This window comes from Eleutherodactylus coqui, chromosome 4 (assembly GCF_035609145.1).
Source record: "Eleutherodactylus coqui strain aEleCoq1 chromosome 4, aEleCoq1.hap1, whole genome shotgun sequence".
NCBI lineage: Eukaryota > Metazoa > Chordata > Amphibia > Anura > Eleutherodactylidae > Eleutherodactylus > Eleutherodactylus coqui.
Window position 1 is genome coordinate 185,091,235 of NC_089840.1, and position 144,179 is coordinate 185,235,413.

A 144,179-nucleotide genomic window follows, 5' to 3' on the forward strand; every position below is an offset into this window, starting at 1 on the left:
TTAAACATGACATTACCTCAGCTGTGATGGGCAATGCAATGGGATATATTTATGTACCGCCGGTGGCTTCCTGGCACCCACCCATGCTGTCGGTTCACACGGAGTTGTAACTGCATGTGTCCACTTCTAAAGAACCCCAGTCTGACTGGGGCATGCAGTGTGGGCCGAAGCCCACCTGCATTAAACATGACATTACCTCAGCTGTACTGGGCACTGCAATGGGATATATTTATGTACCGCCGGTGGCTTCCTGGCACCCACCCATGCTGTCGGTTCACACGGAGTTGTAACTGCATGTGTCCACTTCTAAAGAACCCCAGTCTGACTGGGGCATGCAGTGTGGGCCGAAGCCCACCTGCATTAAACATGACATTACCTCAGCTGTGCTGGGCACTGCAATGGGATATATTTATGTACCGTCGGTGGGTTCCAGGGAGCCACCCATGCTGTCGGTCCACACGGAGTTGTAACTGCATGTGTCCACTTCTAAAGAACCCCAGTCTGACTGTGGCATGCAGTGTGGGCCGAAGCCCACCTGCATTAAACATGACATTACCTCAGCTGTGATGGGCAATGCAATGGGATATATTTATGTACCGCCGCTGGCTTCCTGGCACCCACCCATGCTGTTGGTTCGCACGGAGTTGTAACTGCATGTGTCCACTTCTAAAGAACCCCAGTCTGACTGGGGCATGCAGTGTGGGCCGAAGCCCACCTGCATTAAACATGACATTACCTCAGCTGTGCTGGGCACTGCAATGGGATGTATTTATGTACCGTCGGTAGGTTCCAGGGAGCCACCCATGCTGTCGGTCCACACAGAGTTGTAACTGCATGTGTCCACTTCTAAAGAACCCCAGTCTGACTGGGGCATGCAGTGTGGGTCGAAGCCCACCTGCATTAAACATGACATTACCTCTGCTGTGATGGGCAATGCAATGGGATATATTTATATACCGCCGGTGGCTTCCTGGCACCCACCCATGCTGTCGGTTCACACGGAGTTGTAACTGCATGTGTCCACTTCTAAAGAACCCCAGTCTGACTGGGGCATGCAGTGTGGGCCGAAGCCCACCTGCATTAAACATGACATTACCTCAGCTGTGCTGGGCACTGCAATGGGATATATTTATGTACCGTCGGTGGGTTCCAAGGAGCCACCCATGCTGTCGGTCCACACGGAGTTGTAACTGCATGTGTCCACTTCTAAAGAACCCCAGTCTGACTGGGGCATGCAGTGTGGGCCGAAGCCCACCTGCATTAAACATGACATTACCTCAGCTGTGCTGGGCACTGCAATGGGATATATTTATATACCGCCGGTGGCTTCCTGGCACCCATCCATGCTGTCGGTTCACACAGAGTTGTAACTGCATGTGTCCACTTCTAAAGAACCCCAGTCTGACTGGGGCATGCAGTGTGGGCCGAAGCCCACCTGCATTAAACATGACATTACCTCAGCTGTGCTGGGCACTGCAATGGGATATATTTATGTACCGCCGGTGGCTTCCTGGCACCCACCCATGCTGTCGGTTCACCCGGAGTTGTAACTGCATGTGTCCACTTCTAAAGAACCCCAGTCTGACTGGGGCATGCAGTGTGGGCCGAAGCCCACCTGCATTAAACATGACATTACCTCAGCTGTGATGGGCAATGCAATGGGATGTATTTATGTACCGCCGGTGGCTTCCTGGCACCCACCCATGCTGTCGGTCCATAGGGACTTCACAATAGTAAGTTGTACCTGCCTGTGTCTATGAATTAAAAACCCCGGTCAGGTTGGGGCATGCAGTTTGGGCTGAAGCCCACCTGCATTTAATCTGACGTTAGCTCTGCTGTCCAGGGCACTGCAATTGGATACATTTATGTACAGCTGGTGGGTTCCAGGAAGCCACCCATACTGTAGGTGCACACGGAATTCCCATTGCGGAGTTGTACCTGCCTGTGACTATTTATAAAAAAACGCGGTCTGACTGGGGCATGCAGACACCTTGACAGAATGAATAGTGTGTGGCACATAGGTTCCCCATTGCTATGCCCACGTGTGCAGCTCCTGATGGGGGTGGCACAGGATTATATTTCTCATTGCTTCTGTACAGCATTGTGGGCTCTCGCCCCGCCCCTTTTAAAGAGGGTCGCTGCCTAGCCGTGCCAACCCTCTGCAGTGTGTGCCTGCGGTTCCTCCTCATGGCAGACACACTTATAAATAGACATGAGGGTGGTGTGGCATGAGGGCAGCTGAAGGCTGTGTAGGGACACTTTAGTGTGCGCTGTGGACACTGGGTCGTGCGGGGGGTTGGGCAGCATGTAACCCAGGAGAAGTGGAAGCGGAGTGTCATGCAGGCAGTGATTGTGCTTTGTTGGAGGTAGTGTGGTGCTTAGCTAAGGTATGCATTGCTAATGAGGGCTTTTCAGACGTAAAAATTGTTGGGGGGGGGGCACTCTTGCCGCTATTGTGGCTTAATAGTGGGACCTGGGAACTTGAGATGCAGCCCAACATGTAGCCCCTCGCCTGCCCTATCTGTTGCTGTGTCGTTCCCATCACTTTCTTGAATTGCCCAGATTTTCACAAATGGAAACCTTAGCGAGCATCGGCGATATACAAAAATGCTCAGGTCGCCCACTGACTTCAATGGGGTTCGTTATTCGAAACGAGCCCTCGAGCATCGCGAAAAATTCGTCCCGAGTAACGAGCACCCGAGCATTTTGGTGCTCACTCATCTCTAGTATTCGCTCATCTCTACTCTGCACCCCCACAGAAAAGTTGGGATTTTCGAATATCAGGACCAAAGGGAACGTTGTAAGTCCTAGTCCGCAGGCCTGCTTGTGTCAAAAGGTAAAGGGAGAATGCTATTGTTGACCTATGCTCAGGATAGGTCATCAATAGTTGATCAGCTGCGGTCCGTCGCTCAGGACCCCAGCCGATCAGCTGATTGTGTACCTGCAGACAGCGCCGCAATTACACAGAGATTGGAGCAGAAGAAGCTGAAGTCTCCACTCCGACCTCTGTGTAATGGCTGGCGTTTGTAACTGCAAGCGTGGCTCTTATTGAAAGCAACACATGCCGTGCCTGCAGTTATAAGCACTAGCCACTACGCAGTGGTAGGAGCAGAGACTGACGCTGCTTCCGCTCCGACCTCTGTGTTATTGCAGCACTGTCAGCAGGCACACAATCAGCTGATCAGTCAGGGTCTTGAGCGATGGACCCTAGCCAATCAACTATTCATGACCCTCCCTAGGACAGGTCATCAGTAATATTCTCCCTGGAAAACCCCTTTAAGGATCCTCATGGCAAAGCAAAATCAAATAAGTCTAGGCCCTTCTTCTTTATTAATCCATAAGAGGTAATTGGTAGAATTCCCTACGAAAGCACTTTCTAACTGCACTCATTGTTTGGAATGTTTGTGGAGAAACCAGTTCACTATTTACAAGTGGACAGAAGCTCTATGATAGGATATCACATTGGACAACACCCATTCCTATTCCCAGAAATTTAGGGCATAGGAAACATTTATAACCCAATCTATGATGAAATCCTGTCCAAATCAAATCAATAAAGAGAGATCTGAAGGGTTTAAAGAATCTTCCAGGAAGGAGGATAGGAATCTTCTGGGAGAAATATAAAACACCTGGCAATATATTCATCTTTCGAGAGTGTAGTCTCCCCAAGTAGGACAACAGAAAGGACCTCCAAGAAGCCTGATCCTTTTTGATTCCCTCAAACAAAGGGAGTAAGTTAAGTTTATATAGATCATCCAAGCTCGAGGGCACACTTACACATCCAAATACTTTTCTTTTTTATAAAGGCCCTTTCACATAGGCTGATCATCAGGCACGAATGTTCGCCCGATAGTTTGTTTCCCCAATCATTGACCTGTGTGAATATGATCATGTCTTTTGGGCAGGCATTAAAATGCTTGCTCGTCAGCAGCACATCTCCTTGTGTAGACAGGGAGATATGCTGTCCGCCAATGCATTCTGTATGGGTACAGAATGGTTATGTTTCCATACTACAATAATCTGCCCATGTACATTTTATTAACAAACACGAACCAACATGCTCATTATTGGTTGGCGCTTGTTATCACAGACTGATTTGCTGCTCATGTAAAACCACCCTAACCCCAGGGCAATCTTTTTATAAAGTGGTCTCCCGAACTGTAAGACCAGCCTTACATGTTTTCATACTAGTTCCATACTAGTGCCAATGTAAAATTATTAGTACCCACCTGAGTACCAGTCATATAATTATTTATTGTAAAGCGCCATTAATTCCAGGGCGTCGCACTTATGAGAACAGGTGTTTAAATACATAAAATATATAAAATGACTAGAGATGAGCTAGCCTACTCGGCCACGCCCCTTTTTCGCCCGAGCACCGCGATTTTTGAGTACTTCTGTACTCGGGCGAGAAGATTCAGGGGGTGCTGTGGGTGAGTGGGGGGTTGCAGCGGGGAGTGGGGGGGAGAGGGAGAGAGAGAGGACTCCCCCCTGTTCCCCGCTGCTACTCCCCGTGCCGCCACGCCTCCCCCCGCCCCCGGCGCCCCCCGAATCTTTTCACCCGAGTACTGAAGTACTCGAAAATCGCGGTGCTCGATCGAGTAAATACTCGAAACGAGTAGATTCGCTCATCTCTAAAAATGACAGGAACAATAAATGTTAGTTCTTATATGATAGACCATAGGAAAATAGCACAATGTGACCTATTGTGGGCAGGTCTGTGACAACTTTCAATAAGACAACTGTGCTTCATGCCCATAGCAACCAATCACAAAGCAGCATTGTGAGCCTGTATGCAAAAGTTCAGCATGGGGCCCCTCACACAACTTTCCTCTGCATTGTTGGGTTTCTTAAGAAGCCCATTAATGCAATACTAGCAGCCGGGAGTAATACTAGAATCTTATAAGATTAGTCAGAGGCTAAATGTGGGGTGTCTAGACCCCTGGCTAATAGGTGGCAGGGCAGAAGGTGATGTAACTGGACTGTTGGGGGTCATGTTTACATTGGAAATACAGCCTATAGATTAGTAATGGTCATTAAATCTGTGAGTCAGTGTGAAAATCTATAAGGCAAAGTACAAGCATATCTGTAAAGGGGTTCTCCACTTTGGATATTCCATACTTCTTATGAATGCCCTTTAAAGAGTAATTCAACTTTTAAACTTTCATTCCTAAATAGAGATGAGCGAACGTACTCGTCCGAGCTTGATATTCGTGCGAATATTGGGGTGTTCGGGATGCTCGTTACTCGTAACGAGTACCACGCGGTGTTCCGGTTACTTTCAGTTTCCTCTCTGAGATGTTAGCGCGCTTTTCTGGCCAATTGAAAGACAGGGAAGGCATTACAACTTCCCCCTGTGACGTTCAAGCCCTATACCACCCCCCTGCTGTGAGTGGCTGGGGAGAACTGATGTCACCCGAGTATAAAAATCGGCCCCTCCCGCGGCTCGCCACACATGCCTTGTGACGTAGCTGAGGGAAAGTACTATCGTGCTGGAGCTGCTGTAGGGAGAGCGTTAGGAGTTAGTGTAGGCTTCAAGAACCCCAACGGCCCTTCTTAGGGCCACATCTACTAGTGTGCTACAGTACTGTGTTAGCACAGTATTTTTTATTTTTTTTCCAAAATTGGATCTGCAGAGCATTGCGCCCTGCAATAGGGACAGAAGTGGGGGTTAGGCAGGGAGAGTGTTAGGAGTTAGTGTAGGCTTCAAGAACCCCAACGGTCCTTTCTAGGGCCACATCTATCCGTGTGCAGTACTGTCCAGGCTGCTGTTAGCAGTGTTGCATTTTTTTTTTTTTTTCCTCAAAACCGGCTGTGCAGAGCATTGCACCCGGCATTAATACTACAGGGATAGAATTGTGTAGGCAGGGCCAGAAGACATACATTATTCATTGAATACACGCAGTGTGGGTGTTCCTTGTAAAAAGCAGGGAAAAAATTCTATTTGGCCTGCCTCTTACAGTACTCAGGGCTCTGTGTACGTGTGTGCTGTGCGCTGAACGTTCAGAAAAAATCAGACGCAGTCAGCTACGTTTTACCGCAGGCGTGCGGCAATTTTTTTCCTGCATGGGAAATCCCTGATCTGCTGTAGGTAGCGAATTACTTTGCATCACTGCAGTTCTGGGACAAATTGGCAGGGCCACAACACAGTTATTAAACTTAGTATTCATTGAATACACGCAGTGTGGGTGTTCCTTGTAAAAAGCAGGGAAAAAATTCTATTTGGCCTGCCTCTTACAGTACTCAGGGCTCTGTGTACGTGTGTGCTGTGCGCTGAACGTTCAGAAAAAATCAGACGCAACCAGCTACGGTTGAGTGCAGCCTTGCGCCAATTTCTTTCCTGCCTGGGAAATACCTGCTCTGCCACAGTTAGTAACTCTGCAACAGTAAAGTTCTGTGACACATTTGCAGGGCCGCAACACAGTTATTAAACTTAGTAGTATTCATTGAATACACGCAGTGTGGCTTGTCCTTTGAAAAACAAGGGAAAAAATTGTATTTTGGCTGCAGGCTTGCGCCACTTTCTTTCCTGCCTGGGAAATCAAATCACTGGTAATACACCATGCTGAGGGGTAGAGGTAGGCCTATAGGACGTGGACGCGGGCGAGGACGCGGAGGCCCAAGTCAGGGTGTGGGCACAGGCCGAGCCAGTGTGGTGGCCAGGGGTAGAGGCAGGGCCAGACCGAATAATCCACCAACTGTTTCCCAAAGCGCCCCCTCACGCCATGCCACCCTGCACAGGACAAGGTGCTCAAAGGTGTGGCAGTTTTTCACAGAGACGCCTGACGACCGACAAACAGTGGTGCGCAACCTTTGTCGCGCCAAGATCAGCTGGGGAGGCACCACCAACAGCATGCGCAGGCATATGATGGCCAAGCACCCCACAAGGTGGGACGATGCCCGTTCACCGCCTCCGGTTTGCACCACTGCCTCTCCCCCTGTGCCCCAACCTGCCACTGAGATCCAACCCCCCTATGAGGACACAGGCACTACCGTCTCCTGGCCTGCACCCACACCCTCACCTCCGCTGTCCTCGGCCCCATCCACCAATGTCTCTCAGCGTAGTGTCCAGACGTCGCTAGCGCCACAGTTTGAGCGCAAGCGCAAGTACGACGCCACGCACCCGCACGCTCAAGCGTTAAATGTGCACATTGCAAAATTGATCAGCCTAGAGATGCTGCCGTATAGGCTTGTGGAAACGGAGGCTTTCAAAAGCATGATGGCGGCGGCGGCCCCGCGCTACTCGGTTCCCAGTCGCCACTACTTTTCCCGATGTGCCGTCCCAGGCCTGCACGACCACGTCTCCCGCAACATTGTACGCGCCCTCACCAACGCGGTTAATGCCAAGGTCCACTTAACAACAGACACGTGGACAAGCACAGGCGGGCAGGGCCACTATATCTCCCTGACGGCACATTGGGTGAATTTAGTGGAGGCTGGGACCGAGTCAGAGCCTGGGACCGCTCACGTCCTACCCACCCCCAGAATTGCGGGCCACAGCTCGGTGGTGGTATCTGCGGCGGTGTATGCTTCCTCCACTAAAGCACCTTCCTCCTCCTCCTCCTCCAACGCAACCTCTGTCTCGCAATCAAGATGTGTCAGCAGCACGTCGCCAGCAGTCGGTGTAACGCGGCGTGGCAGCACAGCGGTGGGCAAGCGTCAGCAGGCCGTGCTGAAACTACTCAGCTTAGGAGAGAAGAGGCACACAGCCCACGAACTGCTGCAGGGTCTGACAGAGCAGACCGACCGCTGCCTTGCGCCGCTGAGCCTCCAACCGGGCATGGTCGTGTGTGACAACGGCCGTAAGCTGGTGGCGGCTCTGCAGCTCGGCAGCCTCACGCACGTGCCATGCCTGGCCCATGTGTTTAATTTGGTGGTTCAGCGCTTTCTGAAAAGCTACCCCCACTTGTCATACCTGCTCGGAAAGGTGCGCCAGCTCTGCGCACATTTCCGCAAATCCCACACGCACGCTGCCACCCTGCGGACACTGCAACATCGGTTTAATCTGCCAGTGCACCGACTGCTGTGCGACGTGCCCACACAGTGGAACTCTACGCTCCACATGTTGGCCAGACTCTATGAGCAGCGTAGAGCTATAGTGGAATACCAACTCCAACTTGCGCGGCGCAGTGTGAGTCAGCCTCCTCAATTATTTACAGAAGAGTGGCCCTGGTTGGCAGCCATCTGCCAGGTCCTTGGAAAATTTGAGGAGTCTACCCAGGTGGTGAGCGGCGATGCTGCAATCATTAGCGTCACCATTCCTCTGCTATGCATCTTGAGAAGTTCCCTGCAAAGCATAAAGGCAGACACTTTGCGCTCGGAAACAGAGCCGGGGGAAGATAGTATGTCGCTGGATAGTAAGAGCACCCTCCTGTCTATATCTCAGCGCGTTCAGGAGGAGGAGGAGGAGCATGAGGAGGATGAGGAGGAGTGGGAAGAGACAGCTTGGCCCACTGCTGACGGTACCCATGCTGCTTGCCTGTCATCATTTCAGCGTGTATGGCCTGAGGAGGAGGAGGAGGATCCTGAAAGTGATCTTCCTAGTGAAGACAGCCATGTGTTGCGTACAGGTACCCTGGCACACATGGCTGACTTCATGTTAGGATGCCTTTCTCATGACCCTCGCGTTACACGCATTCTGGCCACTACGGATTACTGGGTGTACACACTGCTCGACCCACGGTATAAGGAGAGCCTTTGCACTCTCATTCCCGAAGAGGAAAGGGGTTCGAGAATGATGCTATACCACAGGGCGCTGGTGGACAAACTGATGGTAAACTTCCCATCCGACAGCGCTAGTGGCAGAAGGCGCAGTTCCGAGGGCCAGGTAGCAGGGGAGGCGCAGAGATCAGGCAGCATGTACAGCGCAGGCAGGGGAACATTCTCCAAGGCCTTTGCCAGCTTTATGGCTCCCCAGCAAGACTGTGTCACCGCTCCCCAGTCACGGCTGAGTCGGCGGGAGCACTGTAAAAGGATGGTGAGGGAGTACGTAGCTGATCGCACGACCGTCCTCCGTGACGCCTCTGCCCCCTACAACTACTGGGTGTCGAAGCTAGACACGTGGCCTGAACTCGCGCTGTATGCCCTGGAGGTGCTTGCTTGTCCTGCGGCTAGCGTCTTGTCAGAGAGTGTGTTTAGTGTGGCTGGGGGAATCATCACAGATAAGCGTACCCACCTGTCAACCGACAGTGCCGACAGGCTTACACTCATCAAGATGAACAAAGCCTGGATTTCCCCAGACTTCTCTTCTGCACCAGCGGACAGCAGCGATACCTAAGCAATACGTATTATGCACCCGCGGATGGAAGCATCGTTCTCTCTCACCATCCAAAACGGGGACATTTCTGCTTCATCAATCTGTGTATAATATTCCTCCTCCTCCTCCTCCTGCTCCTCCTCCTGAAACCTCACGTAATCACGCCGAACGGGCAATTTTTCTTAGGGCCACAAGGCTCACTCATATAATTTTTCTAAACAATTTTTATACGTTTCAATGCTCTTAAAAGCGTTGAAAGTTTAACTTGAACCAATTTTTCGTTAAACTGGGCTGCCTCCAGGCCTAGTTACCACTTAAGCCACATTAACCAAAGCGATTAATAGGTTTAACCTGCCATCTTGGTTGGGCATGGGCAATTTTTCTGAGGTACATTAGTACTGTTGGTACACCAATTTTTGTGGGCCCTCACCTACAGTGTAATCCAATTAATTTTTAGCCCACCTGCATTACAGCTGACGTTACATCAGCTGTGTTGGGCACTGCAATGGGATATATTTATGTACCGCCGGTGGGTTCCAGGGAGCCACCCATGCCGTGGGTCCACACGGAGTTGTAACTACATGTGTCCACTTCTAAAGAACCCCAGTCTGACTGGGGCATGCAGTGTGGGCCGAAGCCCACTTGCATTAAACATGACATTACCTCAGCTGTGATGGGCAATGCAATGGGATATACTTATGTACCGCCGGGGGCTTCCTGGCACCCACCCATGCTGTGGGTCCACAGGGAATTATAAATGCATCTGTTTCCACTTGTAAAGAACCCCAGTCTGACTGGGGCATGCAGTGTGGGCCGAAGCCCACCTGCATTAAGCACGACATTACTACCTCAGCTGTGTTGGGCAATGCAATGGGATATTTTTGTGTATCGCCGGTGGGTTCCAGGGAGCCACCCATGCTGTCGGTCGACAGGGACTTCACAATAGGGAGTTGTACCTGCCTGTGTCTATGAATTAAAACGCCCAGTCTGACTGGGGCATGCAGAGACACCTTGACAGAATGAATAGTGTGTGGCACATAGGTTCCCCATTGCTATGCCCACGTGTGCAGCTCCTGATGGCGGTGGCACAGGATTCTATTTCTCATTGCTTCTGTACAGCATTGTGGGCTATCGCCCCGCCCCTTTTAAAGAGGGTCGCTGCCTAGCCGTGCCAACCCTCTGCAGTGTGTGCCTGCGGTTCCTCGTCATGGCAGACGCACTTCTAAATAGACATGAGGGTGGTGTGGCATGAGGGCAGCTGAAGGCTGCGCAGGGACACTTTGGTGTGCGCTGTGGGGGGGAGGGGGGGCGGTTGGGCAGCATGTAACCCAGGAGAAGTGGCAGTGGAGTGTCATGCAGGCAGTGATTGTGCTTTGTTGGAGGTAGTGTGGTGCTTAGCAAAGGTATGCCATGCTAATGAGGGCTTTTCAGAAGTAAAAGTTTTTGGGAGGGGGGGGGCCCACTCTTGCCGCTATTGTGGCTTAATAGTGGGACCTGTGAACTTGAGATGCAGCCCAACACGTAGCCCCTCGCCTGCCCTATCCGTTGCTGTGTCGTTCCCATCACTTTCTTGAATTGCCCAGATTTTCACACATGAAAACCTTAGCGAGCATCGGCGAAATACAAAAATGCTCGGGTCGCCCATTGACTTCAATGGGGTTCGTTATTCGAAACGAGCCCTCGAGCATCGCGAAAAGTTCGTTCCGAGTAACGAGCACCCGAGCATTTTGGTGCTCGCTCATCTCTATTCCTAAATCATTAATACAAGTAATCTGCTATAATTAAAATATACAGTGTGACCACTGCACATGAATTTTACCTCTGAGCTCTGGTAAACCCGAGTTTAACCTCTTACCTGCCAGCCACGTGTCTCCTACATAGGAAAAAAAGAGTTGTCTGGCTCCACAATTCGTGAATAAAAATATTTTTATTGGGAACAATTAAATCCAAAGCAGCAAACAGCATCTACTACATCCTTTGATAGACACGTACTTTTGCTTTTTCCTTCACTCTTGCGGATACGATATGCGTGGATCAAAAATAGCAGCATGCTCTATTTTGCTGTGGACTCTTGATTCAAGTTAATGGAGGCCATCTGACCCGCATCCCATCTGCAATTCAAATTGCGGATGGGCCACAGGTACCCGCCTCATAACCAACAACAGTGCGAGAAATACAGATTTTGCAGGTGCACAGGGTTGTCAGCCGAGGTCACAGCCAGATTCAGCAGTGGGTTTCCACATGCGGATTCCGACCCAGCGGTGTGCAGCCGGCTTAAGGTTGGTCTTTACACTTGTACTAGTGTAGCACTTGTGTCTACTTTTAGAAAATATATGAATATGGGTGTATAGTACGATTTTTTTGGTTTTGCAATTTAGGTTTTATTTGTACATGTCAAACGTGAAAATTGTCCAACTACCAGAAGTGCAAAATGTTCAAAAACCCAAAGCAGCGAAAAGGTTAAAGGGGTTGTCCCGCGCCGAAACGGGTTTTTTTTTTTTTCAACCCCCCCCCCGTTCGGCGCGAGACAACCCCGATGCAGGGAGGTAAAGAAAGCTCACCGGAGCGCTTACCTTAATCCCCGCGCTCCGGTGACTTCTCTACTCACCGCTGAAGATGGCCTCTTCCTCCGTGGACCGCAGCTCTTCTGTGCGGTCCACTGCCGATTCCAGCCTCCTGATTGGCTGGAATCGGCACGTGACGGGGCGGAGCTACACGGAGCTACACGGAGCCCCATAGAAGACTGCAGAAGACCCGGACTGCGCAAGCGCGGCTAATTTGGCCATCGGAGGCCAAAAATTAGTCGGCTCCATGGAGACGAGGACGCCAGCAACGGAGCAGGTAAGTATAAAACTTTTTATAACTTCTGTATGGCTCATAATTAATGCACAATGTACATTACAAAGTGCATTATTATGGCCATGCAGAAGTGTACAGACCCACTTGCTGCCTCGGGACATCTCCTTTAAGCATTAAAACTAACAAAATATGCTATGAAAAAATAAGTTAGGGCTTCTACCCACTAGCGTTTTTTTAACGTTGCAATATCGCTGCGTTTTTTTAATGCATAAGTCAATGGGACTTTCTAATGTTAAAATCGTATTAAAAATGCAGCGATATTGTAGCATTAAAAAAAAACCGCTAGTGGGTAGAAAAAAAACGCTAGTGGGTAGAAGCTCTTAGGCCGGCTGCACACAGCCGTGACGGGCTCCGCCGCGGAATATTCCGCGGCGAAGCCTGTCACGGCGCCCCCCAGAGACCCCATACTTTCCAGCGGATCCGGCGTTCTCGCTCCCGCATGATGCTTCCCCGCCCACCGCATCATGTGACACGCCTACCGCGTCACATGACACGCCCACCGCGTCACATGACGCGGCCGCCGTGTCATGTGACGCGGTGGCGGTAGGCGGGAAAGCGTTTTCACGCTATCTTCCGCTGTGTTACAGCGGGAGATAGCGTGAACAGTCGGCTTCCATTGACTGCAATGGAAGCCGTCAGCACGTACACCCGCGGCAAATAGAGCATGCCGCGGGTGAGGACGGGAGATTTCACGGTGAGGAATTCCGCACCGTGTGCCCTGAGCTATTAGGTTCAATAGAACCTAATAGCTGCGGGCAACGCAGCGGATTTTCGCCGCGAATTACGCGGCGGAAATCCGTTCGCGGAAAGGAGGCCTTAGGCTGGTTTTACATCTGTGGGAGGAATTCTGCTTTCCTCCTCCGTTCGGGGAGCAAGAAAGGGGAATCTCTGCAGCTGAATGGTTTAGTAACTGGACGAAAGTGAACAGCGCCAGGCGGACCTGATTATAGTCCTGACCTGATTAAAAAGCTGCCCAGTTTTTTATGGAAGAAAAGCGCTGAATGCGTTGTTTTTTTCTTCCAATATTTTCAGCCGGACGTAAGACGGGACCTCCAACCGGAGGAGCAATGCAGATGTGGGACCAGCCTTAACCCTCTCTATACATTCTTGTGCTTCCATTTCATTTATTAATGCTGTTTACATTTATATTATTGTTAGTCTAATTACATAGCAACATTTATTGTTTTTTACCTTTTTTTAATTCTTACAATATTTTTGCTGATCTCACTCTTGTTCACTCAGTTTAGTATTGTCTCCCTGACTATAGAGTTTGGAGAAGCAAGATTGTTGGAGAAAGGACTTTTCATTGCAAAAGTCATCAGATTTTTCACCTTTTTCAGCTTACTTTTATCCATCTGGAACTTGGCCAGACAAGGACTGCACAGATCTTTCTCATTCACAAGATGAAGCGCCTGAACTCTGTGGACAGTTTCCTGTTGTTCTTCCTCTGTCTTTTCTTCTGGATTCTGGATGGGGTTTCTCTTGGTGTTAAGCTTCTTCAGTTTAGGCAGTTTAATTATGCTGGGGGGCACTGAAGTAAGTTGATTATCAAAGAGGCTCATTTCATTAAGCTCTTTTAGATTCCCTAATATAGTTGGCAAAACATCAATGCTGTTAAGTCCTAGATTAAGTTGACGCAAGTTCTTGAGGTGGCTCAGCTCCATGGGGATACCATTGATGCCCAGTTTGTTGTTGCAGACATTAAGATACAGGAGGTTGTGTAGTTGGCCTATGGACTCCGGAAGTTTTTCTATCTGATTGCTGTGTAGGTCAAGCCATCGCAAATTCTGAAAACGCTGAATCCAATCTGGAATCTTGCGAATAAAATTTCTGCTGAGGTCCAACTCTTCTATATCACAGATCTTCAGCAAGCATTTGGGAATAGCAGCAATTCCCATCTTGGAAAGATCCAGTCTACGTTTCCCATCAAATGTAATGCGAATAGAATTTTTGGCGGCTTTCAGCGTGATTTTCTTACCTTTGTGGCCTCCTTTACGTTTTGCCATTTTCCTGAAACAGAATAACATGCTGAAGTCTGTGCGTGTATACATGTATTGTGTTACTGAGTTATATATGTATAATTAATATATATATATATATATATATATATATATATATATATATATATATATATATATATATATAAATAAGGGAGATGGAATAAATCCTCCACAGTGCCACCTACTGAAAGGCAGCATTCCTTCGAGTCAAAGTGGGACTTTTTATACAAGTCTTGCTACAATGACTGGGAATCAAAAGCAAAGCCAGACCCCATGTACATACAGCTGTTTCCGGGTTATTGCCCATCATCAGTGTACAGTAGGAGTCTGGCTTTTGCTAGTGAGAGGCCAGGGACAGGGGTCAGAAACGCTCTTTTCTCCTTAGGGAGAGCAACTATATACTATAAATAAGTGAGGAGACTCAAATGGCCACGCACGCTCCTCTGGGTAATATGCAAATAAGGGAGATGGAATAAATCCTCCACAGTGCCACCTACTGAAAGGCAGCATTCCTTCGAGTCAAAGTGGGACTTTTTATACAAGTCTTGCTACAATGACTGGGAATCAAAAGCAAAGCCAGACCCCATGTACATACAGCTGTTTCCGGGTTATTGCCCATCATCAGTGTACAGTAGGAGTCTGGCTTTTGCTAGTGAGAGGCCAGGGACAGGGGTCAGAAACGCTCTTTTCTCCTTAGGGAGAGCAACTATATACTATAAATAAGTGAGGAGACTCAAATGGCCACGCACGCTCCTCTGGGTAATATGCAAATAAGGGAGATGGAATAAATCCTCCACAGTGCCACCTACTGAAAGGCAGCATTCCTTCGAGTCAAAGTGGGACTTTTTATACAAGTCTTGCTACAATGACTGGGAATCAAAAGCAAAGCCAGACCCCATGTACATACAGCTGTTTCCGGGTTATTGCCCATCATCAGTGTACAGTAGGAGTCTGGCTTTTGCTAGTGAGAGGCCAGGGACAGGGGTCAGAAACGCTCTTTTCTCCTTAGGGAGAGCAACTATATACTATAAATAAGTGAGGAGACTCAAATGGCCACGCACGCTCCTCTGGGTAATATGCAAATAAGGGAGATGGAATAAATCCTCCACAGTGCCACCTACTGAAAGGCAGCATTCCTTCGAGTCAAAGTGGGACTTTTTATACAAGTCTTGCTACAATGACTGGGAATCAAAAGCAAAGCCAGACCCCATGTACATACAGCTGTTTCCGGGTTATTGCCCATCATCAGTGTACAGTAGGAGTCTGGCTTTTGCTAGTGAGAGGCCAGGGACAGGGGTCAGAAACGCTCTTTTCTCCTTAGGGAGAGCAACTATATACTATAAATAAGTGAGGAGACTCAAATGGCCACGCACGCTCCTCTGGGTAATATGCAAATAAGGGAGATGGAATAAATCCTCCACAGTGCCACCTACTGAAAGGCAGCATTCCTTCGAGTCAAAGTGGGACTTTTTATACAAGTCTTGCTACAATGACTGGGAATCAAAAGCAAAGCCAGACCCCATGTACATACAGCTGTTTCCGGGTTATTGCCCATCATCAGTGTACAGTAGGAGTCTGGCTTTTGCTAGTGAGAGGCCAGGGACAGGGGTCAGAAACGCTCTTTTCTCCTTAGGGAGAGCAACTATATACTATAAATAAGTGAGGAGACTCAAATGGCCACGCACGCTCCTCTGGGTAATATGCAAATAAGGGAGATGGAATAAATCCTCCACAGTGCCACCTACTGAAAGGCAGCATTCCTTCGAGTCAAAGTGGGACTTTTTATACAAGTCTTGCTACAATGACTGGGAATCAAAAGCAAAGCCAGACCCCATGTACATACAGCTGTTTCCGGGTTATTGCCCATCATCAGTGTACAGTAGGAGTCTGGCTTTTGCTAGTGAGAGGCCAGGGACAGGGGTCAGAAACGCTCTTTTCTCCTTAGGGAGAGCAACTATATACTATAAAAAAGTGAGGAGACTCAAATGGCCACACACGCTCCTCTGGGTAATATGCAAATAAGGGAGATGGAATAAATCCTCCACAGTGCCACCTACTGAAAGGCAGCATTCCTTCGAGTCAAAGTGGGACTTTTTATACAAGTCTTGCTACAATGACTGGGAATCAAAAGCAAAGCCAGACCCCATGTTCATACAGCTGTTTCCGGGTTATTGCCCATCATCAGTGTACAGTAGGAGTCTGGCTTTTGCTAGTGAGAGGCCAGGGACAGGGGTCAGAAACGCTCTTTTCTCCTTAGGGAGAGCAACTATATACTATAAATAAGTGAGGAGACTCAAATGGCCACGCACGCTCCTCTGGGTAATATGCAAATAAGGGAGATGGAATAAATCCTCCACAGTGCCACCTACTGAAAGGCAGCATTCCTTCGAATGCTGCCTTTCAGTAGGTGGCACTGTGTAGGATTTATTCCATCTCCCTTATTTGCATATTACCCAGAGGAGCGTGCGTGGCCATTTGAGTCTCCTCACTTATTTATAGTATATAGTTGCTCTCCCTAAGGAGAAAAGAGCGTTTCTGACCCCTGTCCCTGGCCTCTCACTAGCAAAAGCCAGACTCCTACTGTACACTGATGATGGGCAATAACCCGGAAACAGCTGTATGTACATGGGGTCTGGCTTTGCTTTTGATTCCCAGTCATTGTAGCAAGACTTGTATAAAAAGTCCCACTTTGACTCGAAGGAATGCTGCCTTTCAGTAGGTGGCACTGTGGAGGATTTATTCCATCTCCCTTATTTGCATATTACCCAGAGGAGCGTGCGTGGCCATTTGAGTCTCCTCACTTATTTATAGTATATAGTTGCTCTCCCTAAGGAGAAAAGAGCGTTTCTGACCCCTATATATATATATACACACATATACATACAGTCAAGACACTGTTCTTCAATGCATGAGTGTGAGATGTCCCATATAGGTTTCATGTGGCAGAGAAAGCCTCCTTCATCTTTCTTTCAAGCACTTTGTGGAGAACTTAAAAAAGGTTGTTTGTCAGAACGCCTTCACATGGCTTTGGAACTTATGTGAGATTTGTGCGTTGCGAGATGCACAGAGCTCACGTGAACATGAACCCCATTTTTTTTAATCGAGTTACATACATGAGTGATGCAGGAAAAAATCGTGGCAAGTACTTTCTCTTCGTATTCCTCAGAACGCATTGCCCATTGATTTCAATGGGAGTTTTAATGCCTCGCATGCCATGCGATGTGAATGCCAGTGCGATGTGAGGTTCCCCATTCAAATTAATTGAAAACACTTCTGATCCTCTATTGTGAGCAAAACTCGTTTTTGACAGAAAAATGCCTTGCATCCGCAGTTAAATTGCCCATTCACGAGCGCAATATCGGGCAGAATTTCAAAGCCTGATATCGTGCTCACACATGTAGGAAGCCTTAGTTTAGCAATGATAAGTAGTAATTGTATGCCATAGCATTATGAGGGCAATCAAATAATTATGTTGTGAAGAAAAAAACCCACATAAGGCCCATTTACACGGAGCAATGGTCGCTCAAATGATAGCTTGAGTTACAGCTTTGAGCGATTATTTTGCATAAACTATTAAGTAACTTCCCAACTACTTAATAGCTTATTAGCGTGCAAATGAAGCCTTTAGCTGAATGCAGTTAATAGCCGGAGGGCTCTTATCTCCATTCAGCTCCTTTGCTCTCCATCGGGAAACAATGCTATCAGCACTACCCGCGGAGAACTCAGCGTGCGGTTCTGATAAGACCACACAACAATTTTTAGGTTGACCTGAAAAGTGCACAGTGGCCACGCGTTTAGATGCAACGATTATCGCTCAAACAAACGCTTTTTAGCGATTTTTGAACAATCATCGCTCCGTGTAAATGGGCCTTTACACTGCATTATCACAGCACATGCTACGGACAGCGCGATCTGTCAGGATAAGTCAGGCTCCTCCAGAATCAGTACTCGGATTATGGAGTTACCATCATCTCTTAAGAACCAGAATCTCTCTAGAACCCGATAACTGCCACTTCAATAGTGTCAGCGTGTCATCTATATATATATATATATATATATATAAAGACGAAAGCCCTCACTGACTCACTGACTGACTCGCTGACTGACTGACTTGCCACTAATTCTCCGACCTCCCGATGTCATAGAAACATGAAATTTGGCACAAGCATTGACTATGTCATAAATAGGAAAAGCTAATGGGTCCCAACTCGATTATTCAATTCTAAGCGCAAAAGAATTAGCATCCAAATTTTATGTAGAAAGTCTAATTCTGTCATTTCCTGATGTCATAGAAGCTTGAAATTTGGCACGAGCATTGATTATGTCCAAAATAGGAAAAGTAAAGGGGTCCAACTCTATTTTTCAATTCTAGCGCAAAAGTAATAGCGTCCAAATTTTACGTACATAATCTAATTCTCTCCCTTCCCGATGTCGTAGAAACATGAAATTTTGTCACGGGCATTGATTATGTCATAAATAGGAAAAGCTAATGGGTCGCAACTCGATTATTCAATTCTAGCGCAAAAGAATTAGCATCCTAATTTTACGCATGGAATCTAATTCTCTCACTTCCAGATGTCATAAAAACTTGCAATTTGGCACGAGCATTGATTATGTCATAAATAGGAAAAGCTAATGGGTCGCAACTCGATTATTCAATTCTAGCGCAAAAGAACTAGCATCCAAATTTTACATACGTAATCTAATTCTCTAACTTCCCGATGTCATAGAAACATGACATTTGGCACTAGCATTGATTATGTCATAAATAGGAAAAGTTTATGGGTCCCAACTCGACTATTAACCCTTTCCAATCCTCTGTCTGATGTCTAAAGACATTCAGATTGAAGGCTGTACAGCTCTAATATCGGAAGACGTCCGACAGGGTATTCTTACTGTAGATTACTGGCTGCTCTGTTGTCGGGGGCCTATTTAGCATGTCCCATACTGCAGTGCTGGCTCTAGACAGAAGATGGCGCCATTGTATAATGGCAGAAGAAGAAAGCGCCCTAGGAAACCCTGAATCCAAAATTGGATTGCAAAGGGTTAAATTCTAAGCGCAAAAGAATTAGCATCCAAATTTTACGTACGTAATCTAATTCTCTCATTTCCTGATGTCATAGAAACTTGAAATTTGGCACGAGCATTGATTATGTCATAAATAGGAAAAGCTAATGGGTCCCAACTCAATTATTCAATTCTAAGCACAAAAGAATTAGCGTCCAAATTTTACGTACGTAATCTAATTCACCAACTTCCTGATGTCATAGAAACATGAAATTTGGCACGGGCATTGATTATGTCCAAAATAGGAAAAGTTCAAAGTTTCCAACTCGATTATTAAATTCTAAGCGCAAAAGAATTAGCGTCCAAATTTTACATACAGAATCTTATTCTCTCACTTCCTGATGTCATTTTATATGAAGGGAACGTCGCATGGTTACCTCCACATGGTGTTTCCTGGGTAACGCAAAGAACCATGCAAAATGGTGAACATTAGAGATGAGCGAACGTACTCGTCCGAGCTTGATATTCGTGCGAATATTAGGGTGTTCGGGATGCTCGTTACTCGAAACGAATACCACGCGGTGTTCTGGTTACTTTCAGTTTCCTCTCTGAGACGTTAGCGCGCTTTTCTGGCCAATTGAAAGACAAGGAAGGCATTACAACTTCCCCCTGTGACGTTCAAGCCCTATACCACCCCCCTGCAGTGAGTGGCTGGGAAGATCAGATGTCACCCGAGTATAAAAGTCGGCCCCTCCCGCGGCTCGCCACACATGCCTTGTGAGTTAGCTGAGGGAAAGTACTATTGTGCTGGTGCTGCTGTAGGGAGAGCGTTAGGAGTCAGTGTAGGCTTCAAGAACCCCAACGGTCCTTCTCAGGGCCACATCTACCTGTGTGCAGGCTGCTGCTAGCAGTGTTTTTTTTTTTTTTTCTTCTCAAAATCGGCAGTGCAGAGCATTGCACCCGGCATTAGGGACAGAAGTGGTGCATAGGCAGGGAGAGTGTTAGGAGTGAGTGTAGCCTTCAAGAACCTCAACGGTCCTTTCTAGGGCCAAATTTAAGCGTGTGCAGTACTGTGCTGGCTGCTGTTAGCAGTGTTGCATATTTTTTTTTTTCTAAAAATCGTCTGTGCAGAGCATTGCACCCTCCATTGATACTACAGGGACAGAATTGTGTAGGCAGGGCCACAACACAGTTATTGTTCATTGAATATACGCAGTGGGGTCTTCCCTTTGCTAAAAAGGACAACAAATTATATTTGGCCTGCCTGTGTCAGTCCTAAGGTCTCCGTGTACGTGTGTGCTGCGTGGACAACGTACAAAAATCAGACGCAACCAGCTACGGTTTACTGCAGGCTTGCGCCTTTGTCTTTCCTGACTGGCAAATCCCTGCTCTGCTAGAGTTAATAACTCTGCTACACTAAAGTTGTGTGTCACTTTTTCAGGGCCACACTACAGTTCTAAAAGTTATTGTTCATTGAATATACGCTGTGGGTCCTTCCCTTTGCAAAAAAGCGAAAACATTATATTTGGCCTGCAGGCTTGCGCCAATTTATTTCCTGCCTGGGAAATCAAATCACTGGTAATACAGCATGCTGAGGGGTAGGGGTAAGCCTAGAGGACGTGGACGTGGACGTGGCCGAGGACGCGTAGGCCCAAGTGAGGGTGTGGGCACAGGCCGAGCTCCTGATCCAGGTGTGTCGCAGCCGACTGCTGCGCGATTAGGAGAGAGGCACGTTTCTGGCGTCTCCACATTCATCGCCCAATTAATGGGTCCACGCGGGAGACCTTTATTACAAAATGAGCAGTGTGAGCAGGTCCTGTCCTGGATGGCAGAAAGTGCTTCGAGCAACCTATCGTCCAGCCACAGTTCTGCGCCGTCCACTGCTGCAAATCCGAATCCTCTGTCTGCTGCTCCTCCTTCCTCCCAGCCTCCTCACTCCACTACAATGACACCTGCTCAGGAGCGGGAACACTCCCAGGAACTGTTCTCGGGCCCCTGCTTAGATTGGGCAGCAGTGGTTCCTCTCCCACCAGAGGAGTTTATTGTCACTGATGCCCAACCATTCGAAAGTTCCCGGGGTCCGGGGGAAGAGGCTGGGGACTTCCGCCAACTGTCTCAAGAAGTTTCTGTGGGTGAGGAGGACGATGACGATGAGACACAGTTGTCTTGCAGTGAGGGAGTAGTAAGGGCAGTAAGTCCAAGGGAGTAGCGCACAGAGGATTCGGAGGAAGAGCAGCTGGACGATGAGGTGACTGACCCCACCTGGTGTGCAACGCCTACTCAGGACAGGTCTTCAGAGGGGGAGGCAAGGGCATCAGCAGGGCAGGTTGCAAGAGGCAGTGCGGTGGCCAGGGGTAGAGGCAGGGCCAGACCGAATAATCCACCAACTGTTTCCCAAAGCACACCCTCGCGCCATGCCACCCTGCAGAGGCCGAGGTGCTCTAAGGTCTGGCAGTTTTTCACAGAGACGCCTGACGACCGACGAACAGTGGTGTGCAACCTTTGTCGCGTCAAGATCAGCCGGGGAGCCACCACCAGCATGCGCAGACATATGATGGCCAAGCACCCCACAAGGTGGGACGAAGGCCGTTCACCGCCTCCGGTTTGCACCGCTGCCTCTCCCCCTGTGCCCCAACCTGCCACTGAGATCCAACCTCCCTCTCAGGACACAGGCACAACCGTCTCATGGCCTGCACCCACACCCTCACCTCCGCTGTCCTCGGCCCCATCCAGCAATGTCTCGCACCGCACAGTCCAGCCGTCGCTAGCGCAAGTGTTGGAGCGCAAGCGCAAGTACGCCACCACGCACCCGCACGCTCAATTGTTAACCGTCCACATAGCCAAATTTATCAGCCTTGAGATGCTGCCGTATAGGGTTGTGGAAACGGAGTCCTTCAAAGCTATGATGGCGGCGGCGGCCCCGCGCTACTCAGTTCCCAGTCGCCACTACTTTTCCCGATGTGCCGTCCCAGCCCTGCACGACCACGTCTCCCGCAACATTGTACGCACCCTCACCAATGCGGTTAGTGGCAAGGTCCACTTAACTACGGACACGTGGACAAGCACAGGCGGGCAGGGCCACTACATCTCCCTGACGGCACATTGGGTGAATTTAGTGGAGGCTGGGACAGAGTCAGAGCCTGGGACCACTCACGTCCTACCCACCCCCAGAATTGCGGGCCCCAGCTCGGTGGTGGTATCTGCGGCGGTGTATGCTTCTTCCACTAAAGCACCCTCCTCCTCCTCCTCCTCCTCAACCTCTGTCTCGCAATCTAGATGTGTCAGCAGCAGCAGGACGTCGCCAGCAGTCGGTGTCACGCGGCGTGGCAGCACAGCGGTGGGCAAGCGTCAGCAGGCCGTGCTGAAACTACTCAGCTTAGGAGATAGGAGGCACACGGCCCACGAATTGCTGCAGGGTCTGACAGAGCAGACGGACCGTTGGCTTGCGCCGCTGAGCCTCCAACCGGGCATGGTCGTGTGTGACAACGGCCGTAACCTGGTGGCGGCTCTGCAGCTCGGCAGCCTCACGCACGTGCCATGCCTGGCCCACGTCTTTCATTTGGTGGTTCAGCGCTTTCTGAAAAGCTACCCACGCTTGTCAGACCTGCTAGTAAAGGTGCGCCGGCTCTGCGCACATTTCCGCAAGTCCCACACGGACGCTGCCACCCTGCGCACCCTGCAACATCGCTTTAATCTGCCAGTGCACCGACTGCTGTGCGACGTGCCCACACGGTGGAACTCTACGCTCCACATGTTGGCCAGGCTCTATGAGCAGCGTAGAGCTATCGTGGAATACCAACTCCAACATGGGCGGCGCAGTGGGAGTCAGCCTCCTCAATTCTTTTCAGAAGAGTGGGCCTGGTTGGCAGACATCTGCCAGGTCCTTCGAAACTTTGATCAGTCTACCCAGGTGGTGAGCGGCGATGCTGCAATCATTAGCGTCATCATTCCTCTGCTATGCATCTTGAGAAGTTCCCTGCAAACCATAAAGGCAGCCGCTTTGCGCTCGGAAACAGAGCCGGGGGAAGACAGTATGTCGCTGGATAGTCAGAGCACCCTCCTGTCTATATCTCAGCGCGTTCAGGAGGAGGAGGAGGAGGAGGGGAGGAGGATGAGGAGGAGGGGGAAGAGACAGCTTGGCCCACTGCTGACGGTACCCATGCTGCTTGCCTGTCATCATTTCAGCGTGTATGGCCTGAGGAGGAGGAGGAGGAGGAGGATCCTGAAAGTGATCTTCCTAGTGCGGACAGCCATGTGTTGCGTACAGGTACCCTGGCACACATGGCTGACTTCATGTTAGGATGCCTTTCTTGTGACCCTCGCATTCAACGCATTCTGGCCACTACGGATTACTGGGTGTACACACTGCTCGACCCACGCTATAAGGAGAACCTTCCCAGTCTCATTCCCAAAGAGGAAAGGGGTTCGAGAGTGTTGCTATACCACAGGACCCTGGCGGACAAGCTGATGGTAAAATTCCCATCCGACAGCGACAGTGGCAGAAGGCGCAGTTCCGAGGGTCAAGTAGCAGGGGAGGTGCGTAGATCGAGCAGCATGTACAGCCCAGACAGTGCAACAGTCTTTAAGGGCCTGGACAGCTTTATGGCTCCCCAGCAAGACTGTGTCACCGCTCCCCAGTCAAGGCTGAGTCGGCGGGAGCACTGTAAAAGGATGGTGAGGGAGTACGTAGCCGATCGCACGACCATCCTCGGTGACGCCTCTGCCCCCTACAACTACTGGGTGTCGAAGCTGGACACGTGGCCTGAACTAGCGCTGTATGCCCTGGAGGTGCTTGCTTGTCCTGCGGCTAGCATCTTGTCAGAGAGGGTGTTTAGTGCGGCTGGGGGAATCATCACAGATAAGCGTACCCGCCTGTCAACCGACAGTGCCGACAGGCTAACACTCATCAAGATGAACAAAGCCTGGATTTCCCCAGACTTCTCTTCTCCACCAGCGGACAGCAGCGATACGTAAGCAATACGTAGGCTGCACCCGCGGATGGAAGCTACGTTCTCTCTCACCATCCAAAACGGGGACACTTCTGCTTCATCAATCTGTGTCTAATATTCCTCCTCCTCCTGAAACCTCACGTAATCACGCTGAACGGGCAATTTTTCTTAGGGCCACAAGGCTCACTCATCTAATTTTTCGAAACAATTTTTATATGTTTCAATGCTCTTAAAAGCGTTGAAACTTTAACTTGAACCAATTTTTCGTTAAACTGGGCTGCCTCCAGGCCTAGTTACCACTTAAGCCACATTAACCAAAGCGATTAATGGGTTTCACCTGCCATCTTGGTTGGGCATGGCCAATTTTTACTGAGGTACATTAGTACTGTTGGTACACCAATTTTTTGGGGCCCTCACCTACAGTGTAATCATAGCAATTTGTATGTTCTTCACCTGCACTCATGGTACAGAAGTGTGTGTGGGGTTGGCCTACACTTTAGCTACATAAATGTAACTTGGGCCTTGGCTATACTGCAGCTACTGAAATGGAACTAAGACTGCGCTCCCACTATACTGCTGCTTCGGAATTGTTACTGGGGCCTGTCTTGAGTGCTACTATTGCTGACATGGAACGAAGACTGCGCTCCCGCTATAATGCTGCTTCGGAATTGTTACTGGGGCCTGTCTTGAGTGCTACTATTGCTGACATGGAACGAAGACTGCGCTCCCGCTATAATGCTGCTTCGGAATTGTTACTGGGGCCTGTCTTGAGTGCTACTATTGCTGACATGGAATGAAGACTGCGCTCCCGCTATAATGCTGCTTCGGAATTGTTACTGGGGCCTGTCTTGAGTGCTACTATTGCTGACATGGAACGAAGACTGCGCTCCCGCTATAATGCTGCTAGTGATATGTTAGTGGGGCCTGTCCTAATGCTACGGCTGAAATGTTACGAATTCTGGGCTCTGCCTATACCGCTGCTAATGGTATGTCTCTGGGGTGTGGAAACAGAGGCTTCCCAAAGACATGATGGCGGCGAGGCCATTTCCCACCAACGCGGTTAATGTTAAGGTGCATATAACCACGGACACGTGTAGAGGACACGTAGTGCCTCAAAAACATCCCCCTCCTCCTCCAACAGGGAAAACAAACATTCTTGGCAAATGCCTTTGCATTGGTTCGTCTGGTGGCAGTCCAAGAATTTCACCTTTACCGACACTACAAGAGAGCCCCCCCACCATCCCCCCGCCACGGCCCACTTAATCCTGGCCACATTCCGAAAACCAACAAAATAAAACCGCGCTACTAGGTCCACAGTCACCACCACATTACCACCAACGCGGTTACTGTTAAGGTGCATATAACCATGGACACGTGTAGAGGACACGTAGTGCCTCAAAAACATCCCCCTCCTCCTCCAACAGGGAAAACAAACATTCTTGGCAAATGCCTTTGCATTGGTTCGTCTGGTGGCAGTCCAAGAATTTCACCTTTACCGACACTACAAGAGAGCCCCCCCACCATCCCCCCGCCACGGCCCACTTAATCCTGGCCACATTCCGAAAACCAACAAAATAAAACCGCGCAGTCACCACCACATTACCACCAACGCGGTTACTGTTAAGGTGCATATTACCAGTCTGACTGGGGCATGCAGAGACACCTTGACAGAATGAATAGTGTGTGGCACATAGGTTCCCCATTGCTATGCCCACGTGTGCAGCTCCTGATGGCGGTGGCACAGGATTCTATTTCTCATTGCTTCTGTACAGCATTGTGGGCTATCGCCCCACCACTTTTAAAGAGGGTCGCTGCCTAGCCGTGCCAACCCCTCTGCAGTGTGTGCCTGCGGTTCCTCCTCATGGCAGACGCACTTCTAAATAGACATGAGGGTGGTGTGGCATGAGGGCAGCTGAAGACTGCGCAGGGACACTTTGGTGTGCGCTGTGGGGGGGAGGGGGGGCGGTTGGTCAGCATGTAACCCAGGAGAAGTGGCAGTGGAGTGTCATGCAGGCAGTGATTGTGCTTTGTTGGAGGTAGTGTGGTGCTTAGCTAAGGTATGCATTGCTAATGAGGGCTTTTCAGAAGTAAAAGTTTTTGGGAGGGGGGGGGGGCCCACTCTTGCCGCTATTGTGGCTTAATAGTGGGACCTGTGAACTTGAGATGCAGCCCAACATGTAGCCCCTCGCCTGCCCTATCCGTTGCTGTATCGTTCCCATCACTTTCTTGAATTGCCCAGATTTTCACACAAGGAAACCTTAGCGAGCATCGGCAAAATACAAAAATGCTCGGGTCGCCCATTGACTTCAATGGGGTTCGTTACTCGAAACGAACCCTCGAGCATCGCGAAAAGTTCGTCCCGAATAACGAGCACCCGAGCATTTTGGTGCTCGCTCATCTCTAGTGAACATATTTTTTCCCCGGTATCTCTAAAGCAACCACGACTTCATAAGATTTTCCGTGTGAACACCAGATAAACACCAGTACCAAATTAACTCAGGCGAAGTCGGGTATATCAGCTAGCCTATATATATAAAGATGAAAGCTCTCAGTGATTCACTCACTGACTTGCCACTAATACTCCAATTTCCCGATGTTGTAGAAACATGAAATTTGGCAGACGCATAGATTATGTCCAAAATAGGAAAAGTAAAGGGGTCCCAACTCGATTATTCAATTCTAGCGCAAAAGACTTAGCGTCCGAATTTTACGTACGTAATCTAAATCTCTCACTTCCCGATGTCTTAGAAACTTGAAATTTAGCACAAGCATTGAGTATGTATTAAATAGGAAAAGCTTATAGGTCCCAACTCGATTATTCAATTCTAGCACAAAAGAATTAGCGTCCAAATGTTACATACGTAATCTAATTCTCTCACTTCCCGATGTCATAGAAACATGAAATTTGGCACGAGCATTGAGTATGTCATACATAGGAAAAGCTAATAGGTCCCAACTCGATTATTTAATTCTAGGGCAGAAGAATTAGTGTCCAAATGTTATGTATGTAATCTAATTCTCTCACTTCCTGATGTCATAGAAACATAAAATTTGGCAAGAGCATTGATTATGTCATAAATAGGACAAGCTTATGGGTCCAGACTTGATAATTCCATTCTAAGCGCAAAAGAATTAGCATCCAGATTTTACATATATAATCTAATTCTTCGACTTCCCGATGTTGTAGAAACTTGAAATTTGGCACGAGCATTGATTATGTCATAAATAGGAATAGCTAATGGGTCCCAATTCGATTTTTTTATTCTAGCGCAAAAGAATTAGCATCCAAATTTTACATACGGAATCTATTTCTGTCACTTCCCAATGTCATAGAAACTTGAAATTTGGCAAGAGCATTGATTATGTCATAAATAGGAAAAGTTAATGGGTCCCAACTCGATTATTCAATTCTAAGCGCAAAAGAACTAGCATCCAAATATTACGTACATAATCTAATTCTCTTACTTCGCGATATCATAGAAACTTGAAATTTCGCACGGGCATTATTATGTCATAAATAGGAAAAGTTAATGGGTCCCAACTCGATTATTCAATTCTAAGCGCAAAAGAATTAGCGTCCAAATTTTAGGTACGGAATCTACTTCTCTCACTTTAAATTCGGCACGAGCATTGATTATGTTATAAATAGGAAAAGTTAATGGGTCCAACTCAATTATTCAATTCTAAGCGCAAAAGAACTAGCGTCCAAATATTACGTACATAATCTAATTCTCTCACTTCGCGATGTCATAGAAACTTGAAATTTGGCACGAGCATTATTTATGTCATAAATAGGAAAAGTTAATGAGTCCCCATTCGATTATTCAATTCTAAATGCAAAAGAATTAGCGTCCAAATTTTACTCTAATCTAATTCTCTGACTTCTCGATGTCATAGAAACTTGAAATTTGGCACGAACATTGATTGTGTCATAAATAGGAAAAGTCAATGGGTCTCAACTCAATTATTCAATTCTAAGCGCAAAAGAATTATCGTCCAAATTTTACGTACAGCATCCAATTCTCTCACTTCGCGATGTCATAGAAGCTTGAAATTTGGCACGAGCATTGAGTATGTGATAAATAGGAAAAGCTAATGGGTCCCAACTCGATTATTTAATTTTAGAGCAAAAGAATTAGCGTCCAAATGTTACGTACGTAATCTAATTCTCTCACATACTGATGTAATAAAAACATGAAATTTGGCAAGAGCATTGATTGTGTCATAAATAAAACAAGCTAACGGGTCCCAACTCGATAATTCAATTCTAAGCGCAAAAGAATTAGCATCAACATTTTACGTACATAATCTAATTCTCCAACTTTCTGATGTCGTAGAAACTTAAAATTTGGCACGAGCATTGATTATGTCATAAATAGGAGTAGCTAATGGGTCCCAACTCGATTTTTCAATTCAAGCGCAAAAGAATTAGCATCCAAATTTTACGTACATAATCTAATTCTCTCACTTCCCAATTTCGTAGAAACTTGAAATTTGGAACGAGCATTGATTATGTCATAAATAGGAAAAGCTAATGGGTCCCAACTAGATTATTCAATTCTAAGCGCAAAAGAATTAGCGTCCAAATTTTGCAAACATAATCTAATTCTCGCACTTCCCGATGTGATAGAAATTTGAAATTTGGTACGAGCATTGAATATGTCATACATAGGAAAAGTTAGTGGGTCCCAACTCAAATATTCAATTCTAAGCGCAAAAGAATTAGTGTCCAAATTTTACGTACATAATCTAATTCTCTCACTTCCTGTTGTAATTTTATATAAAGGAAACATCGCATGGTTACCTCCACGTGGTGTTTCCTGGGTAACGCAAAGAAGCATGCAAAATGGTGAACATATTTTTTTCCTTGGTATCTCCAAAGTAACCACGACTTCATAAGATTTTCCGTGTGAACACCAGATAAACACCAGTATCAAATTAACTCGGGTGAACCTGGGTATATCAGCTAGTATAATATGTGGGCCTTCAAAGCCAGATGTTGCTTCTGAACACATCCACACAGGAGACAAGACCTGACGTCAACAGGGTGGGCCGGGCTCCAAGCAACTACTTGGGGTCACATAGATACCTCCAAGGAGCCTTTCACACTAGTTGCAACATTCTGCCACAGTGTTGTGTAATCTGCCCTCCTGCGGAATACTCAGCATCAGATTCTGCACTGCTGATGTGTGCATTTTGATGCAGAATTGAAAATAGCAGAATCCGGCCAGCAATCTTGCATCAAAATCCACAGTTAGCAGTGTGGATTTTGGTGTGGAAATCAGGGTTGGCATATTACGTTCTATGTAAAAGATCCCGAAAAGACCAGCTACATGCACAGCTTATACTGAGCTTCTGAAGGCATTTACACTCTACACGAATGACGGCGTTCTTTCTAGCATACCCTCCTCTCACTGTGAGTGACAGAGGAGCAAGGTTCTGCTAGATAGAACACAAGTAGGTCCTGTCTCCTGAGTATAGATGTCTTCAGAAGCTAAGTATAAGTATATGTTTTAATGCTTATCACCGAGAAGAACCGTCTGACTAGATAATAAAACTTAACCTTTATTAGATATATATTAATAAAAAGTGGAGACGTACGTATACAGAAAACATCTAAAATGTGTATCGCATTTCTCATATAGCCTGAGACTATGCGTATTGTGTTGGGGTTCTTAATAATCCAAGAGATCCTTTATAATAAGGCTGGATCATTTGTGAAATAATGTACAGCAGCCACCACCGTTCGATGATGCACAAAAAAACTTTATATACTGAGGTTATTTGTTCAGTGGTGTGTTGCATACACCCAATGTAACTCCTGTTCACTGCCCTTTGATATCAGGGGAGTGGACAAAACAGATCTCTGTTCATAGATCATCGTGCTAGAATTCAAGGTATATGTATCACCAAGGGTCCCAAGTGCTACAACTTTATTGGGGTACCTCTAGTAAACTGAGTCTTAAGGAAATAGTGAATTTAACACTTTTCACGTATTTGATATATTGCTTCTTTGTGAACCTAACGGCCAAACAAGCTCCCTTAAAAGAGGGTATATTAATTAATGTATTCACTCCTATATTTGTCGCATATTAGTGGGAAGGTGATGATGTAAATCCCACCTATATGCGAGTCTCCAAGTTACTTGGATTATTTCTAGCACCTAAATTAAAGGGACCTGGGAGGGCTGCTATGATGCATAAACCCGTCACTCTTAGGTCCTACTGCACTACTGATATTGTACTGGATATCAACAGCAGCTACTGATATAAATGTCACATAGGACACAGTAGAGAATAGCTGCTTTAAATCCAGACTTAGGGTTAGTTCGTTTGCCAATATGCCAATCACCAATATTATACCGGATATTAACAACAGCTACTGATGAACTTGTCATATAAGACACATTAGGAAATAGCTGCTTTAAATCCAGATATAGGGTTAGTTCGTTTGCCAATATGTTTTAATGCTAACTTAAAAAACGCTGCACTAAGTCTCCATTCATTTGAATGGGCCTATCAGACAAGTGTTTTAGAGAAAACTAAATTGAATGCTGTATGTTCTATTTTTCAGTGTCGCAGGTTTTTGACGCCCAACATCGCCCATTGAAATGGATGGGATAAATTATAAATGCTGTAAAAGGCTGCTTACTATGCTACCAGGAGGGGAAAAAAGTGGTGACATCATCAACTTGCTTTGCGAAATATGCAGTAAAAACGCAGGCAAGCGCGCAAGAAAACACTGCAAAATGCTGCATGAAAAAATGCAGTATTTTTACAAACACTTGTGTGAGAGTGGCTGAAGCTGTCCAAGCAGCTGGACTTTTATGAATTGATCCAGGTTTCGTGGCAGTTTTTCATGCAATCTTTTGAACTAAAGCCAGAAGTGGATTCAAAAGGAATTGGCTTTACTGTATAAAGGAAGGTCCACACTTCTCCATCCTGGTGTATCCACTTCGAACTTTGGCTAAAAAAACACTGCTTTTCTTTTTTCTTAAAAAAGCCTTGTGTTTGAAATCCCCCTTAGGCTAGCTTCACACGGGGTGGAATTGCCGTCGAATTTCTGTGCGGAAAGTCCGCCCGTGGCTCCTAATCCCGGTATTAGCCAGCAAAGTGGACAAGATTTTGCCAAAATCTTGTCCACACACCGCACGAAAACTGCCGTGCGGAGCGGAACTCAATTCAGCATGTCAATTCTTTTCTCTTTTCCGGAGCAACCTTTTTCTTTTCTATGGAATGCTGATGGCGAAACTGCTCCAAAACCCACGGCTAAAGGCCGCGGGTTTTGAACCTGCGCTTTTCCAGCGGAATTCTTGCGTTTTTTCTATGCGGCCATTCCGTGAGAATTTTGCTGGAATTCCTTCCCATGTGACCCAAGCCTTACAGGGACAACCATAAACTATTATAGCAGTAATGGCAGGAATAAAAATTGGCCAATAAATGTGACACTTCCTAGCAGTCACCCATGTTACTACTTCTGCCAGCGTACCCCATGTTGGAGAGTTGTCATAGGATTTTACATGCATGTTACTTCCTCCATATTTACAGTATTTATTCCATAAACCCTTAACGCCTACCTTGTTCTAATCCTTCTAGCTCCCTATTTGTGCTTGGTTCTGCAGCTTTGTACACAAACATATAGTAAGTTATATCTTGTGTTGTTATACTTATGATCTAATAGTCCACTGTGATGTCATCCATAGTAACAGAATATTGATTATTTCTCAGCTCTTGTCTTTCTCCCATAGTTGTAGTGCAATAGCTATAGGGGGTGCAGAGGAAGCAGTTACATTTGGGCCTCGGTGCCCTACAAGGGGTCTCTAGTATTATGCCACATGGTAGAGGAGGGAGGACTCACAAAGCCCTACGAGTCTTGTTACCTGGTATGCAAATGGAAGATGTTATAATGCTTCCTCCACAGGGCTAGCCTTGACTTAGATGGCGCCCTATGCAAAATGTTCAGCCTCTCTAAGCCTTGGCAGCAGCAGAGCAGAGTGATCAGGGAGCTGGACAATGTTCTATCAAAGGTGAGCTGAAGACCAAACATATAATGCTGCTACTCATCTCAATTCTAAGAAACAGGAAAACAAGTGGTGTTGGATAAGCAGTGCAGTTTCTACAGAATTCAGCCAACAGGGTGAACATCAAAAATGTCCCTCAATGTATACTGGCCTGAATGGGGTTTATGGACAGTGATGAGTGATTAGTGGAATAATCAATTCGTGTTGGTATCAGGCTGATTTCACAAAAATCATTGTGAATCATGACAGCTGATTCCAACTCCGATTGAAGTCAATGGGAGTACAATTCGAGTTCACTAATTTGCCCTCCAGAAGGTCCTCAGTGCAGTCAAGGGCCCCCAAGTTGCACAGAAATACCTCCACACATCTGGGGAACATTGTGCTCCTACCACAAATTAGTCAAAGGATCAATTGTAGCACAGGTGTGTCACTGAAAACAAAAGAAGGTCCATAAAGGATCTCCTAGGTTAAAGATTGTGCCAAGAAAGACAACAGGTGTGCTGCTTGCTTTAAAAGCAATGTCATAAATTTTACAACGAAAAATTTTACCAGAGGAAGACACCACTCAAGCATGGACCTGCTGCAGGTAACAACTGTAGAGCGACAGGTGTTTCTTGTGCTTAAAAAACTTTAGTTTTGGGAGACAGAGGAGGAAACATGGCAGAAGCAGGAGAAGTTAGAGCAGCACCACCACCAGCAACAGTACCTTTAGGACAGACCGTGCTCCTCATGGAAACATGAGAGCTGTAACTCCGTATTTCCATATTGACATATTTTCATTTACGGGACGTAGAAGGAGGAAACATGGCGGAAGCAGGAGAGCAGCACCATCAACACCACCATCTTCATGTTTCCTTTTTATTTTATTAATTTTTTTGGTTTACTTTTTCATATAGTTTCATCTAGTTTATCGGCTAACTTTGTAGTTTGCAGAAAACCACTGCTAGCTGCATAAGGTCTACAAATAATTTGTAGTGGTAGGACTGGTGACTTTGAATGGCATCTGAGGCTGCTGACACGCACATAATTGCTGTTTCCCCATTTGTTTTTCTTTTTATTTTATATTAACAAAAAAAAAGAAAAAACACCACCAACTAAATAAGCTACAATCCCTGGGAGGCACGATATGTGAGAACACAAGGCCGCAGAGTACAGCTTGTATATCTGTGCACTGTCCCTGTTTGGCGCAGTGTAATTGAATTCCCCAAACCCCACTACTAACTACGTAAGGACAGCAAATTTGTAGCAGCCGGTCTGGTAATTTTAAACGACATCTGAGGCCAATTAACTGCAAAATTTTCCACGCCAAAGCATAGTTTGTCCGTCTGCTTTGTTGCTATATACGGTGGTAGCAGCAGAAATATCCCCTCTCCCTGTTTATAGATTACGTTTTGTATAGGCTTATAAACGTGATGCAGCCTTCTTTCTCTGTTTCCTCCAATAGAACCCTGTTTAACCTTTCTGCTGATGTACAAACTTTCTCGTTTCATACACCAAACACACATAGCAAATGGAGTATGAATGTAGCCAAACTGTCTTCTCCATTGTAGAATTACATCTCCCAGTTATTAAAGACGCAATTTATGTTTTGTTTTTTTACCCATGTCCATCCAAAATAGTCATGTGTTGACTGGCAGAACTACATAAGATTTGACTGAAGCAGAACAACATCATACACGTGTCTGCTGCTGTGGCATATCATAATACCCAGGTACGCTGCTTCAGAACCTCTAAATACACACCGCTGCTGCTGCAGAACCTCATGAAACACACTGCAGCTGCAACACAAAAATTATAAAAAAAACTCACCTGAAGAAGAAAAATGACTGACTCAAAACCTCATAATATACTGTATGAGCATTGCAGTGGAGCATCATAATACACACCTACAATGCTGCAGAACATCATATAACATGCTGCAGATGCCTCAGAACATCGCACCACAATGCCTGCATCACTTTTATTTCCACACCAAACCACCACGAGAGCATTGCCTGATATTTCACATGGTGATCCACTGTGGAAATAAAAAGATGCAACTAATCTGATGTATAGGCCTGCACCGTCAGGGCGGTTTCAGAAAGCTGTATGCACATCTGGTACGGGTCATAGTTGCGCTTGAACAAGGTTTTTCTTCCAGTTGCTATTTATTCAAACTCTGCACCATACCACAGAAGTTTGAAAAAATAGCAGGAAGATAGGTGCTGCCCGATCTTCCCTGCATGTAGTAAATACTATATACCGGGCAGGTCCTATCCTTTCTCACCCGTACTATCAACAGACAAGAATTCCGATTGTGAAAACAAAACTCATGAAATCAGTGCTTTCATTTTGTCCCGTTATACGGCCGTGCATAAGGGGAGAGAAATATGCTTATATGTTAAAACCCTCAGGGCGGCGTCATGTGGTTCTGTTTATGCAGGTATTTCTGCATGCTAAAGCTGTGCGCACTAAATGCAGAAAATAGAACACACTGATTTCGAAGGTTTCATTCTCATAAGCGCGTTTTGCATTTTGTGTGTGCGCAAAAAAGTAGGACATGCTCTGCTTTCCTGTGTTTTGCACAGCAAAACTGCCATAGACGTCTATGGGAGGTGCACAAATACGCAAGGGGAATGGTGCGGCACTGCGCAAAATGTGGGGAAAGAAGACAGCTGGACCTCATTAGGCTTAGATAGCCATTAATTCCACGTCAAGGGTTTGTCACAGGGATCCATAACAGCCAAGTAAGCAATACCAGGGACTGGAATCAAATGTCCACTGACTGCGGTTCTTGCACAGTGCAGGGAAGTGTCTGTGTGCTGGCAGGTGTGAGTTGTGTCTGCGGATGTCAGTCCGTGTGCCCAACCCCTGAGTCAGAAATGTGTAGTAGTAGTTAGTAGCAGTAACTGACGCACACTTACTAGTATTACTAATGGACATACAGAAGTAACACAGCAGTCTGGAGGGATTAGAGATGTAGACTTGCTTTGGGTCAGTGAGCTAGAGAAGAGTAGTAGTCTGACTAGTCCTGTACTACTATTCCTCTCCAACTCGCTGACCCAAAGAAGAAGTCTAGCACCCAGACGCTGCCTATATGTTTCATTGTTTGCTATAATATGAGACCTTGGCTGGTGGTGCGTCCGTCCCTCTGAGGCTACGCAGGAGCCCCTCCGCCCCTCTGAGGCTACTCATGAGCCCCACCGTCCCTCTCAAGCGACTCAGGAGCCCCTCCGTCCTCCCTCTTATACAATCCCCTTGAAGAGGGAGAGGACAGTTCAGACACACAGTAAGAAGGCACTTGTACTGTAGTGGCCGAAACACCTATTCCAAGCCCCTCCATAAATGTCATACACGTCATGTCTTTTGTGTGGATGCACTGTGCAAAATGTCTTGTCTCTTGTAATGTGTATTGCACAGCTGCAGAAAATGAGTTAATGTCTACATGTGGCTGGGATATGTCTGCAAAAGTATCAATTTATGTCCTGTCACGTGGTATGTGAGAGACTATAAGGTCCCCTATTCACGGGCGTGATTTCGCTGGCAGTAAATTGCCAGGGAATCATGCCGTCTGAATTTTTCCATAGCGTTTTTATGGAAAGCTCCGTCCCCGTATCCACGAGCAGAGAACTATTGTGATTCTCGCTCACGGCCAGCAATTCGCAGCATGCTGCGAATTGCTGCGATTCTCCGCGGTCAGCCTATCTGTCAGATAGGCTTGACCGTGGAGATCCGTCTGCCAGCTCCTGCTCCCGGGCGGCGGCTCCCGTGCCAGAGATCCGCCGCGGGATAGCGCAACGCCCGTGGACAGGGGGCCTAAGTGTGAGTGCTTGAGAACAAGGTGTGGTTTTAGGCTGCCTGTCCACGGGGGCATCACGTTAATCGCAAGCGGATTTCCGCAGCTGAAGGACAGCGTTTTACCAAAAAAGCTATTGCAATATATCACGGAATTGAGTATTTCTGCATAGAAGTACGCAATTGCATAGTGTTTTTTTCCACGTGGAAAAAGGCGCACACTCCTATAATCAGTAGTCCAACCCCTAGACTGTACATCCTTCTAGAAAAAAGTTATAAAAGAAGGAACAAGCCAAGTTTTAATTCTCTTTGTTCTTCTGTGTGCCTGATTGTTCGACCAGATGCCATTTGGCGATGAAGAAGCTTCGCTGGCATGGCTGGTATTCACCAGCTTTTTTTTCAAGATTGTTACAAAGTGCAATTGAGGAGGTCCAGCCCGCCAAGAAACGTAGCGGGTTCTGGGTCCACCCCATTATTTCCCAACACCGCTCAAAGGGCGATTTCCACACCCTGTATGCCGAACAGCGTTCACCTGCATGTTGATAGGATCCTTCGACAAACTGCTTGAAGCGCTGCGGCCCGGACTGATATTTGCGGATACAAACATGAGGCGTTGCATATCACCCGAACAGTGTCTGCTGGTCACCCTGCGGTAAGTTTATACCGATGTCTGCTTGCACACTTTGTTATCAATTATTTTCTTGTCCTTTCCGTTTGTTTGTGGGGTCTTTCCTTATGCTTGTTCTCAGATTCTATGTTGCTTTTACATGCGTTAAATTTTTTGTCTGTGTCTCCGTGTGTTTCTATATCCTCTCTTCCCTCTGAAATCTGTTTTCCTATATAAACATCTTCCCTTTTCTTTCTTATCTCTACTCTGGTGTGCATTTCTTATGTGATGTATGTTGCTTAGATGGCTTTTTTATTGTTCTTTGTACTGTCCACACATATATGACTGTTCCTTATCCTTACTCAACTTTTTTTTCCTTTTGTTGTGCTATATAAATGTGTACATTGCCTTTTTTTCTGTGCTTTCTTTGCAGATTCCTTGCCACCAGGAACTCTTTTGCATCCCTGTGGATATACCCGCTGCCCATACGCAACTACGTTGCATACGGGCTGCGGGTACCCGCGTCATCGCTAAGCGAGGGTTTGGGAAATGCAAACAACAAAAAAGGTGTACTGCGCATGACCGCCTGTGTGAGTAGGCAGTTATGCGCAGTACATTACGAGGCCGTACGCAGGGTCACAGCCGGGCTCACAGATGAGATCCGCTGCGGGCCTCCGCAAGCGGATTCCGCCTACGGCTGCGTGAGCACGGCATTATTCAGACCGCTACCTGTAATACGTATTTTACAAGAAGCCCCGGGAACGTTCGCCTTCATGCAGTTCCAGGAGCAGCTTGTTGAGCGCCTTCTGTGTGAGACCGCCGCACCTCCGCAAGCTTACGGAGACTCACGGAACGCCACTTTTTAAACCCCATACCCACCACTGAGGTCAAGAAATGACCTCCAAAAAGCATGAGAGGAGGGGGGATACACGGTTTTATTGCCCCATGGGCCCATTTCAACCAGTCTCCGTAATTACCCCTGTCTTCGGAAATACTACACAGTTCACATTATTACTTTTATCTAAGATTTGCGAACGCCGAAAAGGGCTCGGAGTGTGTGTGTGTGGGGGGGGGGGGGGGGATTTTTAGGGAGTCAATTTTTATTCTGTACAAATAAGCAATGGGGCCTGGAATTTATTCAGTTGTGCCCTGAAATCCAACGGGTGTTGCCTCCTTTATAGGCCTTGCCATGGGTCCTGTAAGTAAATGAGGGCCACAATGGGTATGTTTCTGAACACGGGACAAACGGGGGTATCCATTTGGGGGTGAATGTCTTCATTCCTATGTACTCTGTATAAAAAAACTGTTTTTAAATTTAAAAAATTGCCAAAAAAATTGAAAATCGTAACTTTTTCCTTCCGCTTTGCTTAGATTCATTCAAATACTGTGGGGTCAAAATACACAGTACACCCCTAGATGAATTTGTTAAGGGGTCTAGTTTTCAAAATAGGGTCATTTGTGGGGGTTCTTTATAGTTTTGGCCGCTCAATGGCTCTATAAGTGGGCAATGGGGCCTGAAATTTATTCAGTTGTACCCTGAAATCCAACGGGTATTCCTTTCATTGTAGGCCTAGCCATGGGTCCTGTAAGTCTATTAGGGCCACAATGGGTATGTTTCTGAACACGGGACAAACAAGGGTATCCATTTTGGGGGGAAAGTCTTCATTTATATGTGTGCTGTACAAAAAAAACCTGTTTTTAAATTGACGCAATAGCCCAAAAAATGAACATCGTAATTTTTTCCTACTGCTTTGCTTAGATCTATTCAAAAATTGTAGGGTTAAAATACACAGTACACCGCTAGATAAATTCGTTAAGGGGTCTAGTTTTCAAAATGGGGTCATTTGTGGGGGTTCTCTATGGTTTTGGGCGCTCAAGAACTCTACAAGTGGGCAATGGCGCCTAAAAGGACTTCAAGCAAAATCTATGTTCTGAAAGCCACCGATTACTCCTTTCATTTTGGGCCCCGTTGTGCATGCGGACATAATATTAGGGCCACAATGGGTATGTTTCTGAAAACAGTACAAACAGGGGTATCCATTTTGAGGTGTAAGTCTTCATTCATGTGTACGCTGTACAAAAAAAGCTGTTTTTAAAATGACAGAATTGCCAAAAAAACAAAAATCCTAATTTTTTCCTTTTGCTTTGCTTGAATTTATTCCAAAACTGTGGGGTCAAAATACGCAGTTCACCCCTAGATAAATTTGTTAAGGAGTCTAGTTTTCAAAATGGGGTCATTTGTGGGGGTTCTATATGGTTTGGGGCGCTCAAGAACTCTACAAGTGGGCAATGGGGCCTAAAGAGACTTCAAGCAAAATCTATGTTCTGAAAGCCACTGACTACTGCTTTCATTTTGGGCCCCTTTGTGGACTCAGATATAACATTAGGGCCACAATGGGTATATTTCTGAACACGGGAGAAATAGGGGTATCCATTTTGGGCTGTAAATCCTCATTTTCATGTAAACTATAGGAAAAAAATATGTCTTTAAAATGACAGATTTGCAAAAATATGAAATTTTACTTTTTCTCCTCTAAATTGAATTAATTCCTGAAAAAAAACTGTGGGGTCAAAATACTTATGACACCCCTCAGTGAATACACTAAGGGGTGTAGTTTTTAAAATGGGGTCATTTGTGGGGGTATCTATTATTCTGACACTCATGAGCCTTTCCAATCTTGGCTTGATATAGGAAAACAAAGTGTTCCTCAAAATGCTAAAAAGTAATGTTAAATTTGTACGTCTCCTAAATGGTTAAAAAAAACGAAGGTTTTTCCAATGTGCGCACAAAATAAACGGGTGGAAATATAAATCTTAGCAAAAATTTCTATATTATGTTTGCACATATTTAAGATATTGCAGTTGGAAATGTGAAAAAATGACGATTTTTTCAAAATTTTCCCAATTTTGTTGCTTTTAATAAATAAGCACAAATTCTATCGGTCTATTTTTTCCGCCTAAATGAAGTACAACATGTGGCGAAAAAACAATGTCAGAATCGCTTGGATATGCAAAACCTTTCTGGTGTTTTTCCATGTTAAAGTGACACATGTCAGATTTGCAAAATTTGTCCTGGTCATTAAGGCGCAAACAGGCTTGGTCACTAAGGGGTTAATATTCTTCTCCCTACACTGCAGTGGAGGGTGAGGGAGAAGCCATAGCTCATGATTATCGCAGACTACACGGTCCGAGCACACTATTGAAGGGACTACTTTCTGGTCTTCTTCTGCAGCAGACAAATGCTGTTTTTTTGTGCAGCATCTAAAAGAGAAGTAAGCGACCTGCGACTCTGTCACTGGCCTGTACTCCTCTCAGATAGGTCAGCAGAAATATATTGACAGATTCTCTTAAAAGGGACTAGATTTTTCTAAACTGTTTTTATTTTCTGATTGTAGAATTTTTTATTGTTCTGTCTGTACATGACTATGAGAGCAGCCAATTTATCTGTACATGAATACAAGGGTAGCCATCTTATCTGTACATGACTATGGGAGTGGCCATCTTATCTGTACATGACTATGGAGGTGGCCATCTTGTCTGTACATGACTATGGGGGCTGCCATCTTGTCTGTACATGACTATGAGAGCAACCATCTTGTCTGTACATAAATATGGCGGCGGCCATCTTGTCTGTACATGACTATGTGGGGGCATCTTGTCTGTACATGACTATGGGGGGGGGGGGCATCTTGTCTGTGCATGACTATGGGGTTGGCCATCTTATCTGTACATGACTATGAGAGCAGCCATCTTGTCTGCACATAAATATGGGGTTCCTCACAAAAATATAGTGGCAGCAGCACTCAGCCAAATACACCTTTAGGTGTGAGGTTTGGATCAGGTGTGCAGGCTCAACTTGTCCCAGCTCCGAGATATCATAAATATCGCATAGTATTTAAGACCTTCATGTGTTATTGCATTATGATGCAATAAGATTGATGACCAATTTTGATTGTCCCTATTTGTTGGTAATCTGCAGTATTGTATGAGGGTTTGGTTACTTTCCATGGCAACCGATGGCTGCAGTATATAGATCCCTCGCTAGTGGAAAGACATCGGGCAGATTATGCGATATGCGCACTATACACTCAAATGGTTGTGGATGACATCTATAAGGTATCGCGAGAGTTACCGTAGTCCCGCGCAAGCGCAGTGCAGGTGACCCCCGCATTGGACTGATATCTAATACCTTATGTGGTAAGAGACATGAGCATTACACGCTGGCCATGACGTAGTTGAGATCCATCTAACATCGCGAGATGTATCGCACTCTCGCATCTGCGCAGTATAGAGAAACTCTTCTGTGTGTGGAGTATGATCTACGCGGTAGCCGCTCCGGGTCTCAGGTTTGCTACAGGGAACCAGTGACTGCACTGTGTTGCAGGTGAGTTCCTGTCATTTTAATTACATGCTAATTACTAGAGATGAGCGAGCACACTCGTCCGAGCTTGATGCTCGTTCGAGCATTAGGGTACTCGAGATGCTCGTTACTCGAGATGAGCACCACGCGGTACTCGAGTCAATTCCACTTCCTTCCCCGCATGTTTAGCTCCATTTTCTAGCCAATAGACATGCGGGGAAGGCATTACCACTTATCTCCTGTGACGTGCTAGCCCTATCCCACCCCCCTGCAGTGAGTGGCTGGTGAGATCAAGTGACAGCCGAGTACTTAAAGCGTTCCCAGCCGCGGCTCGCATCAGGTACACACTGGCAGAGGTTAGGGAGAGTGCTGCTGCTGATATAGGAAAAGAGTTAGCGTAGGTCCTGTCTTCAAGAACCCGAACGGTCCTTCTTAGGGCTACATCTGACCATGTGCATTACTGTTGTGGCTGGCTGGGAGCAGTAGTGCACAATTTATTTTTTTTAATATCGGGCTGTGCAGGCCATTTCAGCTTTAGCGTTCTCAGTCTGTAGTCTATTATACAGAGTATAGGGAAACTGCTGCTGCTGCTGCTGCTGATATAGGGAAAGTGTTAGCAGACGTCCTGTCTTCAAGAACCCCAATGGTCCTTCTTATGGCTACATCTGACCGTGCACATTTTACTTGGGGCCTGCTGGGAGTAGTAGTACTAGTAGTGCTTCCATTTTTGTATAACGCAGCTAGACCTGTTTGCAGCCTTTCAGTAATACTTTTTTTCTGGCTGCAGTGCCATACTATACCGCTCTCACCGTGAAAGTGCACTCAAATTATTCCTAGCCTGCTGCGAACTACCTCATTTATACAGTTCTCTGTCTGCAGAGAATTAGACGCAGTGTTTGGGGCACCAGCCACTTCTATAGGGAAAGTAATATACACTATACAGTCCGTATCCTCCGTGCAAAAACAACAAAGCTCCTTCTTAGGGCTACATCTGACCGTGTGCATTTTACTTGGGGCCTACTGGGAGTAGTAGTAATAGTAGTGCTTCCATTTTTGTATAACGCAGATAGGTCTGTTTGCAGCCTTTTGGTAATACTTTTTTCTGGCTGCAGTGCCGTACTATACCGTTTTCACCGTGAAAGTGCACTCAAATTATTCCTAGTCTTCTGCGAACTACCTCATTTATACGGTTCTCTGTCTGCAGCGAATTAGATGCAGTGTTGGGGCAACAGACACTTCTATAGGGAAAGTAATATACACTATACAGTCCGTATACTCCGTGCAAAAACCCAAAAGCTCCTTCTTAGGGCTACATCTGACCGTGTGCATTTTACTTGGGACCTGCTGGGAGTAGTAGTAATGCTTCCATTTTGTATAATGCAGCTAGGCCTGTTTGCAGTCTTTCAGTTAGACTTTTTTCTGTCTGCAGTGCCGTACAATACCGCTCTCATCATGAAAGTGCACTCAAATAATTCCTACCCTGCTGCTAACTACCTCATTCAAACCGTTCTCTGTCTGCAGTGATTTAGACAGCGGCCTCACCACCAAACAGTACTGTAATATTACCTGGGCAAAGTATTTCAGCTCAGCCGTTGTGCAGAGCGTCTCACAATACCATTTCCGTTGGTGGGGTTGAGATAGCCGCAGTTGCCAGCAATATCCTCTGGCTTTAAAGTCTTCTCCCACTCCACACAGCCTCTATTATCTACAAGTCTCTGTGAGCAGTAAATTACCCTTAGGTATCAGCGCAAGGCAGCGGGTTACTTTTTTCAAGTCACAGCATAGAGCTTCCGCTATCTGCAAATCTCTGTGTGCGGTGAATTAAGGCCCAGTTGTCAGTGCTGTACAGTGGGGTAATTTATTTGGGCCGTGCTCTATTCTTAATCCGCCATGATGAGGAGTAGGGGTAAGGGTCGAGGACGTGGACGCGGACGTCCAAGTGAGGGTGTGGGCACAGGCCGATTTCCTGGTCCCGGTGAATCACAGCCAGCTGCTGCGGGATTAGGAGAGAAGTTTCTGGGGTCCCCAGCTTAATATCACAATTTATCGGTCCACGTGGTAGACCTTTATTACAAACAGAGCAGTGTGAGCAGGTCCTGTCATGGATGGCAGAAAATGCATCCAGCAATGTATCGACCACCGAGTCTTCAACGCAGTCCACTACTTTGGCCTCAAATACCACCTGTACGCTGATGACACCCAGCTATACACCTCTGCCCGTGACATCTCTGCACCCTTCCTCCAAAACATCACTAACTGTCTGTCCGCTGTCTCTAACACCATGTCCTCTCTCTACCTAAAACTAAACCTCTCTAAAACTGACTTACTGGTATTTCCACCCTCCACTAACCGACCTCATCCTGACATCTCCATCTCAGTGTGTGGCGCCACCATAACTCCTAGACAACACGCCCGCTGCCTTGGGGTCATATTTGACTCTGATCTCTCTTTTGCCCCCTACATCCAATCTCTGGCCCGAACATGTCAGCTGCACCTCAAGAACATCGCAAGAATCCGCTCTTTTCTCACTGTGGAGACGTTAAAAACGCTTATTGTCGCCCTCATCCACTCCCGGCTCGATTATTGCAACTCGTTGCTGATCGGCCTCCCCTGTACCAGACTCTACCCTCTCCAATCCATCCTGAATGCAGCAGCCAGGCTCATATTCCTGTCCAGCCGCTACTCGGACGCCTCTGTCCTGTGCCGGTCACTGCACTGGCTGCCCGTTAAATACAGAATTCAATTCAAACTCGCTACCTTCATCCACAAAGCCCTCCACAGTACAGCGCCACCCTATATCGCCTCCCTCATCTCAATCCATCAACCAGCCCGGGCTCTCCGCTCTGCTAATGAAACCAGACTGAGCGCCCCTTTAATTCGAACTTCTCATTCCCGCCTCCAAGACTTCTCCAGAGCAGCACCGGTCCTCTGGAACGCACTACCAAAGGCTACCCGAGCAATCCAGGACTCGCAGAACTTCAGGCGTGCTCTAAAAACGCACCTCTTCAGGGAGGCATACCGCATTCCCTAAACAAACCTCTCTGTACTCCGCCTGATAACATGCTCCCTGACCTACTGACTGCAATCCCTGCTAGCCATCATAAACCGCTCCTGCAGTCACACCGTTTCTGCCGTCACACGGCTAAATGTCTGACCATTGTCTATGTGTATAGCATCGCTCACTCTCCACCTCGCCATACTGTGCACATCTCCAGCCCCTTTACCCTCTGTATCACCCCATTACTTGGAGTATGTAAGCTCGTTGGAGCAGGACCCTCACCCCTATTGTTTCCATCAACTGATTACTATATGTAACCGTGGTTCTGTAATGTTTGTATTTTGTCTTTCTGTATTCCCCCTGTCTATGTAAGCGCTGCGGAATATGTTGGCGCTATACAAATAAAGATTATTATTATTATTACTCGCGGTTTAGGGACTGCAACTCTGAATCCTCTGACTGCTCCTCCTTCCTCCCAGCCTCCTCACTCCATGAAAATGACGTTCTGAGCAGGCAGACTCCCAGGAACTGTTCTCGGGTCCCTGCCATGAGTGGGAAAAACTGGTTCTTCTCTCACCTAAGGAGTTTGTCGTGACCGATGCCCAATCTTTGGAAAGTTCCCGTAGTCCGGGTGATGAGGCTGGGGACTTCCGGCAACTGTCTCAAGAGCTTTCAGGGGGAGAGGAGGATGATGATGATGAGACACAGTTGAATTTGGTGGACGCTGGGACAGAGTCAGAGCCTGGGACTGCTCACGTCCTACCCACACCCAGAATAGTGGGTCCTACCTCGGTGCTAGTATCTGCGGCGGTTTAAGCCACCTCCTCTAAACCCTCCCCCTCCTCCTCCTCCTCCGCCACCTCTACCTCTCAATTAAGGAGTGTGAGCAGAACGTCGCCAGCAGTCGGTATCGCACGGCGCGGCAGGATAGCGGTGGGAAAGCATCAGCAGGCCGTGCTGAAACTAATCAGCTTAGGTGACAAGAGGCACGCGGCTCCCGAACTGTTGCAGGGTCTGACAGAGCAGACCGACCTCTGGCTTTCGCCGCTGAGGCTCCAACCGGGCATGGCCGTGTGTGACAATGGCCGTAACCTGTTGGCGACTCTGCAGATCAGCAGCCTCACACACGTGCCATGTCTGGTCCACGTCTTCAATATGGTGGCTCAGCGGTTTCTGAAAAGCTACCTCCACTTGTCTGACCTGCTCGGTAAGGTGCGCCGCGTCTGCGCACATTTCCGCAAGTCCACCACGGACGCTGCCACTCTGAGGATCCTGCAATATCGGTTTAATCTGCCAGAGCACCGACTGCTGTGCGACGTGCCCACACAGTGGAATTCTATGCTGCACATGTTGGCCAGGCTGTATGAGCAGCATAGAGCAATAGTGGAATACCGACTCCAACATGGGCGGCGTAGTGGTAGTCAGCCTCCCCAATTCTTTACCGCGGAGTGGACCTGGAAGGCAGATATCTGCCAGGTCCTTGGAAACTTTGAGGAGTCTACCCAGATGGTGAGCGGTGATGCTGCAATCATTAGCGTTACCACCCCACTGCTATGCTTGCAGAGAAGTTCGCTGCAAAGCATAAAGGCCGACGCTTTGCGGTTGGAACAGGAGACGGGGGATGAGAGTATGTGGCTTGATAGCCAGACCACCCTCATGTCTATATCTCAACGCATTTTGGAGGAGGAGGAGGGGGAGGAGCAGGAGCAGGAGGAACACCGACTGCTGTGCAACGTGCCCACACGCTGGAATTCTACACTGCATATGTTGGCCGGGCTGTACGAGCAGCATAGAGCAATAGTGGAATACCAGCTGCAACATGGGCGGCGGAGTAGTAGTCAGCCTCTGCAATTCTTTACTGAGGAGTGGGCATGGATGGCAGACATCTGCCAGATCCTCGGAAACTTTGAGGAGTCTACCCAGATGGTGAGCGGTGATGCTGCAATGATTAGCGCTAACATCCCGCTGCTTTGCCTGCTGAGAGGTTCGCTGCAAAGCATAAAGGCTGAGGCTTTGCAGTTGGAACAGGAGATGGGAGATGACAGTATGTCGCTTGATAGCCAGACCACCCTCATGTCTATATCTCAGCGCGTTTCGGAGGGGGAGGAGGAGGAGGAGGGGGAAGAGACAGCTGGGCACACTGCAGAGGGTACCCATGCTGCTTGCTTCTCATCTGTTCAGCGTGTATGGGCTGTGGAGGAGGAAGAGGAGGAGGATCCAGAAAGTCATCTTCCTAGTGAGGACAGCCATGTCTTGCATACTGGGACCCTGGCACACATGGCTGACTTCCTATCAGGATGCCTTTCTCGTGACCCTCGCATTACACGCATTCTGGCCACTACGGATTACTGGGTGTACACACTGCTCGACCCACGGTATAAGGAGAACCTTTCCACTCTCATACCCGAAGAGGAAAGGGGTTCGAGAGTGATGCTCTACGACAGGACCCTGGCGGACAAACTGATGGTAAAATTCCGATCCAACAGCGCTAGTGGCAGAAGGCGCAGTTCTGAGGGCCAGGTAGCAGGGGAGGTGCGGAGATCAGGCAGCATGTACAGCGCAGGCAAGGGAACACTCTCCAAGGCCTTTGCCAGCTTTATGGCTCCCCAGCAAGACTGTGTCACCACTCCCCAGTCAAGGCTGAGTCGGTGGGAGCACTGTAAAAGGATGGTGAGGGAGTACGTAGCCGATTGCACGACCGTCCTCTGTGATGCCTCTGCTCCCTACAACTACTGGGTGTCGAAGCTGGACACGTGGCCTGAACTCACGCTGTATGCCCTGGAGGTGCTTGCGTGTCCTGTGTCTAGCGTCTTTTCTCTTGACCCTCGCATTAGACGCATTCTGGCCAACATGGATTACTGGGTGTACACCCTTCTTGACCCACGGTATAAGGAGAACCTTTCCACTCTCATTCGCGAAGAGGAACGGGGTACGAGAGTGATGCAATACCACAGGGCCCTGGTGGAAAAAGTGATGCTAAACTACCCATCTGACAGCGCTAGTGGCAGAAGGCGCAGATCCGAGGGCCAAGTAGCAGAGGAGGCGCGGAGATCAGGCAGCATGTCCAGCGCAGGCTGGGGAACACTGTCCAAGCCCTTTGCCAGCTTTATGGCTCCCCAGCAAGACTGTGTCACCACTCCCCAGTCAAGGCTGGAGTTGGAGGGAGCACTGTAAAAAGATGGTGAGGGAGTACGTAGTCGATCGTACCACTGGCCTCTGTGATGCCTCTGCTCCATACAACTAAAGCTGGACACGTGGCACAAACTTGCGCTGTACGCCCTGGAGGTACTGGCTTGCCCTGCTGCTAGCGTCTTGTCAGAGAGGGTGTTTAGTGCAGCTGGGGAAATCATCACGGATAAGCGTACCCGCCTGTCAACTGCCAGTGCCTACATGCTTACACTCAAAAAGATGAACAAAGCCTGGATTTGCCCAGACTTCTCTTCTCCACCGGCGGAGAACAGCGGAACCTAAAGATTCTTTTTGCTGCAACCAGAGAAAAAAGCATTCTCATTCACTGGAAAAAAGGGGAAATTAACTTTGTCATTCACTGTCGGATATTAGTCCTCCTCCTCCTACTCCTGTGTAATACCATCTTTGTGCACTGACAGCATAGGCGAGCCCAAGGAGCTCAAAGACTTCCCCTTGCAGTGTTGAGCTATCTGTGTGGGGACACATGGATTTCCCATTGCTATGTAACTCAGGGCACCTTGGGTCACACAAGGTGGGTGCTGGTACCAAGCCTGACCCTGGGCCCGCTCACGTACTTCCCACACAGACTATAGCGGGTCCTGGTCATGGTTTGTTGGCCTTGTGATGCCACCTCCTCCTCCTGCTTGGGGTCATGAGATCAGCACTGGGCAACATGTATTTTCTCCCATGTTATCACAGTTATATGAGACACTGGTTTGGGCCAAACAAGAGGAGCGTTACTGCATTAATGAGACGTTCACAGCTGTACTAGCATTGCAGTCCGCTCTATGTCCGCGATTGCTGAGGGTGTGTGCAGAGGCCTATGTCCTCGGCGCAGTGAAAGTCTGCCATGTTTGGGCACTGTGATTTCTTCATGTTTAATTCTGTCTTTGGGTTCCTTTGGCTCGCCTATGCTGTGGGTGCACAAAGACTTCCCATAACGGTGTTTTACCTGCCTGGCACAAATACACTGACTGACTTGGGTAGGGTGCAGAGTGCAGATGGCTTTTCCCTTGCGTTGTCGATTGAGGTATCCGACACCTACACAGAATGAATAGTGTGTGGACTCATGGATTTCCCATTGCTGTGTAACTCGCGGCACCTTGGGTCAGACAAGGTGTTTGCTGGGACCGAGCCTGACCCTGGGCCCACTCACATACTTCCCACACAGACTATAGCGGGTCCTGGTCATGGTTTCTTGGCCTTGTAATGCCACCTCCTCCTCCTGCTTGGGGTCATGGGATCAGCACTGGGCAACATGTATTTTCTCTCGTGTTACCACAGTTATCCGCGGCACTGGCTTGGGCCAAACAAAAGGAGCGTTACTGCATTCATGAGACGTTCACAGCTGTACTAGCATTAGAGTTCGCTTTATGATTGCCGAGGGTGTGTCCTGGGTGAAATGCAACTGTGCCAGGTTGGGCCCGTGGAACTTGTTCCTGGTTAATCCAGTCTTTGGAGCGGTGAAAGCAACTGCAACTAATTAAATGAGACGTTCACTGCTGTACTAGCATTGGAGTCCGCTTTATGCCCACGATTGCTGAGGGTGTGTGCAGAGGCCGAGGTCCTCGGCGGAGTGAAAGTCTGCTATGTTTGGGCACTGTAATTGCTTCATGTTTAATACTTTCCTTGGGTTCCTTTGGCTTGCCTATGCTGTGAGTACACAAAGACTTCCGATAGCGGTCTTTTACCTGTCTGACACTAATACACTGACTGACTAGGGCAGAAAAGTAGGCCGAGGCCCTTTGCAGGGTGAAACTCTGCCATGTTTGGGCACTCTGATTTCCTCATGTGTAATATCATGCTTGAGTTTCTTGGGCTAGCCTATGCTGTGAGCGCAAAATGACTTCCCATTGCGTTGCTTTACCTGTCTGGCACAAATACACTGACTGACTAGGGTAGAAATGTGGGCCGAGGTCCTTGGCGGGGTGAAACTCTGCCATTTTTGGGCACTCTGATTTCTTCTTGTGTAATACCATCTTTGTGCACCGACAGCATAGGCAAGCCCAAAGAACTCAAAGACTTTCCATCACGGTGTTCAGCTATCTAACACCTACACAGAATGAATTGTGTAGGGACACATGGATTTCCTATTGCTATGTAACTCGCGGCACCTTGGGTCACACAAGATGGATGCTGGGACCGAGCCTGACCCTGGGCCCGCTCACGTGCTTCCCACACAGAGTATTGCTGCATTGTGCAGATGTGTAGAAGTCCCCTTTATGCCCACGTTTGCGGCTCCGTACAATTTTGCAACGGAGGTGCCACGGGATTGGAATGATGATCGTACGTCAATTTATCATCGATTCTCAACAGCATTGTGGGCTATCGCCCCCCCTTTCAAAGAGGGTCGCTGCCTGGCCCTGCCAACCCTCTGCAGTGTGTGCCTCCGGTTCCTCCTCATTGCAGACAAACTTAGAAATAAACGTAAGGGTGGTGTAGCTATGAAGCGAGCGTGTGGCATGAGGGCAGCTGAAGGCTGCGCAGGGAAACTTTTGTGTGCTCTGTGGACGCAGGGTCGTGCAGGGGGTTGGGCACCATGTAACCCAGGAGAAGAGGCAGCGGTGTCACCTGCAGGCAGTGATTGCCCTTGGTTGCAGGTAGTGTGGTGCTTAGCTAAGGTGTGCCTTGCTAATGAGAGTTTGACCGAAGCAAAAATTGTTACGGGGGTGACGCCAGACTTTTGCCCCCATTGTGGCTTAATAGTGGGACCTGTGAGCCTCAGATGCAGCCATGCATGCTGCCCCTGCCCTTACCTATCCGTTTCCGTGGTGTTTCCATGACTTTCGGATGTTTTCTGGTGTTTCACAAGTCATGACCTATGCGGAGCATCGGTCCCATAGAAAAATGCTCGGGTCGCCCATTGACTTTAATGGGGTTCGTTATTCGAAACGAGCTCTCGAGCATCGCGAAAAGTTTGAATCGAGCAACGAACGCCCGAGCATTTTGGTGCTCGCTCATCTCTACTAATTACATGCTGCCTGTGATTGGTGTTTGTTTTGTATAAAGTCTGTGATGTCTGTATTGGGAGTCAGCTTGAAAAAGACTCCATGCGGAGTTGAAACGGTGCTGTCCCACTTTTATGGATTGAATAAAACCAACAGTTTTTGGACCATTGGTGGTGCTGCTCTTCTATGCTATTTTTGGACCATAAATATGGGGGTGGCCATCTTGTCTGTACATGACAAATGGTTGGGGGGGGGGGGCATCTTGTCTGTACAGGACTATGGGTTGGCCATCTTCTCTGAACATGAATATGGGGGGCCCATCTTGTCTCTACATGACTATGAGGTTGGCCATCTTGTCTGTACATGACTATGGGGGCCATCTTGTCTGTACATGACTATGGGGGTGGCCATTTTGTGTGTACATAAATATGGGGGTGGCCATCTTGTGTTTACAAGACTATGAGAGCAGCAATCTTGTCTGTACATAAATATGGGGGTGGCCATGTGGTCTGTACATGACTAGAAGGAGGCCATCTTGTCTGTACATGACTATGGGGTTCGCCATCTTGTCTGTACATGACTATGGGGTTTGCCATCTTGTCTGTACATGACTATGGGGTTGGCCATCTTGTCTGTACATGACTATGGGGTTGGCCATCTTGTCTGTACATGACTATAGGGTTGGCCTTTTTGTCTGTATATGACTATGAGAGCCGCCATCTTGTCTCTCCATAATTATGGGGTTCACTATCTTGTCTGTACATGACTATGTGGGCGGCTATCTTGTCTATACATGACTAGGGGAGTGGCCATCTTGTCTTTATGACTATGAAAGCAACATCTTTTTAGTACATGACTATGAGAGCCGCCATCTTGTCTGTACATAAATAGGGGGGCAGACATCTTGTCTGTACATAACTACGGGGGGGGGGGGCATCTTGTCTGCACATGATCATGGGGGTGGCCACCTTTTTTTTTGTACATGACTATGAGAGCCACCAACTTGTCTAAACTTGACTATGAGAGCGGGCCATCTTGTCTGTAGATGACTATGGGGTTGGACATCCTTTTTGTACATGACTATGAAAGTGGCCATCTTGTCTGTAGATAATTATGGGGGGCAGACATCTTGTCTGTACATAACTATGGGTGTGGCCATCTTGTCTGTACATGACTATGAGAGCTGACATCTTGTCTGTACATAAATATGAGGGTGGCCATCTTGTCTGTACATGACTATAGGGGGGCCATATTGTCTGTACATGACTATGGGGGGCCTCTTGTCTGTGCATGACTATGGGGTTGGACATCTTGTCTGTACATGACTATGACAGCAGCCATCTTGTCTGTACATAAATATGGGGCCGACCATCTTGTCTGTACATGACTAGAAGGGGGCCATCTTGTCTGTACATGACTATGGGGTTCTCCATCTTGTCTGTACATGACTGTGGGGTTCTCCATCTTGTCTATACATGACTATGGGGTTGGGCCATCTTGTCTGTACATAAATATGGGGTTGGCCATCTTGTTTGTACATGACTATGGGGTTGGCCATCTTGTCTGTACATGACTATGGGGTTGGCCATTTTGTCTTTATATGACTATGAGAGCGGCCATCTTGTCTCTCCATAATTATGGGGTTTACTATCTTGTCTGTACATGACTATGTGGGCCGCTATCTTGTCTGTACATGAATAGGGGAGTGGCCATCTTGTCTTTACATAACTACGGGGGGGGGGGGGGGGCGTCTTGTCTGTACATGACCATGGGAGTGGCCACCTTTTTTTTTGTACATGACTATGAGAGCCGCTATCGTGTCTAAACTTGACTATGAGAGCGGGCCATCTTGTCTGTAGATGACCATGGGGGTGGACATCTTTTTTGTACAAGACTATGAAAGTGGCCATCTTGTCTGTAGATAATTATGGGTGTGGCCATCTTGTCTGTACATAACTATGGGTGTGGCCATCTTGTCTGTACATAAATATGAGGGAGGCCATATTGTCTGTACATGACTATGGGGAGGGGGGGGGGCTCTTGTCTGTGCATGACTATGGGGTTGGCCATCTTGTCTGTACATGACTATGAGAGCAGCTATCTTGTCTGTACATAAATATGGGGGCGACCATCTTGTCTGTACATGACTAGAGTGGGGCCATTTTGTCTGTACATGACTATGGGGGTGCCATCTTGTCTGTACATGACTAGAGAGGGGCCATCTTGTCTGTACATGACTATGGGGTTGGCTATCCTGTCTGTACATGACTATGAGATCGGCCATCTTGTCTGTACATAAATCAAGGGGCGGCCATCTTGTCTGTGCATAAATAGGGGGGTGGCCATCTTGTCTGCACATGACTACGGCGGGGGGTATCTTGTCTGTACATAACTATGGGGATGGCAATCTTGTCCGTACATAAATATGGGGGCGGCCATCTTGTCTATACATGACTATGGGGGGGCCTTCTTGTCTATACATGACTATGGGGTGGCCATCTTATCTGTACATGACCATAGGGGTGGACATCTTTTTTGTACATGACTATGATAGCGGCCATCTTCTCTGTAAATAAATATGGGTGCGGCCATCTTGTCTGTACATAAATATGGGGGTGGCCATCTTGTCTGTACATAAATATGGGGATGGAAATCTTGTCCGTACATAAATATGGGGGTGGCCATCTTGTCTATACATGACTATGGGGGGGCCTTCTTTTCTGTGCATGACTATGGAGTGGCCATCTTGTCTGTACATGACTATGGGGGTGGCCATTTTGTGTGTACATAAATATGGGGGTGGCCATCTTGTGTTTACAAGACTATGAGAGCAGCAATCTTGTCTGTACATAAATATGGGGGTGGCCATGTGGTCTGTACATGACTAGAAGGAGGCCATCTTGTCTGTACATGACTATGGGGTTCGCCATCTTGTCTGTACATGACTATGGGGTTTGCCATCTTGTCTGTACATGACTATGGGGTTGGCCATCTTGTCTGTACATGACTATGGGGTTGGCCATCTTGTCTGTACATGACTATAGGGTTGGCCATTTTGTCTGTATATGACTATGAGAGCCGCCATCTTGTCTCTCCATAATTATGGGGTTCACTATCTTGTCTGTACATGACTATGTGGGCGGCTATCTTGTCTATACATGACTAGGGGAGTGGCCATCTTGTCTTTATGACTATGAAAGCAACATCTTTTTAGTACATGACTATGAGAGCCGCCATCTTGTCTGTACATAAATAGGGGGGCAGACATCTTGTCTGTACATAACTACGGGGGGGGGGGGGCATCTTGTCTGCACATGATCATGGGGGTGGCCACCTTTTTTTTTGTACATGACTATGAGAGCCACCAACTTGTCTAAACTTGACTATGAGAGCGGGCCATCTTGTCTGTAGATGACTATGGGGTTGGACATCCTTTTTGTACATGACTATGAAAGTGGCCATCTTGTCTGTAGATAATTATGGGGGGCAGACATCTTGTCTGTACATAACTATGGGTGTGGCCATCTTGTCTGTACATGACTATGAGAGCTGACATCTTGTCTGTACATAAATATGAGGGTGGCCATCTTGTCTGTACATGACTATAGGGGGGCCATATTGTCTGTACATGACTATGGGGGGCCTCTTGTCTGTGCATGACTATGGGGTTGGACATCTTGTCTGTACATGACTATGACAGCAGCCATCTTGTCTGTACATAAATATGGGGCCGACCATCTTGTCTGTACATGACTAGAAGGGGGCCATCTTGTCTGTACATGACTATGGGGTTCTCCATCTTGTCTGTACATGACTGTGGGGTTCTCCATCTTGTCTATACATGACTATGGGGTTGGGCCATCTTGTCTGTACATAAATATGGGGTTGGCCATCTTGTTTGTACATGACTATGGGGTTGGCCATCTTGTCTGTACATGACTATGGGGTTGGCCATTTTGTCTTTATATGACTATGAGAGCGGCCATCTTGTCTCTCCATAATTATGGGGTTTACTATCTTGTCTGTACATGACTATGTGGGCCGCTATCTTGTCTGTACATGAATAGGGGAGTGGCCATCTTGTCTTTACATAACTACGGGGGGGGGGGGCGTCTTGTCTGTACATGACCATGGGGGTGGCCACCTTTTTTTTTGTACATGACTATGAGAGCCGCTATCGTGTCTAAACTTGACTATGAGAGCGGGCCATCTTGTCTGTAGATGACCATGGGGGTGGACATCTTTTTTGTACAAGACTATGAAAGTGGCCATCTTGTCTGTAGATAATTATGGGTGTGGCCATCTTGTCTGTACATAACTATGGGTGTGGCCATCTTGTCTGTACATAAATATGAGGGAGGCCATATTGTCTGTACATGACTATGGGGAGGGGGGGGGCTCTTGTCTGTGCATGACTATGGGGTTGGCCATCTTGTCTGTACATGACTATGAGAGCAGCTATCTTGTCTGTACATAAATATGGGGGCGACCATCTTGTCTGTACATGACTAGAGTGGGGCCATTTTGTCTGTACATGACTATGGGGGTGCCATCTTGTCTGTACATGACTAGAGAGGGGCCATCTTGTCTGTACATGACTATGGGGTTGGCTATCCTGTCTGTACATGACTATGAGATCGGCCATCTTGTCTGTACATAAATCAGGGGGCGGCCATCTTGTCTGTGCATAAATAGGGGGGTGGCCATCTTGTCTGTACATGACTACGGCGGGGGGTATCTTGTCTGTACATAACTATGGGGATGGCAATCTTGTCCGTACATAAATATGGGGGCGGCCATCTTGTCTATACATGACTATGGGGGGGCCTTCTTGTCTATACATGACTATGGGGTGGCCATCTTATCTGTACATGACCATAGGGGTGGACATCTTTTTTGTACATGACTATGATAGCGGCCATCTTCTCTGTAAATAAATATGGGTGCGGCCATCTTGTCTGTACATAAATATGGGGGTGGCCATCTTGTCTGTACATAAATATGGGGATGGAAATCTTGTCCGTACATAAATATGGGGGTGGCCATCTTGTCTATACATGACTATGGGGGGGCCTTCTTTTCTGTGCATGACTATGGAGTGGCCATCTTGTCTGTACATGACTATGGGGGCAACCATCTTCTCTGTACATGACTAGAGTGGGGCCATTTTGTCTGTACATGACTATGGGGGGGCCATCTTGTAGGTACATGACTAGAGGGGGGTCATCTTGTCTGTACATGACTATGCGGGGGCCATCTTGTATGTACATGACTAGAGAGGGGCCATCTTGTCTGTACATGACTATGGGGTTGGCTATCTTGTCTGTACATGACTATGATATCGGCCATCTTGTCTGTACATAAATCAGGGGGCGGCCATCTTGTCTGTACATAAATAAGGGGGCAGCCATCTTGTCTGTGCATAAATAGGGGGGGTGGCCTTCTTGTCTGCACATGACTATGGGGGGGGGGCATCTTGTCTGTACATAACTATGGGGGTGGCCATCTTGTCTGTACATGACCATAGGGGTGGACAACTTGTCTGTACATGACTATGGAGTGGCCATCTTGTCTGTACATGACTATGGGGGCAACCATCTTGTCTGTACATGACTATGGGGGCGGCCATCCTTTCTGTACATGACTATGAGAGCAGCCATCTTGTCTGTACATAAATATGGGGGCGACCATCTTGTCTGTACATGACTAGAGGGGGGCCATCTTGTCTGTACATGACTATGGGGGCAGCCATCTTGTCTGTAGATGACTATGAGAGTAGCCATTTGTCTGTACATAAATATGGGGGTGACCATCTTGTCTGTACATAACTATGGGGTTGGCTATCTTGTCTGTACATGACTATGGGGTTGGCCATTTTGTCTATACATGACTTAGAGAGCGGCCATCTTGTCTCTCCATGAATATGGGGTTCACCATCTTGTCTGTACATGACTATGGGAGTGGCCATCTTGTCTGTATGACTATGAAAGCAACCATCTTTTCTCTACATGAATATAGGGTTGGCCATATTGTCTGTACATGACTATGGGGGGGCCTTCTTGTCTGTACATGACTATGGAGCGGCCATCTTGTCTGTACATGACTATGGGGGCAACCATCTTGTCTGTACATGGCTATGGGGGCGACCATCTTTTCTGTACATGACTATGAGAGCAGCCATCTTGTCAGTACATAAATATGGGGGCGACCATCTTGTCTGTACATGACTAGAGGGGGGCTATCTTGTCAGTATATGATTATGGGGGCAGCATTCTTGTCTGTAGAAGACTATGAGAGTAGCCATCTTGTCTGTACATAAATATGGGGGTGACCATCTTGTCTGTACATAACTATGGGGTTGGCCATCTCGTCTGTACATGACTATGGGGTTTGCCATTTTGTCTGTACATGACTTTGAGAGTGGCCATCTTGTCTCTCCATGATTATGGGGTTCACCATCTTGTCAGTACATGACTAAGGGAGTGGCCATCTTGTCTGTATGACTATGAAAGCAACCATCTTGTCTGTACATGACTATGGGGTTGGCCATATTGTCTGTACATGACTATGTGGGTGTCCATTTCTTCTGTACATAACTATGAGAGCGGCCATCTTGGCTGTACCTGACTTTTAGGGTGGACATCTTTTTTGTACATGACTATGAGAGTGTAGTAGACATGATGATTAGTTAGCGTAAAATGTCTATTGATTTGTATAAACTAGATGTATTACTCAGCTGTATTGATTTAACTCTGTAGAGGCTAATGGCTGCATAATCTCATTATGGTAATTCCTGGACAATGGCATGGTGAAAGATGTGTTCTATAACTTTAGCCTAATATAAAGCTCTGCTGCAGCCTCTTAAAGGGTTAAAGTCACATTCCTATACTGAAGAAATGTATCCATTTTGGGCATCTTACCAACCCACCCCCACCCTCACCTTCTGAAACAAAGAAACTACTTTTGCCTAATCACATGTTGGAAGGACAAAGACTAGCTCATACACTGGACTTGAGAGAGGTGTGGGGAGGGAAGAATTCTATATGTTACTGATGTAATGTGTTATACGCCCATAAAGGGCAGGTATTATGTGTTTTAATAAACCTGAGGCTCTGAGCATTGTACGCCCAGATCCAGTTTAGACCTGAGACTTAGAACTTGTGTCTGAATTGATTGTTATAAGGCATGCACATGCCATACTATACAATTAGGAAGCTACAGAATACCCTGAAACCTGCTGAAGAAAAATACAATCCAGTACAAGAGAGGCCATCTTGTCTGTAAATGATTATGGGGTTCACCATCTTGTCTGTACATGACTATGAGAGTGGCCATCTTGTTTGTATGACTATGAAAGCAACCATCTTGTCTGTACATGACTATGGGGTTGGCCATATTGTCTGTACATGACTATGAGGTTGGCCATTTTGTCTGTATATGACTATGAGAGCTGCCATCTTGTCTCTCCATAATCATGGGATTAACTATCTTGTCTGTACATGATTATGAGAGCAGCCATCTTGTCTGTACATAAATATGGGGGCGCCCACCTTGTCTATACATGACTACGGGGGGGGGGGGGGGTCTGTACATGACCATGAGAGCGGCCATCTTGTCTAAACTTGACTGTGGGAGCGGGCCATCTTGTTTGAACATGACCATGTGGGTGGACATCTTTTTTCTGCTTGACTGTGAGAGCAGCCATCATGTCTGTACATAACTACGGGGGGCAGCCATCTTGTCTGTACATAACTATGGGTGTGGCCATCTTGTCTGTACATGACTACAGGGGCGGCCATCTTGTGTGTACATGACCATGGGGGTGGCCATCTTTTTTGTACATGACAATGAGAGCAGCCATCTTGTCTACATAACTACAGGGGGGGGGGGCAGCCTTCTTGTCTGTACATGACTATGGGGGCAGCTATCTTTCCTGAACTACATTTAATAGCATTTAGAAGATATGGTTTACGTCAGTCTCTTTGGCCATTGACTTTTATGGGAGACTGTTCTAGGCATGCTCTGTGACCTGTGCATGGGTCATTTTTCATGAAGGGGGCATAGATAGTCACAGCTTATACCTATTGTAAATAGTCCTGTGTTACCTATATATAGGTGTAATCCTGCCTGTGATGTCAGTGAGATGACTGCTCTAAAGCTCTCTACAGTTAAGGAAGCGTTAGACTAGTATTAGTTCAAGGTTCTGTGGTCCCTGTGCAGTGAGGAGGAGGAGGGGGAGTGCTGTGCCATCACCTATTGTGAATGGTGGGTCCTGTGTTATCTACATATCGGTGTCATCTCTCAATGTAAACCTGTCTGATGTCAGTGAGATGACTTCTGCCAAACTCTCTAAAAGTCCGGAAGTGTCAGACTAGTATTAGGCTCTGTGGTCATTGTGCAGGGAGGGGGAGAAGGTGAGCTGTGACATCACCTATTGCGAATGGTCCTGTGTTACCTACATATAGATGTAATCCTGTTTATTATGTCAGTAAGATGACTGATGCAAAGCTCTAAACAGATCAGCAAGTGTTCGGCCAGTATTAGACTCTGTGGTTAGTGTGCAGGGAGGGGGAGGAGGTGAGCTGTGAAATCACCTATTGTGAATGGCGTATCACATGTTACCTACATATAGGCGTAATCCTGTTTGTGATGTCGGTGAGTTGACCGCTATAAAGCTCTCTACAGATCAGGAAGTGTCAGACTAGTATTATGCTCTATGATCAGTGTGCAGAGAGGAGGAGGAGGTAAGCTGTGAGGAGGAGGAGGAGGTGAGGAATTGTAAATTATAGGTCCCGTGTTATCTACATATAGGTGTAATCCTGTCTGTGAAGTCAGTGAGATGACTGCTGTAAAGCTCTCTATAGATCAGGAAGTGTCACAGTAGTATTAGGCTCTGGTCAGGGTGAAAAATGCAGGGATGCAAGATTTAAAAAAATACAGATTGTGACCTTTACCACAAACTCTCAGCTGTAGTTGGCATCACTGGGTCTACAGCTGCATGGAGTGGTCAGCGGACACCACTGGATCAGCAGTCTCCAGAGTTCCACCACTTGGTAATATACTGATCTATTCTGGAGGATAAAATACAAAGATGCAGTATTTTGGAGCCTCCAAAACAAATCTGGTCGACATGCTGGAAGCTGCTCAGTTAGATGCAAGGTGTGTACATGGGCAAGTAGGTTACGGGGGACAAGAGCATCTAATAAGTCTAGCAAGTTGCACAAAATGTATCATGCTGTGTGCAAAAAATGGTAGGATTCTTCCTATCTTGTTGACTTCTAAACACTGTACAAGCAAACAAAGATACCATTGATACATTTACTGTAATGTCCCAGAAACTCTGCATTTTTATACACCACCCACAGAACACTTGTGAAAGCACCACATTCACCTTTAGAAGCTGTTTTAGGGGTTAAAATGTTATGAAAAAAAGTATCTGAAAACCGAGAAATCACCCCATTCAGATTTATGGAAGAGATTTCAATTTGTGTGAATTTCTGCAATAGCTCTGCACCTGTAAGCATCTTTTCTTGACTGCAGCCCCCACATGTCAGGTCATTGCAGCTACATCACTATATTAATGAATTTTTGATATTCTTCTATTACCTGCTAGAAGGAAGGCTTGCAGCCCATGCAATGCTCTCTCTGGGCTCTGCTGCTCTGCAGACAAGTCTCCTTGGCGTTTCTTCTGCTCAGTTGCTAGAAACATTGTTGCTAAGAAGAATGTAAACAAACTTGCTCTAGAATCCCGAAGCCCAGTGAATTGCTGTGACAATCCTCATCCTTTCTTCCTGCCAGAGCTAAAGTAGAACACCACATGCTCAAAAACCCTCGCCACAGAACAACGAATTTGCGCACGAATGAGGAAAGAGCAGGTACATTTGCACATATTACTGTACTTTTGCGCATGCCGGACCAGTTTACGCACGCGTGCAACACACTTTTTCCGTGGTTTAAATGTTAATTAGGCTAATGATGTGCAGATCTGTACGTTTCTTCGCATTTTGCGCAGTGTTTCACGCTTGCATATTTTCGTACCTCCCATAGACCTCTATCAGGGCCTTGGTGTGAAAATATACAGAAAAAAAAGCATGTCCTACATTTTTTCGCGCACACAAAACTCCCCTCACAAAACATGCTCTACGGATGAACCTATTGTAGTCAATAGGCTCTGTTCTCTGTGTTTTGTGCGTGCAGATTTTGTACATGTAAAACCACTGCAAACATGGTCATGTGAAGAAGCCCTTATAGGGTGGTTTTACACATTGTATTTTGCAGCATTTTCTCCTGGCTTTTCCAGTGATTACTTTTTTTTAACATCTGCAGCCAAATTTTAGTTTTATGCCTGTGTGAAGAAAGAAAGAAAATTAATTTACATACTATGGGCTCAATCACATAGATATATGAGTACAACGCTGCGAGTCTCACAGCATTGTACTTATCGCAGGCCCTACTCTCTGCCGGCCGAGGAGCCGGCAGAGATTGCGCACGGGCTGAGGTAGGCACTGTGCATACCTAGGATTATGACATCATGGACATGCAAATGCTGGCCTCGGCTGAAAGGATAAACACATTGTACAAATTATTTTTCAAATACAAAATTATCTACATAGGAAAATTAGTCTGATTAGGGGAGGTCTCACTACTGAGACCGCACTAGAGATGAGCGAGCACTGAAATGCTCGGGTGCTCGGTACTTGAGTCGAACTTTTCGTAATTCTCGAGAGCTCGTTTCGAGTAACAAACCCCATTGAAGTGAATGGGGGACTCAAGCATTTTTGTATGGGACCGATGCTCCGCTTAGGGGATTATTTGTGAAACACCGGAAAACCTCAGAAAGTCATGGAAACACCACAGAAACGGATAGGGAACGGCAGGTGCAGCATGCATTGCTGCATCTGAGGCTCCCAGGTCTGTCTTTGGGTTACTTTGGCTCGCCTATGCTGTGGGTGCACAAAGACTTCCCATAACGGTGTTTTACCTGTCTGGCACAAATACACTGACTAACTTGGGTAGGGTGCAGAGTGCAGATGGCTTTTCCCTTGCGTTGTCGATTGAGGTATCCGACACCTACACAGAATGAATAGTGTGTGGACTCATGGATTTCCCATTGCTGTGTAACTCGCGGCACCTTGGGTCAGACAAGGTGTTTGCTGGGATCGAGCCTGACCCTGGGCCCACTCACATACTTCCCACACAGACTATAGCGGGTCCTGGTCATGGTTTCTTGGCCTTGTAATGCCACCTCCTCCTCCTGCTTGGGGTCATGGGATCAGCACTGGGCAACATGTATTTTCTCTCGTGTTACCACAGTTATCCGCGGCACTGGCTTGGGCCAAACAAAAGGAGCGTTACTGCATTCATGAGACGTTCACAGCTGTACTAGCATTAGAGTTCGCTTTATGATTGCCGAGGGTGTGTCCTGGGCGAAATGCAACTGCGCCAGGTTGGGCCCGTGGAACTTGTTCCTGGTTAATCCAGTCTTTGGAGTGGTGAAAGCAACCGCAACTAATTAAATTAGACGTTCACTGCTGTACTAGCATTGGAGTCCGCTTTATGCCCACGATTGCTGAGGGTGTGTGCAGAGGCCGAGGTCCTCGGCGGAGTGAAAGTCTGCTATCTTTGGACACTGTAATTGCTTCATGTTTAATACTTTCCTTGGGTTCCTTTGGCTTGCCTATGCTGTGAGTACACAAAGACTTCCGATAGCGGTCTTTTACCTGTCTGACACTAATACACTGACTGACTAGGGCAGAAAAGTGGACCGAGGCCCTTCGCAGGGTGAAACTCTGCCATGTTTGGGCACTCTGATTTCCTCATGTGTAATATCATGCTTGAGTTTCTTGGGCTAGCCTATGCTGTGAGCGCACAATGACTTCCCATTGCGTTGCTTTACCTGTCTGGCACAAATACACTGACTGACTAGGGTAGAAATGTGGGCCGAGGTCCTTGGCGGGGTGAAACTCTGCCATTTATGGGCACTCTGCTTTCTTCTTGTGTAATACCATATTTGTGCACCGACAGCGTAGGCAAGCCCAAGGAACTCAAAGACTTTCCATCACAGTGTTCAGCTATCTAACACCTACACAGGATGAATTGTGTAGGGACACATGGATTTCCCATTGCTATGTAACTCGCGGCACCTTGGGTCACACAAGATGGAGGCTGGGACCGAGCCTGACCCAGGGCCCGCTCACGTGCTTCCCACACAGAGTATTGCTGCATTGTGCAGATGTGTAGAAGTCGCCTTTATGCCCACGTTTGCGGCTCCGAACAATTTTGCAACGGAGGTGCCACGGGATTGGAATGATGATCATATGTCAATTTATCATCGATTCTCAACAGCATTGTGGGCTATTGCCCCCCCTTTCAAAGAGGGTCGCTGCCTGGCCCTGCCAGCCCTCTGCAGTGTGTGCCTCCGGTTCCTCCTCATCGCAGACGCACTTAAAAATAAACAGAAGGGTGGTGTAGCTATGAAGCAAGCGTGTGGCATGAGGGCAGCTGAAGACTGCGCAGGGAAACTTTTGTGTGCGCTGTGGACGCAGGGTCGTGCGGGGGGTTGGGCACCATGTAACCCAGTAGAAGAGGCAGCGGTGTCACCCACAGGCAGTAATTGCCCTTGGTTGCAGGTAGTGTGGTGCTTAGCTAAGGTATGCCTTGCTAATGAGGGTTTGACCGAAGTAAAAATTGTTACGGGGGGACGCCAGACTCTTGCCCCCATTGTGGCTTAATAGTGGGACCTGTGAGCCTCAGATGCAGCCATGCATCCTGCCCCTGCCCTTACCTATCCGTTTCTGTGGTGTTTCCATGACTTTCGGATGTTTTCTGGTGTTTCACAAGTCATGACCTATGTGGAGCATCGGTCCCATACAAAAATGCTTGAGTCGCCCATTGACTTTAATGGGGTTTGTTATTCGAAACGAGCTCTCAAGCATCGCGAAAAGTTAGAATCGAGCAACGAGCGCCCGAGCATTTTGGTGCTCTCTCATCTCTACTAATTACATGCTGCCTGTGATTGGTGTTTGTTTTGTATAAAGTCTGTGATGTCTGTATTGGGAGTCAGCTTGAAAAAGACTCCATGCGGAGTTGAAACGGTGCTGTCCCACTTTTATGGATTGAATAAAACCAACAGTTTTTGGACCATTGGTGGTGTTGCTCTTCTATTCTATTTTTGGACCATAAATATGGGGGTTGCCATCTTGTCTGTACATGACAAATGGTTGGGGGGGGGCATCTTGTCTGCACAGGACTATGAGTTGGCCATCTTCTCTGAACATGAATATGGGGTGCCCATCTTGTCTCTACATGACTATGAGGTTGGCCATCTTGTCTGTACATGACTATGGGGGCCATCTTGCCTGTACATGATGATGAGAGCAGCCATCTTGTCTGTACATGACTATGAGAGCAGCCATCTTGTCTGGACATGACTATGGGGGCCATCTTGTCTGTACATGACTATGGGGGTGGCCATTTTGTGTGTACATAAATATGGGGGTGGCCGTTTTGTCTGTACATGACTATGGGGGTGGCCATCTTGTCTGTCCATAAATATGGGGGCGGCCATCTTGTCTGTACATGACTATGGGGTTGGCCATCTTGTCTGTACATGACTATGGGGTTGGCCATCTTGTCTGTACATGACTATAAGGTTGGCCATTTTATCTGTATATAACTATGGGGGCAGCCATCTTGTCTGTACATGACTATGAGAGCAGCCATCTTGTCTGCACATAAATATGGGGCCGACCATCTTGTCTGTACATGACTAGAAGGGGGCCATCTTGTCTGTACATGACTAGAAGGGGGCCATCTTGTCTGTACATGACTAGAAGGAGGCCATCTTGTCTGTACATGACTATGGGGTTGGCCATCTTGTCTGTACATGACTATGGGGTTGGCCATCTTGTCTGTACATGACTATGGGGTTGGCCATCTTGGCTGTACATGACTATAGGGTTGGCCATTTTGTCTGTATATGACTATGAGAGCTGCTATCTTGTCTCTCCATAATTATGTGGTTCACTATCTTGTCTGTACATGACTATGTGGGCGGCTATCTTGTCTGTACATGACTAGGGAGTGGCCATCTTGTCTTTATGACTATGAAAGCAACCAGCTTGTCTGTACATGACTATATGGGTGTCCATGTCTTCTGTACATAACTGTGAGAGCGTCCATCTTGTCTGTACATGACTATCGGGATGGACATCTTTTTAGTACATGACTATGAGAGCCGCCATCTTGTTTGTACATAAATAGGGGGGGGGGGGGGGCACCTTGTCTGCACATGACCATGGGGGTAGCCACCTTTTTTTTTGTACATGACTATGAGAGCCACCATCTTGTCTAAACTTGACTATGAGAGCGGGCCATCTTGTCTGTAGATGACTATGGGGTTGGACATCTTTTTTGTACATGACTATGAAAGTGGCCATCTTGTCTGTAGATAATTATGGGGGGCAGACATCTTGTCTGTACATAACTATGGGTGTGGCCATCTTGTCTGTACATGACTATGAGAGCTGACATCTTGTCTGTACATAAATATGAGGGTGGCCATCTTGTCTGTACATGACTATAGGGCGGGCATATTGTCTGTACATGACTATGGGGGGGGGGGGGCCTCTTGTCTGTGCATGACTATGGGGTTGGACATCTTGTCTGTACATGACTATGAGAGCAGCCATCTTGTCTGTACATAAATATGGGGCCGACCATCTTGTCTGTACATGACTATGGGGTTCTCCATCTTGGCTGTACATGACTATAGGGTTGGCCATTTTGTCTGTATATGACTATGAGAGCTGCTATCTTGTCTCTCCATAATTATGTGGTTCACTATCTTGTCTGTACATGACTATGTGGGCGGCTATCTTGTCTGTACATGACTAGGGAGTGGCCATCTTGTCTTTATGACTATGAAAGCAACCAGCTTGTCTGTACATGACTATATGGGTGTCCATGTCTTCTGTACATAACTGTGAGAGCGTCCATCTTGTCTGTACATGACTATCGGGATGGACATCTTTTTAGTACATGACTATGAGAGCCGCCATCTTGTCTGTACATAAATATGGGGCCGACCATCTTGTCTGTACATGACTATGGGGTTCTCCATCTTGTCTGTACATGACTATGGGGTTGGGCAATCTTGTCTGTACATAAATATGGGGTTTGCCATCTTGTCTATACATGACTATGGGGTTGGCCACTTTGTCTGTATATGACTATGAGAGCAGCCATCTTGTCTCTCCATAATTATGGGGTTTACTATCTTGTCTGTACATGACTGTGTGGGCGGCTATCTTGTCTGTACATAAATAGGGGAGTGGCCATCTTGTCTGTACATAACTACGGGGGGGGGGGCACCTTGTCTGCACATGATCATGGGGGTGCCACCTTTTTTTTGTACATGACTATGAGAGCGGCTAACGTGTCTAAACTTGACTATGAGAGCGGGCCATCTTGTCTGTAGATGACCATGGGGGTGGACATCTTTTTTGTACATGACTATGAAAGTGGCCATCTTGTCTGTAGATAATTATGGGGGGCAGACATCTTGTCTGTACATAACTATGGGTGTGGCCATCTTGTCTGTACATAAATATGAGGGGGGCCATATTGTCTGTACATGACTATGGGGGGGGGGCTCTTGTCTGTGCATGACTATGGTGTTGGCCATCTTGTCTGTACATGACTATGAGAGCAGCTATCTTGTCTGTACATAAATAGGGGGCGACCATCTTGTCTGTACATGACTAGAGTGGGGCCATTTTGTCTGTACATGACTATGGGGGTGCCATCTTGTCTGTACATGACTAGAGGGGGGCCATCTTGTCTGTACATGACTATAGGGTTGGCTATCTTGTCTGTACATGACTATGAGATCGGCCATCTTGTCTGTACATAAATCAGGGGGCGGCCATCTTGTCTGTACATAAATAAGGGGGCGGCCATCTTGTCTGTGCAAAAATAGGGGGGTGGCCATCTTGTCTGTACATGACTACGGCGGGGGTATCTTGTTTGTACATAACTATAGGGGTGGCCATCTTTTTTGTACATGACTATGATAGCGGCCATCTTGTCTGTAAATAAATATGGGGGCGGCCATCTTGTCTGTACATAAATATGGGGGTGGCCATCTTGTCTGTACATAAATATGGGGATGGCAATCTTGTCCGTACATAAACGTGGGGGCGGCCATCTTGTCTGTACATGACTATGGGGGGGCCTTCTTGTCTGTGCATGACTATGGAGTGGCCATCTTGTCTGTACATGACTATGGGGGCAAACATCTTCTCTGTACATGACTAGAGTGGGGCCATTTTATCTGTACATGACTATGGGGGGGCCATCTTGTAGGTACATGACTAGAGGGGGGACATCTTGTCTGTACATAACTATGGTGGTGGCCATCTTGTCTGTACATGACCATAGGGGTGGACATCTTATTTGTACATGACTATGGGGGGCCCTCTTGTCTGTACATGACTATGGGGGCAACCATCTTGTCTGTACATGACTATGGGGGCGGCCATCGTTTCTGTATATGACTATGAGAGCAGCCATCTTGTCTGTACATAAATATGGGGGCGACCATCTTGCCTGTACATGACTAGAGGGGGGCCATCTTGTCTGTACATGACTATGGGGGCAGCCATCTTGTCTGTAGATGACTATGAGAGTAGCCATTTGTCTGTACATAAATATGGGGGTGACCATCTTGTCTGTACATAACTATGGGGTTGGCTTTCTTGTCTGTACATGACTATGGGGGGGCCTTCTTGTCTGTACATGACTATGGGGGCAACCATCTTGTCTGTACATGACTATGGGGGCAACCATCTTTTCTGTTCATGACTATGAGAGCAGCCATCTTGTCTGTACATAAATATGGGGGCGACCATCTTGTCTATACATGACTAGAGGGGGGCCATCTTGTCAGTACATGATTATGGGGGCAGCATTCTTGTCTGTAGAAGACTGAGAGTAGCCATCTTGTCTGTACATAAATATGGGGGTGACCATCTTGTCTGTACATAACTATGGCGTTGGCCATCTCGTCTGTACATGACTATGGGGTTGGCCATTTTGTCTGTACATGACTTTGAGAGCGGCCATCTTGTCTCTCCATGATTATGGGGTTCACCATCTTGTCAGTACATGACTAAGGGAGTGGCAATCTTGTCTGTATGACTATGAAAGCAACCATCTTGTCTGTACATGACTATGGGGTAGGTCATATTGTCTGTACATGACTATGTGGGTGTCCATTTCTTGAGCGAGCACCAAAATGCTCGGGTGCTCATTACTCGAGACGAACTTTTCGCGATGCTCGAGGGTTCGTTTCGAGTAACGAACCACATTGTAGTCAATGGGCGACCCGAGCATTTTTGTATATCGCCGATGCTCGCTAAGGTTTTCATTTGTGAAAATCTGGGCAATTCAAGAAAGTGATGGGAACGACACAGAAACGGATAGTGCAGGCGAGGGGCTACATGTTGGGCTGCATCTCAAGTTCCCAGGTCCCACTATTAAGCCACAATAGCGGCAAGAGTGGCCCCCCCCCCAACAATTTTTACTTCTTAAAAACCCTCATTAGCAAGGCATACCTTAGCTAAGCACCACACTACCTCCAACAAAGCACAATCACTGCCTGGATGGCACTCTGCTGCCAGTTCTCCTGGGTAACATGCTGCCCAACCCCCCCGCACGACGCAGTGTCCACAGCGCACACCAAAGTGTCCCTGCGCAGCCTTCAGCTGCACTCATGCCACACGCTGGCCTCATAGCCACACCACCCTCATGTCTATTTATAAGTGCGTCTGCCATGAGGAGGAACCGCAGGCACACACTGCACAGGGTTGGCACGGCCAGGCAGCGACCCTCTTTAAAAGGAGCCGGGCGATAGCCCACAATGCTGTACAGAAGCAATGAGAAATCCAATCCTGTGCCACCTCCATCAGGAGCTGCACACGTGGGCATAGCAATGGGGAACCCATGTGCCACACACTATTCATTCTGTCAAGGTGTCTGCATGCCCCAGTCAGACCGGAGTTTTTTTTATAAATAGTCACAGGCAGGTACAACTCCGCAATGGGAATTCCGTGTGCACCCACAGCATGGGTGGCTCCCTGGAACCCACCGGCTGCACATAAATGTATCCCATTGCAGTGCCCTGGACAGCAGAGCTAACGTCAGATTAAATACAGGTGGTCTTCGGCCCACACTGCATGCCCCAGTCTGACCGGGGTTTTTAATACATAGACACTGGCAGGTACAAATCCCTAATGTGAAGTCCCTGTGGACCCACAGCATGGGTGGCTCCCTGGAACCCACCGGCGGTACATAAATATATCCCATTGCATTGCCCATCACAGCTGAGGTAATGTCAGGTTTAATGCAGGTGGGCTTCGGCCCACACTGCATGCCCCAGTCAGACTGGGGTTCTTTAGAAGTGGACACATGCAGTTACAACTCCGCGTGGACCGACAGAATGCGTGGGTCCCAGGAAGCCACCGGCGGTACATAAATATATCCCATTGCATTGCCTATCACAGCTGAGGTAACGTCCGATTAAATGCAGGTGGTCTTCGGCCCACACTGCATGCCCCAGTCTGACCGGGGTTTTTAATACATAGACACTGGCAGGTACAAATCCCTAATGTGAAGTCCCTGTGGACCCACAGCATGGGTGGCTCCCTGGAACCCATCGACGGTACATAAATGTATCCCATTGCAGTGCCCTGCTCAGCAGAGCTAACGTCACATACAATATAGGTGTGCTTCGGCCCATAGTGCATGCCCCAGTCAGACTGGTAATATGTACCTTAACAGTAACCGCGTTGGTGGGAATGTGGTGGCGACTGCGGACCTAGTGGCGCGGTTTTATTTAGTTGGTTTTCGGAATGTGGCCAGAATTAAGTGGACCGTGGCGGGGGGATTGTGGGGGGACTCTCTTGTTGTGTCGGAAAAGGTGAAATTCTTGGACTGCCACCAGACGGACCAATGCAAAGGTATTTGCCAAGAATGTTTTCATTGTTGGATGAGGAGGGGGATGTTTTTGAGGCACTACGTGTCCTCTCCACGTGTCCTTGGTTATATGCACCTTAACAGTAACCGCGTCGGTAACGGATGCTGCCGTATAGGTCACAAGCCTATACGGCAGCATCTCCAGGCTGATCAATTTGGCTATGTGCACGTTTAACGCTTGAGCGTGCGGGTGTGTGGCGGCGTACTTGCGACTGAGGACGCAATGGTCTGCACGCCTGATATACAAAAAAAATAAAATTGTGCAACTCTGCTAAAAGCAGCCTCAACAGTACTGCACACGGTTAGATGTGGCCCTAAGAAGGACCGTTGGGGTTCTTCAAGCCTAAAATAACACCTAACACTCTCCCTATAGCAGCATCAGCATCAGCAGCACTTTCCCTGATCTCTGTCAGAATGCATGTGTGGTGAGCCGCGGGCGGGGCAGATTTTAATACTGGGGTGACACCTGATCTCCCCAGCCACTCACTGCAGGGGGGTGGTATATGGCTGGAACGTCACAGGAGGAAGTTGTAATGCCTTCCATGTCTTTCTATTGGCCAGAAAAGCGCGCTAATGTCTCAGAGATGAAAGTGAAAGTAAATCGAACATCGCGTGGTACTCGTCTCGAGTAACGAGCATCTCGAACACCCTAATACTCGAACGAGCATCAAGCTCGGACGAGTACGCTCGCTCATCTCTATTCTGTACATAACTATGAGAGCAGCCATCTTGACTGTACCTGACTTTTAGGGTGGACATCTTTTTTGTACATGACTATGAGAGTGCAGTAGACATGATGATTAGTTAGCGTAAAATGTCTATTGATTTGTATAAACTAGATGTATTACTCAGCTGTATTGATTTAACTCTGTAGAGGCTAATGGCTGCATAATCTCATTATGGTAATTGCTGGACAATGGCATGGTGAAAGATGTGTTCTATAACTTTAGCCTAATATAAAGCTCTGCTGCAGCCTCTTAAAGGGTTAAAGTCACATTCCTATGCTGAAGAAATGTATCCATTTTGGGCATCTTCCCAACCCTCCCGCACCCTCATCTTCTGAAACAAAGAAACTACTTTTGCCTAACCACATGTTGGAAGGACAAAGACTAGCTCATACACTGGACTTGAGAGAGGTGTGGGGAGGGGAGAATTCTATATGTTACTGATGTAATGTGTTATACGCCCATAAAGGGCAGGTATTATGTGTTTCAATAAACCTGAGGCTCTGAGCATTGTACGCCCAGATCCAGTTTAGACCTGAGACTTAGAACTTGTGTCTGACTTGATTGTTATAAGACATGCCCATGCCATACTATACAATTAGGAAGCTACAGAATACCCTGAAACCTGCTGGAGAAAAATACAATCCAGTACAAGAGAGGCCATCTTGTCTGTATATGATAGAGAAAGCAGGTCGCCAGCAGCACAAATTGTATATCCCTCCAAGGGCTGGGCATAGATCATGCAGTAGCTAAAGAAACAGGTGAATGGATCCTTTTCACCAAATCACATGCAGCAATGAAAAAAAAGACTTTGGCAGCATCCAGGGTGCAAATTGATATCCAAAATTTTATTCCCCAATCACAGAAAATTTGCACCCTGGATGCTGCCAAAGTCTTTTTTTCATTGTCTGTATATGATGATGGGGTTCACCATCTTGTCTGTACATGACTATTGGAGTGGCCATCTTGTCTGTATGACTATGAAAGCAACCATCTTGTCTGTACATGACTATGGGGTTGGCCATATTGTCTGTACATGACTATGAGGTTGGCCATTTTGTCTGTACATGATTATGAGAGCACCCATCTTGTCTGTACATAAATGTGGGGGCGCCCACCTTGTCTGTACATGACTACAGGGGGGGGGGGTCTGTACATGACCATGAGAGCGGCCATCTTGTCTAAACTTGACTATGGGAGCAGGCCATCTTGTTTGAACATGACCATGGGGGTGGACATCTTTTTTCTACATGACTATGAGAGCAGCCATCATGTCTGTACATAACTACGGTGGGCAGCCATCTTGTCTGTACATGACTACAGGGGCGGCCATCTTGTGTGTACATGACCATGGGGGTGGCCATCTTTTTTGTACATGACAATGAGAGCAGCCATCTTTTCTACATAACAACAGGGGGGGGGGGGCTTCTTGTCTGTACATGAATATGGGGGCAGCTATCTTTCCTGAACTACATTTAATAGCATTTAGAAGATATGGTTTATGGCAGTCTCTTTGGCCATTGGCCATTGACTTTTATGGGAGACTGTTCTAGGCATGCTCTGTGACCTGTGCATGGGTCATTTTTCATGAAGGGGGCATAGATAGTAACAGCTTATACCTATTGTAAATAGTCCTGTGTTACCTATATATAGGTGTAATCCTGCCTGTGATGCCAGTGAGATGACTGCTCTAAAGCTCTCTACAGTTAAGGAAGCGTTAGACTAGTATTAGTTCAAGGTTCTGTGGTCCCTGTGCAGTGAGGAGGAGGAGAGGGAGTGCTGTGCCATCACCTATTGTGAATGGTGGGTCCTGTGTTATCTACATATCGGTGTCATCTCTCAATGTAATCCTGTCTGATGTCAGTGAGATGACTTCTGCCAAACTCTCTAAAAATTCAGAAGTGTCAGACTAGTATTAGGCTCTGTAGTCATTGTGCAGGGAGGGGGAGAAGGTGAGCTGTGACATCACCTATTGCGAATGGTCCTGTGTTACCTACATATAGATGTAATCCTGTTTATTATGTCAGTAAGATGACTGATGCAAAGCTCTAAACAGATCAGCAAGTGTTCAGCCAGTATTAGACTCTGTGGTTAGTGTGCAGGGAGGGGGAGGAGGTGAGCTGTGAAATCACCTATTGTGAATGGCGTATCACATGTTACCTACATATAGGCGTAATCCTGTTTGTGATGTCGGTGAGTTGACCGCTATAAAGCTCTCTACAGATCAGGAAGTGTCAGACTAGTATTATGCTCTATGATCAGTGTGCAGGGAGGAGGAGGTGAGGAATTGTAAATTATAGGTCCCGTGTTATCTACATATAGGTGTAATCCTGTCTGTGAAGTCAGTGAGATGACTGCTGTAAAGCTCTCTATAGATCAGGAAGTGTCACAGTAGTATTAGGCTCTGGTCAGGGTGAAAAATGCAGGGATGCAAGATTTAAAAAAATACAGATTGTGACCTTTACCACAAACTCACAGCTGTAGTTGGCATCACTGGGTCTACAGCTGCATGGAGTGGTCAGCGGACACCACTGGATCAGCAGTCTCCAGAGTTCCACCACTTGGTAATATACTGATCTATTCTGGAGGATAAAATACAAAGATGCAGTATTTTGGAGCCTCCAAAACAAATCTGGTCGACATGCTGGAAGCTGCTCAGTTAGATGCAAGGTGTGTACATGGGCAAGTAGGTTACGGGGGACAAAAGTATCTAATAAGTCTAGCAAGTTGCACAAAATGTATCATGCTGTGTGCAAAAAATGGTAGGATTCTTCCTATCTTGTTGACTTCTAAACACTGTACAAGCAAACAAAGATACCATTGATAAATTTACTGTAATGTCCCAGAAACTCTGCATTTTTATACACCACCCACAGAACACTTGTGAAAGCACCACATTCACCTTTAGAAGCTGTTTTAGGGGTTAAAATGTTATGAAAAAAAGTATCTGAAAACCGAGAAATCACCCCATTCAGATTTATGGAAGAGATTTCAATTTGTGTGAATTTCTGCAATAGCTCTGCACCTGTAAGCATCTTTTCTTGACTGCAGCCCCCACATGTCAGGTCATTGCAGCTACATCACTATATTAATGAATTTTTTATATTCTTCTATTACCTGCTAGAAGGAAGGCTTGCAGCCCATGCAATGCTTTCTCTGGGCTCTGCTGCTCTGCAGACAAGTCTCCTTGGCGTTTCTTCTGCTCAGTTGCTAGAAACATTGTTGCTAAGAAGAATGTAAACAAACTTGCTCTAGAATCCCGAAGCCCAGTGAATTGCTGTGACAATCCTCATCCTTTCTTCCTGCCAGAGCTAAAGTAGAACACCACATGCTCAAAAACCCTCGCCACAGAACAACGAATTTGCGCACGAATGAGGAAAGAGCAGGTACATTTGCACATATTACTGTACTTTTGCACATGCCGGACCAGTTTACGCACGCGTGCAACACACTTTTTCCGTGGTTTAACCCCTTAACGACTGCCCCATCGGGAAACTACGTCCTCAGAAAGTGGGCCTTAATCCTAGAGGACGTAGTTTTATGCATCCTCTTTGGATTAATGCCCACTTGCCTGAGGACGTGACAGCTCCATGCTGTCGGTGCCCGCAGGTAGCCGACAGCATGGAGCTGTCATCCCAGGATGCGGGCAGTCCCCCCCGGCATTGCGATCGGCGCTAGCCAATGGCTAGCGCCGATCGCAAAAAAGTAAAGAAAACTGTCAAAAAAGTTAGTTCTTCAGCTGCCCTGCTGGATCGGCTCCACCAGGGCAGCTGAAATTACTTACCCGGCTTGTCGGCGGTGTCCCACGGAGATCTCGTCCTCCCGGCCCCGCCGGCGGCCTTCTGCGCATGCGCGCCAGACGATGACGTCACGCGCATGCGTAGAAGCCCGGGAGCCCCCGGCAAATTTAAAATCTCCTGGCTCCCGGCTCCTGAAGGTAGCCGGGAGCCAGGAGGTGTTACCGGGGACCGCTGTGAGCGGTCCCCGGGCCCGCGATCGCCGCTATCGATTAGATAGCGGCGATCGCGAAAAAGTTGAAAAAGTAAAAAAAAGTAAGGTTTCACCTCCCCTCATGGATCGGATCCATGAGGGGAGGTGAAAATACTCACCCCCGGTCCTCTGCGATGTCCCGATGTCCCGGGACCCGAAATCCCGGTCTGCGCATGCGCGCCCGATTATTGACATCGGGCGCGTGCACAGAGGGGCTCGAGCCCCGGGAAATTCAAAATCTCTCTGCTCTTGGCTGCCATGTGTAGCCAAGAGCAGAGGGATGTCACCAGGGACATGATCACTGTCATCCAATGGATGACAGTGATCATGTAAAGTAAAAAAAAAAGTGCAAAAAGTTAAAAAATAAAAATAAAAAAGGGGTAAAAAGTAAAAAAAAAAAGTGCAAAGTTAAATAAAAAAAGTTTAAAAAAGTTTAAAAAACTTGCGTTTCATCTCCCCCCACGGATCATATCCGTGAGGGAGGATGAAATGACGTACCTAAGGCCCGCGGATTTATCCGCGGACCTTACCCCAGCTTCTGCGCACGCGCCCGTCGTTAATATGGCAGGTGCATGCGCAAAAGCCGTGGTAATTTAAAATCTCCCTGCTCCTGGCTACAAAACTTAGCCGAGAGCCTGGAGATTTCACGGGGGGCCGCGGTGAGTGGTTCCTGATCACGTGTTCGCCGTTATCCAATGGATAATGGCGATCACGTAAAAGTAAAAAAAAGGTGAAGGTTCATCTCCCCTCACTGATGCGATCGGTGAGAGGAGATGAAACTTTTTGCCGGAGGCCTCCGTATTTGCGCCCCGACACAATCTTCTTCCGTGAACGTTCCCGGATTCTGCGCATGCGACCGCCGGCAAAACATCGGACACATGCGCAGGAGTCGGGGAGCCCAGGAAGTTTAAAATCTCCTTGCTCCCAGCGACCAACGGTTGCCGAGGGCCTGGAGCAGTGACGGGTGGCCTCGTTGGGCGGTCCCCGGTCACGTGAAAAAAAGGTAGCGATCTACCTTAGGTCGGTCTCACATGACCGGATAGGAATTATGGATTCCGCATGCTTCTGATCCGCGGTAATACGCAGATCAATCGCATTGGATTACACAATTCCGCTCACATTAGTGGGTCGGAATTGCGTAATCCACTCGCAGAAAAGAGAACGCAGCAGGTTCTATTTTACCGCGGATATCCGCAACATAGAGCCCATTGTGCTCCATGGTCGCGGATATACCCGCAGCCCATACGCAACTACCTTGTATACGGGCTGCGGGTACCCGTGTCATCGCTAAGCAACGGTGCGGAAAATACAAACAAAAAAAAATATATATACTGCGTATGACCGCCTGTGTGAGTAGGCAGTTATGCGCAGTACATTACGCAGCCGTACGCAGGGTCACAGCCCGGCTCACAGATTGGATCCACTGCGGGCCTCCGCAAGCAGATTCCACATATGACCGTGTGAGCCCGGCGTTATTCAGACCGCTACCTGTAATACGCAATTTACAAGAAGCCCCGGGAACGCTCGCCTTCCTGCAGTTCCAGGAGCAGCTTGTTGAGCGCCTTCTGTGTGAGACCGCCGCATCTCATTAAGCTTACGGAGACTCACAGAGCGCCACTTTTTACACCCCATACCCGCTACTGAGGTCAAGAAATACCCCCAAAACGCATGAGAGGAGGGGGGATACACGGTTTTATTGCCCCATGTACCCATCCAACCAGCCTCCGTAATTACCCCTGTCTTTGGAAATATTACACAGTTCACATTATTACTTTTATCTAAGATTTGGGTAACGCCGAAAAGGGCGGAGCGGTAGGGGTGGGTGTGTGTGTGTGGGGGGGGGGGATATTTTTTTAAGGTGTCAATTTTTATTCCGTACAAGTGGGCAATGGGGCCTGGAATGTATTCAGTTGTGCCCTGCAATCCAACGGGTGTTCCCTCCATTATAGGCCTTGCCATGTTTCCTGTAAGTAGATTAGGGCCACAATGGGTATGTTTCTGAACACGGGACAAACGGGGGTATCCATTTTGGGGTGAACGTCTTCATTCCTATGTAAACTGTACAAAAAAAACTGTTTTTAAATTGACAAAATTGCCAAAAAAATGAAAATCGTAATTTTTTCCTTCTGCTTTGCTTAGATTTATTCAAATACTGTGGGGTCAAAATACGCAATACACCCCTAGATGAATTCATTAAGGGGTCTAGTTTTTAAAATGGGGTCATTTGTGGGGGGGTTTTATCGTTTTGGACGCTCAATGGCTCTATAAGTGGGCAATGGGGCCTGGAATTTATACCGTTGTACCCTGAAATCCAACGGGTGCTCCTTCCATTATAGGCCTAGCCATGTGTCCTTTAAGTAGATTAGGGTTACAAGGGTTATGGTTCTGAACACGGGACAAACGGGGGTATCCATTTTGGGGTGAAAGTCTTCATTCCTATGTGTGCTGTACAAAAAAAAATGTTTTTAAATTGATACAACTGCCGAAATAATGAAAATTGTAATTTTTCTCCTACTGCTTTGCTTAGATTTATTCAAAAATTGTAGTGTAAAAATACACAGTACACCCCTAGATAAATTCGTTAGGGGGTCTAGTTTTCAAAATGGGGTCATTTGTGGGGGCTCTCTGTCGTTTTGGCCGCTCAAGGGCTCTACAAGTAGGCAATGGGGCCTAAATCACCTTCATGCTAAATTTCTGTTCTGAAAGCCACCGATTACTCCTTTCATTTTGGGCCCCGTTGTGCATCCAGACAAAAGATTAGGGCCACAATAGGTATGTTTCTGAACACGGGACAAACTGGGGTATCTATTTTGGGGTGCAAGTCTTCATTCATGTGTGTGCTGTACAAAAAAAGCTGTTTTTAAAATGACAGAATTGACAAAAAAACGAAAATCACAATTTTTTCCTTTTGCTTTGCTTCAATTCTTTCAAAAACTGTGGGGTCAAAATGGGCAGTACACCCCTAGATAAATTCGTTAAGGGGTCTAGTTTTCAAAATTGGGTCATTTGTGGGGGTTCTCTTTGGTTTTGGCCACTCAAGAGCTCTACAAATGTGCTATGGGGCCTAAAACGCCTTCAAGCAAAATTTATGTTCTGAAAGACACCGACTACTCATTTCAATTTGGGTCCTGTTGTGCATCCAAACATAAGATTAGGGCCACAATGGGTATGTTTCTGAACACGGGAGAAACGGGGGTATCCATTTTGGGGGGCAAGGCTTCATTCATGTGTGTGCTGTACAAAAAAAGCTGTTTTTAAAATGACAGAATTGACAAAAAAACAAAAATCACAATTTTTTCCTTTTGCTTTTGCTTGAATTCATTCAAAAACTGTGGGGTCAAAATGGGCAGTACACCCCTAGATAAATTCGTTAAGGGGTCTAGTTTTCAAAATGGGGTTACTTGTGGGGGTTCTCTTTGATTTGGGCCGCTCAAGAGCTCTACAAATGTGCTATGGGGCCTAAAACGCCTTCAAGGAAAATTTATGTTCTGAAAACCACCGACTACTCCTTTGGTTTTGGTCCCCGTTGTGCATCCAGACATAAGATTAGGGCCACAATGGGTATGTCTCTGAACACGGGAGAAACAGGGGTATCCATTTTGGGGTGCAAGGCCCCATTCATGTGTGTGCTGTACAAAAAAAGCTGTTTTTAAAATGACAGAATTGACAAAAAAACAAAAATCACAATTTTTTCCTTTTGCTTGGCTTGAATTCATTCAAAAACTGTGGGGTCAAAATGGGCAGTACACCCCTAGATAAATTCGTTAAGGGGTCTAGTTTTCAAAATGGGGTTACTTGTGGGGGTTCTCTTTGATTTGGGCCGCTCAAGAGCTCTACAAATGTGCTATGGGGCCTAAAACGCCTTCAAGGAAAATTTATGTTCTGAAAACCACCGACTACTCCTTTGGTTTTGGTCCCCGTTGTGCATCCAGACATAAGATTAGGGCCACAATGGGTATGTCTCTGAACGCGGGAGAAACAGGGGTATCCATTTTGGGGTGCAAGGCCCCATTCATGTGTGTGCTGTACAAAAAAAGCTGTTTTTAAAATGACAGAATTGACAAAAAAACAAAAATCACAATTTTTTCCTTTTGCTTGGCTTGAATTCATTCAAAAACTGTGGGGTCAAAATGGGCAGTACACCCCTAGATAAATTCGTTAAGGGGTCTAGTTTTCAAAATGGGGTCACTGGTGGGGGCTCTCTTTGGTTTTGGCCGCTCAAGAGCTCTACAAAAGTGCTATGGGGCCTAAAACGCCTTCAACCAAATTTATGTTCTGAAAGACACCGACTACTCCTTTCATTTTGGGTCCCGTTGTGCATCCAGACATAAGATTAGGGCCACAATGGGTATGTTTCTGAACACGGGAGAAACGGGGGTATCCATTTTGGTGTGTAAATCCTCATTTTCATGGGCTCTATAGGAAAAAAATATGTCTTTAAAATGACATATTTGCAAAAATATGAAATTTTATTTTTTCTCCTCTAAATTGAATTAATTCCTGAAAAAAACTGGTGGGGTCAAAATACTCATGACACCCCTCAGTGAATACATTAAGGGGTGTAGTTTTTAAAATGGGGTCATTTGAGGGGGTATCTATTATTCTGACACTTATGAGCCTTTGCAAACTTGGTTTGGTGCAGGAAAGCAAAGTGTTCCTCAAAATGCTGAAAAGTAATGTTAAATTTGTATGTCCTCTAAATGGTTAAAAAAAACACAAAAGTTTTTCAAGTGTGCATTCAGAATAAAGTAAACAGATGGAAATATATATCTTATCAAAAATTTGTACAGTATGTTTGGACATATTTGAGCTATTACAGTTGAAAATGTGAAAAAATGACAATTTTTTCAAAATTTTTCCAATATTGGTACTTTTAATAAATATACACAAATTATATCGGTCTCTTTTTACAACCTAAATGAAGTACAACATGTGGCGAAAAAACAATGTCAGAATCACTTGGATATGTAAAGCCTTTATGGAGTTATGCTACGTTGAACGACGCATGTCAGATTTCCAAAATTTGGCTCCGTCACTAAGGCGCAAACAGGCTTCGTCACTAAGGGGTTAAATGTTAATTAGGCTAATGATGTGCAGATCTGTACGTTTCCTCGCATTTTGCGCAGTGTTTCATGCTTGCATATTTCCGTACCTCCCATAGACCTCTATCAGGGCCTTGGTGTGAAAATATACAGAAAAAAAAGCATGTCCTACATTTTTTCGCGCACACAAAACTCCCCTCACAAAACATGCTCTACGGATGAACCTATTGTAGTCAATAGGCTCTGTTCTCTGTGTTTTGTGCGTGCAGATTTTGTACATGTAAAACCACTGCAAACATGGTCATGTGAAGAAGCCCTTATAGGGTGGTTTTACACATTGTATTTTGCAGCATTTTCTCCTGGCTTTTCCAGTGATTACTTTTTTTTAACATCTGCAGCCAAATTTTAGTTTTATGCCTGTGTGAAGAAAGAAAGAAAATTAATTTACATACTATGGGCTCAATCACATAGATATATGAGTACAACGCTGCGAGTCTCACAGCATTGTACTTATCGCAGGCCCTACTCTCTGCCGGCCGAGGAGCCGGCAGAGATTGCGCACGGGCTGAGGTAGGCACTGTGCATACCTAGGATTATGACATCATGGACATGCAAATGCTGGCCTCGGCTGAAAGGATAAACATCATCACATACTATTGTACAAATTATTTTTCAACTACAAAATTATCTACATAGGAAAATTAGTCTGATTAGGGGAAGTCTCACTACTGAGACCGCACTAGAGATGAGCGAGCACCGAAATGCTCGGGTGCTCGGTACTTGAGTCGAACTTTTCGTAATTCTCGAGAGCTCGTTTCGAGTAACAAACCCCATTAAAGTCAGTGGGGGACTCGAGCATTTTTGTATGGGACCGATGCTCCGCATAGGGGATTATTTGTGAAACACCGGAAAACCTCAGAAAGTCATGGAAACACCACAGAAACGGATAGGGAACGGCAGGTGCAGCATGCATTGCTGCATCTGAGGCTCCCAGGTCCCACTAGTCAAAATGGGGGCAAGAGCCTGGCGGTCACCTCCCTAACAATTTACTTGGGACAGACCATAAGCAGCAAGGCATACGCGCTGGCACATCTTAGCTAAAGCACCACACGAGCTGCAACCAAGGACAATCACTGCCTGTGGGTGACCCTGCTGCCTCTTCTCCTGGGTTACATTCTCGCATTGCTGTCCAACCCCCCGCATGACCCTGCATCCACAGCACACACAAAATTTTCCCTACACAACCTTCAGCTGCCCTCATGCCACAAGCTCGCTTCATAGCCACAGCACCCTCATGTCGATTTATAAGTGCGTCTGCGATGAGGAGGAACCAGATAAACACACTGCAGAGGGTTGGCAGGGCCAGGCAGTGACCCTCTTTGAAAGTGTGGGCGATAGCCCACAATACTGATGAGAATTGATGATAAATTAACGTAAGATCATCATTCCAATCCCGTGCCACCTCGATCACAAAATTGTCAGTAGCCGCAAACATGGGCATAAAGGGGACTCAGGTGCTAGCACTTCTACACATCTCCACAATGCAGAAGCGCATACTATCACCAAAGATTGGTTTGAAGCAGAAGGGGTCGCAAAAGTAGCCACCACAGGTATACAGTGACCCTCTGAAAGTCTCATGAAATCACTAACGCTTCCTGTGAATGCTCCAATCTAGTATCTCGGATAACTGTGGTAATTTGTAGCATGAGAGATAATACATGCCGACCAACACAGATCCCCAGACCCCAAGCAGGAGGAGGAGAGCATAATAAGCCTGAGAAACCATGACCAAGGTAGGACCTGCAATACTCTGTGTGGGAACCACATGAGCGGGCCCAGGGTCAGGCTCGGTCCCAGCCTCCACCCTGTGTGACCCAAGGTGCCGTGAGTTACATAGCAATGGGAAATCCATGTGTCCCCACACAATTCATTCTGTGTAGGTGTCAGATAGCTGAACACCGCAATGGCAAAGCCTTCTGCGCCCTACCCACACCCTCAGTAATCATGTGCATAAAGTGGACTCGGATGCTAGTACAGCTGTGAACGTCTCATTAAATCAGTTACGGTTGCTTTCATCACTCCCAAGTCTGGATGAACCACAAAGAAGTTTCACAGGCCAAACCTGGCGCAGTTGCATCCCCCCCAGGACTTCTGCCCACACCCTCAGTAATCATGGGCATAAAGCGGATTCGGATGCTAGTACAGCTGTGAACGTCTCATTAAATCAGTTACGGTTGCTTTAATCGCTCCAAAGTGTGGATGAACCACAAAGAAGTTCCACAGGCCAAACCTGGAACAGTTTCATTCCCCCCCCCCCCTGGACTTGGGCCTCTGCCAACACCCTCAGCAATTGTGGGCATAAAGCAGACTTGGATGCTAGTACAGCTGTGAACATCTCCTTAATTCAGTTACACTTCTTTTGATTGGTCCAAACCAGTGTCTCAGATTACTGTGGTAACACGAGAGCAAATACATATTGCCCAGCGCTGATCCCCAGACCCCAAGCAGGAGGAGGAGGTGGAATAATAAGCCCAATAAACCATGACCAAGGTAGGACCCGCAATACTCTGTGTGTGAAGCACGTGAGCGGGCCCTGAGTCAGGCTTGGTCCCAGCCTCCACCTTGTGTGACCCAAGGTGCCGTGAGTTACATAGCTATGGGAAATCCATGTGTCCCCACCCACTTCATTCTGTGTATGTGTCAGATAGCTGAACACCACGCTGGGAAAGCCGTCTGCAATCTGGACCCTATCCAAGTCATTCAGTGTATTTGTGCCAGATAGGTAAAACACCGCAATGGGAAGTCTTTGTGCACCCACAGCATAGGTGAGCCCATGACACTCAAAAACAGTATTACACATGAAGAAATCAGAGTGCCCATGCATGGCAGAGTTTCACCCCGCCAAGAACCTCGGCCCACACTTCTGCCCTAGTCATTCTGTGTATTTCTGCCAGACAGCTGAACACCGCTATGGGAAACCTTTGTGCACCCACAGTCTAGGCGGACCCCTCAAACCTTTCTGTAGCAAGTGTATAGGCGGACCCCCCAAATCTCTTAGTAGCAAGTGTATAGATGGACCCCTGAAACTTTTCTGTTGCAAGAGTATAGCCTAACCTCTCAAACCTTTTAGTAGCAAGTGTATAGGCGGACCCCCCAAACCTCTTAGTAGCAAGTGTATAGGCGAACCCCTGAAAATTTTCTGTTGCAAGAGTATAGGCAAACCCCTCAAACCTTTTTGTAGCAAGTGTATAAGCGGACCCCCAAACCTTTTAATAGCAAGTGTATAGGCGGACACCTGAAACCTTTCTGTTGCAAGAGTATAGGCGAACCCCTGAAACCTTTTAGTAGTAAGTGTATAGGCGGACCCCCCAAACCTCTTAGTAGCAAGTGTATAGGTGGACCCCTCAAACCTCTTAGTAGCAAGTGTATAGGTGAACCCCTCAAACCTTTCTGTAGCAAGGATATAGGCGGACTCCCCAAACCTCTGAGTAGCAAGTGTATAGGAGGACCCCCGAAACTTTTCTGTTGCAAGAGTATAGCCGAACCCCTCAAATCTTTTAGTAGCAAGTGTATAGGCGGACCCCTGAAACTTTTCTGTTGCAAGAGTATAGGCGAACCCCTCAAACCTTTTAGTAGCAAGTGTATAGGCGATCCCCCCAAACTTCTTAGTAGCAAGTGTATAGGTGGACCCCTGAAACTTTTTTCTTGTAAGAGTATAGGCGAGCCCCTCAAACCTTTTTAGTAGCAAATGTATAGGTGGACCCCTCAAACCTTTTAGCAGCAATTGTATAGGCAGACCCATGAAACTTTTCTGTTGCAAGAGTATAGGCGAACCCCTCAAACCTTTTACTAGCAAGTGTATAGGCGAACCCCTGAAAATTTTCTGTTGCTAGAGTATAGCGGAACCCCTCAAACCTTTCTGTAGCAAATGTATAGGCGAATCCCTGAAAAATTTCTGTTGCAAGAGTATAGGCGAACCCATTAAACATTAGTGTACCAAGGGTATAGGCAGCACCTGAAAAAATTTGTTTGCCAAGAGTATAGGCGAAGGTAGGAAAAATTTGTTGGCTAAGAGTATAGGCAAGGGCCTGAAAAATTGGTGCACCAAGAGTACAAGTGTACCCCTTAAAAATTGCTTAACCCCGAGGGCAGGTGAAAGCCATAAACATTTTTTAAAGATGCAGCTCGTTGTTGCTTTATTTGTAACAGAGCCTGGATGCAGCCCTCCGAAAAAATTGGTTTTAACAGAGCCTTTTGGCCCGCTGAAAAATTGGGGGTTCAGCCTGATGACATGCTGTTTCAGGAGGAGGAGGAGTAAGTTCTGAAAGGATAGACCAAGCTACTTCTCTCCATTTTGGGGTTAGAGAGAGAGGATGCATATTTCTCCTGTTGCAGCTAAAAGAATCATTAGGTTCCGCTGCTTTCCGCCAATGGAGAAGAGAAGTCTGGAAAACAAACAGCCTTTGTTCATTTTTATGAGTGTAAGCAGTTGACAGGTGGGTACGCTTATCCGTGATGATCTCCCCAGCTGCACTAAACACCCTCTCTGACAAGACGCTAGCGGCAAGGCAGGCCAGCACCTCCAGGGCATACAGCGCAAGTTTGTGCCACGTGTCCAGCTTTGACAACCAATAGTTGTATGGAGCAGAGGGATCACTGAGGACAGTGGTACGATCGGCTATGTACTCCCTCACCATCTTTTTACAGTACTCCCTCCAACTCCAGTCTTGCTGGGGAGCCATAAAATTGGCAAAGGCCTTGGAGAGTGTTCCCCTGCCTGCGCTGGACATGCTGCCTGATCCCTGCGCCTCCCCTGCTAGTTGGCCCTCGGAACTGCGTCTTCTGCCGCTCGCGCTGTCAGATGGGAACTTTAGCATCACTTTTTCTACCAGGGCCCTGTCGTATTGCATCACTTCTGTACCCCTTTCCTCTTCGGAAATGAGAGTGAAAAGGTTCCCCTTATACCGTGGTTCTAGAAGGGTGTACACCCAGTAATCCATGTTGGCCAGAATGCGTCTAACGTGAGGGTCACGGGAAACGCAGCCTAACATGAAGTCAGCCATGTGTGCCAGGGTCCCAGTACGCAACACTTCGCTGTCCTCACTAGGAGGATGACTTTCAGGATCCTCCTCCTCCTCTTCAGCCCATACACGCTGAACAGATGAGAGGCAAGCAGCATGGGTACCCTCTGCAGTGTGGCCAGCAGTCTCTTCCCCCTACTCCTCCTCTACCTCCTCCTCCAAAACACGCTGGGATATAGACACGAGGGTGCTCTGGTAATCAAGCGACATACTGTCATCCCCCGTCTCCTGTTCTAACTGCAAAGCATCGGCTTTTGTGCTTAGCAGCGAACTTCTCAGTAGGCAAAGCAGCGGGATGGTAACACTAATGATGGCCGCATCGCTGCTCACCATTTGGGTAGACGCCTCAAAGTTTCCGAGGACATGGCAGAAGTCTGCCATTCATGCCCACTCCTCTGTAAGGAACTGCGGAGGCTGACTACCACTCCGCCGCCCATGTTGCAGCTGGTATTCCACTATTGCTCTACGCTGTTCGTAAAGCCTGGCCAACATGTGCAGCGTAGAATTCCAGTGTGTGGGCACAGCAGTCGCACAGCAGTCGGTGCTCTGGCAGCTGAAACTGACGTTGCAGGGTCCTCAGGGTGGCAGCATCCGTGGTCGACTTGCGGAAATATGCACAGACGCGACGCACCTTGCCGAGCAGGTCTGACAAATGGGGGTAGTTTTTCAGAAGCCGCTAAACCACCAGATTGAAGATGTGGGCTAGGCATGACACATGTGTGAGGCTGCCGAGCAGCAGAGTCGCCACCAAGTTCCGGACGTTGTTACACACGACCATGCCTGGTTGGAGGCTCAGTGGCAAAAGCCAGAGGGAGGTCTGCTCTGCCAGACCCTGTAACATCTCGGGGGCTGTGTGCCTCTTGTCACCTAAGTTGATTAGTTTCAGCACGGCTTGCTGATGCTTGCCCACTGCTGTGTTGCCGCGCGCTACCGACTGCTGGCGATTTGCTCACACTTCTTAATTGAGAGGTAAAGGTGGCGGAGGAGGAGATGGGGGATGTGGAGGAGGTGGCATAATACGGCGCAAATACCAGCACCGAGGTAGGACCCGCTATTCTGGGTGTGGGTAGGACATGAGCGGTCACAGACTCTGACACGCTCGCAGCCTCCACCAAATTCACCCAATGAGCTGTCAGGGAGATATAGTTGTCCTGCCTGCCAGTACTTGTCCACGTGTCTGTGGTTAAGTTGACTTTCCTAATAACTGCGTTGGTGAGGGCACGGTTTATGTTGCCGGAGACGTGCTGGTGTAGGGCTGGGATGGCACATCGGGAAAAATAGTCGCGCCTGGGGACCGAGTAGCGCGGGACCACCGCCGCCATCATGTTTCTGAAAGCCTCCGTTTCCACAAGCCTGTACGACAGCATCTCGAGGCTGATTAATTTGGCAATGTGCACTTTTAAAGCTTGTGCATGCGGGTGGGTGGTGGCGTATTTGAACTTTCGCTCCAACGCTTGTGTTAGCAACAGCTGAACGCCGCACTGAGAGACATTGCTGGATGGTGTGGAGGATGGTGGAGGTGAGGGTGTGAGTGCAGGCCGGGAGGCGCTCGTGCCTGCGTCCTGGGAGGGGGATTGGATCTGTGTGGAAGGTTGTGGCACAGGGGAAAAGGCAGTGGTGTAACCCGGGGGCGGTGAATGGCCTTCGTCCCACCTTGTGGAGTGCTTAGCCATCATATGCCTGTGCATGCTGGTGGTGGTGAGGCTGGTAGTGGTGGCTCCCCGGCTGATTTTGGTGCGGCACAGGTTGCACACCACTGTTCGTCCGCGTTCTCACTAAAAAAACATCCACACCTTTGAACACCTAGCCCTCTGCACGGAGGTTTGCTGCGAGGGGGTGCATTGGGAAACAGTTGGGGGACTCTTCGTTCTGGCCCTGATTCTCCCCCTGGCCACCCCACTGCCTCTTCTAACCTGTCCTGCTGCTGCCCTTGCCCCCCGCTCTGAAGTCCTGTCTTCAGTAGGCTTAGCAAGCCAGGTGGGTCATTCACCTCATCGTCTAGCAGCTCTTCCTCCCAATCCTCTGTGCACCCCTCCCTCGGACTTACCCTCGTGTCCGTGTCCACGTTCTCGACTCTTACCCCTACTCCTCATCATGGCAGATTAAGGATAGAGCAGGTCCCAAATAGATTGTATATAGCGGAGGCTCTATGCTGTGACTTAAAAAAATTTAAAACCGCTGTCTTGCGCTGATACCTAGGGGTCATTTACCGCTCACAGAAACTTGTACATAAGAAAGGCTGTATGGATTGGGAGAAGACTCTAAAGACAGTGGATAGTGTTGGTAACTGCGGCTATCTCAACCACCCCAAGGAAAGGGTATTGTGAGACGCTCTACACAGTGGCAGAGCTGAAATACTTTGCAGTGGCTTAGGAAATATTAGAGTACTGTTTCACGTTGAAACCTCTATCTAATGCACTGCAGACTCAGAACGGTATATCTGAAAGGTTCTGCACAGGGCTAGATGCTTTAAAAAAAAGGGTGCACTACTGCTCCCAGCCAGCCACAACTATAATGCACACAATGAGGACTAGCCCTAGGAAGGACCGTTGGGGTTCTTGTAGAGAGGATCCCGACTGTAACACTTTCCCTATCTCAGCAGCTCCTTCACTAAACTCTGCGTAATGCACTGAAGACTGAGAACGGTATAAGAGAAAGGCTTTTTAGTGGCCTAGGAAATATTAGAGTATCATTTCATGTTGAGACCTCTGTCTAATGCACTGCTGACTCAGAACAGTAAAACTGAAAGGCTTTGCAGCGATCTAGAAAATATTAGAGTACTGTTTCATGGTGAGACCTCTGTCTAATGCACTGCTGACTGAGAACGGTATAACTGAAAGGTTCTGCACAGGTCTTTTTTTAAAAAAAAAAGAGGGTACACTACTGCTCCCAGCCAGCCACAACTATAATGCAAACGATGAGGAGTAGCCCTAAGAAGGACCATTGGGGTTCTTGTAGAGAGGATCCCGACTGTAACACTTTCCCTATCTCAGCAGCTCCTTCCCTAAACTCTGCGTAATGCACTGCAGACTAAGAACGGTATAAGTGAAAGGATTTGCAGTGGCCTAGGAAATATTAGAGTACTGTTTCGTGGTGAGACCTCTGTCTAATGCACTGCAGACTGAGAACGGTATAACTGAAAGGCTCTGCACAGGGCTAGATGCTTTAAAAAAAAAAAAAAAAGTTTCACTACTGCTCCCAGCCAGCCACAACTATAATGCACACGATGAGGAGTAGCCCTAAAAAGGACTGTTGGGGTTCTTGTAGGGAGGATTCAGGACTGTAACACTTTCCCTATCTCAGCAGCTCTTTCCCTAAACTCTGCATAATGCACTGCAGACTGTGAACGGTATAAATGAAAGACTTTGCAGTGGCCTTGGAAATATTAGAGCACTGTTTCGCAGTGAGACCTCTGTCTAATGCACTGCAAGCTGAGAACGGTATAACTGAAAGTCTCTGCACAGGGCTAGATGCTTTAAAAAAAAAAGGTGCACTACTGCTCCCAGCAGGCTACAACTATAATGCACATGATGAGGAGTAGCCCTAAGAAGGACCGTTGGGGTTCCTGTAGAGAGGATCACGACTGTAACACTTTCCCTATCTCTGTAGCTCTTTCCCTAAACTCTGCGTAATGCACTGCAGACTGAGAACGGTATAACTGAAAGGCTTTGCAGTGGCCTAGGAAATATTAGAGTACTGTTTTGCGGTGAGACCTCTGTCTAATGCACTGCAAACAGAGAACGGTATAACTGAAAGGCTTTGCAGTGGCCTGGGAAATATTAGAGTACTGTTTTGCGGTGAGACCTCTGTCTAATGCTCTGCAGACTAAAAACGGTATAACTGAAAGGCTCTGCACAGGGCTAGATGCTTTAAAAAAAAAAAAAAAGGGGTGCACTAATGCTCCCAGCCTGCCACAACTATAATACACACGATGAGGAGTAGTCCTAAGAATGACCATTGGGTTTCTTGCAGAGAGGATTCCGACTGTAACACTTTCCCTATCTCAGCATCGCTTTCCCTAAACTCTGCATAATGCACTGCAGACTGAGAACGGTATAACTGAAAGGCTGTGCAGTGGCCTAGGAAATATTAGAGTACTGTTTTGCGGTGAGACCTCTGTTTAATGCACTGCAGATGGAGAACGGTATAACTGAAATAGTTTGCAGTGGTTAAGGAAATATTAGAGTACTGTTTCGCGGTGAAACCTCTGTCTAATGCACTGCAGACTGAGAACGGTAAAGCTGAAAGGTTCTGCACAGGGCTAGATGCTTTAAAAAAAAGGGTGCACTACTGCTCCCAGCCAGCCACAACTATAATACACACGATGAGGAGTAGCCCTAAGAAAGACCGTTGGGGTTCTTGTAGAAAGGATCCCGACTGTAACACCTTCTCTATATCAGCAGCTCCTTTCCTTAACTCTGCGTAATGCACTGCAGACTGAGAACGGTATAACTGAAAGGCTTTGCAGTTGCCTAGCAAATATTAGAGTACTGTTTTGCGGTGAGACCTCTGTCTAATGCACTGCAGACAGAGAATGGTAAAACTGAAAGGCTTTGCTGTGGCCTAGGAAATATTAGAGTACTGTTTCGCCGTGAGACCTCTATCTAATGCACTGCTGACTGAGAACGGTATAACTGAAAGGCTATGCACAGGGCTAGGTGCTTTAAAAAAAAAAGGTGCTCTACTGCTCCCAGCCAGTCACAACTATAATACACACGATGAGGAGTAGCCCTAAAAAGGATCTTTGGGGTTCTTGTAGAGAGGATCCCGTCTGTTAAACTTTCCCTATGTCAGCAGCTCTTTCCCTAAATTTTGCGCTATGCACTGCAGACTGAGAACGATATAACTGAAAGGCTTTGCAGTGGCCTAGGAAATATTAGAGTACTGTTTCATGGTGAGACCTCTGTCTAATGCACTGCTGACTGAGAACGGTATAACTGAAAGGTTCTGCACAGGTCTTTTTTTTTTTTTTTAAAAAGAGGGTACACTACTGCTCCCAGCCAGCCACAACTATAATGCACACGATGAGGAGTAGCCCTAAGAAGGACCATTGGGGTTCTTGTAGAGAGGATCCCGACTGTAACACTTTCCCTATCTCAGCAGCTCCTTCCCTAAACTCTGCGTAATGCACTGCAGACTGAGAATGGTATAAGTGAAAGGCTTTGCAGTGGCCTAGGAAATATTAGAGTACTGTTTTGCGGTGAGACCTCTGTCTAATGCACTGCAGACTGAGAACGGTATAACACAAAGGCTTTGCAGTGGCCTAGGAAATATTAGAGTACTGTTTTGCGGAAAGATATAAAAACTTTTAAAGAAAAACGCTTCTCTCTCCACTTATTAGCCTCCTTCTCTGCTGTGACTGTTAGGCCTCTTTCACACGACAGTATGTGTTTTTATGCTCTGCCAATCACGGGTAAAAATCGCATGAAAGAATAAAAGCCGCAATCAAGTCTCGATCTTAATTAGCGTTTTCTCATCCATTCACATGGGTGGCTGTGGCATTTCGCAGAAAAAAATATGCTGCAGCGCGAAAATCCCTTGGTTGGCAAGGCAGTCATGATTTTTTGATGCGGCTAAATTAGCCATGTATATACGGTCGTATGATCTCACCCTCTTAATGTTCTGATAACATCTGCCCACAGAAAGATCAGATTATAGATGCAATCACTAGAAGTCTATGAAGGTGGTGAGCTTCTGGAGGCAAAGAGAGACACAGCGACATGGCTACAGCTAATAGTAATTGTTTTATCTCACGCCAGTGCTGGATTCACATCTACACTGCTCAGTACTGCTGTGGAGTACCCTCCATGCTGCTGCTGCTTCTGAGAGTTTACAAACCCAGAAATAGAGAAGAACAACAAATAAAAGACTGCCTGCAAAGTATGAGTCATCACACCGCCCCATACAAATATTAGATCGCTTTTAGGGCTTATTTACAGGAGCGTATATCGGCCGGCGCTTTCACTGCCGGTCGATATACGCTTCCATCTAAGCAGTCCACCCTTCCCTCCCCCTCACCAGCTCTGTGCCTTTCTCCTCCAGTGCGGCATTTGCCATGGGAGGGGGTGTGGGCAGAGCTAAGCTCAGCTCTGCCCCGCCCACTCCCATTGCTGGCTACGGATAAAGGGTGCGGAGGGATCGGGAGCTTATATCTGCCCTCATCCCGCCCACTCCCATTGCAAACCAGGGACGAGAGAGACAGAGAGCTGGTGAGGGGAAGGGAACGGGGGGACTGCTCAGACGGGAGCGAATATCGGCTGGGTATGAAAACGCTGGCCTATATACGCTCGTGTAAATAAGCCCTTGATCAAATTTTTTCATGAGTAAATTATGCAGAATTAATAATGTGATATTTAAATAAACTGGAACGTTACGAATGCAGCGATACCAATTTTTCAAATTTTTTTTTTTACTTTTAATCTTTCTTAATTTTATAATAATTGAAAAATCTTTATTTAACTTATTTTTTTAACTTTTTTTGGCCCCATAGGGCTTATATAATTAAATACTATGGTATTGAATTAGGCTGTGTTTTAACAAGCTTCCTATTAAAGATGCAGTACGGGCACATCTTAGTAGTGTTGGCCTCCAGAGGGTTCCTGGCTGCCATAACACCCAGATAGTAACTCCGTGATCGCAGTGGGGCTGTTTGACACATTTAAATCCCCATCGATCGGTACATTTAAATGCCGCTATTAGAACTAACAGCCACATTTATAAGGATACCAGCCATGATCTGTGCTGTCTCTGATCACAGCTGTGGATCACGGGTGTTGGCTGGCAGAGACAGCTAATATCTGCTGTGCATGGGGTGGGTTCGGCTCCCAAACCTGTTCCATGCACAGCATATGCAGTGGATAGCTATATACATCCTAATTGCATGGGGTATGTGCAGCTAGGACATATATCTATATATATAAAGACGAAAGCCCTCACTGACTGACTCACTCACTGACTCACTCACTGATTGACTGACTGACTTCCCGATGTCGTAGAAACATGAATTTTGGCACAAGCATAGATTATCTCCAAAATAGGAAAAGTAATTGGGTCCCAACTCGATTACTGAATTCTAGCGCAAAAGAATTAGCATCGAATTTTAACGTACATAATCTAAATCTCTCACTTCCCAATGTCATAGAAACTTAAAATTTAGCATGGGCGTTGAATATGTCATAAATAGGAAAAGCTAATGGGTCCCAACTCCATTATTCAATTCTAAGTGCAAAAGAATTAGCGTCCAAATTTTACGTACGGAATGTAATTTTCTCACTTTCCGGTGTCATAGAAACATGAAATTTGGCACGAGCATTGATTATGTCATAAATAGGAAAAGCTAATGGGTCCCAACTCGATTATTCAATTCTATGCGCAAAAGAATTAGCATCCAAATTTTACGTACGAAATGTAATTTTCTCACTTTCCGGTGTCATAGAAACGTGAAATTTGGCACGAGCATTGATTATGTCATAAATAGGAAAAGCTAATGGGTCCCAACTCGATTATTCAATTCTATGCGCAAAAGAATTAGCGGCCACATTTTACGTACGGAATGTAATTTTCTCACTTTCCGGTGTCATAGAAACTTGAAATTTGACACGAGCATTTATTATGTTATAAATAGGAAAAGCTAATGGGTCCCAACTCGACTATTCAATTCTTAGCGCAAAAGAATTAGCGTCCAAATTTTGCGTACAGAATTTAATTCTCCAACTTCCTGATGTCGTAGAAGCATGAAATTTCGCATAAGCATTGATTATGTCATAAATAGGAAAACCTACTGGGTCCCAACTCGATTATTCAATTCTAGTGCAAAAGAATTAGTGTCCAAATTTTACGTACGGAATCTAATTCTATTACTTCCAGGTGTCATAGAAACTTGAAATTTAGCACAGGCATTGATTATTATCTCATACATAGGAAAAGGTAATGGGTCCAGACTCGATCATTCATTTCTAAGCGCAAAAGAATTAGCGTCCAAATTTTACGTACGGAATCTAATTCTCTCACTTCCCGATGTCGTAGAAACATGAAATTTGGCACGAGCATTGATTATGTCAAAAATAGGAAAAGGTAATGGGTCCCAACTTGATTATTTAATTCTAGCACAAAAGAATTAGCGTTAAAATTTTACGTATATAATCTAAATCTCTCCCTTCCCAATGTCATAGAAACTTGAAATTTAGCACGGGCATTGATTATTATGTCATACAAAGGAAAAGTTAATGGGTCCCAACTCGATTATTCAATTCTAGCGCAAAAGAACTAGCGTCCAAATTTTACGTGCAGAATCTAATTCTCTCACTTCCCGATGTCATAGAAACTTGAAATTTGGCACGGGCATTGATTATGTCATAAATTGGAAAAGTTGATGGGTCCAAACTCGATTATTCAATTCTTAGTGCAAAAGAATTAGCGTCCAAATTTTATGTATGGAATCTTATTCTCTCACTTCCTGATGTCATTTTATATAAAGGAAACATCGCATGGTTACCTCCCGTGGTGTTTCCTGGGTAACGCAGAGAACTACGCAAAATGGTGAACATATGCTTTTCCTCGGTATCTCTAAAGTAACCACGACTTCATAAGATTTTCCGTGTGAACACCAGATAAACGCCAGTACCAAATTAACTTGGGTGAAGCCGGGTATATCAGCTAGTAGCTGTATATACCTTGAGATCGGGTAAGGGCAGCTCACCACTCCGCAATTTTGCAAATTTTACAAGAAAGTCAGCCAGGCAGTTCTGTCTCTTGTTGTCCGCCATGTTTCGTGTCCATCTCGAAGAGCCCTGTGGCCATACCGTTAACCCCCGCAGCCTAAGACTCTCTCGGACCATGAATTCTCATAAATTACCTTGAAATCTCATGTCCTAACTAATTCGCTATTTACTACGTTAATAAAGAATCAATTGATTGGTAACCATTGAAAGGCAGAAGTGCCGAACGACGGTCTCAGAGAAGGCAGCAAGGACACAGACCAACGGAGACTTTCAAATTTGTTCAAGTCTTTATTGATGGGGGAAGGGCTGGTGATTTTTTTACATAAAAATGATAGGTAATTTTGGGTGATTGGGCACTGTGTAATGCTTAAAGAGGTATTCCCGTGATTCAAAGTGAAAGTTATATGCTTCATAAGGTGATAACAGAAAATTGTGCAATATAATGTTATACCTTGTTTTACAAAGTGTCAGAGATATTCCTTTACCCGTGGTCTCCCCCCAACTTGGTTCTCCATTGGTAATCAGTAGTTACGACCTGTACGCGCCGCTGTTACTGGTCAGGCTGCTCAGTGCCTTCAAATTCTGTATTGTTGACCCAGTTTGTACAGTTGTGAATGCCCACATCGGTAACTAACAATGGGGCATTGTGGGGGATGTGGTTTTTGCAGTCCTCCTCCCATTGTACATAACAATGTGTTAATCTGAAGCTAGCAGTGGTAGCACAAGGCAGCAAAAAAAGCTACTAAAGTTCAGTTTGACAATTTAGATGGATGTTTGGAATAATGGCAATAAGTGGAACCGTTAGGAGAATTTTGCCTAGTCTCCGGATTATCCCTTTAAAGAGACGCTTTCAAAACAATGGGTCGTCTGTTTAAAGCAGGGCAGATCCTCCAAAGCTGGGATGCTCTTTGCAGCTCACCGCTCTGGCTAAGAGATTCTGAATGGATTTAACTCTGAATTCCCGAATAACATATGTGGAATAGGTTGTCTATTCCATGCAAGATGTAGAAGTTAGCATCCCAGATGGTCCCATTTATTTTCTTTTGGTGATAAATCTGGTGACTGGGCGGCCACAAAAGTGTGACAGTGTTGTGGGGGCTTCCTGTGGTCCCCTTGTTTCGGCCAAACATTATCCTACTGAAAAATGCCTCTTCCTGCCAACGCACACCACCAATCAGCGGTATGTACAGGCGGCAGTGCAGAGAAGATAGAGAACTGCTAACCTGCCCAGTTGTTGGAATGCGATCCTACAATAGTTCCATCCAGATTGAATTCCGGTACGCTTGCTTAATAAGACACACTGACTTGGGGGAAAAAAAGGGTCTGAGGGCAAAGTCAGACGAGTGATTTTTTTGTGCGCCTATGTGCGCAAAAATAAGTGCGTCTGATAGAACTATTGGTTTCCTATGGTGTGTTCACATGTCCGTCCTTTACAGGTGCAAAATACTCGCACCTGCAAAAGATAGGACATCTGTGCATCGGGAAGCTCTGTGCTGCGTGGAAAGATTCCCCACAGGGAGTCTCTGCATTTCGGAACACTGTGACAGCACTGCCAGTGTTCAGTGACAAGGGGACTCTCCACAGGTATAAAGGAATCCCCTGACACAGCTGTGACAGCTGTGGCAAAGGACCGCAATGCCATCCCGTTGCTTTCAATGAGATGCAGACGACCGCCGCAGTGATTTTCAGGGAAGGGCTTGAAATATAATCCCTCTCCTCAAAATCATTCCTAGCTGTTAAAAAAAAAAAAAAGAATCCCTTCGCTTCTGTCAGGCGCTGGCTCCCCGACACATTTCTGTTCTTTTGCAGCTTCTTCTGCTAGAGATTTAATAATCCCCGTATCCTTAAAGGGCTGTGTCTGATTGGCTGAGCGCATAGCCAATCACAGGCAGCACTCAACCAATAATTGAATGACAGCTGAGTGCTGCCTGTAATTGGTCACAGCACTCAGCCAATCACAGGCAGCGCTCAACCATTCATTGAATTCCCGGCAGGGATGATTTACAGGGAAGGGCTTATATCTCAATGCCTGCATCCCAATGCTTTCTCAAAGGGGCCCTTTGAGAAAGCAGATGCAAAATATGCATTGGGGTTCAGGATACAGGTCTTGACTAGGATGTGGTAACAGCTTTGCATTTATATTTTGTGTGATCTGACAGTCTTAATTTATTGTCTTGTTTGTCTGGCTTGTATTATATATGACTCAGTAGATCCACTATTGTATTTATTGGAATCCTATTTATACAATTGAATATATTTTTATTCTATTGTTTAATTTCTGTTCCTGCAATCCAGATACTCATTTTTTCCCACTATATATATGTTTTTAACTACTATATTGTTTTGTAATAAAGTTTATCTATTTTAATTACTCTAATCTCTATGTGTGGATCCATTTTTATGTCCTCATAATTAATATACAATGTAATGAACAGCATGTTCTATCTGGGCACATATTACACCTGCATACACGTCACTATAGTACATTGCTATGGTCAGCACGCAGCCAGTACACAATGTCATTGCACGCTGCCAGATATGTTCTTGTGAGCCCGGCCTAAGGGCTTTTTATCACAGGAGTGTATATCGGCCGCTGTTTTTATGGGCGGCTGATATACGCTACAATATGAGCTGTCTTCCCCCTTCCCTCCCCCTCGCTGCCTGTCTGCCTCTCTCCTCCCCTCCAGCTGTTTGCAATGGGAGAAGGCTGGATGGGGGTGGAGTTAAGCCCCCTCCCATTGCTGGCTGCAGACAAGGTGAAGGGGCGGTAGCTTAGTTCCACCCCCGTCCCGCCCTCTTTCATTGCAAACAGCCGGAGGTGAGAGAGAGGCAGAGAGACTCATAGCTGTTAGAATGATATATACACCAACAAATGACCCTATTTAAAGAACTACACCCCTTAATGTATTCACTGAGGGGGTCATGAGTATTTTGACCCCACAGGGTTTTTTTTCAGGAATTTATTCAATTTAGAGGGAAAAAAAGGCATTCATATTTTTGCAAATATGTCATTTTAAAGACATATTTTTTTCCTATAGTGCACATGAAAATGTGAATTGACAACCCCAAAATTGATACCCCTGTTTGTCCTGTTTTCAGAAACCTACCCATTGTGGCCCTAATCTTATGTCTGGATGCATAACGGGGCCCAAAATGAAAGAGTAGTCAGTGTCTTTTAGAACAGAAATTTTGCTTGAAAGCCTTTTATGCCCCATAGCACTCTTGTAGAGCTCTTGAGCGAACCCCAACAAGTGACCCCATTTTAAAAACTAGACCCCTTACCGAATTCATCTAGGGGTATACTGCCCATTTTGACCTCACAGTTTTTGAATGAATTTAAGCGAAGCAGAAGGAAAAAATTGCAATTTTCGTTTTTTGGGCAATTCTGTCCATTTTAAAAACAGCTTTTTTTGTACAGCACACATATGAAGGAAGACTTACACCCCAAAATGGATACCCCTGTTTCTCCTGTGTTCAGAGACATACTCACTGTGCCTTAATCTTATGTCTGGATGCACAACGGGGCCCAAAATGAAAGGAGTAGTCGGTGACTTTCAGAACAGAAATTTTGCATGAAGATGATTTAGGCCCCATCGCCCACTTGTAGAGCCCTTGAGCGGCCAAAATGACAGAGAACTCCAACAAATGATTCCATTTTGAAAGCTAGACCCCTTAACGAATTCATCTAAGGGTGTACTGTGTATTTTCACCCTACAATTTTTGAATAAATCTAAGCAAAGCAGTAGGAAAAAATTATAATTTTCATTTTTTCGGTAATTGTGTCAATTTAAAAACACTTTTTTTTTGTACAGCACACATATGAATGAAGACGTTCACCCCAAAATGGATCCCTCTGTTTGACCCGTGTTCAGAAACATACCCATGGTAAGGTCTATAATGGAGGGAACACTCGTTGGATTGCAGGGCACAACTGAATAAATTTCAGGCCCCATTGCTCACTTGTACGGAATAAAAATTGACTCCCTAAAAATAATCCCCCCCATCCCCCGTGCCTTTTTGGCGTTCCTCGAATCTTAGATAAAAGTAATATGTGAACTGTGTGGTATTTGCGAAGACAGGGGTAATTACGGAGGCTGGTTGGGGTGGGCACATGGGTCAATAAAATCGGGTAACCCCTCTCCTCTCATGCTTTTTGGGGGGTACTTCTTGACCTTAGCGGCAGGGATGGGGTATAAAAAGTAGCGCTCTGTAAGGCTTTGTAATCTTTTTGAGGTGTGGCAGTCTCACACAGAAGGCGCTCAACAAGCTCTGCGGCTTTGCACATCTGTCTGCCATATAATGGCGACGGGCGCGTGCGCAGAAGCTGGGGTACGATCTGTGGATAAATCCAGGGCCTTAGGTACATAACTTCACCCTCTCTCATGGATATGATTCGTGAGGGGAGCTGAAATATAAGCTTTTTAAACTTTTTTTTAACTTTTTCAAACTTTTTTTTTACACTTTTGTTTTACTTCATAAATTACTGTTATCCATTGGATAACAGTGATCACGTCCCCGGTGACATCTCTAAGACATCTAAACATGGTAGCCAGGAGCAGAGGGATTTTGAATTTCCTGGGGCACGAGCCCCTCTGTGCACGTGCCCGATAAATGACCTTGGGCGTGCATGTGCAGAAGGGGACTTCAGGTCCCTGGACACCGGAACATCACGGAGGACCTGGGGTGAGTATTTTTACCTCCCCTATGGATCTGATCCATGAGGGCAGGTGAAACAAACTTTTTAAAAAGTTTTTTAAACTTTTTCGTTTACATTGGATAGCAGGGATCACAGGTCCGCGGTCCCCGGTGACATCTCCAGGTTCCTACCTTCAGGAGTCGGGAGCTAGGAGGTTTTAAATTCACCGAGGCTCCCGGCCTTCTGCGCATGCGCGTGATGTCATCCGTCTGGCGTGCATGCGCAGAAGAGTGGCGACAGGTCCCAGAGGCGCAATCCACACGGGTTTAACTCGCAGCACACCTCAGGGTTCTTCAAACCAAACCGAAAAGGGGACTAATAAGTCCAACGGGTGCACGCCAGCAATGTGGGGGTCAGAGCCTCACAAAAACCCCCCAAAATATATCACAGTATCTCACAAAAAGGTTTGTGGCAGCATCCAGGGCGTAATGCAAAAATAAATAATTTATTCCTCCAAGAGCATGCTACGTTTCGACCCTCATGGGGTCTTTCTCATGCTTGAGAAAGACCCCATGATGACAGGTCCCAGAGGACCAGTTCACCGCAGGACACCATGGACAAGGCAGGGGAGTATGCTCAGCTGCCCTGATGGATCCGATCAGCTCAGCGCTGAGCCAATCAGGGTGTCAGGACAGTGTCCGGGATATGGGGGTCCCTGATATATCCCGCAACCCCTGTCCCTGCCTACTTGCCCCCCTGGGCGACAACTGGGCGGCGGTCCCTACCCTCACTAGGGAAGCGGGACACGGGAAGACAAACAGACACTGAAGACAAACAACGGTAGAACGGTCAGACAATCCGGGTCGGCAACAGGAGGGTACGCAGTACAGGGGGGTCAGGCAAAAACGTAGTCAAGGTCCAAAAGCAGAGGTCAAGAAAGCCGGGGTCACAAACAGGAGTCAAAAGAATACGCGGGTGCAGCTGGAAGACCAAACTAACACTGGCAAGGCCTGAGAGGAAAACACACCTATTTAAATGCTGTCAGCGCTCCCGCCCCAGAAGCTGATTGGGGCGGGGAGCCTGACAGCAGCAGGGCTAATCAGGGCGGTGCTGGGGGCACGCCCCCAGTCTCACTGCACAGACAGTTACCAGGGAAGCCAGCCTGGTAGTCAAGCGACTAGAAGCACCAGCTGCCTCCCTAGCAACCCGGCGGCGACCAGTCTTACAGCGGCCCGGGGAGATCACAAGAACCGGGGTACCTCTGCGCCGTGCTCCTGTACCCCGGGTGGCCGGACCGGTGGTGCGGGCACGGCGGCCCCGAGAGTTGCCGGTTCTGACAGTACCCCCCCTTCTACGGGGGGACACCGGACCCCCATGGCCAGGTGCGGGCTTAAGCGGGAAAGCCCTGTGGAATGCCTGGACTAGGCGTGGCGCATGAACGTCCCTGGCAGGGACCCACGTCCTATCCTCAGGGCCAAATCCTCTCCAGTGGACCAGGTACTGCAGCACACCTCTAACCCGTCGGGCATCCACCAGCCTTTCTACTTCATACTCCAGTTCCCCCTGTACCAGAGAAGGAGGAGGCGGGTTCTGGGTGGGTAGAACTGGAGTCACATACTTCTTAAGTAAGCTTTTGTGAAAAACCTTGTGGACCTTCCAGGGGTCAGGAAGTGCCAACTTATATGACACCGGGTTGATGACCTGAGAAACAGTAAATGGGCCAATGAACCGAGGAGCAAGTTTCAGGGAGGGAACCTTGAGTCTCAGATTCTTGGAAGACAACAAAACTTGCTCCCCGACTACAAAAGGTGCAGAGATGGTACATCTTTTATTTGCGTATTTACGCAGTTTCTCTTGGGAACCCTGAAGGTTCTTACGAACCTGGGCCCAAACTGTGCACAGTTCCTCAGAGGATATGTCGGCGGCCGGATTGTTCGAGACCACAGGAGTGGAAAGCGAGAACCGGGGATGAAACCCATAGTTACAAAAAAAAGGTGACAATTGGGTCGACGAGTTAACATGGTTGTTGATAGCAAATTCGGCGAGAGGTAAGTAGTTGGCCCACTGATACTGGTTATCAGAGACAAACAGTCGCAGATACTGGATAAGTTCTTGGTTCATTCGTTCCGTTTGTCCGTTACTCTCGGGATGGAAAGCGGAGGAGAAGGACAAATTTACGTTTAGATTTTTACAGAAGGCTCGCCAGAAGCGAGCGACGAACTGAACCCCTCTATCTGACACAATGTCCTCGGGGATCCCATGTAACCGAACAATCTCCTTGATGAACATTTCAGACAGAAGTTTGGCGTTAGGCAACTTGCAAAGCGGAACAAAATGTGACATTTTAGAGAAACGGTCTACTATTACCCAGATGACCGTATTCCCCAGCGAGGATGGCAGATCAGTAATAAAATCCATGGACAAATGGGACCATGGCCTGGACGGAATGGGCAAGGGAAGAAGAGGACCCTCAGGACGTCTCCTGAGATTCTTCCCCCTTGCGCAAACCGGGCACGCGGACACAAATACCCGTACCTCCTTGGCCATGTGCGGCCACCAATAGAGTCTGGATACTAACTCCAGCGTACCCCTGATGCCGGGGTGTCCAGCTAGGACAGAAGCGTGTGTCTCCTCTAACACTTTCAATCTCAGTGACAATGGGACAAATAATTTGCCTTCCGGAAGGGCTTCAGGAGCAGATTGTTGAGCGGCGTGAATGAGAGGTGAAAGGTCGGAGGAGACAGCAGCGAGGACCACCCCAGGGGAGAGAATGCTCTCAGGCTCCGGCTCGGCAGGTTCCGGAGAACCAAAGCTCCTAGACAGGGCATCAGCCTTGACATTCTTAGAACCGGGTCTATAGGTAACAACAAAATTGAACCGAGAGAAGAACAAGGCCCAGCGGGCTTGCCGAGCATTTAACCTCTTAGCGGAATCTAGATAGGTGAGGTTTTTATGGTCTGTGAGTACCGTGATCTGGTGATGGGCTCCTTCCAAAAAATGCCTCCACTCTTCGAAAGCCCACTTAATCGCCAGCAATTCCCGGTTGCCTATATCATAGTTCCGTTCGGTGGAAGAAAACTTCCTAGAAAAATAGGCACACGGTCTAAGGTTGGTGAGAGTGGAGGGACCTTGGGACAGTACCGCTCCCACACCAAACTCAGAGGCATCTACTTCCACCAAAAAAGGGCTGGACAGATCTGGTTGTACTAGGACAGGTGCAGAAGAGAACGCCGCCTTTAGGGTATCGAAGGCCCTCAGAGCCTCAGAAGACCAGGTCCTCACATCTGCCCCCTTTCTGGTGAGGTCCGTTAGAGGTTTAGCCACCACGGAGAAGTCTTTGATGAATTTGCGATAGTAGTTGGCGAAGCCGAGGAAGCGTTGAAGGGCTTTCAACGACCCTGGCTGGGCCCACTCCGTGATGGCTTTCACCTTTTCAGGATCCATCTGGAAGTCGCATGGCGTGATGATATACCCCAAAAATGATATCTTTTGTACCCCGAACACACATTTCTCGAGTTTAGCAAACAGCTTGTTATGTCTGAGTCGAGCTAGTACAGTCTGAACGTGAGTATGGTGACTTGGCAAGTCGGAGGAAAAAATCAAAATGTCGTCTAGATATACAACCACGAACACCCCCATGATATCCTGAAACACTGAGTTCATGTACCCCTGAAAAATGGCGGGGGCGTTACACAATCCAAAAGGCATAACTAGGTATTCAAAATGCCCGAGGGGCGTATTGAAGGCGGTTTTCCACTCATCCCCCTCCCGAATGCGGATGAGGTTGTATGCTCCCCTGAGATCAAGTTTAGAAAACCATCGGGCACCAGCGACCTGGTTGAGGAGGTCAGGAATGAGTGGAAGGGCATACTGGTTTCGTACTGTGATTTTGTTTAGCTCTCTATAGTCAATACAGGGCCGGAGGCCCCCATCCTTCTTCTCAACGAAGAAAAACCCGGCACCCACCGGGGATTCTGAGGGCCGGATGTGCCCCTTGGCCAGGCTGTCCTGGATATAGTCCCTCATGGATTCTCTCTCAGGAACCGTAACGTTATAAATGCGGCCCTTAGGAAGTTTGGCCCCAGGAATCAAGTCTATTTTACAGTCCCATTCCCTATGAGGGGGCAGAGCTTCAGATAATTGTTTGGAGAACACGTCAGAAAACTCGGAGAGGTAATCTGGTAGGGGGGTCCCCTCGCAGGTGGAGATTCCCACCTTCACCGCACAAAGGTGGTTGGCACAGCGGGGACCCCACTTTACCAGTTCCAACGTGTCCCAATTTACTACCGGGTTGTGCTCCCGGAGCCAGGGGAGGCCTAGGACGACATCCACAGACAAATCTCTCATCACTAGAAAGGTGCAGGTTTCCACGTGTAAGGCTCCTATCGTAAACCTTACTTCAGGGGTAACCAGATGAACCACCCCTGCTTGCAATGGGGTGGAGTCCACTCCTGAAACCAGAATCGGGGTCTCTAAACGTAAAAAAACCCCGGACAGTTGAGCAACGAAATTAAAGTTAACGAAATTCGCCGCAGCCCCAGAATCAACAAAGGCTTGCCCAGTACGGTGGAAAGCATGAAATTCTAGGGTGCAAGGCAATAACATTTTGGATAACACAGGGAGTACCTTAGCTCCTAGACAGTCCTCCCGACAACTGCCTAGGAGCGGGAGTTTTCCTGCCGTGGCTTCTTAGTGCAGGTGGCAATGCGGTGACCCGGCTCCCCACAGTAGAAGCAAAGATTCTTCTTCAGGCGATATTCCCGTCGCTGCTTGGGGTTCATGGCTCCCAGTTCCATGGGCTCGGTGGTGGGAAGTGAGAGAGTCAGGTCAGTAGAAGAAGTGGGCGTGGGGAGTGGAGTGGCCCGAGCGGCGTGTCGGCCCCTCAAACGTCGGTCGGCCCGAATAGCAAGCGTCATGGCTTGCTCCAGGGTTCTAGGCTCTGGGTGGGCCACAAGTAGGTCCTTGAGACCCTCAGACAGACCGGTCAAAAATAAGTCTTTTAGGGCGGCATCGTTCCACCCGGATTCCGTACAATGTTGACGGAATTGGGAACAGTAGTCCTCCGCCATTTTACAACCCTGGCGCAGGGCCCGAAGTTTGGAGACTGCGTAGCCCGCCCGGTCGGGTTCGTCATAAATTTGACCCAGGGCGGAAAAAAAGGCGTCAAGGGATAGTCGGGCTGGAGAGCCTGCTGGTAGCGAGAAAGCCCAATTTTGGGGGTCCCCCCTCAGGCGGGTAATTACAATTCCCACTTTCTGATATTCAGTACCAGAGGAGTGGGGTCGGAGATCAAAGTAGAGCTTGCAGCTCTCTCTAAATGCAAAGAACTGACCTCTCTCTCCAGAGAAGCAGTCCGGCAGCGTGGCTCGGGGTTCTGACATAGTCCCGGGAGCGGAAGGGGGCTGCATGGGACCTGCAGCCGCCACTTGTTCCTGTAGCTGCATGCGGGCGGTTAGGTCCTGGACAAGGTTAGTAAGGACCTGGACCTGGTTCGCTAACGCAGCCACGGCCTCCATCGAGGGATTCAAAGTAGCCGGGCGGATGCACGAGTCTGACCTACCTTCGGCCAGTGTTACTGTCAGGACAGTGTCCGGGATATGGGGGTCCCTGATATATCCCGCAACCCCTGTCCCTGCCTACTTGCCCCCCTGGGCTAACCCCCAGGGCGACAACTGGGCGGCGGTCCCTACCCTCACTAGGGAAGCGGGACACGGGAAGACAAACAGACACTGAAGACAAACAACGGTAGAACGGTCAGACAATCCGGGTCGGCGACAGGAGGGTACGCAGTACAGGGGGGTCAGGCAAAAACGTAGTCAAGGTCCAAAAGCAGAGGTCAAGAAAGCCGGGGTCACAAACAGGAGTCAAAAGAATACGCGGGTGCAGCTGGAAGACCAAACTAACACTGGCAAGGCCTGAGAGGAAAACACACCTATTTAAATGCTGTCAGCGCTCCCGCCCCAGAAGCTGATTGGGGCGGGGAGCCTGACAGCAGCAGGGCTAATCAGGGCGGTGCTGGGGGCACGCCCCCAGTCTCACTGCACAGACAGTTACCAGGGAAGCCAGCCTGGTAGTCAAGCGACTAGAAGCACCAGCTGCCTCCCTAGCAACCCGGCGGCGACCAGTCTTACAGCGGCCCGGGGAGATCACAAGAACCGGGGTACCTCTGCGCCGTGCTCCTGTACCCCGGGTGGCCGGACCGGTGGTGCGGGCACGGCGGCCCCGAGAGTTGCCGGTTCTGACACAGGGACAGCTCTCACTCACACCCACTGCAGGCCGGCTGCTCTGAACTCCGTCTGCCGGGACAAGGTGAGTATATATATTTTTTTTATTTTTACACATTTCTGGATGAATTGCAGGGAAGGGCTTATATATTTAAGCCCTTCCCGACAATTCATCCCGCGATCGCCCGCAGCGCATTGCTTTCAATGGAGCCGGCTGTATTGCCGGCTCCATTGAATTCAATGCGCTGGACAGCTCCGGCCCGTTTCTATTGAAATGTGGCTAGGAGCAGTTTTTTCGGGGGATTTTTCGGCCCCGGTCACGCGATTTGCGGATGCGTATCCGTCATGCGATCTGCAAATCGCGGCAAAAAACGCCCGTGTGACTAAGGCCTTATAATGTAACCATGTGGCTCCTAGCAGTAAACACACTGGAGGATAGCATTTGACACTGGGGGAGGAAGTTCAGGGCTCACATGACAATCCTTGATTTAGAACCTTAAAGAAACCAGATCCTGATACGCTGCACATAGAAAAGTAGAGGGCGCGTGCTGCATGATACGCCGAGAGAAAGACCATGCTGTGATCTATTTCTCGCAGGTATCTACACGCAGTGTTTACACGCTAATGTGAATGGATCAGTGAAATTGACTTCACCGTGTGTCATGTGGCCGTGCATCGCATGTGTAATACACAATAAAAACGCACCCATGAGCAAAGGCAAACAAGACCACAAGGAGGCGAGGCTCATGCAAATTTATGGAACAGGGCATTTATAGTCAATTTTGAAAACTTTCTCAGGTGGACGGGGACAGAAATATCCGGCAATTTGGCATGCAAGTGTTAGGCCGGGCTCACACTCGACACTTTTTACCACGATTAGTGCGGCATTCTGAGCACAGTGATTAGTGTGCCGTTCTTAGCACCGTGCTAACCACAGTACAACACCGCTATTGATTTCCATTAGGCCTCGCAGACCAGTACTGTTTGTACTGTTCATCAGTGTTTTCGCGGTTTTTAACGTAGCTCATCACCCATCACAGTGATGGGGTGTGTTAAAAAGTGCTGTAAAGCTTTGCACCATGCATTCAAGAATGCCGCTCAAAATCTTGGTAAAATGCCGCAGTTTTGAGCGGCGTTTAACTCAATGAAAGTGTGAGAGCGGCCTTAAGAATTTATTGTCCACCGAAAGTAAATACGAGCTTCCTCCAAGATTGACTGTGTGTATCGCGTCTTTAGGGTTATAAAAAAACACCACGGATTTCCTAGACCTTTTTTTTTCGAAGTGCTTTTTGGTGGCGCTTTTTCTGAACGCACATCTTTTTATTTCTACTATTTCATTTGTTACAGAGAAGCCTGGAGGAAAACGACAGAAGAAACATCTCACCTGCAGAATGCCATGGACTCCAAAAATTTACCAAAAGTTATGAAAAACCACAAAAAACATGCCATGTTTGTAGCGCATTTCATGTTCCATATTGACCTATAGCTAACAAATAGACATGGCATTTTTTGTCAAAATAAAAAAAAAAACATGATATTTGTGAAGAGACTTCATGTGACACTGGTCTGGGAAAGGATTCTACTTAATGATGATACTGCGCCTTTAAGAAAAGCCCTTCCAGTAACTCTCTGTGATGTCACTAGAGATGAGCGAGCACCAAAATGCTCGTTGCTCGGTACGAAATTATCGCGATGCTCGATGGTTCGTTTCGAGTAACGAACCCCATTGAAGTCAATGGGCGACCCAAGCATTTTTGTATATCGCCGATGCTTGCTAAGGTTTTCATTTGTGAAAATATGGGCAATTCAAGAAAGTGATGGGAACGACACAGCAACGGATAGGGCAGGCAAGGGGCTACATGTTGGGCTGCATCTCAAGTTCCCAGGTCCCACTATTAAGCCACAATAGCGGCAAGAGTGCCCCCCCCCTCCCAACAACTTTTACTTCTGAAAAGCCCTCATTAGCAATGCATACCTTAGCTAAGCACCACACTACCTCCAACAAAGCACAATCACTGCCTGCATGACACTCCGCTGCCACTTCTCCTGGGTTACATTCTGCCCAACCCCCCCGCACGACAAAGGGTACACAGCGCACACCAAAGTGTCCCTGTGCAGCTTTCAGCTGCACTCATGCCACACCACCCTCATGTCTATTTATAAGTGCGTCTACCATGAGGAGGAACCGCAGGCACACACTGCAGAGGGTTGGCACGGCTAGGCAGTGACCCTCTTTAAAAGGGGCGGGGCGATAGCCCACAATGCTGTACAGAAGCAATGAGAAATATAATCCTGTGCCACCGCCATCAGGAGCTGCACACGTGGGCATAGCAATGGGGAACCTATGTGCCATACACTATTCATTCTGTCAAGGTGTCTGCATGCCCCAGTCAGACCGCGTTTTTTTATAAATAGTCACAGGCAGGTACAACTCCGCAATGGGAATTCCGTGTGCACCCACAGCATGGGTGGCTCCCTGGAACCCACCGGCTGTACATAAATGTATCCCATTGCAGTGCCCATCACAGCTGAGGTAACGTCCGATTAAATGCAGGTGGGCTTCGGCCCACACTGCATGCCCCAGTCAGACTGGGTTCTTCAGAAGTGGACACATGCAGTTACAACTCCCTGTGGACCCACAGCATGGGTGGGTGCCAGGAAGCCACCGGCGGTACATAAATATATCCCATTGCATTGCCCATCACAGCTGATGTAACGTCAGCTGTAATGCAGGTGGGCAAAAAATTAATTGGATTACACTGTAGGCGAGGGCCCCCAAAAATTGGTGTACCAACAGTACTAATGTACCTCAGAAAAATTGCCCATGCCCAACCAAGAGGGCAGGTGAAACCCATTAATCGCTTTGGTTAATGTGGCTTAATTGGTAACTAGGCCTGGAGGCAGCCCAGTTAAAATAAAAATTGGTTCAGGTGAAAGTTTCAATGAGCATTGAAACGTATAAAAATTGTTTACAAAAATTATATGACTAAGCCTTGTGGGCCTAAGAAAAATTGCCCGTTCGGCGTGATTACGTCAGGTTTCAGGAGGAGGAGCAGGAGGATGAATAGAATACACAGATTGATGAAGCAAAAAGGTCCCCGTTTTTGATGGTGATAGAGAACGATGCTTCCATCCGCGGGTGCAGCCTACGTATTGCTTAGGTATCGCTGCTGTCCGCTGGTGGAGAAGAGAAGTCTGGGGAAATCCAGGCTTTGTTCATCTTGATGAGTGTAAGCCTGTCGGCACTGTCGGTTGACAGGCGGGTACGCTTATCCGTGATGATTCCCCCAGCCGCACTAAACACCCTCTCTGACAAGACGCTAGCCGCAGGACAAGCAAGCACCTCCAGGGCATACAGCGCGAGTTCAGGCCACGTGTCCAGCTTCGACACCCAGTAGTTGTAGGGGGCAGAGGCGTCACCGAGGATGGTCGTGCGATCGGCTACGTACTCCCTCACCATCCTTTTACAGTGCTCCCGCCAACTCAGCCTTGACTGGGGAGCGGTGACACAGTCTTGCTGGGGAGCCATAAAGCTGTCAAAGGCCTTGGAGAATGTTCCCCTGCCTGCGCTGTACATGCTGCCTGATCTCTGCGCCTCCCCTGCTATCTGGCGCTCGGAACTGCACCTTCTGTCACTAGCGCTGTCGGATGGGAATGTTACCATCAGTTTGTCCGCCAGGGTCCTGTGGTATAGCATCACTCTCGAACCCCTTTCCTCTTCGGGTATGAGAGTGGAAAGGTTCTCCTTATACCGTGGGTCGAGCAGTGTGTACACCCAGTAATGCGTAGTGGCCAGAATGCGTGTAACGCGAGGGTCTCGAGAAAGGCATCCTAACATGAAGTCAGCCATGTGTGCCAGGGTACCTGTACGCAACACATGGCTGTCCTCACTAGGAAGATCACTTTCAGGATCCTCCTCCTCCTCCTCCTCCGGCCATACACGCTGAAAGGATGACAGGCAAGCAGCATGGGTACCCTCAGCAGTGGGCCAAGCTGTCTCTTCCCCCTCCTCCTCATGCTCCTCCCCCTCCTCCTCAACGCGCTGAGATATAGACATGATGGTGCTCTGACTATCCAGCGACATACTGTCTTCCCCCGCCTCCGTTTCCAAGCGCAAAGCATCTGCCTTTATGTATTGCAGGGAACTTCTCAAGAGGCATAGCAGAGGAATGGTGACACTAATGATTGCAGCATCCCCGCTCACCATCTGGGAACACTCCTCAAAGTTTCCAAGGACCTGGCAGATGGCTGCCAACCAGGCCCACTCTTCTGTAAAGAATTGAGGAGGCTGATTCCCACTACGCCGCCCTTGTTGGAGTTGGTATTCCACTCTAGCTCTACGCTGCTCATAGAGTCTGGCCAACATGTGGAGCGTAGAGTTCCACCGTGTGGGCACGTCGCACAGCAGTCGGTGCACTGGCAGATTAAACCTATGTTGCAGGGTCCGCAGGGTGGCAGCGTCCGTCTTGGACTTGCGGAAATGTACGCTGACCCGGCGCACCTTCCCGAGCAGGTATCACAAGTGTGGGTAGCTTTTCAGAAAGCGCTGAACCACCAAATTAAAGACATGGGCCAGGCATGGCACGTGCGTGAGGCTGCAGAGCCGCCACCAGGTTACGGCCGTTGTCACACACGACCATGCCCGGTTGGAGGCTCAGCGGCGAAAGCCAGCGGTCGGTCTGCTCTGTCAGACCCTGCAGCAGTTCGTGGGCCGTGTGCCTCTTCTCTCCTAAGCTGAGTAGTTTCAGCACGGCCTGCTGACGCTTGCCCACCGCTGTGCTGCCACGCCGCGCGACACCGACTGCTGGCGACGTGCTGCTGCTGCTAACACATCTTGATTGCGAGACAGAGGTTACGTTGGAGGAGGAGGAGGACGGTGGTTTAGTGGAGGAAGCATACACCGCCGCAGATACCAGCACCGAGCTGGGGCCCGCAATTCTGGGGGTGGGTAGGACGTGAGCGGTCCCAGGCTCCACTAAATTCAACCAATGTGCCGTCAGGGAGATATAGTGCCCCTGCCCGCTTGTGCTTGTCCACGTGTCCGTTGTTAAGTGGACCTTGGCAGTAACCACGTTGGTGAGGGCGCGTACAATGTTGCGGGAGACGTGGTCGTGCAGGGCTGGGACGGCACATCGGGAAAAGTAGTGGCGACTGGGAACCGAGTAGCGCGGGGCCGCCGCCGCCATCATGCTTTTGAAAGCCTCCGTTTCCACAAGCCTATACGGCAGCATCTCCAGGCTGATCAATTTGGCTATGTGCACGTTTAACGCTTGAGCGTGCGGGTGTGTGGCGGCGTACTTGCGCTTGCGCTCAAACAGTTGCGCTAGCAACGTCTCGACGCTGCGCAGAGAGACATTGCTGGCTGGGGCCGAGGACAGCGGAGGGGAGGGTGTGGGTGCAGGCCGGTAGGCACTCATGCCTGTGTCCTCAGAGGGGGGTTGGATCTCAGTGGCAGGTTGGGGCACAGGGGGAGAGGCAGTGGTGCAAGCCGGAGGCGGTGAACGGCCTTTGTCCCACCTTGTGGGGTGCTTGGCCATCATATGTCTGCGCATCCTGGTGGTGGTGGCTCCCCAGCTGATCTTGGCGCGACAAAGGTTGCACACCACTGTTCGTCGGTCGTCAGGCGTCTCTGTGAAAAACTGCCACACCTTAGAGCACCTTGGCCTCTGCAGGGTGGCATGGCGCAGGGGCCGCTTTGGGAAACAGTTGGTGGATTATTCGGTCTGGCCCTGCCTCTACCCCTGGCCACCGCACTGGCTCGGCTTGTGCCCACATCCTGACTTGGGCCTCCGCGTCTTCGCCCGCGTCCACGTCCTGTAGGCCTACCGCTACCCCTCAGCATGCTGTATTACCAGTAGTGCAGAAACAGAACGCTGTAATTAAATGTGCCGCTTATTGGCCTGTGGTTGGAGGCTGACTTCGCTTACGGAATGCACAGCAGAGGCAGGAAAGAATTTTGCGCATGCCTGCTGTAACACTTAGCTGGCTGCATATGAATTAGGACAACTACCCCCAGCAGAGACCCAGTACACTTGTGGACAGGAACACAGCGGTGATGTAAGAGGCAACACAGAGGCAGGAAAGAATTTTGCGCAAGCCTGCTGTAACACTTAGCTGGCTGCGTATGAATTAGGACAACTACCCCCAGCAGAGACCCAGTACACTTGTGGACAGGAATACAGCGGTGATGTAAGAGGCAACACAGAGGCAGGAAAGAATTTTGCGCAAGCCTGCTGTAACACTTAGCTGGCTGCGTATGAATTAGGACAACTACCCCCAGCAGAGATCCAGTACACTGAGGACGGTCACAGGCAGCCCAAATAGATTTTTTTCCCAAATGTTTTTGGAAAGGCCCACTGCCTATATACACTAAATATGTCTTCTGTCCCTGCCTCACCACTACTGGCCCTGGACAATGTAAAATTACTGCAGGACGCAATGCTCTGCACGGCCGATATACATTAAAAAAAAAAAGTGCAACACTGCAAAAAGCAGCCTCCACACTACTGCACACGGTTAGTTGTGGCCCTAAGAAGGACCGTTGGGGTTCTTGAAGCCTAAAATAACTCCTAACGCTCTCCCTATAGCAGCTCCGGCACCAGCAGCACTGTCCCTGATCTCTGTCAGAATGCATCTGTGGCGAGCCGCGGGAGGGGCCGATTTATATACTCGGGTGACACCTGATCTCCCCAGCCACTCACTGCAGGGGGGTGGTATAGGGCTTGAACGTCGCAGGGGGAAGTTGTAATGCCTTCCCTCTCTTTCTATTGGCCAGAAAAGCGCGCTAACGTCTCAGAGATGAAAGTGAAAGTAACTCAAACATCGCGTGGTACTCGTCTCGAGTAGCGAGCATCTCGGACACGCTAATACTCGAACGAGTATCAAGCTCGGATGAGTACGTTCGCTCATCTGTAGATGTCACAGTAACCATTGTTGGGTATGCAGTTCTAGAACACTGACCGCTAGAACATAAGTGACCGACACTCAGGTATTCCTCACACTTTATCCTTTACGGGTGAAGAGATATACACTCCGTGTGTATCTGCCGGCGATTATGTTACGTCAACGTGATTCGCCTATCTGTGAGACAGAAAGGATCTCCTCATCTGATAAGGTACAGTAGGGGTATAATAACTGCATTCCATCATTTGTAGATTGATTTGATTGCAGATTTCCTCATCCCTATTGGTTTCAAAGGGGAAAATCTGTAACAAATCCGACATCATCCGTGCGGAAATGGACATATTGTGGATCTAATAATCTGCACTACACGCCAATTTTCACAGCCGGTGGATGATATTTGTTGGGATCTCATCTACTTTACTGCTAATGAATTCTGGGGATTTTCTATTCAAAAATTGCGTAACATTTCTTTCCTGTATGGATGTTCCTAGGAGAACGGGAGCACAAGGAGGCGGGGCTTATGCATTTATACTGCTACTAGCAGATATGCCCGGCTTCGACCGAGTTAATTTGGTGTTTATCTGGTGTTCACATGGAAAATCTTATGAAGTCGTGGTTACTTTAGAGATACCGGAAAAACATATGTTCACCATTTTGCATAGTTCTCTGCGTTACCCAGAAAACACCACGGGGAGGTAACCATGCAACGTTTCCTTTATATAAAATGACATCAGAAAGTGAGAGAATTAGATTCCATATGTAAAATTTGGACGCTAATTCTTTTGCACCTAGAATTAAATAATTGAGTTGGGACCCATTAGCTTCTCCTATGTATGACATAATTAATGCCCGTGCCAAATTTCAAGTTTCTACGACATCGGGAAGTGAGAGAATTGGATTTTGTACGTAAAATTTGGACGCTAAGTCTTTTGTGCTTAGAATTGAATAATCAAGTTGGGACCCATTAACTTTTCCTATTTATGACATAATCAATGCCCGTTCCAAATTTCATGTTTCTATGACACCAAGAAGTGAGAGAATTAGATTCCGTACGTAAAATGTCGACGCTAGTTCTCAAGCTCTAGGATTGAATAATCGAGTTGGGACCCATTAACTTTTCCTATTTATGACATATTTAATGCTTATGGCAAATTTCATGTTTCTATGACTTTGGGAAGTGAGAGATTTAGATTATGCACGTAAAATTTGGACGCTAATTCTTTTGCGCATAGAATTGAATAATCGAGTTGGGACCCATTAGCTTTTCCTATTTATGACATAATCAATGCTCGTGCCAAATTTCACGTTTCTATGAGAGTGAGAAAAATACATTCCGTAAATAATATTTGGATGCTAATTCTTTTGCGCATAGAATTGAATAATCGAGTTGGGACCCATTAGCTTTTCTTATTTATGACATAATGCTCGTGCCAAATTTCACGTTTCCATGACACCGGAAAGTGGGAGAATTAGATTTTGTACGTAAAATTTGGACGCTAAGTCTTTTGTGCTTAGAATTTAACAATCAAGTTGGGACCCATTAACTTTTCCTATTTATGACATAATCAATGCCCGTTCCAAATTTTATGTTTCTATGACACCAAGAAGTGAGAGAATTAGATTCCGTACGTAAAATGTCGACGCTAGTTCTCAAGCGCTAGGATTGAATAATCGAGTTGGGACCCATTAACTTTTCCTATTTATGACATATTCAATGCTTATGGCAAATTTCATGTTTCTATGACTTTGGGAAGTGAGAGATTTAGATTATGTACGTAAAATTTGGATGCTAATTCTTTTGCGCATAGAATTGAATAATCGAGTTGGGACCCATTAGCTTTTCTATTTATGACATAATCAATGCTCATGCCAAATTTCATGTTTCTATGACACCGGAAAGTGAGAAAATTACATTTCGTACGTAAAATGTGGACGCCAATTCTTTTGCGCATAGAATTAAATAATCGAGTTGGGATCCATTAGCTTTTCCTATTATGACATAATCAATGCTCGTGCCAAATTTCACGTTTCTATGACACCGGAAAGTGAGAAAATTACATTCCGTACGTAAAATTTAAACGCTAATTCTTTTGTGCATAGAATTGAATAATCGAGTTGGGACCCATTAGCTTTTCCTATTTATGACATAATCAATGCTCGTGCCAAATTTCACGTTTCTATGAGAGTGAGAAAAATACATTCCGTAAATAATATTTGGATGCTAATTCTTTTGCGCATAGAATTGAATAATCGAGTTGGGACCCATTAGCTGTACCTATTTATGACATAATCAATGCTCGTGCCGAATTTCACGTTTCTATGACACCGGAAAGTGAGAAAATTACATTCCGTACATAAAATTTGGACGTTAATTCTTTTGCGCATAGAATTGAAAAGTCGAGTTGGGACCCATTAGCTCTTCCTATTTATGACATAATCAATGCTCGTGCCAAATTTTACGTTTTTATGACACCACAAAGTGAGAAAATTACATTCCGTACGTAAAATTTGGACGCTAATTCTTTTGCGCATAGAATTGAATAATCAAGTTGGGACCCATTAGCTTTGCTTATTTATGACATATTGAATGCTCGTGCCAAATTTCACGTTTCTATGACACCGGAAATTGAGAAAATTACAATCCGTACGTAAAATTTGGACGCTAATTCTTTTGCGCATAGAATTGAATAATCGAGTTGGGACCCATTAGCTTTTCCTATTTATGACATAATCAATGCTCGTGCAAAATTTCACGTTTTTATTACACCGTAAAGTGAGAAAATTACAATCTGTACGTAAAATTTGGATGCTAATTCTTTTGCGCATAGAATTGAATAATCGAGTTGGGACCCATTAGCTTTTCCTATTTATGACAAAATCAATGCTCGTGCCAAATTTCACGTTTCTATGACACCGGAAAGTGAGAAAATTACATTTCGTACGTAAAATTTGGACGCTAATTCTTTTGCGCATAGAATTAAATAATCGAGTTGGGATCCATTAGCTTTTCCTATTTATGACATAATCAATGCTTGTGCCAAATTTCACGTTTCTATGAGAGTTACAAAAATGCATTCCGTACATAATATTTGGATGCTAATTCTTTTGCGCATAGAATTGAATAATCACGTTGGGACCCATTAGCTTTTCCTATTTATGACATAATCAATGCTCGTGCCAAATTTCACGTTTTTATGACACCGCAAAGTGAGAAAATGACATTCCGTACGTAAAATTTGGACGCTAATTCTTTTGTGCATAGAATTGAATAATCAAGTTGGGACCCATTAGCTTTGCTTATTTATGACATATTGAATGCTTGTGCCAAATTTCACGTTTCTATGACACCGCAAAGTGAGAAAATGACATTCCGTACGTAAAATTTGGACGCTAATCCTTATGCGCATAGAATTGAATAATCGAGTTGGGACCCATTAACTGTTCCTATTTATGACATAATCAATGCTCCTGCCAAATTTCGAGTTTCTATGACATTGGGAAGTGAGAGATTTAGATTACGTACATAAAATTTAGACTCTAATTCTTTTGCGCTAGAATTGAATAATCGAGTTGGGACCCATTCGCTTTTCCTATTTATGACATATTCAATGCTCTTGCCAAATTTTAAGTTTCTATGACATTGGGAAGTGAGAGATTTAGATTACGTATGTAAAATTTCGACGCCAATTCTTTTGCGCTAGAATTGAATAATCGAGTTGGGACCCAATTACTTTTCCTATTCTGGAGATAATCTATGCTCGTGCCAAAATTCATGTTTCTACAACATCGGTAAGTTGGAGAACTTTTGGCGAGTGAGTCAGTGAGTGAGTCAATGAGTGAGTCAGTGAGTGAGTCAGTGAGGACTTTCAGCTTTATATATATAGATAGTAAGGGCTTTCCTAGGTGCATGGGGGGGGGGGGGGGGGGGTAAGGAATGTTCTATAATTTAATATTAAGGTGTTAGAAGTAAATATTGTGTGAATTAACAATTTATCTACCACAAATAAGGTTTTAAAAGGATTCTAATTAATGATGATTTTTGCTCTATTACAACAGAATTTTACTAACTCTGTTGCCATAGCAATGGTCATTATTGTCCTGTATTTGAATATTAACAGTTAGGTGACTGACACACAGCTTATCTTTCCACTTCATACATTACTGTGAAGTCAGCGTATCCTCCGCGTATCCCCACCGCTCTGACCAGAACTCCAGCATGCGCTAACGATGTCTTTGTATCTAATTCTGCAGATGGGAAATCTATTACGAAAGTGTTTCTCTGGTGAACCAGTTGAAATCGAAGACTCCAAGGTACTGACCATCAGAGTGGACGTCACCTGTAAGTCACTTTGTTTCTTCTTTCTGCATCTAGTCAGTATTTTATTAATGTCTCCAGTCTGCAGGGGGTGATATTCTACAGCCGTCTGGGTGGTCTTGGACCACTACACAATCTCTGCAGTCACCCTCAAGGCCCATTTAGACACAACAAGAATCGCTTAAAAGTCGCTCAAAGCCATCTTTTGAGCGATTCTCGTTCTGTCTAAATCCATTGACATTGTGCAGTTTTCGTGCACGAATCACTGATCGCTTAATTCTAGCATGCTAAAATTGAGCAATCAGCTGTTATCAGCGGAGCAGACTGTTATAGGCTGGCTGAGCTGATAAAATTTTCAGTGCCTGTGTCCTGCTGTGAATTCACAGCAGGGACACTAGCAGTCAGCACTTAGAAGAATACATCTGTTTGCTCACCAAAACAGGTGTATTGTTCTATTAGTGGCCGTGACAGTGCCCTGCTCCGCCTGCATATTCTATTAAGGCATTATTTAGTCATATATCTGGTCCCAGTATGGCGGTAATACACAATCATGATAGTGATGTTATTTAGTTACTTTATGGTGGCCGTAATTAGTCAGTGCATGATAGTGATTAACAGTCACGGTATAGTGATGCTGTCTGTCCCTGTGGGGGATTCGCCCGTTCTTCCATTATTTTTGGAGACTCCTTGACAATCCAGAAGCTCAGACAGCACAATGTGCAGAAGTAGCAAACGTTAACTTGACTATTCCAACGGCTTTAATTGTGTTAAATGTCATCTTAAATATTGAATGTTGAATGTGAATGTTTTCTACAGTTTGTCTGTAAACCAACACTGCTGACTTGTTGGCCGGTCACCAAGGTTATATCATAGGGACGGGACTGGATTATACCATATACTATATTATTATGGGGCATTAAAAATAAAGTAAAATGTACTTTCTTTAGACTTTTGCCAGTTCAGGGAAGCAACAGCAATTAATAGTTGTTAAATTCTTAATCTAAAAACCACGGAGTAAAGGTGAGTAGCGGTGATAATGAAGATCCCCTTACCTGCCGTGCCATTGTATCACATGGAATGGTTTATGAGTGTTCCTCTTATAATGTATATATTTATTTACAGCATCTTCTGCTAAAGAGGTTCCGCATCAGGCTGCGGCTGATAAACATGCAGAGCGCCTCAAGCGTATTAATCATCTTCTGAAATGCTTTGGAGTCTTTATCAAGATGCGAGGCCCAAAACTGGATGTCCTTAGTGCCATAGGACCAGTCATGTGGCTTAAATTCATAGATCCCACTCTGACTATGAATGGTGAACAAGAAAAGAGCCTGTTCACCCCAGGAACCATAGCGTTCCAATACATGCTATACATACAACATCAGCTACCACCTACCACCAAATACAACATCAGCTACCACCAACTCCAAATACATCATCAACTACCACCAAATATAACATCATCTACCACCTACCACCAAATACATCAGCTACCATCAAATACAACATCAGCTACCACCTGCCATCAAATACAACATCAACTACCACCTACCTCCAAATACAACATCAGGTACCACCTACCTCCAAATACAACATCAGCTACCACCTACCACCAAATACATCAGCTACCATCAAATACAACATCAGCTACCACCTACCATCAAATACAACATCAACTACCACCCACCTCCAAATACAACATCAGGTACCACCTACCTCCAAATACAACATCAGCTACCACCTACCACCAAATACAACATCAGCTACCACCAACTCCAAATACAGCATCAGCTACCACCTACCACCAAATACAACATCAGCTACCATCAAATACAACATCAGCTACCACCTACCACCAAATACAACATCAGCTACTACCTACCACCAAATACAACATCAGCTACCACCTACCACCAAATACAACATCAGCTACCACCAACTCCAAATACATCATCAGCTACCACCTACCATCAAATATATAAGCTACTTCCAAATACAACATCAGCTACCACCTACCTCCAAATACAACATCAGCTACCACCTACCTCCGAAATACATCAGCTACCATCAAATACAACATCAGCTACCACCTACCTCCAAATACAACACCAGCTACCATCTACCTCCAAATACATCAACTACCATCAAATACAACATCAGCTACCACCTACCACCAAATACACATGAGCTACCACCAACTCCAAATACATCATCAGCTACCACCTACCACCAAATACATCAGCTACCTCCAAATACAACATCAGCTACCACCTACCGCCAAATACATCAGCTACTACCTACCTCCAAATACAACATCAGCTACCACCTACCTCCAAATACATCAGCTACCATCAAATACAACATCAGCTACCACCTACCTCCAAATACAACATCAGCTACCACCTACCTCCAAATACATCAGCTACCATCAAATACAACATGAGCTACCACCTACCACCGAATACAACATGAGCTACCACCTACCGCCAAATACAACATCAGCTACCACCTACCTCCAAATGCATCAGCTACCATCAAATACAACATAAGCTACCACCTACCTCCAAATACATCAGCTACCATCAAATACAACATGAGCTACCACCTACCACCGAATACAACATGAGCTACCACCTACCGCCAAATACAACATCAGCTACCACCTACCTCCAAATACAACATCAGGTACCACCTACTGCCAAAGAAACACCAATTTTTCTTTGCAAACATGCAAGTTTTATTATGTTTCTTTAAATATATACTTTTGTATATAATGTAAATAATTAAAAAAAAAACTTTTTCTTGTATCTGCTGTATTTATCCTCCACAACCTCCACAAGAGAGAATACGGAGTTCGGGTAGTTTTACATGAGACAACCATCAGCCAAAAAATCTCTCAAATGAATGATTTCCAGTGGTAGTTGTCCCGTATACAGGGCGCCAGGTGAGGAAGCACTCAGTAATTGCTAGTCGCTACTCTTCAGCTCACCTAATAGCGTTTTTGCGCGGTGTTTCACGCATCCCCTTGGACATTTATATTCTATGGGGCCTTTGCTGTGCAAAACGTAGAAAGATCGAGCAGGTCCTATTATTTTCCTCACATGCGAAATGTGCGCACAAAACCCATGAGAAGTAACCCATTGCAATCAGTGGGTCCTATCCTCTGTGTTTTGTGCACAAACACGGTCGGGTAAAGCCGCTCTTAGGCTGTATTCACATCTGCGTTAGAGATGACAGCTGTACCGGCGGCTATTACTGCTGGACTTTACACAGGAGCGATAGCCGTTTACGTGAATGGAAGCGGCATGCGCTGGGGATCGTTCTGGCCACCCGCCATCATTCACTGTAAACAACTACCTTGTTGATCCAGGGGATGGAAAAAAACCCAAGAGGCAGAAAACCAATTAGCCCATTCGGGGGAAAATTCCTTCCCGACTCCATAATGGCAATTATAATAATCCCTGGATCAACCTTTGATAGTTCCTACCTGAATATAAGACCCAGAACAATAACCTGCTGGTCAACCTAATGTCTATATCCTGTAATATCATAGCGCTCTAGATGAACGTCTAGTCTGCTCTTAAACTCCTCAATGGATTTTGCCATCACCACGTCCTCAGGCAGAACGTTCCACAGTCTCACTGCTCTTACAGTAAAGAACCCCCTTCTATATTGGTGATGAAACCATCTTTCCTCTAAAAGTAGTGAATGCCCTCTTGTTACTAACACAGTCCTTGGTATAAACAGATCATGGGAGAGATCCTTGTATTGTCCCCTAATGTAGTTATACATAGTTATTTGATCGCCTCTTAGCCGTCTTTTTTCCAGGGTGATTAATCCTAATTTTGATAGCCTCTCTGGGTATTCCAGTCCTCTGATTCCATTTATTAATTTAGTTGTCCTTCTTGAACCCCCTCAAGCACTGCAACATCTTTCCTGAGCATCGATGTCCAGAACTGTACACAGTGTTCCATGTGAGGCCTGACAAGTGCCTTATATAGTGGGAGACTAATGTTCTCATCCTTTGCCCCTATGCCTCTTTTAACCCCTTGAGTGGTACGCCCAGAAATTTTCCGGGACGAGCTCCACTGCTCATAGTGACATAGCCCGGAAGATTTCCGGGCTATGTATCACTATGGGAGCTGCAGAGCACAATGCCACAAGCTGTGACATTGTGCTCTGCCTGCACAGACCCACACAGAACAAAGCAAGGGCTCTGAAAAACCAGCAGAAGATATTGCCGGCATATCGGCAATGTCCTGCTTTGTTTACAGGTTGCCATAGAGACCATCGGCTTGTCAGAAGCAAGCCGATGGTCTCTGTGGCAGGGACAGCTTGGTGCTTGGCTGTCAGAGGACAGCTAAGTACTAGCTCTTAAAGCAGAGATCAGAGAAAACCTCCGATGTCTGCTGTGTTAACCCTTTACATGCTGCAGTCTATGTGACTGCAGCATGTAAAGGGCTGTCACTGCAGCATGTAAAGGGCTGTCACCATCAGACCTCCGGAATGTGATCAGGGGGTCCTGGTGGGTCCCTGTGTCCCCTAAAGGGACAAAAAAAAAAAAAAAGTTTAAAAAAAAAAAAAAAGTTAAAAAATTATTTTTTAAAAAATTATAAAAACACTTGTCTCCCTTTACTTTGTAAAAAATCAAAAATACAATCATACATGTGGTATCCGTGCGTCGTAATGACCCAGAGAAGGAAGGTAATACATTATTTAACCCCTTAATGACATGGCCCCTTTTTTTCTTTTTTCCCCATTTCTTTTTTTCCTCCCTCCTGTTTAAAAAATCACAACTTGTCCCGCAAAAAACAAGCCCTCATATGGCCATGTCAATGGAAAAATGAAAAAGGTTATGGCTCTTGAGACGCAACTGCAAAATTAGTTGAAATTCAATGATTAGACCATTTTAAAAAATATGCCCTGGTGGGCATGACAGGGTGGTAGGAAACCTGCCACTCAAGGGGTTAATGCACCCCAAGACCTTATTAGCTTTTGCAACAGCTGACTGGCATTGGTTGCTTCAGTTTTGTCTACAATCAACTAGTACCCCCAGGTCTTTTTCCATATCACCTTTCCCTAGCAGTACCCCATTCAGTGAATATTGGTGACATCCGTTTCTCCTGCCCATGTGCATAACCTTACATTTATCAACATTTAACTTCATTTGCCATGTTTCTGCACAACCCTCCAACTTATCCAGGTACTTTTGTAGATGCACATTGTCCTCCGTTGTATTAATTGTCTTATAGAATTTTGTATCATCTGCAAATATTGATATTTTACTGTACAGTCCCTCTATCAGGTCACTGATAAATATATTGGACAGAATGGGGCCTAGTACTGAGCCCTGTGGCACCCCACTAGCAATAGTGGCCTAATCAGAGTATGAACCATTTATTACCACCCTCTGCTTCCTTTCTCTGAGCCAGTTCTTTACCCAGATACATACAGTTTCACCCAGTTCGAAATGTCTCATCTATATATATAAAGCTGAAAGCCCTCACTGACTCACTGACTGACTGACTCACTGACTCACTGACTCACTGACTCATTGACTCACTGACTGACTGACTGACTCGCCAAAAGTTCTCCAACTTCCCGATGTCGTAGAAACATGAAATTTGGCACGAGCATAGATTATCTCCAAAATAGGAAAAGTAATTGGGTCCCAACTCGATTATTCAATTCTAGCGCAAAAGAATTAGCGTCGAAATTTTACATACGTAATCTAAATCTCTCACTTCCCAATGTCCTAGAAACTTAAAATTTGGCACGAGCATTGATTATGTCATAAATAGGAAAAGTTAATGGGTCCCAACTCGATTAATTAATTCTATGCACAAAAGAATTAGCGTCCAAATTTTACGTACAGAATCTAATTCTCTCACTTCCCGGTGTCATAGAAACTCGAAATTTGGCAGGAGCATTAATAATGTCAGAAATAGGAAAAGCTAATGGGTCCCAACTCGATTATTCAATTCTAGCGCAAAAGAATTGGCGTCGAAATTTTACGTGCGGAATGTAATTTTTTCACTTTCCGGTATCATAGAAACGTAAAATCTGGCACGAGCATTGATTATGTCATAAATAGGAAAAGTTCTTAGGTCCCAACTCGATTACTCAATTCTAGCGCAAAAGAATTGGCGTCGAAATTTTACGTATGGAATGTATTTTTCTCACTTTCCGGTGTCATAGAAACAGGAAATTTGGCAGGAGCATTGATTATGTCATAAATAGGAAAAGCTAATGGGTCCCAACTCGATTATTCAATTCTATGCGCAAAAGAATTAGCGTCCAAATTTTAGGTACGGAATCTAATTTTCTCACTTTCCGGTGTCATAGAAACGGGAAATTTGGCATGAGCATTGATTATGTCAAAAATATGAAAAGCTAATGGGTCCCAACTCCATTATTCAATTCTATGCGCAAAAGAATTGGCATCGAAATTTTACGTGCGGAATGTAATTTTCTCACTTTCCGGTCTCAAAGAAGTGGGAAATTTGGCAGGAGCATTGATTATGTCATAAATAGGAAAAGCTAATGGGTCCCAACTCCATTATTCAATTCTATGCGCAAAAGAATTAGCGTCCAAATTTTAGGCACGGAATCTAATTTTCTCACTTTCCGGTGTCATAGAAACGGGAAATTTGGCATGAGCATTGATTATGTCAAAAATATGAAAAGCTAATGGGTCCCAACTCCATTATTCAATTCTATGCGCAAAAGAATTAGCATCCAAATTTTACGTGCGGAATGTAATTTTCTCTCTTTCCGGTGTCATAGAAACGGGAAATTTGGCACGAGCATTGATTATGTCATAAATAGGAAAAGCTAATGGGTCCCAACTCCATTATTCAGTTCTATGCGCAAAAGAATTAGCATCCAAATTTTACGTACATAATCTAAATGTCTCACTTCCCAATGTCATAGAAACATGAAATTTGGCACAAGCATTGATTGTGTCCTAAGTATAAAAAGTTAATGGGTCCCAACTCGATTATTCAATTCTAAGCGCAAAAGAATTAGTGTCCAAATTTTATGTACGTAATCTAATTCTCTCACTTCCTGATGTCATTTTATATAAAGGAAACGTCGCATGGTTGCCTCCACGTGGTGTTTCCTGGGTAACGCAGAGAACTATGCAAAATGGTGAACATATGTTTTTCCTCAGTATCTCTAAAGTAACCACGACTTCATAAGATTTTCCATGTGAACACCAGATAAACACCAGTACCAAATTAACTCGGGCGAAGCCGGGTATATCAGCTAGTCTATATATATAAAGCTGAAAGCCCTCACTGACTCATTGACTGACTGACTGACTCACTCACTCACTCACTGACTGACTCGCCAAAAGTTCTCCAACTTCTCGATGTCGTAGAAACATGAATTTTGGCACAAGCATAGAATATCTCCAAAATAGGAAAATAAATTGGGTCCCAACTCGATTATTCAATTCTAGCGCAAAAGAATTGGCGTCGAAATTTAACGTACATAATCTAAATCTCTCACTTCCCAATGTGATAAAAACATGAAATTTGGCACGAGCATTGATTGTGTCATAAATATGAAAAGTTAATGAGTCCCAACTCAATTATTCAATTCTATGCGCAAAAGAATTAGCGTCCAAATTTTACGTACGGAATCTAATTTTCTCACTTTCCGGTGTCATAGCAACGGGAAATTTGGCACGAGCATTGATTATGTCATAAATAGGATAGGTTCATAGGTTCCAACTCGATTATTCAATTCTAGCGCAAAAAAATTGGCGTCAAAATTTTACGTGCGGAATGTAATTTTTTCAGTTTCCGGTGTCATAGAAACGTGAAATTTGGCACGAGCATTGATTATGTCATAAATAGGAAAAGCTAATGGGTCCCAACTCCATTATTCAATTCTATGCGCAAAAGAATTAACGTCCAAATTTAACGTACATAATCTAAATCTCTCACTTCCCAATGTCATAGAAACATGAAATTTGGCACAAGCATTGATTGTGTCATAAATATGAAAAGTTAATGGGTCCCTACTCGATTATTCAATTCTAAGCGCAAAAGAATTAGTGTCCAAATTTTATGTACGTAATCTAATTCTCTCACTTCCTGATGTCATTTTATATAAAGGAAACGTCGCATGGTTGCCTCCACGTGGTGTTTCCTGCATAACGCAGAGAACTATGCAAAATGGTGAACATATGTTTTTCCTCAGTATCGCTAAAGTAACCACGACTTCATAAGATTTTCCATGTGAACACCAGATAAACACCAGTACCAAATTAACTCGGGCGAAGCCGGGTATATCAGCTAGTTTTATATATAATTGGCCCCTGTACAAGTTGGGTAAGGTAGTTATCTTTAATTGTTCTCAAGAACTTAGCAGATTTGCTGGTTTTGTTTTCCCATGTTATATCCAGACAATTAAAGTCTCCCATAATAATTACTTCATTGTGGTTTGACACCTCTTCTATCTGCCTTAATAGTAAGATTTCCGTTTCTTCTGTTGCTTCTGGTGGCCTATAGAAAACCCCTATCAAGATTTTGTTATTTTTTTCTCCCTGTATTTCTACCCACAGAGATTCCACGTGTTCATCTCCTACCCCTATATCCTCCCGTAGCCTCGGTATTACGTAGGATTTAACATACAGACATACCCCTCCCCCTTTCTGTTCACCACAGTCTCTTCTGAAAAAATTGTAACCCTGTAAATGCAGCCCTCATCTAGCATCTTATTGCAAGGCAGAGTGACTTTTTGGCACTCTTCCCTAGGACCCGGCACCTGGGGCAAGTGCTACATTTTTACCTTTTGCCAGGAGTTCCATATAAAGGGTCTGTATATGATTTAGGGCTTATTCAGACGGTCATATTACCGCAGGTATTTCCACACTTTTAAAAGTTGCACATATAAGGTGAACATGCGGAGCATTGGATTTCAATGGCTTCATTAAGACAAACGTGTTTTTTCCGCACAAAATATTCGTGTGAGAAAAAATAGGACCTTCTCTATCTTTTTCGACTGTCTTTTTAATATGCCCCATGAGAAGAAAGGTCTTTCCCTATCTTTCACCTAATACACAGCAAGCTCCCATAGACATGTATGAGCACTGGAAAAAAGGGAGGGGGGGGGGGGGAGTTACCCTGCGTACAACGCTGGGAAAAGAAGACAGCTGGCCTTAATTAGATATTAATTGTCATTCCAAGCATTTCATTTTGATCGATGCTTGCCATCGCTTCAGCAGGTTTTTTAACATACACACAGCAGCGCCCCATGTGGATCGCTTTAAATACACATATAAAGATTGGGAGTCAATTGTGGTAAAAATTCATTCATATGAATACACGATGCGTACAGGCAAACATGAAAACCCATACGCTCGTTTGAAGGAGTCCTATGTCTGGTGTTGCAAATATTCACAGGAGTAGGAATACAATACCAGACAAGACACAACTCACTGATAGACATGGCACTGATCCTTTGTTCCAATTCTCATGAACTCCTCTACATTACTTATATTTAGATGTTTGAACTGGTAGAGACAATAAACATAGATGCTCTTCCATGTTATCAGCAGCGATTTACAGTCTACTAACCCGCTGCATACCCCTTTTCTAAGTTACTTTTGAACTGAAAGCCTCCATGTTATTTCATGACTGTGCTTTATGTAATCCTGATTGAGTCCTGCAAGCAGATTATACTTTGTAAATTCACTTGAAACAAGAATGAGAGCCTCAAATGGACTCGTAGTCGTCCATCTGTAATCACTCGGCTTTTTTGCAGCTTACAGTTCCATGCTGATATATTTGAATGTGCCTTAAACCACTAATCCTACTATATTGGTGTAAAGTAGATCTAGAACTCTACACATTTCTGCTGATGACTAGGATGCTAAAAATATTGGAAGAAAACTTGTTCAAAGTTTGTTTCACTTGATAATCTTATCTTATCTTGATACTAAAATAATTGAACCTTAAATTTATCTTACAGTAAAGAGCTAATAGAGGCAAATGACAATAATTTGACTTTTCAGATATTAACGAGTTTGAGAATGAAGAGGACTCACATTATGAGCTTCTGGATCCAAGGAACGGCACCATACTGTATTAACACTTCTAAAATAAAATGTATTCATCGTAATTGGGACAAGGAGGTTAGAAGTAGAGATGAGCGAACCTACTCGGACACGCCCCTTTTTTTGCCCGAGCGCCGCGATTTTCGAGTACTTTCGTACTTGGGTGAAAAGATTCGGGGGGCCCCGTGGGTGAGTGAGGGGTTGCAGCGGGGAGTGGGGGGGAGAGGGAGAGAGAGAGAGCTCCAACCTGTTCCCCGCTGCGCCACGCCTCGCTCTGCCCCCTGGCGCCCCCCGAATCTTTTCACTCGAGTACTGAAGTACTCGAAAATTGCAGTGCTCAATCGAATAATTACTTGAAACGAGTATATTCGCTCATCTCTAGTTAGAAGCAAGAACTGTGGATAGCGGCCATATTCCTGGTTTGTCATTTTAGGGCACTGTTGGGAAGAAAATAAAGAATCTGATATGTAGTTTCCCTCAACAGAAAGACCTTATTTGCTTTAACATTGCATAAATATCTTATCAGAGGTCAGATGATTATAATTAGAAAATTAATATAAGACGTGTCTTTTGTCAAACTATCTACAGTGGTCAATTATGGGCGGCTTAGGTGGCCGCAGTGTCTGAGGCTCCCAGGGGTTAATGGCCAACAAAAGTGCTTTTCATTTAACCTTTCACTGATACCAGGGACTTTGTCATTAATCACTGCTGGTGCTGCTGTGGGATGCACACACCAACATCAGTGTGTGCCCCGGGGATCCTCCTCCCTTGACCTCTCACCGTTGGTTCCACAGAAGGAGAGGAGAGGGGAGGAGTCCAGATGTGAGCAACAGCGCCGAGTAAAGGAGCAGCGGCGCTCTGAAGACTAGGAGGAGGTAAGTATATCGTCTTAGGGGGTGCTTTAGTACTACTGGGGCTACTGGGGGGGGGGGGGGTCACTGTTACTACTGGGGTGGACATAGGTGAATATAGGGGACACAGTAATAATAGTATAGTATTACTACTGAGGCCACTGTGGGGGGCACTATTACTATTGAGGCCACTGTGGGGGGCACTATGTATAAATATATCAGGGGCCAATACAGTGATCTCTCCCACCATCTATGTATACCCAGGACTGTAACAAGGGGTATTATACCCAAGACTGTAACAAGGAGGCGCACTAATAACTATGTAGAAATATATCAGGGGACAATACAGAGATCCCTCCCATCATCCACTTATACCCGGGGTGCTCTAATAACTATCTATAAATATATCAGGGGTCAATACAGAGATCTCCTCCATCATCTATTTATGCTCAGGACTGTAACAAGGGGGTGCTCTATGACTATGTATAGATATATCAGGGGACAATACAGAGATCTCTCCCATCATCTATTATACCCAGGACTGTAACAAGGGGGCGCCCTCTATGTCTAGAGGAAAGAAGGTTTTTACACCGACATCGAAGGAGGTTCTTTACTGTAAGGGCAGTGAGACTATGGAACTCTCTGCTTGAGGACATGGTGATGGCAAATTCGATAAGAGTAGAAGAGCGTCCTGGATACCTTTCTTTTTTTATTTTAAATTCTTTATTTATATATCACCATCGTCATTCCACATATAAACAAATGAGTTATCAGCTTTAGGCAGCTGTTTTACCAGCAGCTTATTTTGTATTTTGAAATCTTGAGATATTAAAGTTAATATGGCCTGAATTGGCCAAAAAGGCAATCAAAAACAATTGCATGTGTAAGAGTACATTTTACTATGCATTGTTAAAATCAGTATGGTTCATCTCTATGTCAGCGTATTAACTGGCTTTGAACTCTTGCACTAGTCCTCTTTATTATGTTCTTTGTGTATAGGAAGCATCATTTTGTCTACTGATAAGTTGTCAAAATTGACATAGAAAAAGATCTGTTAGCTGAAGCTCTTCTGGCCTCAGCATTGTAAAAAACAAAGCCATTCAAGTTAATAGCAATATCAAACATGCTTTATCTGGGCTGATAAAACCTGACATCTGCACTGACAAAGACTTATGCAGATAAATTGATGTTGACCCTGTCTCACTGTAGTGATCCATTCTTCTTTTCGGGAAATAGGTGGGTATTATTTCAGTTTCAAAAGAGATTTATGGCCATGAGTGCTAAAAGCTGAGTATAATGTGCACAGGGCCAAGTTTATTTATTCCTGGGTCATTTTCAATCCATGCTGTACTTTATTTTTGTGAAATAACCAGTGCACCTGCTAAAATGTCACTGTGCCGCTCTCCTACCTGGCCTGGTTGGCATAAAGCTCAGCTGCTGTAAATCCACAAAAAAACTCCTCTTAGTGAGCTTGTGATGCATACAACTTTTGTACCTTTTTTAATTAGTCTCTTCCCTTTTTTTGTACTTTTATTCAAAATTGCGCAAAAAAAAGTTTCAAGTTGTATGTATTTTTATTGCATATTATTGCACTAAAATAAAGTTTTGTTTGAGATTTCCATTTCATTATGGTCTTTTTGATATAGAGGATATATCTTTTAAGCTCGAGTTACAGGGGTAAATACAGTATCTCACTGTATAGAGCCTGTTTGGATCTGGTCACTACCTGGTAAGTGGCAATGACATACTGTAATTTGGTACAGGATCAGCAGGACTGAAATAGTAATTGGGTTCATTTATTGCCATGTACTGAGCAATTAGGAGGGCAAACAAATGAAATAAGCATGCCAACTCCATAAGGAGTCCAGTTGTCTCTGAAAACTGGTTCCAGAATTGGCAGCGCTATTTGCAGTGTCTGACTAGGATGGCTAAGAAGGAATTCCCCGGCAGCGGGAAGAGAGGGGGGAATTCCTTCTCCTCCCTAGCAGGGGAACCCCAGCAACTGTGCTGCTGGTGAATTAATTACCTTTTGCCGGCCATCTCACATAGTCTCCCATAGGAGTCTATGGAGGCTTCTGTGATTTTCCGCAACAAGATAGGTCAAGACCTGTTTTTTAACGCAGCAGAGAATTTCAGTCGCTGAATTCTGCCGCTGATATCGCATCTTTTTTGGTGCGATTTTTTTTGTGGCAAATCGTTCATCTGAAGGTTTCCTTAGGAACCATTGGTTCTATTAGACGATTTTTTGACGCATATAAATTTGCTGCAGAAAATCGTCCATGTGAAGGAGGCCTTAAGAATATCCCTTATAGAATGCCAACTGCGACTCCCAGCTGTTCCTGAAGATTTTCAACTCTCAGTACATACTGGGAGTTATAGTTCCCAGTACTAGGGGATGGCAGGAATCTGAATTGGAATTTATTTGAATAAGAAGGAGAGGGGAAATACTTTTTTCAGTAGTAGCCTGTTGTCTGGTAATTGTCTTGAAATGTTTGTGTCCTGGTAGCTCTCTCAGTAGCCTGCTGCCTGGCTCCTCCCTTGGAGTAGGGTCGCTGTGAGCTCTGGAGCCAGGAATACTAGCTCACGCACATCAAGCAACAGACTGTAGTGGGATTCAAAAGTTTCAACATGATTGCTTGGGCACCTATTATTACATTAAGAAGCCATGGCCTAGTGCAAACTTACCAAAGATCTCAAATGTCATCTCAGCCAACCTGTGTGTCTATGTAATAATAAACTGGATATGTTATTAAATAAACTATCCAATGTATTATGTGGACATATATGCCAACTATTAGTATGTAGTGAATGTTCTCTGCCATGTGTAGTGGCCCAGAGTGGGCACTACAGCAATTTGCTAGTCACTTATGGAATCAAGAGTGTATAACATTGTAATAGATGAAAGGAATATGTATAAAGCTTTAAATGTGTTAAGTAGGTGTTCTTGCAAGCAAAACCTCGTATTACTCAGGCAAATCCACCCTAACCTGCTTTCAAACCTGTCAATCTTCCCTAGTTATCACAGGAATTGGATAGTTAACTTTTCCTTAGCCTAGGGTTGGTTGAGGTAGAAGGTATAAAAGGTAGAGAGCGGGTGGGGTTAGCTTGTCAGGGTCAGGGGAGCCTGAGATAGAGACTGGGGAGGAACCAGAAGAACATCTTTACTCAGAAGTCAGTGCGGTGGGAAGAACACCTAAAGTGTGAGTACCAAGCTAAGTTATGCAGAAGAGAGAGTGAAGAAGGAAAAAGTTCAGTGAAAGGAAATAGCAGCAAGGAGTCTGTACCCAGAAGCAAGTAACAAGTTAACCCGTTCCAGTCCCAACCAGGTAACTAAATCTATAGTGAATAATGCACTTGGACAGGGACTAGGGGTGAGCCAATCCTAAATCCTCAAACCAAAGAAAAGTGGGTTTTTATATATGTCTCAATGGTCATCAATAGAGATGAGCGAGCACCAAAATGCTCGGGTGCTCGTTACTCGAGACGAACTTTTCGCGATGCTCGAGGGTTTGTTTCGAATAACGAATCCCATTGAAGTCAATGGGCGACCCGAGCATTTTTGTATATCACCGATGCTCGCTAAGGTTTTCATGTGTGAAAATCTGGGCAATTCAAGAAAGTGATGGGAACGGCACAGCAACAGATAGGGCAGGCGAGGGGCTACATGTTGGGCTGCATCTCAAGTTCCCAGGTCCCACTATTAAGCCACAATAGCGGCAAGAGTGCCCCCCCTGCCAACAATTTTTACTTCTGAAAAGCCCTCATTAGCAATGCATACCTTAGCTAAGCACCACACTACCTCCAACAAAGCACAATCACTGCCTGCATGACACTCCACTGCCACTTCTCCTGGGTTACATGCTGACCAACCCCCCCCCCCACGACCCAGTGTCCACAGTGCACACCAAACTGTCCCTGCCCAGCCTTCAGCTGGCCTCATGCCACGCCACCCTCATGTATATTTATAAGTGCGTCTGCCAGAGGAACCGCAGGCACACACTGCAGAGGGTTGGCACGGCTAGGCAGCGACCCTCTTTAAAAGGGGCGGGGCGATAGTCCACAATGCTGTACATAAGCAATGAGAAATCCAATCCTGTGCCACCTCCATCTGGAGCTGCACACGTGGGCATAGCAATGGGGAACCTATGTGCCACACACTATTCATTCTGTCAAGGTCTCTGCATGCCCCAGTCAGACCGCGTTTTTTTATAAATAGTCACAGGCAGGTACAACTCCGCAATGGGAATTCTGTGTGCACCCACAGCATGGGTGGCTCCCTGGAACCCACCGGCTGTACATAAATGTATCCCATTGCAGTGCCCTGGACAGCAGAGCTAACGTCAGATTAAATGCAGGTGGGCTTCGGCCGACACTGCATGCCCCAGTCAGACTGTGGTTCTTTAGAAGTGGACAGATGCAGTTACAACTCCCTGTGGACCCACAGCATGGGTGGCTCCCTGGAACCCACTGACGGTACATAAATATATCCCATTGCATTGCCCATCACAGCTGGGGTAATAATGTCATGTTTAATGCAGGTGGGCTTCGGCCGACACTGCATGCCCCAGTCAGACTGGGGTTCTTTAGAAGTGGACAGATGCAGTTACAACTCCCTGTGGACCCACAGCATGGGTGGCTCCCTGGAACCCACTGACGGTACATAAATATATCCCATTGCATTGCCCATCACAGCTGGGGTAATAATGTCATGTTTAATGCAGGTGGGCTTCGGCCCACACTGCATGCCCCAGTCAGACTGGGGTTCTTTAGAAGTGGACACATGCAGTTACAACTCCCTGTGGACCCACAGCATGGGTGGGTGCCAGGAAGCCACCGGCGGTACATAAATATATCCCATTGCAGTGCCCAACACAGCTGATGTAACGTCATCTGTAATGCAGGTGGGCTAAAATTGGATTAATTGGATTACACTGTAGGCGAGGGCCCCCAAAAATTGGTGTACCAACAGTACTAATGTACCTGAGAAAAATTGCCCATGCCCAACCAAGAGGGCAGGTGAAACCCATTAATTGCTTTGGTTAATGTGGCTTAATTGGTAACTAGGCCTGGAGGCAGCCCAGTAAAAATAAAAATTGGTTGAGGTGAAAGTTTCAACGCTTTAATGAGCATTGAAACGTATAAAAATTGTTTAGAAAAATTATATGACTGAGCCTTGTGGGCCTAAGAAAAATTGCCCGTTCGGCGTGATTATGTGAGGTTTCAGGAGGAGGAGCAGGAGGAGGAGGAGGAATATTGTACACAGATTGATGAAGCAAAAAGGTCCCCGTTTTGGATGGTGATAGAGAACGATGCTTCCATCCGCGGGTGCAGCCTACGTATTGTTTAGGTTTCGCTGCTGTCCGCTGGGTAGCTTTTCAGAAAGCGCTGAACCACCAAATTAAAGACATGGGCCAGGCATGGCACGTGCGTGAGGCTGCCGAGCTGCAGAGCCGCCACCAGGTTACGGCCGTTGTCACACACGACCATGCCCGGTTGGAGGCTCAGCGGCGCAAGCCAGCGGTCGGTCTGCTCTGTCAGACCCTGCAGCAGTTCGTGGGCCGTCTGACTCTTCTCTCCTAAGCTGAGTAGTTTCAGCACGGCCTGCTGACGCTTGCCCACCGCTGTGCTGCCATGCCGCGCGACACCGACTGCTGGCGACGTGCTGCTGCTGACACATCTTGATTGCGAGACAGAGGTTGCGTAGGAGGAGGAGGGTGGTTTAGTGGAGGAAGCATACACCGCCGCAGATACCACCACCGAGCTGGGGCATGCAATTCGGGGGGTGGGTAGGACGTGAGCGGTCCCAGGCTCTGACTCTGTCCCAGCCTGCACTAAATTCACCCAATGTGCCGTCAGGGAGATATAGTGGCCCTGCCCGCCTGTGCTTGTCCACGTGTCTGTTGTTAAGTGGACCTTGGCAGTAACCGCGTTGGTGAGGGCGCGTACAATGTTGCGGGAGACGTTGTCGTGCAGGGCTGAGACGGCACATCGGGAAAAGTAGTGGCGACTGGGAACCGAGTAGCGCGGGGCCGCCGCCGCCATCATGCTTTTGAAAGCCTCCGTTTCCACAAGCCTATACGGCAGCATCTCCAGGCTGATCAATTTGGTAATGTGCACGTTTAACGCTTTAGCGTGCGGGTGCGTGGCGGCGTACTTGCGCTCGCGCTCAAACAGTGGCGCTAGCGTCGTCTGGACGCTGCGCTGAGAGACATTGCTGGATGGGGCCGAGGACAGCGGAGGTGAGGGTGTGGGTGCAGGCCAGGAGACGGTAGTGCCTGTGTCCTCAGAGGGGGGTTGGATCTCAGTGGCAGGTTGGGGCACAGGGGGAGAGGCTGTGGTGCAAACCGGAGGCGGTGAACGGCCTTCGTCCCACCTTGTGGGGTGCTTGGCCATCATATGCCTGCGCATGCTGGTGGTGGTGGCTCCCCAGCTGATCTTGGCGCGACAAAGGTTGCACACCACTGTTCGTCGGTCGTCAGGCGTCTCTGTGAAAAACTGCCACACCGTAGAGCACCTTGACCTCTGCAGGGTGGCATGGCGCGAGGGGGCGCTTTGGGAAACAGTTGGTGGATTATTCGGTCTGGCCCTGCCTCTACCCCTGGCCACCGCACTGGCTCGGCCTGTGCCCACACCCTGACTTGGGCCTCCGCGTCCTCGCTCGCGTCCACGTGCTATAGGCCTACCCCTACCCCTCAGCATGCTGTATTACCAGTAGTGCAGAAACAGAACGCTGTAATTAAATGTGCCGCTTATTGGCCTGTGGTTGGAGGCTGACTTCGCTTACGGAACGCCAGGAAATAATTTTGCGCTAGCCTGCTTTAACACTTAGCTGGCTGCGTATGAATTTGGAGAACTACTACACCCAGCAGAGACCCAGAACACTGAGGACACTCACAGGCAGCCCAAATAGATTTTTTTTCCACAAATTTTTTTGCAAAGGCCTACTGCCTATATTCAATCAATAATATGTCTTCTGTCCCTGCCTAAGCACTTCTGGCCCTAGGGTATGTCACAGAACTGCAGAGTGTTGCACTGTGAACTGCAACACAGCGGTGATTTCAGAGCCCAGACAGAGCCAGGAAATAATTTTGCGCAAGCCTGCTGTAACACTTAGCTGGCTGCGTATGAATTTGGAGAACTACTACACCCAGCAGAGACCCAGAACACTGAGGACACTCACAGGAAGCCCAAATAGATTTTTTCCCACAAATTTTTTTGCAAAGGCCCACTGCCTATATTCAATCAATAATATGTCTTCTGTCCCTGCCTAAGCACTTCTGGCCCTGGAGTATTACTGCAGGGCGCAATGCTCTGCACGGCCGATATACCAAAAAAAACACTGCAAAAGGCAGCCTCCACAGTACTGCACACGGTTAGATGTGGCACTAAGAAGGACCGTTGGGGTTCTTGAAGCCTAAAATACTCCTAACGCTCTCCCTATAGCAGCTCCAACAAGATAGCACTGTCCCTGATCTCTGTCAGAATGCATCTGTGGCGAGCCGCGGGAGGGGCCGATTTTTATACTCGGGTGACACCTGATCTCGCCAGCCACTCACTGCAGGGGGGTGGTATAGGGCTTGAACGTCGCAGGGGGAAGTTGTAATGCCTTCCCTGTCTTTCTATTGGCCAGAAAAGCGCGCTAACGTCTCAGAGATGAAAGTGAAAGTAACCCGGACATCGCGTGGTACTCGTTACGAGTAACGAGCATCTCGAACACGCTAATACTCGAACGAGTATCAAGCTCGGACGAGTACGTTCGCTCATCTCTAGTCATCAACTGTGCAAGTAAATGTAATTCAAGTCCATCATCTGCCTTAAGTAAAAGTAATGCAAGTAATGTAACTGCTGCAAAATGCAAGATCTCTCTCTCCTTGCAATAAAAGTTGTAAATTGTTTGCACAACCTCGGTCTACATCCTGGAGTTCTTCCCACTAACTGCAACATCTGCAGTGAGGTACCACACTACATGCTCCAGAGTCCAGGACTACTATCCCCATTTTTGTTTAGTTCTCCAAATTTTTATATTTTATTATTTTGTTCGAAACGGGTCCCTACCCATACATGAGCTGGCGTCACAACAGACATCTTACCCTACCTGAATCCGTGGGCAGCCCGCAGTGAAAACTGCCAAGATATTCGCAACTGCAGTCGTTTCAGTCCCAGGCCCACTCTACCACCTTTCCAGGAGGAACAGCAGAGCAACCATGACCACCATCCTAATTTACCTTTGCTGCTTAAACCTCTGCTAGGTCTGGGCCACTGCATATGTGCCACTCGTATTTCAGAAAATGGGGGCTGGAGCTCACTCTTGGGGGTCACCTATCCAACGCTGATCAATCTGAGCCTGGTGCCATTATAAGTATTGCTTCCAAGTTATCTGAAGACCAGTCTGACTGAGGCAACTTTCACACTGTGCTCTTGTGATCCATTTGAGATATATGGCAGGAAGACTCCTAGATCAATAGACCCCCATTCACTTGACAGAGGCCTTTTTGAGTGTTCTTTCAGCTAGTATCCATTAAGTTTCTCTATGTATGAAAAACATGGGGCCGGACCTATCTTCCAGCTGTTTTATAACTCACGCACAATAGAGCAGAGTTTGAATAGTCAAAACAGTGGTTTATGCGCTAATATGCAATGTAGCAGCAAGCATAAAGCGCATGCGCCCATTTATTTAAGCCCTAAAGATGTTATTCATGAATTCATGAATGGGTGTGTGAGTGAAACCTGCCTCTGATTGGTCAGGCTGTGACCAATCAGAGGCAACTCATTCAGCAGGTGGGGATTTTAAAGCCCCGCCGGCTGAATAGTGCCGAGAAGCAGTTCAGGAGAACTGACAGCGGCCGCGGCAGAACTCTGGCTGCAGCGGAAAGGTGAGTATACAATTTTTTTTTATTTTAACACATTTTAGGATGAATTGCAGGGAAGGGCTTATATATTTAAGCCCTTCCCGACAATTCATCCCGGGCTCGCCCGCAGCGCATTGCTTTCAATGGAGCCGGCTGTATTGCCGGCTCCATTGAATGCAATGCGCTGGACAGCTCCGGCCCGTTTCTAATGAAACATGGCTAGGAGCAGATTTTCGGGCGATTTTTCGGCCGATTTTTCGGCGCCGGTCACGCGATTTGCGCATCCGTCATGCGATGCGCAAATCGCGCGAAAAAACACCCGTGTGACTAAGGCCTTATGGACACAACTACTGAAAAAAATCTATCTCTATCCTATGTCATATGGGATAAATATAATGTATTGTAAAACTGTTAGAAATTTTTTCGGAGGATAAGGAGAAAAAAATACATCAATTTTGCATTTTTTTTGTTTTTCACATCACTAATCACAAAGCATAAATGACATGATAAATCTTTTTTCTGCAGGTCGATATGATTTTGGACCCAGTCTTACATGCCGCAATTTATGTTGATTATGGCATGCAAGGGCTTAAAGGGGTTGTCTCGTGAAATCAAGTGGGGTTCAGCACTTCTGTATGGCCATATTAATGCACTTTGTAATATACATCGTGCATTAATTATGAGCCATACAGAAGTTATTCACTTACCTGCTCCGTTGCTAGCGTCCCCGTCGCCATGGATCCGTCTAAATTCGCTGTCTTCTGGTGTTTTTAGACGCGCTTGCACAGTCTGGTCTTCTCCCTGGTGAATGGGGCCGCTCGTGCCGGAGAGCTGCTCCTCGTAGCTCCGCCCCGTCACGTGTGCCGATTCCAGCCAATCAGGAGGCTGGAATCGGCAATGGACCGCACAGAGCCCACGGTGCACCATGGGAGAAGACCCGCGGTGCATCGTGAGTGAAGATCCCGGCGGCCATCTTGGTAAAGGAAGAAAGAAGTCGCCGCAGCGCGGGGATTTGGGTAAGTAATAAACTTTTTTTTTTTTAACCCATCCCTTGGGTTTGTCTCGCACCGAACGGGGGGCCTATTGAATATTAAAAAAAACCGTTTCGGCGTGAGACAACCCCTTTAACAGCGGGAATCGGTGCTCTCACTGATCCCCATTATTACAGCTGGAGGCTGGCTGTCAGTCACAGCTGGCTCCCGCTGTGGGATGGCTTGAGCTTAGCTTCTAAGCCTGCACTATCCACAGGATTTAAGTTTACATCTTGCGGTGTTAATTGCTGCCAAGCAGGACGTAAACTTACGTCCTGTGGCATTGAGTGGTTAATCTGTTAATCTTGTGAGATGCATAGCATGTTCTATGTTCATCAGTATAAAGGGCTCTCTGAGCTTGGCTCTGCCTCTACTGAAATAAAGATTTGTTTTGTGATAACATGCACAAATAGCATGATGAATGAGGAGTGTTGTTTCCCAGAGCACACATGGCTATTACTTTTATTATAATACTATTCTTTCTTTTATATGTAATGCTATAATGTGTTGTGATGCGCTCACACTTCATGAAAGTATCCTAAGAATGCAGTGATATGCGAGGGGGGGTGCATGCCATGTTTAGTTTGAGTTCATGTGGTACCGGGCTCTGGGAAATGTCTTACCAAGAATGTAATATCTGAGCGTTGTTCATAGGATTTGTTATGCAAGTGTGACCTCCAGTGGTCACAGCTACTAATATTCCTTTGCATATTGTTTGAGAATGTTTTATATGTCTACTATTCTATTGGCTGCAGGGGGTTACAAAGAATATGACATCATTGGAAGTCTTTTCAGCGTCTGGGAAGAGTGCCCATCAGGATGAGCTGAAAGTGAGATGTGGTTACCAGTTGGGTACTATCTCAGTTCCCCTGGCACAGCTGTCATTATCTGGCCTGAAGAGAGAGAAGCATAAGAAGCATGCAGCACAGAGCTTCTGAGATCTGGGAAATCCCCGTACTGTTGATATTGACAGGTTTTAGTGCCTCTAATGACTGAAGTCACCTGCAAAACGCACCACTGTCATTGGTAACTTGACGTCTGACCTTGACAGTGAGGTATTGCAAGACGAACCTTGCAGAGACACTTGTGCGTTGTTTGTTGCATTTTCGGTGAACTAGAACTAGGGGACTATGGTGTTGAGCCAGAGAGAGACCAACATTCCTCAATATCTATGGTAAAGCTTGGGACTGTAGAAACTATTAATGGACTATTGTTAAACTGCAATGTTCAAGAACCTGTACCTCCAATAATTCGGAAGCCATTATTAATTCCTATTGGCTTTGATTGCAAAAAATCATTTAGCAGCATTATGGCTGGCCCAGGGGCCCCTCCTTTCAGATACACACAGAAAAAGAAAATAACACTTTCATGAGTACTTCACCTTGTGTAAGAGTAACAAGTTCAGGTGGGTGCAAGAGTACCTGTTTCTACCTGTGAGTGATAGCAATAGACAATTCACATTAATAAACAAGGTGCTACCACCATTCTCTATTAAGGACCCTTATAGATGGGACAAATATTGGGCGCAGAAGCTCCCAACAGTCGTCCTAGTGATGGTTGCTCATGTGCTTGTTCACATGAGTGATCATCACTCATTGAATAGAGGTGGAGCGGACCAGGGATTATAGATGAACAACTGCCTGTTCACACAGGCAGATCGCTGCTTGATTTTTTATGCCTACACAGTCCGAATGACAAATGAATTATATCATTCATTGTTCAAATCATGCCGGCATTTACAGTGAATGATTCATTCACATTCCTGCTATCTAGCTACAGTCTGAACTATATCATTCTGTGTAAAAGGATAAGTGTTGATCTCCTCTCTGGACCTCCTGGCATTTCCCCATCAGAATAGTTTGTTTCTTCCGAATAATGCAATGATGATTTTCTGACTTTAAAAGCATTTTCTTATTTTTACATTATTTGTGCGCAAAATATAATATCTTTCTTTGCTCGTAATGCATGATAACTTATATGAGAGTTGTTGGTCAAGGTTGAACTAGGTTTCATTAAACAGTTGCACATTCATTTTGTAAACAGTATATAAGTATATAATAATAATATAAGTGACGGAGAATGTTTCCGCATACAGTTGTTAACACAGGTGTTCATCACACCGCAAAACATCCACATGGGTGGCTATAACTGACACAGGCTCCTCCTCACAAGCACCAATGTGCTTTCACACAAGAGCGATAATTGCTCACTGAATGGAGGCGGAGCGCGCTGGTTTCAGAGTAAGCAGGTAATCGTTAATAGATGAATGACTGCCTGCTTACACGGGCTGATATTTGCCTGCATAAAGCGACGAATGAGGGCTGCTTCACACTGGCGTTTGTGGTTTTGCGCAAGCCTCAGCAAAATGTATTTGCGCTACGAATGACTCTTTTGTGCGCACTTATTGGTGCTTATTTTTGCACTTACGGGGAAAGGTTCATTTGTACATGGCAGACGAACACGTCTCGATTTAAATGGCTAAGTAGGCTAATGAGTTCCAGATGTGTTCTTTTCCTCATGGAATTGCGCAGCATAATGCACATCACGTATGCATTGGGGGGGGGGGGCCCATTTACTTTTTGAGCACCTTTGGCGTGCAAATGCACAGGAATATAGAGCATGCTGCTATTTTTTGTGTGCGCGCAAAATGCATGTGCAAAATCAGAACTTGTGTACAAAACTATTGACATCAATGGGTTCTAATCTCTGCGTTTTGCAATTGTAAATTTTACGTGCTTCCTGCGCAGATCACAGCGACCTCGGAAATAAGCTGATTGGTGAGGATCCGAGTGGCATCTACTGATGGCTTGTCAGTCATCAATTGAGAATATGAACAAAGACCCGGAATACCCCATTAAGTTTTAGGCTTTAATCACAAATAATTCTAGGGCTACCTAGATCCACTAACTATCTAAATAAAACTATTTAGAGGTCTTAAGTATCATAGTGAGAACACAGACATTCTCTATTGCTTTCCCAAGTGGAACCATCCTCTGCAATCAATGGGTGTATTAGAAATGAGGCCTTTTTTAAATTAATTTGGCTACTAGGGGGTTTCATCTGCTTGTGTTTCTGTTCTCTATCTACCTTTGCATATCTTGTATGTAGGCAGTGGGGGGTAACCAGAGGCGTAACTTGAATCTCCTGGGCCCCAATGCAAAACCTGTAACAGGGCCCCCAACTTTAATGCTTTATTCATGGTACTGGGCTCTCTATACGGAGAAGAGAGCCCTTTTGGGCCCCCTAAGACTCCTGGGCCTGGGTGCAACCGCATCCATTGCATCCCCTATAGTTACGGCTGCGGGGGTAACTATCAAGGGTACAGAGGATGATCCATACCTGAAATCTGCTACCCAAGAGGGTCTAATTTCCCCTCTTTTCCATAAGAGGACACCTGCACTGCCAAATGACAGCTTTTGCATAAGGAACCCTAAACTTCAATCATGCCTCTGCAAGTGGATTTTACTGTATATGCTAGCTAGAATCTAAAAGCCAAAAGCCCACACTTGAAGTTAGCAACTTATTTTTAGGTTTAATCTGTTTTTATACTCCTAAAAATCGTCTAGAGAAATGAAGGATGACTCGTCATCCCATTTCTATTCTGTTTTTCCTACAGTTCATTACCCATAATTGACCTTCATGAGTCTCCAGATTCCATCATCCTGTTCTATACAATGCTCAAACGTGAATCAAGAATACTGCATGCTGATTTTCAGAGACAACAAAAACATAGACATAAATATATGAGCTTGAGATTAAACCCTACTGTGGTAATTGAGTAGATCATAAAGATAGCATAAACATCCAAACAATATGAAACCCTCACGTGTATGTGAAGAATACCTTTTATTAAAAAAACCACAAATGTAGACAAATTATCTTAGTTCTTTATGCTAAAACGGATGCCTGGTATGAATTATGTATTACAGAAAGCTCCACGCACTGCTACATAGTGGGAAATATAATGGGAAGCGTAGAAGTCGTAGAAAATCACAAGAGAGCTCATTTGTGCCCACAGCTGTTCTTCTCTCGTTCAGGTATAAACTATGTCTAGAGAGGCTTCACAGAGGTCACAGAATAAGGGATACTCTTGTGAGGCACAAACGATGTGTTGCGGTAATGATATATATACATTTGCTACTTTTCTCAGCAGTCTCATTTGAGCTGTAAGTATAAAAATAAATACAAAACCTTTGTAGAAAGAATATTCCTTTGTTTTATGACATGCCGTCTCATCCTACCATTACAATTAGTAAATCTGTAGGAAGGATTTTAATATATAATACAATTTCAATTTGACAAAAGAGAATTTAGAACTCAGAGCTACAGGCATCTTGTTAGGAGACTTCTATGAAGCCTTATATAGGTTTCGAGACAATTGATGATCAACAGGAAGCCAGGAAGCCACAAACTGCTCACGAGTGTAGCTGCCTTTCCAGGTTAATGTACAGGTATAGGCTCTTACGTACGCTAAATGCTATGCCCAGCCACAAAGTATGGAACGGTATGCCCAGCTATAGAGTACAGAGTTGTATGCCCAGCTATAGAGTACAAAACGCTATTCCCAGGCATAAAGTACAGATCGCTATGCCCAGCCATAAAGTACAGAGTGGTATGTCCAGCCATAAAGTACAGAATGGTATGCCCAGCAATACAGAATGGCATGTCTGGCCACAGAGTACAGAACGGTATGCCCAGTAAGGTGGCGTAAAAAACTCAACTTCCAACTGCAAAGCAAGACACCCTCTATTTTTTTTTCCTTTTAATAAACCTTTATTTGGGGCAGTGTTTCAGATTCTTGTGTCAACGACAAGGTTGTGTTCAAAGACCATGAATTTTCAGACTTTTATTAAGCATATTTACCTGTTATGTCATGACTTGTAGGTTATATTGATTTATTTTATTTCAGGACTTATTCCATTCAGTATGGCATCAACACGCCAAAGTACGGAGATCTAGAGAAATCATTTATTTGGAAGTATTTTTTGTTGGAACAGCACACATGTTGTGTAGCTTGTCAGGACAAATCTTATTAATATACAAAAAATGCCACTGCCAATACTTAAATGGGCTTTGTCATAAAAAAAAAAAAAAATTCTATACTCATCTATTCCTCCACAGGCAGACTCCTTACAGCATCCGCTCATCACTGAGCTTCTCCAGTCCCCCGGGTCACGTTACCTCCAGCTGGCTGGCTAGTTATGAAGCCGGCATTCCTTGCATTTTTCTTCCTGCGGGTCAGTGAAGGTCACATCCCTGTGACGTAGCGTTCACTGGCTAGAAAGGAATGTTGATCGATTGCAGAGACAGCATGAGCAGTTTCTGCAATACCTCGGCACTCTGTGCTGGGCTGGGAATTGTGACATAATGTACATTGCCAGGCAGGAAGGAGACTGCCTATGAATGTACGTAACGTCACAGGAAGCAGAAGAATCAGCCAGTTGAAGGGGAAGTGACCCCCACCTTCCCCACTGGACTGCAGGAGACAGGAGAAGATAGGTGGGGTGAAGATCTGGTAAGTAGACTGACAGGGTAGGAATAAGTAAGTATAGAATTATTATAATTTTTTTTAATGACAGAACCCCTTTAATGTTTTAAAGTATAGTGGTTGTTTTGCAAAAGCAAATTGTTTACCCTTTAAGGACCAAGTACTGTAAATTTATGGCACTTGGTCCCAGGCTTTAATCCCACCCGATCGCAGAAATACGGTGTGGAATTAAAGCCTCTGCTCCTGCAATCAAGCAGGAGCAGATCCGGGTTGACAGCTGTTAGTAACAGGATCCCCTCGCACAGCAGAGCTGCAGGCTCCTAGCAGACTCTGATCAGCTCTATTAGTGACTATTGTCACTACATGAGGATGTTTTTCTCTGTAAATGGGGCTCCTGTTGATGCCCCAGTTACAGTGGAAAAGTATCAAATAAAAAAAAAAAACGCATCTGAATGTCCCCCAGAGGTCTTATATGATGTCAAGGAAAAAAAATATTTACATAAATAAGTAAGAAAAAAATACAGAATAGAATTAACAAATATACCTAAAAAAGAAAATGACCCAAAGCAGACGCCAACCAAAACCGTCGCTGTATGCGCCCTGTATCCGAAACCATACATTTTATATATCAAAATATCCTATATAAAATGAGGAACCCGTTTCCATACTTTATTTTGGTAGCTAAAGGTAAAAAAAACTAGGGCAGTAAAACCACCACATGGGTAAAATCCCTAAAAAGTGTCTGTTTTAAATTTTCTTTTATTCTAATAGGTCCAAATCTGTCCTAGTTAACACATAAAAACATCAGCCACAATCAAAACTGGTTTAAGTCATACTAGTAATAATAATAATCTTTATTTACATAGCGCCAACATATTCTGCAGTGCTTACAAAAACAGGTTGGAACGGATACAAAACCCCCCCAAAAATACAAAAACCACGATTACATGTAGTAATCAGTTGATGGAAACAGTAGGGATGAGGGTCCTGCTCCAACGAGCTTACATACTATAAATAATGTGGTGACACAGAAGGTAAAGGGGCTGGAGATGTGCACGGTATGGAGAGGTGGAGAGTGAGGGATGCTATACACATAGACAATAGTCAGACGTAAGACAAGTCATGGCTCAATCGGTATGACTGCAGGAGGCGGTTGATTGCAGCTAGCAGGGATTGCAATCAGTAGGACAGGGAGCATGTTATTAGGCGGAGTGAGGAGGGGTTTGGTTTAGGAGATATGATAAGCCTCCCTGAAGAGCTGCATTTTTAAAGCACACCTAAAGTTTTGTGTGTCAAGGATTGCCCAGATAGTTTGGAGTAGTGTGTTCCAGAGGACTTGTGCTGCTCTGGAGAAGTCTTGGAGGCGGGAATGTCATTCAGCTGAGAGCTGCCCCTGAGCCAATCAGAGGCAGCACTCACTCACCCATTCATGAATTCATGAATGGGTGTGAGTGAGATCTGCCTCTGATTGGTCAGGCTGTGACCAATCAGAGGCAGCTCATTCAGCAGGCAGGGATTTTAAATCCCCGGCTGCTGAATACTACTCACAGCTGTTCAGAGCAGTTCAGGAGTACTGCCGCCGGCCGCGCTGAACTCCGTCTGCCGGGACCAGGTGAGTATATATATATTTTTTTTATTTTTACACATTTCTGGATGAATTGCACGGAAGGGCTTATATATTTAAGCCCTTCCTGACAATTCATCCCGTGATCGCCGGCAGCCCATTGCTTTCTATGGAGCCGGCTGTATTGCCATCTCCATTGAATTCAATGGTCAGTGCTTGTTTAATCGAGACGAGTACCGCGTGGTGCTCGTCTCGAGTAGCGAGCATCTCGAGCACCCTAATACTCGAACGAGCATCAAGCTCGGACGAGTATGCTCGCTCATCTCTAGATAGCATGTTTGAATGAGGAGGGGAAGATGCCAGAGGTCACAGAGAGGTTAAATATGGTGGTGAGGTAGGAAATGACAAATGGGGAGATGGCCAGGAAGAGGTGTGAGGAAAAAGGCTCGCTGGCACAGTTGGTGGGGCGAGCAGAGGAAAGCAATCTGGAGATTTCTAGCTCTGTCGTTGGTCTGAGTACAGAGAGTGAGCAAGAGCTAGATGCAATACTGAAAAGACTAGGGTCAGGGCTACTAGGATTGAGAGGTTATTTCCTGCCGGATGAATTCGATTTTCTTTTGAAGTAAGCAGCTAGTTCTACAGTACTGAGATCCGTCACAGGCAGCTGCAGTTTAGGGCTAAGAAGGGAGCGAAAAGTGTCTGTGACTACCCCTTTACCCAAACTTGGCTGAATGGAATGAGCGGCCCTTTGACGAAATCCAAGAACACATTTAAGGCTCCCACAAATTGATCACTACTGTTATAGAATCTTAACAAGAAGCTCTACAACAAGGACTCTGACTTCCTGTAAATGGAACGAGCCTGACTCGTAGCTTGTTTAATTCTGTCAGTGAACTTTAATTTATATTGCACAATTCTGATTATTAAACTACTTCATATTTTTTATATTGATACAATTGAATAACCGCCATTAATATGTTGTAAAACACAAATTAACTAAGGCAGCCAGGCACCAAAGGGGCCAATTATACAAGCTATTGACACTTGGCAGCATGAAGAGTGAGCAGTTAATCAGGCGTGTGTGTGGATGCGAGGCATCCTCCGAGTCACTGTGTTCATACTAAAGAGTGTCCCACTTGACTACTGCTAGTATTAAAAATAATGTTCACGCAATTAAGGCTTTTTTTTCCCAAGCTTGTTTTCTTTTCCACCAGCTCTCTTTGTGTCTGCTCTGTTCTTTTTTGACCTTACAAATGTTCCCCTCTCTGCTTTGATCACTGGAGACTCTAGGCAAGTTAACATGCATGTTATTACAACACACAGGGGGTATGTAACAAGCAGTGAAACTGTGGGCCAACCATTGTTCCACATCCCATTACTTGCCACCTGGCGGTCGATATTCCTTGATGCTTTTTTGCAACTGTTGCGGGATATTTAAGCAGAGGATGTTAATGCCGCCTGAATGGACATTACCAAGATGTTCTCTAAAACAGAAGAAATAAGAGCCATATACAGTCAGCTTTTCTATTTTTTTCATGAGTATTCTCTAATTTTTTTACCTTCCGTTTTACTTCAAAATTAAACTTTTTAACTTTATTGACTGAATCACTACTTTTGACTTTTTAATCATTGACTGAAAGGTGTACTCTGCAATTTTCCCCTTAGGCCAGGAATACTTTCAAACATTTTGTA

General features: G+C 46.3%; 1 protein-coding gene and 1 long non-coding RNA gene across 3 annotated transcripts; one reads left to right on the forward strand and one right to left on the reverse strand.

Annotated features, from left to right (window-relative positions):
* Nucleotides 1-12,177: 12,177 nt before the first annotated feature.
* On the reverse strand, nt 12,178-72,948 carry LOC136624817 (leucine-rich repeat-containing protein 18-like). 2 transcript variants are annotated; one of them, XM_066598744.1, is made up of 2 exons: nt 72,845-72,948; nt 12,178-14,125 (listed from the first exon to the last, which is right to left on the reverse strand). In XM_066598744.1, the coding sequence occupies exon 2, from the start codon at nt 14,119-14,121 to the stop codon at nt 13,354-13,356; it is 768 nt and encodes a 255-aa protein (XP_066454841.1). In that variant the 5' UTR covers nt 14,122-14,125; nt 72,845-72,948; the 3' UTR covers nt 12,178-13,353. The 2 variants fall into 2 exon arrangements, with proteins under 2 accessions (XP_066454841.1, XP_066454840.1); XM_066598743.1 differs by lacking the exon at nt 72,845-72,948 and adding an exon at nt 59,574-59,676.
* Nucleotides 72,949-72,989: 41 nt separating this feature from the next.
* LOC136624818 (uncharacterized) lies at nt 72,990-104,860 on the forward strand. The gene is made up of 3 exons (XR_010792449.1): nt 72,990-73,113; nt 96,373-96,445; nt 104,768-104,860. It is a non-coding gene; the product is annotated as an uncharacterized lncRNA (long non-coding RNA).
* Nucleotides 104,861-144,179: the final 39,319 nt, after the last annotated feature.

Excerpts from the sequence above, each read along its gene's own strand:
- LOC136624817 (XM_066598744.1), bottom strand. The coding sequence starts at position 14,121 with ATGGCAAAACGTAAAGGAGGCCACAAAGGTAAGAAAATCACGCTGAAA.